Source organism: Dryobates pubescens, chromosome 20, assembly GCF_014839835.1.
Source record: "Dryobates pubescens isolate bDryPub1 chromosome 20, bDryPub1.pri, whole genome shotgun sequence".
In the NCBI taxonomy this organism is placed as follows: Eukaryota; Metazoa; Chordata; class Aves; order Piciformes; family Picidae; genus Dryobates; species Dryobates pubescens.
This window is the reverse complement of record NC_071631.1, coordinates 20606622-20744756: the sequence shown is the minus strand read 5'-3', so window position 1 is coordinate 20744756 and position 138135 is coordinate 20606622. Positions and strand designations below refer to the sequence as shown.

The 138135-nt window shown below is 57.7% G+C and overlaps 3 protein-coding genes across 6 annotated transcripts; 2 read left to right on the top strand and 1 right to left on the bottom strand.

Moving 5' to 3' along the window:
* The first annotated feature begins 44217 nt into the window (after nt 1-44217).
* Nucleotides 44218-44634, top strand: PIRT (phosphoinositide interacting regulator of transient receptor potential channels). Its single transcript, XM_009909821.2, has one exon. It carries the CDS (start codon nt 44236-44238, stop codon nt 44632-44634), a length of 399 nt encoding a protein of 132 aa, XP_009908123.1. The 5' UTR covers nt 44218-44235.
* Nucleotides 44635-80512: 35878 nt separating this feature from the next.
* RNF222 (ring finger protein 222) lies at nt 80513-81166 on the bottom strand. Its single transcript, XM_009909823.2, has one exon. The coding sequence runs from the start codon at nt 81164-81166 to the stop codon at nt 80513-80515; it is 654 nt and encodes a 217-aa protein (XP_009908125.2).
* A 15378-nt stretch (nt 81167-96544) lies between these two features.
* Nucleotides 96545-136785, top strand: NDEL1 (nudE neurodevelopment protein 1 like 1). Of its 4 annotated transcripts, none has more exons than XM_054170960.1 (10): nt 96545-96627; nt 110533-110630; nt 112538-112691; nt 114587-114735; nt 116874-117010; nt 119448-119621; nt 120393-120484; nt 124202-124347; nt 129029-129063; nt 131172-131508. In XM_054170960.1, the coding sequence occupies exons 2-10, from the start codon at nt 110545-110547 to the stop codon at nt 131345-131347; spliced, it is 1149 nt and encodes a 382-aa protein (XP_054026935.1). In that variant the 5' UTR covers nt 96545-96627; nt 110533-110544; the 3' UTR covers nt 131348-131508. The 4 variants fall into 4 exon arrangements, with proteins under 4 accessions (XP_054026935.1, XP_054026934.1, XP_054026937.1 ...); XM_054170959.1 differs by lacking the exon at nt 96545-96627 and adding an exon at nt 96941-97111 and having other exon boundaries at nt 131172-131510; XM_054170962.1 differs by lacking the exons at nt 96545-96627; nt 131172-131508 and adding exons at nt 96944-97111; nt 136677-136779.
* The last annotated feature ends 1350 nt before the right edge of the window (nt 136786-138135 follow it).

The window sequence follows — 138135 nt, the reverse complement described above, 5'->3', positions numbered from 1 at the left end:
GATCCCTGATTACTCTCCTGGCTTCCTGCAGCAGATACCTTTGCTGCCTTCTTAGATGATCCCTTTTTAACCATCGTCTTCCCTCGCAGTTCACACAGCTGAGCTTCCAATTTAGAAGTGGGTTCACCCTCCCACTTCCTCATGTCCTCCCCCTGGTCATGCAGAAAGAGCCAGAGTGCTCCATGTGGTGTGTGTCTGGGGCTCCCCTTCCCTGCCACTGAGGCAGGAGGGGACTGATTCCTTGGAGTACACCTGGTCGATGAGGCACTGGCTGCTGGGAATGAGTTGGTACAGAGCTTACCCTCAGAATTCTGCAGCCGGGCTGATACTGCCTCCACAGGCCCTGTGTCCTCGTCCAAACAGTACATCAGTGCTAGGCTGTTTGAGACACTGGGATCATCTAAATCACCATAGATAACTTCCAACACTGCTAACTCTCTTAAGTCTGCAGTGTTCCACTTCCCTGGAGAACTCATAAGGTCCTCCTTGCATGGCAGAGAGCCCCCACAGCACGGGGAGAGCTGGGACGACAGCGGCACGGCATGGTGAGCGTGCTCCCAGCGCTCGCTCCCTCCCGGGGGCATTCCCTTCCCAGACAGGAGAGAGGAAATGGCCTCAGGTTGCACCAGGGCAGGTTCCCCTTGCACAGGAGGAACAATTTCTTCCCCCAAACGGTTGTCACAGCCTTGCCCAGGCTGCCCAGGGCAGTGGTGGAGTCCCCATTCCTGGAGGGGTTTCAAAGCTGTGGAGATGTGGTGCTGGGGGACCTCAGGTTTAGTGGTGCCCTGGCCAAGGCACATTCCAAGCCATCATAGAATCATGGAATGGTCTGGGTTGGAAGGGACCTCCAAAGGTCATCCAGTCTAACTCCCTCTGCAGTCAGCAGGGACATCCTCAGCTGGATCAGCTTGCCCTGAGCCGTCTCTCAGACCGCTGCCAAGCCCAAGCCCAGAGCCAACCCTGCTGCACTGCAGACAGGAGGTTAGCAGGACACCACCAGGCTCCCTTTGGGGAGAGCCCTTCCCTCCCCACACTCTGCCTTGGACAAGGTGCAGCTTGTCATGCAGGTCAGTCTCAGCCCACAGCTTCCTCACCTCCAAGGGCTGGGAGCTTCTGCAGTTCCTGGGTTTGGCTGAGATTGAAGCAGGAAGAGCGACCTGGAGGCCACTGGAAAGCCCAGGGAGCCATGGGGCAGTGGGGAGGGTTTGGGGGGGCTCTCACTGTGGAACAGCTGTGGCTTTGGTGGAGCAGCATCTGGGCCTTAGATGGCCAGCTTGGGGACAGCTTGGGAACAGCTTGGAGACGTGTGTGCCAAGAGCAGCTTCTTGTGCACTTTGCCTCCAGATCCTCTCGTGCTCACTCCTCCATCTCCCCTGCAGCCAAGAACAGGGCCAGATGGGGAGTGAGGAGGGCTCAGCCATGTGCCCCAGGGCCCTTTGCCTTCAGAAGCTCTCTCTGGCCCCTTGGAGCAGGAGCTGCTGCCAAGCCAGGGGGCTGCTTGGCCTTGAGCTCAGAGCTCCGTGTGCTCCCAGCACGCTGCCACTGCAGGCAGGCTGCAACTCTTTGCAGCCTGCTCCTGAGGGGAGGGCAGAGCTGAGTGCCGTGGGCTGCCCGGCTCTGAGCGGCACTCGCTGCCGCTGCCTCCTGCAGAGCTGTCTGCAGCTGTGTCTCAGAGGCTCTTCCCTGCTGTGCTTCTTTGCAGAGCTGCCTGGAGGCCAAGGCCCTCCAGCTTCCCGCCCGGGCTCCAAGACTAAGGCTCTGGCACATGGCACAGGTAGGGCCTGGCTCTTCCCTCCCTTTGAGAGCTGCCAGCTCCAAGCCCAAGGCTCACCTAGCTGGCTGCCTCAGCAGGCATGAGGACACAGACCTGCCCGGGGTGGCCTCCCTTGCCATCAGCCCCTCAAGGCTTCTGTGACTCAGTTCTGCCCAGGCAGGTGCCAAGAGCTGACAGGACCTTCTCTGGCTCTTTAGGTACAGATGTGCCTGCAGCGAGGACTGGCTCAATGCCCCCCTGGCAACGAGCCCTGCAGCACGGCTGGAATCGTCCACTGCAGCCCGGCTGGCGTCGCAGCGGTGAGGCTCTGCTGACCTCACAGCCCAAGCACTGCTGTTCTCTATTCCACTCCTGAGAAACTCAGCTAAACCTCTTCTGCTTAGGTCCTCCAAGAGCTCTTTACCCATCTGACCAGGCAGAGATTTCCAGAAAGGCTTTGAAATTGTCAAGGAACTGCTGGAGATAATAATAATAAATAATAATAATAATAAATAAAACAACCATGTTGCAAGAGACCTTTAAGATCATCGTGTCCAACCCCTCAACCTCGAATGTCATCCTTCTCCATCTCTCTGAGCTGGATTGCCTCCTGGAGATGCCATCTCCCTGATGGGGAAGGCTTCCATCTCACCCAGCTCTCCTGCTTGCTTTCTTCAGAGAGGGAGTGAGAGGCTGATCAGGAGAAGGGTTTGGAAGGCAGCACAGCTTCACTGCCAGCCACACCACCTCCAGGACGTCCCCAGAGACCCTTGGCCCCAGCAACCACTCCACCTCCAGGATGTCCCCAGATTCCCTCTCCCAGTCACGCTGCACCATCAACACTAATACCCAAATGACCTCCACCACCCTTCCCCCATCACAGGTCGCTCTCATCCCTCACTCCCTCCACACTGCCGCCACCCCTCCACCCACCCAAATCTCCTCACTGCCCTCACCCCCTCCACCCCCACCTCTTCCCCCACACTATCAGCCCCAGCCACCCCCTTTCTCACCCTCCCCTTTCACTGTTATCAGTAAAGGAAAGATATTTCCTGTGACAAGCTCTGATGGGGTCCCTGGCACTGTTTGCTCAATGCCTGCACTCCATGATGAGCTGAGGTCTCTGAAGCACCTCTAGCCCAACACACAGCATGGGGAAGAAGTAGCCCCAAGATGCCATGCCCTGGGGCTCAGGGGTGACAGCAGCCACCCTGATCCTTGCCAGGAAGGCCACACAGCCAGGCACACACAGCCCACTGCACTGAAGACAACTTGCTGATGCAGGGGCTTCAGGAAGCAACCCGGAGAGCTGTGCTGCTGGGCCTTGCTTGAACTTAGAACAAAGAGGGTCTGGGTTTGGGAGGGAAAGCCTGGGGGCAGCCTTGGCTGCAGTTGTTATAGAATTTTATTAAACACAATACATCAACGAATAGAAAATGTATAAAGTAGCAAGGCAGGAGCAAACACAGCGCTGGGCGACAGGGGAGTCTCCGCTCCGCCAACTGCCACTCTTACGGCGAGTTCCAGTCCCCCTTTATAATCTTCTTCCTCTTGGTTGACGCCCTCCCGCTCGAAACTTCGTGACTGTACTCTGCCCATGTGTACTCAGTCTCTCTAGGTCTCCCCTGCCTCCTGTTGGTCGTAGTGATGAAGATCGGCAGTCTTCCTCAGTTGTTCTTTGGATAGCAGTTTTGGTCCCGCCCCGTGGGCGTACTTATGTACACAGAGTATGGTTCTATGGATAAAACTAATCAGGATGTACATCCCATTCTATCACACAGTGACCAGCAGATGCTGGAGATGAGGATCCCAGGAGGAGCAAGCAGGGCAAGAAGTAGGACTTCAGCACTGGTCTTTGGCAGGGCCTAACTCTGACCTCGCCAAAGAGCTGCTGGGAGGAAGGCCATGGGCCAGAGTCTAGCTGGTAGGGCAGCCCAGGAGAGCTGGGTGATGTTCAAACACCACTTCCTCCAAGCTCAAGGGCAATGCATTCCTCCAAGTCCACAATCAGGCTGAGGAGGCAGGAGACCTGCACAGATGAGCAAGGAGCTGCTGCAAAAACTGAGAGTTACTGAAGGGCTTCCTGGCTTCAGCCTTTGCAGCCCAGGCTGGGCCTCAGGAATCCCAGAGCCTGGGAGGGAGAGAAACGGTCTGGAGAATGGAAGACTCTCCCTTGGTCGGTGAGGGCCAGAGAGCACCTGGGAACTGAGCACTCACAAACCCATAGGCCCTGATGGGATGCAGCCTGAGTGCTGAGGTGGGGCACAAAGCCATGCCAACGTTCTGGTTCTGCCAGTTCAGGGATCTTGTTAGGTCATGCAGAGAGGACAAGAGAGAGGCAAAAGTCCTGCTAGAACTCCCCCTGGCCACTGTGCTAAGAGGGATCCACCTGAGAGTGCTGAGGGAGCTGGCACAGGCCCTTGCCAAGCCGCTCTCCACACTTTATCAGCAGTCCTGCTTAACAGGGGAAGTTCCACACCACTGGCAGTGCCAATGTCACCCTAATACAACAAGGCCCAGAAGGGCTTATCCTAGAATCCTAGAATGGTTTGGGTTGGAAGGGAGCCAGCTAAACCCCTTCTGTTTAGGTCCTCCAAGGGCAAAGGATGTAGCCAAGGAGGGAAAGATTTCCCACAGGGCTTTTGAAGCCCTCAGGAGAGCGCTGGATGAGCTGGAGAGAGAACAGGGTTGGTATCCTTCCCCCTGCATTAGCCCTGAGCCTTGGCAGCAGGAGGCTGCAGACACAGGGGTGGCCACGCTGTGGCCTGCACAGGGGGAAGAAGGGAAGGGGTCAAGGGCTCGATCCCAGCTCCCAGCTGCATGAACTCAGCGGGAATTCAATGCCTAGGCTGGAGAAAAGGCAGAAAGGGAGAGCAAGGCTCAGGTGCCTCTTGAGTAAGGGCAGCTTCCCCCTCAGCATGTGGGAGCTGGCCCAGGGAGAGGGAGGGGAGGCTCTCCCTGCTGCAGACCTAATGTTGCCTTTGCTCTTCCAGATATGGCCCAGGAGAGAAGCACAATTGGGGATGGTGGCCAGGACACCCAGAGCCCTCAGTGTCCCCAGCAGGAGCTGCAGAGCTATCTGGTGGCCACACTTCCATTGTGGTTACTGTGCCTGTGACCATTCTGCTGTGCTACCTGGCAAGGTGGTGGCACAAGAAGAGGCAAAAGTGAGTTGGGACTTTTGCCCCTGCCTGCTGCCTGTGCTGGCTTCTGGCAGCCACCAGCACCTCTGGTCCAGCTGCTGTGGAGCAGGGACTGAGTGCTTGGGCAACGAGCCCTTTCTCCTGGGGCCCAGTCTTGCACTAAGGCTGAGGTGAAAGGTGAACTGTTACCACTTTGGATATGTTCAGGCATAGGCAGGATGCTGAACCAGTCCTTTAGAGTTTTGATGGTTTGGGCTCCTGAGGCAGTGCTACTGGCAGTGGCCATGACTAGGCCTGAGACCACTTCTACCCCTACCACGCTGTAATTTTTCCCACGTCAGGGTCTTGTGAGCCCTGGGCTCCCCTAAGCTGGCAACCTGGGCTCCAGACCGGCAGCTCGAGCAGGAGAGCAGCCAGTGCTTGTGTGCAGGCTGCAATCCCTCCCTGGGGAGGCTCCTGAGCTGTTGGGAACAGCCCCAGTGAGGAGGTCAGGAGCTCTGAGCCCTGGGTTCCTGTGGTTCCCTCCCTCCGTGTTCCCTGAGCCCCTTCCAGCGCCCGCAGGTCCCTGAGGCAGAGGTGGATCCCCACAGGCAATGAAAGGTTTCCCATCTCTGCTTGTTCCTAGAGGAGGCTGGAGGAGGCCTCGGCTCCCCAGCTAAACACCCGGACCTCCGGATCCTCTTGGAGCCCCCGGAGCTTCGGCCCGAAAGGAGGTCTGAGGGGGCCAACATAATCGATTTGCCATGTACCCCGCAGCGCTTTACCCCTTCTGATAGGTTGGGCTGGAACCACGCCAGCTTTTAGTCTGGCCTGGCACTGGGGACAGGCTGAGACAATGGTTCTGCATGTGGCCGGAGGCAGTGGTCCCCCTCTGGGCCTGCATTCATAGTAAAGGTCTGGCTTACCTGAGTGACCTCTTTTAATGTGTAGCCACTCAGCCAGTCGCTGCCAGTCCTTCCCCTCAGGGTTAACTGCACTGACTTTTGCCAGGTGACCTGCTTGTTGATTCCAAGTAGCAGCAGGGCTTTGCTTCTTGGAGTGTCCCTTTACCCATCCTGCTTTAAAAGCCTGGATCAGCTTATTTCTAGTAGTCTTTGCCAGCCGGTTGCCCTCCAAACTTGGGTGTTGCCAGCTGTCCTCTGATCGGCTTCCCACCGGCAAATCCCTTCTGTGGCACCTTTGAAAGCAGCACAGGAATCGGTGTGTACGGTCTGTGCGGCGCTTCCTGCAGCTACCGTGAGAGCACGCCGTTCCCCTGCTCGGCCGCTGCCTTGGCCCTCTTCAGTGCCGGTTCTGTCGGTGCCAACCTCCAGAGCTGCGGCCTTGCAGTGCCACTGCCACCCTGCCCTGTGGGAGGATGCATCTCTGAACCACGCCTCTTCTGTATGGGAGTGGGTAGTTAGTTCAGGTGCTGCCTGCATCGGAGGGGGCTTGTGGGGCTGGCATAGTGCAACAGTGCTTGGATTGACGGGCTGCTGCACTTTGGATACCTTTGTGGGTCCTCCTCTCAGAGGCATAAGCTGAGCCATCCCTTCCAGACAGGCAATCCGTTTCCTCACGGTAGCCTCCTGAGCAATTCCCTCTGCTGGAGGAGTTCCATGGAGGATTGCTTTGAGCAGCGAGAAGGGGCCCTGCACTACGCTATCCTCCCAGTGCCAAGCTTCTCTGCCTCTTGGAGAGCTCGGGTCAGGGACAGGAGGCCCTTCTCCCATTCGGAGTACCTCCTTTCAGCATCTTTGAATGCTGTTGAAGAGAATAAAAGGGCTGTGTTGGGGCCTTTGGGTCCCCTTTGAGAAACCCCACAGTGGGAGGCATGTCCCCAAGAGCCCCATTCTGCCCTCAAGGGGTCCTGTGGGTGCAAAGGGACCAATTTCTGGTAGCCTTTAACTCGTCTTTCAAGACCTTTAGGCTTTCAGTGTGCCTTGGGGCCCAGACTCTGTGCTTTCTAAGCAGGTCCCAGAGGGGACGAGCAATTCCTGGGGGTTGAGGCATCCACCTCTTCTCTGGGCAGCCCATTCCAGAGCCTCAGCCCCCTCCTGGTGAAGAACTTCTCCCTGAGGTGCAACCCAAACCCACCCTGCTGTGCTGGTTTCAAACCACTGGCCCTTGAGAGCTGGCCACAGGCCCTTGCAAACAGCCCCTGGCCAGCTCTCCTCTGGCCCCTTTCAGCCAGGTCAGGTTTGGGGTGCTCCAGGCCTGTCAGCCTGACCTCAGTGCCGGGGAAGGCTCTGGAGCAGTGCATGCGGAGGGAGCTCACTCAGCATGGGCAGCACAGCCAGGGGCAGGCCCAGGCAGCCTGGCTTCATGCAGGGCAGGTCCTGCCCCACCACCCTGGCCTCCTGTCAGCAGGACAACTACCTGCTGGGGAGGGGAAGGCTGGGCACGTGTCTGCCTGGGCATCAGCAAGGCCTTTGGCACTGTGCCCTGCAATGTCCAAAGCCACAGGCAGTCACCCCTCATGGGTTTGGCCTTCCTGAAGGCTGCCCCCAGACATGCTCAGGGCAGCCAGGATGAAGCAGAGACTGTGTGGGCTGGAAGGGAGCTAAGGGTCCCCCAGTGCAAGCCTCTGCCGGCAGCACCAAGCAGGCCCTGGCGCTGCCGGGCTCCATCCATGGCCCCAGCAGGTGCTGGAAAGCTGCTCCCAAGGGATGCAGGGGCCTGGGCCCAACCCAGCTCCACTACTCCAGCAACTGCACAACCCAATGCAAGCTCCACCCATGACTCCATACCCTTTGCATCACGCTCAGGTTCTACACCTTTCAATACATTTAACCCTCTCATGTGATTCTAAATTGCTTCCTGCTTACACTGGCAGCCTGCTCTGCATACCTAAACTATCTCAACAGCCAACATCTGAAGAGTTACTTCAATGTCTCAGTCCTGTATTAAAAAAAAATGTTCTTCTGCTCCTCCAGATGCTGCTGGGGAGTGTTCAGGACAGGAGAAGCAGGGTGTTCTGTTCTGGACACCAGCTCCAGCTGCTCTCACCCACTGTGCCGCTCTTGATCCTTGCAAGCCTTCATCAGTCTGAGTTCCTCTCACTTTGTTACTTTCTGCCCAGGCATCTGGGCTAGAGCAACCACAGCCCAGTCTGGGGAACATCTTCCCTCAGCCTCCCTGATAAGCCTCTGCCTGAGGTCTCCCAAGATGAGGAGCAAGGATCACAGCTCTGCCTGGGGTCTAGCCTGGTGGGTTTTGACAGGGAGTAACAGAAATTGATATCATAAGGGACACACAGGTTCTGGTGGCTTCCCCTTGGGGAATGGAAAGGACAGTGCAGAGATACAAGAGTTGTGCTGCTTCAGTCTTCCCTTTCCACAGAGCTTGGCACAAGCAGCAGAAGCCCAGGGACAAGTGTCACTTGCAGAGTGTCCTGACAAGGTTTGTGCCCCAGGTGTAGCTTCAGCTGAATGGCACTGTGTGGTGGGTTAACGCCCTTTTCTGAAAAAAATAAAGCTGAGTGGAGGGCTTGCCGTACTTTACCCTCCCCTGCGGGGCGTTTTCCCCTAGGAAGTTGAGTCTGTTCCACTCCCCCCTCCCTGCCCAGCTAGGGTATAAAAGCAGGACATCATAGCTGTTGGCCTTCCTTTTGGCTCCTGCCTCTGCTGGATGAGAGCTGCTGCATCTGCCCTCCTGGTCCTCAGCCACGTGGCCGGACCTGATCCTTCTCCCTGCTGCCTCCACACCTCCTCAGAGAAAAGACTGGTTTTGTATTAGTTTTCTCTTGTCCCCCTCCCATCCATCCTTGTTCCTTGTCCCTTGTGAACCTTTCCTGTTATTGTTATACAGTTTAAGAAAATTCTTCACCTCTCTACTTCCAAGCCGACTCCAGATTATTGTTTTGTGGATCCGCTCCTTACCCTTTTTTTTTTTTTTTTTTTCCCCTCTGTTTGGGGAGAAGGGGAAGTGGGGGAGAGATTCTCAACCTTTCCCCTATCTGGGCTTTCAACTCCCAGCTAAGGATCAAACCATTACATTTTTTGGCGCCTCCAACGTGGGGCTTGGAAATTCATCTTGCATTGGGAGAGCAATACTTTGTCTGAAAAAGGGACTGGAAGTAGAGATGGCAATTTTAAAGAACCTGATAGTCCAAGCCTTTGCATGGGTGTTTGGCTGGATCTTTTGGACCCACATCTACAAATTAATAACTTACCATGTGGTGTGGTTAATGATAGAGATGCTGCTCAACTGGATAAAAACTTTACCAATGAAGCTGGGCATGTACCTCTTGAATTCGTTGAATTTCACTGTCAGTGGTGACTTTTCTAACATAGGAAATTTTCCTGAAGCAGGCTATGAAGCCAATGGTGTAGATAAAAGTGCCTGTGATGGAAAATTGCTTTACATTGCAATATACTCCATATGCTTAAATGTAATCCTTATAGGGGCATTTGCTGTGACCGTGTTGGGTGGGGGACTAGCTAACCCATTAAGAGCTGTTTGGAGGGTGATAACACACTCCATTGCACTCTTTAACGACTGGGGGCGTGTCTGCTGTGGGCATTGTAAGCACTCTGTAAACACAAAGAGGGAGGGGTCAGGTTGTAATGAGTGTGCCAGATCTCAGCCTGAGCACCAGGCACAAGGGTTTGCCCCACCACCAGCAGCTCCACACTTAACCCCTGATGCTCCTGCCAATGCAGTCTCTCTAGCGCCGGTCACCACACGCAGGAAAAGAAGTCAAAAATCATCGCCAAGCACAGATGGTGAGGAAGGAACCTCAGCAGGCCCCAGCACCTCAAAGAACCCAGCGGTGGATGAGGATGAGTCAGACCAGGAAATAACTGTTACATCGCTGCCCAGAAAGGAACTAAGGCAAACTCGTCTGGACTACGCAAGGAGAGAGGGTGAGCCAATACTAAGCTGGGCCCTGAGATGCTGGGACGAGGGGGTGGACACAGTGGACCTGGATAAGAGGGAGGACCAAGTGGCTCAGGTGGTAGCCAATGCCTTGTGGGGGTGGCTGAAGGAATGGAGGAGGAATGGGTGGCAGAGAAAAGGGAAGCCTCTTTGGGCCGCTGACCTGTGGCAAGACATCGCTGCCCGCCTGGACAGGCTGCCAACCAAGGTACGGCACATCGATGCACACATCCCCAAGAGCAGAGCCAATGAAGAACACCAGCACAACCACCAAGCAGACCTGGCTGCTAAAATCTCCCAAATAGACTTGGACTGGGAACACAAGGGCGAGCTGTTCTTAGCTCGCTGGGCCCATGACACTTCTGGCCACCAAGGGAGAGATGCCACATACCGGTGGGCTAGGGACAGATCCGTGGACATCTCTATGGAGGCCATCTCACAGGTCATCCATGAGTGTGACATCTGTGCTGCCATCAAGCAGGCCAAGCGTATGAAGCCTCTGTGGTATGGGGGGAGATGGTCAAAATATAAGTACGGAGAGGCCTGGCAGATTGATTACATTACCCTGCCTGGGTCTCACAGCGGCAAGCAGTACGTACTGACCATGGTGGAGGCAAGTACAGGGTGGCTGGAAACCTACCCAGTACCTCATGCCACCGCTTGCAACACCATCCTGGGCCTAAAGAGACATGTCCTGTGGAGACACGGCACCCCTGGAAGGATTGAGTCAGACAACGGAACCCACTTCAGGAACCATCTCATAAGGGACTGGGCAAAAGAACACGGGATTGAGTGGATCTACCACATCCCATACCATGCACCAGCTGCAGGGAAGGTCGAGCGCTACAATGGCTTGCTAAAGACCACCCTAAAAGCTATGGGGGGTGGAACCTTTAGGAACTGGGAAAAGCACCTAGCTCAAGCCACTTGGTTAGTGAACAGCAGAGGATCTGTGAACCGAGCTGGTCCAGCCCAGTCTGACCTGCTACAAACAGTGGATGGAGATGGAGTTCCTGTGATTGCTGAGAAGAACCTGCTGGGGAAGTCAGTGTGGGTTTTCCCTGCTGCTGGTGGGGGCAAACCAACCCGAGGGGTGGTCTCAGCTGAGGGTCCTGGTCACACATACTGGGTTATGTTAGAAACTGGGGACATTCAGTGCATCCCACAGCGGAATGTGACTCTGGCTGAGAGGGGAGGAACTCAGAGGGGGCAATACTCATCAATGTATCATAATCATTGTGTAAATAGTTATAAGTTGTTCTAAGTTTCCCCTCCTAGCTTAATACTGGCCTAGCATCCAGGATTCGACGTACACACAGCACACCAACCCAGAGAGCTCCTGCATCATCTCACCTCACCTGTTCCTGATGTCCTTACAGCGTTGGACTATTCCTGATGTCCCTACAGCAGCGGACTGTTCCTGATGTTTTAATTTCCCTTTCAAGGACAGACTGATTCCTGATTCTTCTCCACATGCCTGCCCAGTTCAAGCACACCTACACTGACCATCACCAGAGAGAGAGAGAGACTGCCCTGGGAGAGAGTAAGCCGGGATAACAAGGGACTTGCGCCAAGGATTCAAATCCCACGTGTCAAGATTGCATGAAGGGGCTGTGGCAGGAGAGAGGAAGTGGAACAGAAGGGGTGGATTGTGGTGGGTTAGCGCCCTTTTCTGAAAAAAATAAAGCTGAGTGGAGGGCTTGCCGTACTTTACCCTCCCCTGCAGGGCGTTTTCCCCTAGGAAGTTGAGTCTGTTCCACTCCCCCCTCCCTGCCCAGCTAGGGTATAAAAGCAGGACATCATAGCTGTTGGCCTTGCTTTTTGGCTCCTGCCTCTGCTGGATGAGAGCTGCTGCATCTGCCCTCCTGCTCCTCAGCCACGTGGCCAGACCTGATCCTTCTCCCTGCTGCCTCCACACCTCCTCAGAGAAAAGACTGGTTTTGTATTATTTTTCTCTTGTCCCCCTCCCATCCATCCTTGTTCCTTGTCCCTTGTGAACCTTTCCTGTTATTGTTATACAGTTTAAGAAAATTCTTCACCTCTCTACTTCCAAGCCGACTCCAGATTATTGTTTTGTGGATCTGCTCCTTACCCTTTTTTTTTTTTTTTTTCCCTCTGTTTGGGGAGAGGAGGGGAAGTGGGGGAGAGATTCTCAACCTTTCCCCTATCTGGGCTTTCAACTCCCAGCTAAGGATCAAACCATTACACACTGCCAGGAGAGAGTGAAAGGGACTTGTGAGCCCTGAGCCCCCTGAAGGTGTCCAGCTGGGCTCCAGGCTGGCAGCTGCCCACTGCAGAGCATCCTGCATCCAGTCCTTGGGCACAGCTGCCCAGCAAGATGTGATCCCCTCCCCAGGAGGGAAGCTTTGCTAGTTGTGCTGCAGCAGCTCTCCAAGAGATGTTACCCTGGGCCAGGGCCTGGGCCTGGCTCTGAGGTCACAAGATGTCCTCTTCTGTCAGAAAGCTTTGCTCCCTACAAACACAAACCCTCAGCCCTTGGGCTCAAGTGCAGAAGCAGCAGCAGCCACAGCGTGGAAGTTGCAGATTTAGCCACAGTAGACCAAGAATGCAAGGGGCCTCTGGGCCAGTCACAATGGGATGTCTTTCCCACTTGTTCCCCGTTAGGCTCACGTCAGCTTCTAATGCAGACAGCTCCTGGCAGCCTCCTGTCACTCCAGAAATCCAAACAGGCTCAGCCCCTCTGTGTCCTGATGGCATCAACGTGCACTGTGCCCCCGTGTCTACCAGCGCCTTCTATTTCCGTGGCTTTGATGTGCCAGGCCATCGAATCCACACAGTCCAATACACTCTGTCATCCCTCTCCTCCTGCTGGCCGAGGGCAGGGACCCTCTACTCCTGGTCTTCATCAGCGTATTCACTATCTGATCCGGGTGGTACCTGGCCAGAGGTCCCCTCCCCAGGATCAAGGGGTGTAACCTCAGTTCTTTCCCTCCTGAGAGATCCCTGATTACTCCCCTGGCTTCCTGCAGCAGATACCTTTGCTGCCTTCTTAGATGATCCCTTTTTAACCATCGTCTTCCCTCGCAGTTCACACAGCTGAGCTTCCAATTTAGAAGTGGGTTCACCCTCCCACTTCCTCATGTCCTCCCCCTGGTCATGCAGAAAGAGCCAGAGTGCTCCATGTGGTGTGTGTCTGGGGCTCCCCTTCCCTGCCACTGAGGCAGGAGGGGACTGATTCCTTGGAGTACACCTGGTCGATGAGGCACTGGCTGCTGGGAATGAGTTGGTACAGAGCTTACCCTCAGAATTCTGCAGCCGGGCTGATACTGCCTCCACAGGCCCTGTGTCCTCGTCCAAACAGTACATCAGTGCTAGGCTGTTTGAGACACTGGGATCATCTAAATCACCATAGATAACTTCCAACACTGCTAACTCTCTTAAGTCTGCAGTGTTCCACTTCCCTTGAGGACTCATAAGGTCCTCCTTGCATGGGTACCTGGCCCTCACACTTAGCAGGAGTCAGCTCCAGAGGCTGCATAGGCCTGTCTCTTTTGCAGTGCCTTTCTCAATAGCTCCCTTTCTGGCAATGGGTCCCAATTGTTGGGCCTCTTTCCCTTCCAGCAGTTGGCTGGCAGCCCCATTACCCCAGCACCGGAGCAGCCAAGCAGCAATCTGCTCTCCTGGCTGGTGACCAATGATTGCCTATGTCTCAGTTCTGCTGAGGTTAAGGACCGAGTCCGTGACAAATGGCGGAGCTATGCTTCCACCCCTGGGGCAATTGATTCCGGGTGTGCTGAACACCCCTCCAGGTGAAAGCATCAGCTCCACTACTCCAGCAAATGGATGCTGGCTCCATCTCCATTGATATCCAAGATCTGCTGGGGCTTGTGGGTGATGTGAACCCCACTGCCTTACTCCTTCAGCCCAGAGCTATCAAGGACTACAAACTCCAGGGCAAAGCAGTGCCAAAGCAGCTGAAATACACAAATCCATCCTCTGGGCTTAACACAAACCCCATCAGGCCAAAGCCTTCTGCGAAAGGAAGGAGAAAGAAAAGGAGCTGGCCTTGCTGCCAGCTTAACTAGAGTCAGAGAGCAGAAGTATGGGCATGAAATACCCAAAGATCACAATGTCCTGCCCACTCCCTGCACCCAGCCAGCCTCGGGAAGCTTGTGCTCCATGGGGCTTCAAGGCATCAGCCTTAACCCACGGCCCCGATGCAATGCCATGCCAGCAGCCCATGCTGCAGCAGGTTGTGCAGAGGGCACAAGCCCGAGGAAGGCAGCCAGTGGGAGGCTGCAGAGCCGCCCCGGGCAGATCGCCGCTGCCCATAGGGCAAAGCTGTTCCGCTCCGGCCGAGGCGCGGGCACGGGGCGGGCACGGAGCTGGCACGGGGCAGAACAGGCACAGAGCTGGCAAGGGGCAGAACAGGCATGGAGCTGGCATGGGACAGAACAGGCACGGAGCTGGCAAGGGGCAGAACAGGCACGGAGCTGGCATGGGACAGAACAGGCACGGAGCTGGCAAGGGGCAGAACAGGCACGGAGCTGGCAAGGGGCAGAACAGGCACGGAGCTGGCAAGGGGCAGAACAGGCACAGAGCTGGCACGGGGCAGAACAGGCACGGAGCTGGCAAGGGGCAGATTGGGCACAGGGCAGAGGGGGCCAGGTCACCAGCTTGAGCCACCCATCACCAGCCCTTCTTTAGCTGCTTCTGGCCCCCTCTGGGGATTCTGCCCTCTCTGCTCTGGGGCTGGGACTCCACCTGGAGCTCACAGCCACAACCAGAAGCTGCGCATGAGCCCAGAGCACCACTGGGGTGCAGGGGAGCCAGCCCCAGCCATCAGGGTTAGAGCAACCACAGCACACTCTGGGGAACATCTTCCCTCACCCTCCCTTGTAAGGCTCTGCCTGAGGTTTCCCAAGATGAGCAGCAAGGACCACAGCTCTGCCTGGGGTCTGGTGGCTTTTGAGAGGGAAATACAGAAGATGATATTTGAGGGCAGCCACTGATTCTGGTGGCTTTCCATGTCCATTCCCAGGGCTCCTGGGGCAGAGGTGAGCACACATGGGTGGCTCTCGCTCAGCTCAGCAATGCCAACACCAGAGGCAGGAGCACAGAATCTGCATCTCCCACAGACTCAAATGGCAAAAGCCCCTTGGGGAATGGAAAGGACTCTGCAGAGATACAACAGTTGTGCTGCTTCAGTCCTCACTTCCCACCCAGTCCTCGGCTATCCACCTAAACACCCAGACCATCGTATCCTCTTAGAGCCCCCAGAGTGCTGGATAAGCTGGAGAGAGAACAGGGTTGGTATCCTTCCCTCTGCCTTAACACTCAGCCTCAGCAGCAGGAGGCTGCAGACACAGGGCTGGCCATGCTGTGGCCTGCAAAGGAGCAAGAAGGGAAAGAGTCAAGGGGTCAATCCCAGGTCCAAGCTGCATGAGCTGAGCTGGAAAGCAATGCCCAGGCTGGAGAAAGGGTAGAAAGGGAGAGCAAGGCTCAAGTGCCTTTTGAGAAGGGGCAGCTTCCCCCTCAGCATGTGGGAGCTGGCCCAGGGGGAGGGAGGGGAGGGAGGGGAGGCTCTCCCTGCTGCAGACCTAACGCTGCCTTTGCTCCTCCAGATATGGCCGAGGAGAGAAGCACAACTGGGGATGCTGCCCAGGACACCCAGAGCCCTCAGTGTCCCCAGCAGGTGCTGCAGAGCTGTCTGGTGGCCACAGCTTCCATTGCGGTTACTGCTGTGGAACAGGGACTGAGTGCTTGGGCAAAAGGCTCCACCAGCAGCTGGGCACTCAAAGGCTCTCCTCTCTCCACAGGGAAAGCAAAGCCAGGGCAGAAGCACGAGAGTGGCTGAACAGGCACACACAGACGGACAGCTGGCCCCAACCCCAGGCTGGCAGAACAGAGCCTTTGCCCTGCCCGCAGCCCCTTGGCTCCACACTACCCTCCCGCAGCGCTGCAGCCCTGCAGCCCCAGGAGCAGCCTTGCAGCCCCGCAGCCCAGGGCAGCCTCCTCGCCCACCAGGCCCCTTTGCCCCTCGAGCCACACCACCTCCAGGACATTCCCATTGCCCAGGAGTGTTGGGAAACATCTGTGCTAGTTCGACCTTGAAGGGCTTTCTGTTGTTTGTGTAGCAATGGGGTAGGAGTTGTGGGTGCTTGGTATGCTGAAGTCAAGCTGCCCCTGAGAAGGAAGGCAAACAAGATAAGGAGTAGTGAAGATCTGGGAAAGAGAGCAATTAAGAAATTCCATAGAGTAGTGAAAACAATGATGTAACCTTTTAGGAAGTAACCAACAGTGTGTGTTAAATTAGAATAGAATTAACTATGTATAAGATAAGGCTATAAATAAGGACGTGTGGAACAATAAAGTTGGATTTTCGTGGATCATATTGATCGTTTGCGACCCCTTCTTGCGACAAGTGGCGCCTGAACACGGGACCCCACAGAGAGGGTTCGACCCCACAGAGAGGGTCATAGGCTCACAGAGAAGTCTGAAGGTTCCTCGAGGACTAAGTGTACGTTCAAGAGCGCGGAGGCAAGGAGCCGGCCCGGAATAGCAGTACCGGAGGCTGATCGCTCGGACAAAGAGAAGGAGCATCGCCTGGGAGCCGAAGACGTTGTAGACCTGGAACTGCTGATATAGAGACTGTGCGCACAGGTACTAACGCTAGTGACGCTAGTATGGACAGGCAGGCAGCGTATGATTTGTTTAAGTGCTTTTTAGAAAAGCGAAATATTAAAGGCATTGATTTAAAGGAAGAATTAGAGCCTTTGTTAGAATATGCTGAGAAGTTGGGGTATTTTAAAGATCCCAGCGATGTTTTTGATAGACTACGGTGGAAGGAATTAGGACAAGATTTATGGATGAAAAGTGTAGACGATGATAAGGCTGCTAAGAAGAACAGTAAGCCATGGAGAGCGGTTATGGTAACATTCGATCAGCATGCTGCAGAACAAAAAGCTGCTATTCAGGCATGGCAAAAATTATCAGCGGGCCTGAGGAAAGGAGCAGCGGACACTGACGGGTAACAGCTCGCGGCAGTGAAGTTTGCGGACGTCGGTGAATATGGAAGGAGAGGCAGCGCTCTCCTTATTGCAATGCTTTTTAGAAAAGCGTAAGGCGCAGATATCGCCCGAAGTAATTCCTGGGTTTTTGGCCCATGGATCCGCTTTTAGGGTATTTCCCAAGCGGAGATAGTTATTTTGATGAAACTTGTTTGGACTATGGAAACAGACTGTGGGACTGGGGCACTATCAAGCTGCAAAAGCCGTGGCGAGAATGCATAAACTGTATTAAAAAACGAGATGCAGCCCTAGTTCTATCTGAGTTGCAGCCGGACGATGTGTTTCAAAGTATCGGCCGATCGACCGGGGCCGCCCCCGATACATCTTCGGCGGCCACATCGCGTTTTGCCAGCTGCCACCACATCGCGTTTGCACCCAGCGGGGAGGGAGCCGAGAGGGGGCAGCTCGGTGCGTTCGATCTCGTTCATGAACACCTTTCTCTGATATCGCCAGCGAGGGCTCGGACTCGGAGGACCACAACACCGACAGCGAGGAATTCAAACAGGGCCGACTTTGCTTAACGGCCCCTCTGAGTAACAGCGGAGCGCTTGGGGGCTCGTGGTGACGGCGTTCTTACCACCGCACCCTGCCCGCCAGCCCTGCCGGCCCCCGCGGATACCGACGGCTCCGACCAAGGCAGTACCGGCTGACGCACCACTGATACCGGCAGCACTGACAGCAGCAGCAGCCCAGCGGCGGCCGCTTGCCCGGCCCCCACCTCTTTCCCTCGCAGAGGCTCGCACCAGCGACCCCCCTTCCCAGTGGCTTCAGCCGCGACTCTGCTCTGATTTAAAGCGACAGTGCTTAATTTTCTCATTCCTGGTTGTAATGTCTTTCAGAGATTTGCTATTTAGAGTTTTGCTAAGTTTTTGTAATAAGAATGGTGAATGGTACGCATTTGGTACTTGTGAGTGGTTAATACATAGTGATTGTGCTAAGGTGTGAAGATTTGTTATTTAGAGTTTTGCTGGGTTTTCCTGGTGAGCGTGATGAATGGTATGCATTTAGTACTTGTGGGTAATTAATGCATAGTGGTTGTATTGAGGTGTGCGTACTTAGTGATGAGTTCACCGTGTGAGATTTTCTTTTCGGTTCGAACCTTCTTAGTTGTGTGCCTTGGCATTTCAAAGGAGCTCCATGTAATATTGTAATAATGTTAAGGTTTGTAGTGAATAGGTATTCATTTTCTAAGGTATTCTTTAGCTAATGTAACGTCTTTAGATTTCTTTCTTAGACATAGCCTACTAAAAAAAAAAAAAAAAAAAAAAAAAAAAGGGTGTGAACAAAAGGGTAACAAATGCAAAGAACAAAAATTTTAAAATGGTAAACAAAAAGGTATCAAGTGTAAAGAAAAAGTTTAAACACACGAAAAATAACAGGTACAAAAACTCTGGATACAAAAAATAGAGTACTAAATAACAGAATAAAGTACTGAATACCAGAATAATAAACAAGAAGAGCAACAATAAAAATAAAAATATTAAAACCAAAATATGACAAGCTAAAAAATCATAAGGATTGCTGACAACATAGCTGTTAACAAAAGCATAAGAATTGCTAGTAATTAATAAAAAATAAGGATTATCAAGACTACTAGGTTAAAACAAAAACTCTGTAAAAAGAAGACGTCAAGAAAGTTAAAATGCACAATAGTAACAAAAGGAATTAATAGAAAAGCAGGTTATAAAATATAATAAAAAAGCAAAGATACAAAATAAAAATAGAAAATAGATTAAATGAACTAAAGATGCAAAAAAAAAAAAAAAAATTGAACAATATAAGATCAAACAAAATAAAGGATTAAATACTGGATTAGAAAAAAAAGGGGTTAAAAATAAAAGGTGATTAGAATAACAAATTAAAATACAGATTAAAAACTGCAGCAAAATACAAATAATAATTAGGAAAGTAAACAAGAAATAAATTTTAAAAACAGATGACAAGTAGGTCGCCTCAAGCTTTCTTTCCTGCTACCTGTGATCATCGCAATAAACAACGGCAGAGGAATCAAGACCATGAGGACACAGCATCTCCCATGAAGCTGAACATCGATCATCTGGGATCACAAACGCCATTCAGAAGAATGTACCATGGCACCATGTGAATTAGGACTGAATATTTTGGTTGTTTGATAACTTTGTCTTCTCTCTTGTTAACTAGGGATAAAGTTTCATCTTTACATTTCGCCAAACAAAAAAAAGGTGGGGGAAAGAGAGAATACCCCCACAGCAGAAAAAATTAGCTCATGGTAACCCTAGCAGTGACCTCAACAACTGTCACGATGATCCAAGACGTCAACAGAAAGCATCTAACTTCTGAGTGTCGTGACTGCTTAACTGTTGCATGAATGTTAAGAGATTAGAATTACTAGGATGAGCAAAAACACGCTATTTTGTGTAATTTTATATTGGGCAAGCAATGAAGCTCTTTTTGCTCTTGCTGTTTTCCTGCAGATTTCTGTCTGTGAAGCTAGAGCCTGGCCAGATCTACCTTTACAGATTAAGGAAATCTTGCTGCCATTAAACAATTGATGATTTTTGACCATCCTAGAGGAAATAAAAATGCAACATACCGCTAAAGCAGATTGTAAAAGACAGTGCTAAGGATTGCATTTGTGTCTTAATCTGTGTGCAATGTGTTCAGGCATAATCAAGTCTTCTCTGTCAATAAGTGAAATGTAAAGACTGGGACTATTAAGATCTAAGTTCTTCTTTACAATGCTTGTTATCTTTTACCATGTATTATGCTAGCTCTGTTAGAACATTGTAACTAGTTCAACTTAAGCTTTGTGCCTTGTATCAGTCTGTTAGACATGCTATGTTATGGAACTTTTGCTTTTGCTATATAGCTTAGCTTTAATTTGTTTGCTTTCGTGTATGCAAGTAATATCTTGTGTAAGATGAGAACAACTCTTATGACTAAATGCCAGTAACAAGTAGAGTGAGCAATCTGGCAGTGTAGGCCTAGAGCCTGATTAACAAAAGAAGCTTCTAGGTTTTTGGGTATCATTGTATTATTGTTAAGCCTGATTGTATTGTGTAAAGTGTTCGGGGTATGACCCTTAAGGCCTTATTTGTAAAAAATAGAAACGGGGGAATTGTTGGGAAACATCTGTGCTAGTTCGACCTTGAAGGGCTTTCTGTTGTTTGTGTAGCAATGGGGTAGGAGTTGTGGGTGCTTGGTATGCTGAAGTCAAGCTGCCCCTGAGAAGGAAGGCAAACAAGATAAGGAGTAGCGAAGATCTGGGAAAGAGAGCAATTAAGAAATTCCATAGAGTAGTGAAAACAATGATGTAACCTTTTAGGAAGTAACCAACAGTGTGTGTTAAATTAGAATAGAATTAACTATGTATAAGATAAGGCTATAAATAAGGACGTGTGGAACAATAAAGTTGGATTTTCGTGGATCATATTGATCGTTTGCGACCCCTTCTTGCGACACAGGAGAGCCCTGGGCCTGGCTCTCAGGTCACAACCTGGCTGTGAGGGGCCTGGGCCTGGCTGTGAGGTCACCACATGGCTGTGAGGGGCCTGGGCCTGGCTGTGAGGTCACCACATGGCTGTCAGGGGCCTGGGCCTGGCTGTGAGGTCACAAGGTGCCCTCTGTTGTCACAAAGCTTTGCTCCCTACAAACACAGCCCCTCAGCCCTTGGGCTCCACTGCAGCAGCAGCAGCAGCAGCAGCCACAGCGTGGAAGTTGCAGCGGCAGCCGCAGCAGAGTCGGTCGGAGAGCAGAGAGCCATGGCCCTCACTCATCGCCTCTTCCTCTTCATCCTCCTCTTCATGGCCCTGCAAGTCAGGGCTGTGGGTGGAGCTCCACTGCGAGCCCGAGGAGCAGGTAAGCAGCAGGGCTGGTGCAGCCTTGCCTGGCCAGAGGCTCTTCCCCCCGAGAAGCTTGGGGCTGAAGGTTTTCCCTCCAGCGCTTCAGCAAGGCCTTGCTCTGGGTGCCTGAGGGCCCCAGGCCCCTCTGCAGCTTCAGCAATCTCCACCTTCCCTGCTCCACCTCGGCACCTCAGCCCCTTCCAGTGCCCACAGGCCACCGAGGCCCAGGGGGATGCCGCCCTGCAATGAACCATTCCCCATCTCTGCTTGCTTCTAGATGAGGATGGAGGAGCCCCTGGTTATCCAGCTCCACACCTGCAGCTTGCTCTCAAGCCCTCGGAGCACCGCGCAGGTACCTTCCCACTCTCCCTTTCCCTGAAAGGACAAACACTGACAGTGTGCCAAGAGCAGCTCCTTGTGCCCTTTGCCTCCAGATCCTCTCGTGCTCACTCCTCCATCTCCTGGCCCATTCTTGACCTGCAGCCAAGAACAGGGCCAGATGGGGAGTGAGGAGGGCTCAGCCATGTGCCCCAGGGCCCTTTGCCTTCAGAAGCTCTCTCTGGCCCCTTGGAGCAGGAGCTGCTGCCAAGCCAGGGGGCTGCTTGGCCTTGAGCTCAGAGCTCCGTGTGCTCCCAGCACGCTGCCACTGCAGGCAGGCTGCAACTCTTTGCAGCCTGCTCCTGAGGGGAGGGCAGAGCTGAGTGCCGTGGGCTGCCCGGCTCTGAGCGGCACTCGCTGCCGCTGCCTCCTGCAGAGCTGTCTGCAGCTGTGTCTCAGAGGCTCTTCCCTGCTGTGCTTCTTTGCAGAGCTGCCTGGAGGCCAAGGCCCTCCAGCTTCCCGCCCGGGCTCCAAGACTAAGGCTCTGGCACATGGCACAGGTAGGGCCTGGCTCTTCCCTCCCTTTGAGAGCTGCCAGCTCCAAGCCCAAGGCTCACCTAGCTGGCTGCCTCAGCAGGCATGAGGACACAGACCTGCCCGGGGTGGCCTCCCTTGCCATCAGCCCCTCAAGGCTTCTGTGACTCAGTTCTGCCCAGGCAGGTGCCAAGAGCTGACAGGACCTTCTCTGGCTCTTTAGGTACAGATGTGCCTGCAGCGAGGACTGGCTCAATGCCCCCCTGGCAACGAGCCCTGCAGCACGGCTGGAATCGTCCACTGCAGCCCGGCTGGCGTCGCAGCGGTGAGGCTCTGCTGACCTCACAGCCCAAGCACTGCTGTTCTCTATTGCACTGCTGAGAAACTCAGCTAAACCTCTTCTGCTTAGGTCCTCCAAGAGCCATTTACCCATCTGTCCAGGCAGAGATTTCCAGAAAGGCTTTTGAAGCTGTCAGGAAACTGCTGGAGCAAATGGAGAGAGGACAGCAAGGTGGGTAGCCTTCCCTCTGCTCTTCCTGTCAGCCTGCTCCTTCTCTCTGAGCTGGATTGCCTCCTGCAGATGCCATCTCCCTGATGGGGAAGGCTTCCATCTCACCCAGCTCTCCTGCTTGCTTTCTTCAGAGAGGGAGCGAGAGGCTGAGCAGCAGGCAGCTTTGGAAGGCAGCACTGCTTCACCGCCAGCCTCTGCCGAAGCAACCAAGGTGCCTCCAGCCAGCAGCTCCTCAGGTAATTGCTGTGCCCTGCTCAGCTGGAAGCATCCAGCAGGATGGGGAATGAAAGGGACTTGTGAGCCCTGGGTTCCCCTAAGCTGGCAACCCGGGCTCCAGCCCGGCAGCTGCCTACTACAGGAGAGCAGCCAGTGCTTGTGTGCAGGCTGCAATCCCTCCCTGGGGAGGCTCCTGAGCTGTTGGGAACAGCCCCAGTGAGGAGGTCAGGAGCTCTGAGCCCTGGGTTCCTGTGGTTCCCTCAGTCCGAGTTCCCTGAGCCCCTTCCAGCGCCCGCAGGTCCCTGAGGCAGAGGTGGATCCCCACAGGCAATGAAAGGTTTCCCATCTCTGCTTGTTCCTAGAGGAGACTGGAGGAGGCCTCGGCTCCCCAGCTAAACACCCGGACCTCCGGATCCTCTTGGAGCCCCCGGAGTTTCGGCCCGAAGGGAGGACTCAGGCAGCTCCTCCCCCGCGGCGTGCACTGCAGCCTGGCAGGCGCCGCAAGGGTGAGTCTCTGCCGGCCTCACAGCCTGGCCCTGGGCTTCCCCACTGCAGTCGTCTGAAACTCAGCTAAACCCCTTCTGTTTAGGTCCTCCAAGGGCAAAGGATGTAGCTGAGGAGGGAAAGATTTCCCACAGGACTTTTGAAGCCCTCAGGAGAGCGCTGGATGAGCTGGAGAGAGAACAGGGTTGGTATCCTTCCCTCTGCCTTAGCCCTGAGCCTCGGCAGCAGGAGGCTGCAGACACAGGGCTGGCCATGCTGTGGCCTGCACAGGGGGAAGAAGGGAAGGGGTCCAGGAGTCGATCCCAGCTCCAAGCTGTATGAGCTGAGCTGGAAAGCAATGCTCAGGCTGGAGAAAGGGCAGAAAGGGAGAGCAAGGCTCAAGTGCCTTTTGAGAAGGGGCAGCTTCCCCCTCAGCATGTGGGAGCTGGCCCAGGGAGAGGGAGGGGAGGCAGGGGAGGCTCTCCCTGCTGCAGACCTAACGCTGCCTTTGCTCCTCCAGGTATGGCCGAGGAGAGAAGCACAACTGGGGTTGCTGCCCAGGACACCCAGAGCCTTCATTGTCCCCAGAGGGTGCTGGAGAGCTGTCTGGTGGCCACAGCTGCCATTGTGGTTACTGTGCCAGTGACCATTCTGCTGTGCTACCTGGCAATGCTGTGTCACAGGAAGAGACAAAAGTGAGTTGGGACTTCTGCCCCTGCCTGCTGCCTGTGCTGGCTGCTGGGAGCCAGCCAGCACCTCTGGTCCAGCTGCTGTGGAGCAGGGACTGAGTGCTTGGGCAAAGAGTTCCACCAGCAGCTGAGCACTCAAAGGCTCTCCTCTCTCCACAGGCAAAGAGCCAGGGCAGAAGCACGAGAGTGGCTGAACAGGCACACAGAGACGGACAGCTGGCCCCAACCCCAGGCTGGCAGAACAGAGCCTTCGCCCTCCCGCAGCCCTGCAGCCCTGCAGCCCCAGGAGCAGCCTCGCAGCCCCCCCAGCCCAGGGCAGCCTCCTCGCCCACCAGGCCCCTTTGCTCCACGGGCCACACCTCCTCCAGGACGTCCCCAGAGCCCCTCGGCCCTACCAACCACACCACCTCCAGGACGTCCCCAGAGCCCCTCGGCCCTACCAACCACACCACCTCCAGGACGTCCCCAGAGCCCCTCGGCCCTACCAACCACACCACCTCCAGGACGTCCCCAGATTCCCTCTCCCAGTGCTACTGAACCATCAACTCTGAAACCCAAACGACCTCCACCTCCACCACCCTTCCCCTATCACAGCTCCCTCTCATCCTTCACTCCCTCACCACAGCCCCCACCCACTCCGCCCACCCGAATCTCCTCCCTGCCCCCACCCCCTCCACCCCCACCCCTCCCCCCAAACTAACAGCTCCAGTCACCACCCCACTCCCCTCACTGCCCTCACCCCCTCATTCCTCCCCACTCCCCTCATGCTCCCCTCCTCCGCCTCTTCCCCCAGACTAACAGCCCCAGCACGACCCCACTCCCCTCACTGCCCTCACCCCCTCCACATTCCCCCCAAACTAACAGCCCCAGACACCCCCTTACTCACCCTCACCTTTGAGGAAAAGAGAGAGGCAAAAGTCCTGCTAGAACTCCCCCTGGCCACTGTGCTAAGAGGGATCCACCTGAGAGTGCTGAGGGAGCTGGCACAGGCCCTTGCCAAGCCGCTCTCCATCCTCTATCAGCAGTCCTGCTTAACAGGGGAAGTTCCACACCACTGGCAGTGCCAATGTCACCCTAATACAACAAGGCCCAGAAGGGCTTCTCCTAGAATCCTAGAATGGCTTGGCTTGGAAGGGAGCCTGAAGATCACCTAGCACCAACCCCCCTGCCACGGGCAGGAGCACCTCCCCCTAGCCCAGCTTGCTCCAAGCCTCCTCCAGCCTGGCCTTGAGCACTTCCAGGCTTGAGGCATCCACATCTTCCCTGGGCAGCCCATTCCAGAGCCTCAGCCCCCTCCTGGTGAAGAACTTCTCCCTGAGCTGCAACCCAAACCCACCCTGCTGTGCTGGTTTCAAACCACTGGCCCTTGAGAGCTGGTCACAGGCCCTTGCAAACAGCCCCTGGCCAGCTCTCCTCTGGCCCCTTTCAGCCAGGTCAGGTTTGGGGTGCTCCAGGCCTGTCAGCCTGACCTCAGGGCCAGGAAAGATTATGGAACAGGGCATCCTGAGTGCAGTCACACAGCACTTACAGGATGGCCAAGGGATCAGGCCCAACCAGCATGGGTTTAGGAAGGGCAGGTCCAGCCTGACCAACCTGATCTCTTTCTATGATCAGGTGACTGCCTGGTGGATGAGGGCAAGGCTGTGGGTGTAGTCTACCTGGACCTCAGCAAGGCCTTTGACACTGTCCCCCACAGCAAACTCCTGGCCAAGCTATCAGCCCATGGCTTGGACAGGAGCACACTGCATTGGGTTAGGAACTGCCTGGAGCACTGAGCCCAGAGAGTGGTGCTGAATTTTACCACATCCAGCTGGCGGCCTCAGAGCTGCTGACAGAGCCCCTGCCAGGCCCCTCACAGGGACACCTCACACTACAGCAGGTTGCTCACAGCCCCTTCCAGCCTGGCTGCAAAAACCTCCAGGGATGAGGCTTCTACCACCTCCCTGGGCAACCTGTGCCAGGCTCTCACTGTCCCTCTTAATGCATTGGACGTCTGCAGTTTCAAGAAAGAGATGGGTACCTCGTTAGATGGCCCCTTAGGTGTAGCTGAGAGGCTGGACCAATGTTGGGGTCCAAACTGATGTATCTGGAAAGAGATGCAGTCTGTTTGGAGTATTCTACTCACTGCAGAGGAAAGAAACATGATCAGACAGGCTGGCATGAGAATAGGGGAGAGGCAGAATCGGGGGGGGGGGCACCAGGAGATCAGAAGTGGCCTAATCAGGATCCTGAGTGGGACCATCAACAGCTTCAAGGGAGACAGAATCTAGGAGACCTGAGAACTATAATAACACAAGGAATCAAAGAAGCTGTGCCCAGCAATGTTGATAAAGCCTCTAGTGAGCATCAGAGGAAGCCACCTTTGGAGTGGATGGTGGGATTAAAGAGAAGCTTAGAGAGCCCTTTGTCCCCTCAAACCACACAACCTCCAGGATGCCCCCAGAGCCCCTTGGGCTCTCAGACCACACCACGTCAGGACATACCCAGGACTCCTTGGCCCCATGAGACACATCACATCCAGGACATGCCCAGAGCTCCTTGGCCCCTCATACTGCACCACCTCAAGGATGTCCCCAGACCCCTTAGCCCCACGAGCCACACCACCTCCTGGAGATCCTCAGAGCTCCTTGGCCCCACCAACCACTGCACCTCCAGGACGTCCCCAGATTGCCTCTCCCAGGCAAACTGCACCATTGACACTAAAACCCAAATGACTTCCACCTCCAGCACCTTCCACCCTCACAGGTCACTCCCATCCCTGGCTCCCTCACCACCGCCCAAACCCCCTCTACCCCTACCCCATCCACCAAACAGCCCCAGCCACCCCATTTATCAGCCTCCCCTTTCACTGTTATCAAGAAAGGAAAGACTTTTCCCTGTGACAAGCTCTGCTGGGGTCCTCGGCAGAGTTTGCTCACTGCTTGCACTCCATGAGGAGCTGAGGTCTCTGAAGCACCTCTAGCCCAACACACACAGCATGGGGAAGAAGTAGCCCCAAGATGCCATGGAGAGCAGAGAGCCATGGCCCTCACTCATCACCTCTTCCTCTTCATCCTCCTCTTCATGGCCCTGCAAGTCAGGGCTGTGGGTGGAGCTCCACTGCGAGCCCGAGGAGCAGGTAAGCAGCAGGGCTGGTGCAGCCTTGCCTGGCCAGAGGCTCTTCCCCCCGAGAAGCTTGGGGCTGAAGGTTTTCCCTCCGGCGCTTCAGCAAGGCCTTGCTCTGGGTGCCTGAGGGCCCCAGGCCCCTCTGCAGCTTCAGCAATCTCCACCTTCCCTGCTCCACCTCGGCACCTCAGCCCCTTCCAGTGCCCACAGGCCACCGAGGCCCAGGGGGATGCCGCCCTGCAATGAACCATTCCCCATCTCTGCTTGCTTCTAGATGAGGATGGAGGAGCCCCTGGTTATCCAGCTCCACACCTGCAGCTTGCTCTCAAGCCCTCGGAGCACCGCGCAGGTACCTTCCCACTCTCCCTTTCCCTGAAAGGACAAACACTGACAGTGTGCCAAGAGCAGCTCCTTGTGCCCTTTGCCTCCAGATCCTCTCGTGCTCACTCCTCCATCTCCTGGCCCATTCTTGACCTGCAGCCAAGAACGGGGCCAGATGGGGAGTGAGGAGGGCTCAGCCATGTGCCCCAGGGCCCTTTGCCTTCAGAAGCTCTCTCTGGCCCCTTGGAGCAGGAGCTGCTGCCAAGCCAGGGGGCTGCTTGGCCTTGAGCTCAGAGCTCCGTGTGCTCCCAGCACGCTGCCACTGCAGGCAGGCTGCAACTCTTTGCAGCCTGCTCCTGAGGGGAGGGCAGAGCTGAGTGCCGTGGGCTGCCCGGCTCTGAGCGGCACTCGCTGCCGCTGCCTCCTGCAGAGCTGTCTGCAGCTGTGTCTCAGAGGCTCTTCCCTGCTGTGCTTCTTTGCAGAGCTGCCTGGAGGCCAAGGCCCTCCAGCTTCCCGCCCGGGCTCCAAGACTAAGGCTCTGGCACATGGCACAGGTAGGGCCTGGCTCTTCCCTCCCTTTGAGAGCTGCCAGCTCCAAGCCCAAGGCTCACCTAGCTGGCTGCCTCAGCAGGCATGAGGACACAGACCTGCCCGGGGTGGCCTCCCTTGCCATCAGCCCCTCAAGGCTTCTGTGACTCAGTTCTGCCCAGGCAGGTGCCAAGAGCTGACAGGACCTTCTCTGGCTCTTTAGGTACAGATGTGCCTGCAGCGAGGACTGGCTCAATGCCCCCCTGGCAACGAGCCCTGCAGCACAGCTGGAATCGTCCACTGCAGCCCGGCTGGCGTCGCAGCGGTGAGGCTCTGCTGACCTCACAGCCCAAGCACTGCTGTTCTCTATTGCACTCCTGAGAAACTCAGCTAAACCTCTTCTGCTTAGGTCCTCCAAGAGCTCTTTACCCATCTGTCCAGGCAGAGATTTCCAGAAAGGCTTCTGAAGCTGTCAGGAAACTGCTGGAGCAAATGGAGAGAGGACAGCAAGGTGGGTACCCTTCCCTCTGCTCTTCTTGTCAGCCTGCTCCATCTCTCTGAGCTGGATTGCCTCCTGGAGATGCCATCTCCCTGATGGGGAAGGCTTCCATCTCACCCAGCTCTCCTGCTTGCTTTCTTCAGAGAGGGAGTGAGAGGCTGAGCAGCAGGCAGCTTTGGAAGGCAGCACTGCTTCACCGCCAGCCTCTGCCGAAGCAACCAAGGTGCCTCCAGCCAGCAGCCCCTCAGGTAATTGCTGTGCCCTGCTCAGCTGGCAGCATCCAGCAGGATGGGGAATGAAAGGGACTTGTGAGCCCTGGGCTGCCCTAAGCTGGCAACCCGGGCTCCAGCCCGGCAGCTGCCTACTACAGGAGAGCAGCCAGTGCTTGTGTGCAGGCTGCAATCCCTCCCTGGGGAGGCTCCTGAGCTGTTGGGAACAGCCCCAGTGAGGAGGTCAGGAGCTCTGAGCCCTGGGTTCCTGTGGTTCCCTCCCTCCGTGTTCCCTGAGCCCCTTCCAGCGCCCGCAGGTCCCTGAGGCAGAGGTGGATCCCCACAGGCAATGAAAGGTTTCCCATCTCTGCTTGTTCCTAGAGGAGGCTGGAGGAGGCCTCGGCTCCCCAGCTAAACACCCGGACCTCCGGATCCTCTTGGAGCCCCCGGAGTTTCGGCCCGAAGGGAGGACTCAGGCAGCTCCTCCCCCGCGGCGTGCACTGCAGCCTGGCAGGCGCCGCAAGGGTGAGTCTCTGCCGGCCTCACAGCCTGGCCCTGGGCTTCCCCACTGCAGTCGTCTGAAACTCAGCTAAACCCCTTCTGTTTAGGTCCTCCAAGGGCAAAGGATGTAGCTGAGGAGGGAAAGATTTCCCACAGGGCTTTTGAAGCCCTCAGGAGAGCGCTGGATGAGCTGGAGAGAGAACAGGGTTGGTATCCTTCCCTCTGCCTTAGCCCTGAGCCTCGGCAGCAGGAGGCTGCAGACACAGGGCTGGCCATGCTGTGGCCTGCACAGGGGGAAGAAGGGAAGGGGTCCAGGAGTCGATCCCAGCTCCAAGCTGCATGAGCTGAGCTGGAAAGCAATGCCCAGGCTGGAGAAAGGGCAGAAAGGGAGAGCAAGGCTCAAGTGCCTTTTGAGAAGGGGCAGCTTCCCCCTCAGCATGTGGGAGCTGGCCCAGGGAGAGGGAGGGGAGGGAGGGGAGGCTCTCCCTGCTGCAGACCTAATGTTGCCTTTGCTCCTCCAGATATGTCCCAGGAGAGAAGCACAACTGGGGATGCTGCCCAGGACACCCAGAGCCCTCAGTGTCCCCAGAGGGTGCTGGAGAGCTGTCTGCTGGCCACAGCTGCCATTGTGGCTACTGTGCCAGTGACCATTCTGCTGTGCTACCTGGCAATGCTGTGTCACAAGAAGAGGCAAAAGTGAGTTGGGACTTCTGCCCCTGCCTGCTGCCTGTGCTGGCTGCTGGGAGCCAGCCAGCACCTCTGGTCCAGCTGCTGTGGAGCAGGGACTGAGTGCTTGGGCTAACAGCTCCACCAGCAGCACTCAAAGCACTCGAAGGCTCTCCTCTCTCCACAGGGATAGCAAAGGCAGGGCAGAAGCACGAGAGTGGCTGAACAGGCACACAGAGACGGACAGCTGGCCCCAACCCCAGGCTGGCAGAACAGAGCCTTCGCCCTCCCGCAGCCCTGCAGCCCTGCAGCCCCAGGAGCAGCCTCGCAGCCCCCCCAGCCCAGGGCAGCCTCCTCGCCCACCAGGCCCCTTTGCTCCACGGGCCACACCTCCTCCAGGACGTCCCCAGAGCCCCTCGGCCCTACCAACCACACCACCTCCAGGACGTCCCCAGAGCCCCTCGGCCCTACCAACCACACCACCTCCAGGACGTCCCCAAATTCCCTCTCCCAGTGCTACTGAACCATCAACTCTGAAACCCAAACGACCTCCACCTCCACCACCCTTCCCCTATCACAGCTCCCTCTCATCCCTCACTCCCTCCCAACAGCCCCCACCCACTCCACCCACCCAAATCTCCTCCCTGCCCCCACCCCCTCCACCCCCACCCCTTCCCCCAGACTAACAGCCCCAGCACGACCCCACTCCCCTCACTGCCCTCACCCCCTCCACATTCCCCCCAAACTAACAGCCCCAGACACCCCCTTTCTCACCCTCCCCTTTGAGGAAAAGAGAGAGGCAAAAGTCCTGCTAGAACTCCCCCTGGCCACTGTGCTAAGAGGGATCCACCTGAGAGTGCTGAGGGAGCTGGCACCGGCCCTTGCCAAGCCGCTCTCCATCCTCTATCAGCAGTCCTGCTTAACAGGGGAAGTTCCACACCACTGGCAGTGCCAATGTCACCCTAATACAACAAGGCCCAGAAGGGCTTCTCCTAGAATCCTAGAATGGCTTGGCTTGGAAGGGAGCCTGAAGATCACCTAGCACCAACCCCCCTGCCACGGGCAGGAACACCTCCCCCTAGCCCAGCTTGCTCCAAGCCTCCTCCAGCCTGGCCTTGAGCACTTCCAGGCTTGAGGCATCCACATCTTCCCTGGGCAGCCCATTCCAGAGCCTCAGCCCCCTCCTGGTGAAGAACTTCTCCCTGAGATGCAACCCAAACCCACCCTGCTGTGCTGGTTTCAAACCACTGGCCCTTGAGAGCTGGTCACAGGCCCTTGCAAACAGCCCCTGGCCAGCTCTCCTCTGGCCCCTTTCAGCCAGGTCAGGTTTGGGGTGCTCCAGGCCTGTCAGCCTGACCTCAGTGCCGGGGAAGGCTCTGGAGCAGTGCATGCGGAGGGAGCTCACTCAGCATGGGCAGCACAGCCAGGGGCAGGCCCAGGCAGCCTGGCTTCATGCAAGGCAGGTCCTGCCCCACCACCCTGGCCTCCTGTCAGCAGGACAACTACCTGCTGGGGAGGGGAAGGCTGGGCACGTGTCTGCCTGGCCATCAGCAAGGCCTTTGGCACTCTGGCCTGCAACGTCCAAAGCCACAGGCAGTCACCCCTCATGGGTTTGGCCCCAGACATGCTCAGGGCAGCCAGGATGAAGCAGAGACTGTGTGGGCTGGAAGGGAGCTAAGGGTCCCCCAGTGCAAGCCTCTGCCGGCAGCACCAAGCAGGCCCTGGCGCTGCCGGCTCCATCCATGGCCAGCAGGTGGCAGCACAGCTCCGCGCAGGCTGCTGGAGCGCTGCGAGCTGCGGGAGGAGGCAGCAGTCAGAGAGCCTGGGGCGGTGCTGGGGGATGCGGTGAGAGCCCTGTCGGGATTAGACCCAGCTGGAGTGGGGAATGCACCCACGGCTCTGTCACAACGGGCAGAGCAGCTTGCATGTGGTATTCTTTCAGCTGATGGGCTCCATGTAGGGCACCTTGGAGCTGATTCCTGTACCTAGGACATCACCCAGTGCTGGAGGTGCTTGAGGGTGTCCAGAGTTGGGCCACGAGGATGAGCAGAGGGCTGGAGCTGCTCTGCTATGGAACAGACTGGGAGAGTTGGGGTTGTTCAGTCTGGAGAAGGGAAGGCTCCCAGGAGACCTTCTTGTGGCCTTCCAGTATCTGAAGGGGGCAGGAGGGTTGCAACTGGATGATGCTTGAGGTCCCTTCCAGCCCTGACAATTCTGTGATTCTGTGATTCTGACCTTATCCCTAGAGGCCCAGATCTCTGGCATGGGCCTCAGTGCTGCAAGGATGGACCTCAAGCCTGGAGTCATGGACCTCTGAGATGGGCCTCAAGCCTGGTTGGAGTTACTTGTGGCGTGGAACTCAGCCCTGGAGAAATGGACCTCAGCCCTAGACAGATGGACCACAGCCCTGGAGCTATGGACTTCAGCCTCGAAGGGGCAGGAGCTGTGCTTAGTACACAATTGCCCCCTTGGTCGGGTTACTTTGTCATGCACAGGGCTCCATGTTCAAAAGACACTCCTGCCTTTGACCACAGCCAGGGCCCTTTGACTGCTCTCTGCCACCACAGCTTAGTCCTTGGGGCACAAAGGAGCTGCCAGGGGCTCTGCAAGTAGCACAGAGCAGGTTGGGGGCATTGAAATGCATAGAGCCCTGTGATGGGGTATGGGACTGGAGCTCCGGGCTGGATGCTCCCCAGCAGGGCAGAAGAAGCTGAGGTCAGCCTGGAGGTGGTGCAGAGGCAGGGTGTGAAAAGCATTCTGCTGCAGCTGCTGGAACAAAGCCTTCCCACCTCTTTGTTATTACTTTTTTTTTATTATTTTACCCCATGTGCCCCAAATTCTTCACCCCTCAGCCCTGCACGAGGGAATGCAAATCCACTCAGCTCTCCCAGTTCTACAGAATCTTTTCACTGTTCTAATGCTCCTTGAAGATTAGGCTGATGGTCCCCAGATCAGCAGGCAATGGTACTCACCCCCATTACCCAGGGCTTGGCCATCATGCTCAGCTAACTCATCCACTGCCCTTCAAGAGGTGAGGACAGATCATGGATGAAGATGATGAGCTCATCCCTCCTCTGCCACTCTTCCTCTCTGCTCCTGCTCCACCCTGTGAGCCCACTGCCCCAGCTGTCCAGAACCTGTCCCATGGCCACGTACCACTGCTCAAAGACCTACACAGAGCTGAGCTGAAGGACCTCATGTTTACAAACAAGCCTCTGGTCCTCCTCCTTGAGCTGCCCACACCTGGGTGAGCTGGTTTCCCCCAGCCCTGAACCATAGTCCTTCTGGACCCTCCTCCTCCCCTTCCAGCCCCAGGTGCTGCCCTGGGATGCTCTGTGCCCCTGTGGGACATGCCCAACTCCATGAGAGCTCCCCCACCTCCTGTCCATCCCACCCCATCCCACTCCCTGCCCAGGTCTGTGGTGAAGTTTAGGTACTGTTACTGCACCAAACCAACAAAGAGCCCCTGGGGATGGAGACAACCTCAGCAAGGCTGGAACCCAGCTCTGGGTGCCACTAATGTGTGTGTCAGGCTGGATCCTTTCCCTGCAGACAGTGGATTCATGCTGATGTCAGAAGGCATTAAAGTTTGGCTGTGGGTCTGTGCATGGAGGCAGCGTGCCAGAACTACCTCCTTCTTCCACCCCCCTCCTTGTAATGGACTCAGGATGTTAATTAATAGCTAATTGCTAATATCTTGCATCCATCTGATGTCTCACCAAAGAGCCTCAAAGTGCTTTGCAGACACTGCTTTGGGAGTGCAGGAACTGCAGTCCAGAGGTGTTTCAGGAGCTGTGGACGATCCAAGGCTGGCTCATCAACAGCCCCCCCCAGTCCCGGATCCCTGCCCCACGCACTGGCACACCCTGCTGCTCCTGCCCTGCTGCTGGACAGCCTCCCAAACCGTGGCCCTTCCCACAGCCCTCCCAGGCAAGCTTCCCAGAAGTCAGCTCTGCAGGACCCGAGGCAGGGAAGCGAAGAGTTAAACGGTGCGGTGCTGGGTGGTGAGCTCATCCGAGCTGGGGCTGCTTATTAGACTCAACAGAGCCCGGCAGACAACATCCAGAGGGATGAGGGCTGGGGATGAGCCTGCCTTAGGAGGGCAGGAGCTTCTGCTGTAGCTTGTCCCACTGCTGGTGGGGTGGGCAGCCACCCCTCACGGCTCACCACGTAAGTAGGATGGAATTCCATGGGTTTGGCTTTGGGGCTGGTGGAAAGGGAGAGAGGATACAGCACGGAAGGACTGGGAGTCATCTTCTTGCTGAGCCCCAAGAAGGGACCTGCAGATGTCCTTTGCTCAGCTAGACCCTGGGTGTGTTTCTGGGACTGGGAAAGCTGCTCCCAAGGGATGCAGGGGCCTGGGCCCAACCCAGCTCCACTACTCCAGCAAATGGATGCTGGCTCCATCTCCATTGACATCCAAGATCTGCTGGGGCTTGTGGGTGATGTGAACCCCACTGCCTTACTCCTCCAGCACAGAGCCAGCCGCTCTGCAGGGACAGCTGCCCACGGAGCCCCTGCCAGGCCCCTCCTAGCTCCCAGGGGAGCAGAGGCTGGGCATGGCAGGGGAGGGGCTTCATCACTCAGGTCTTGAGCCAACACAGCTCTCCTTGTCCTGCCCCAGAGCAGAGCCCCCTCAGCCCAGCAGGACCCAGCCCTCTGAGGGCTGACACAAGGCAGCAGCAAGCTGGCTGCTCTGAGCAGCTCCTCTTGCGCCCGCAGGAGCTGGTGGCTGCATTGCTTCTCGGCCTGCTCAGGGGATGTTTAGTGCCATCGACCACCTCAGCTGCTGCAGAGAGCCCCCACAGCACGGGGAGAGCTGGGACGACAGCGGCACGGCATGGTGAGTGTGCTCCCAGCGCCCGCACCCTCCCGGGGGCATTCCCTTCCCAGACAGGAGAGAGGAAATGGCCTCAGGTTGCACCAGGGCAGGTTCCCCTTGCACAGGAGGAACAATTTCTTCCCCCAAACGGTTGTCACAGTCTTGCCCAGGCTGCCCAGGGCAGTGGTGGAGTCCCCATCCCTGGAGGGGTTTCAAAGCTGTGGAGATGTGGTGCTGGGGGACCTCAGCTTTAGTGGTGCCCTGGCAGTGCTGGGTTGATGCTTGGACTGGATGATCTTAAAAGCCTCTTCCAACCAAACAATTCTGTGATTCTATTCAGTGATGCCCACAGAAGGAGCTGGGTGCTGTCCCCTGCCAGCCCTTCCTGAGGGCAAGTCCCCCCCCAGGCAGGTGTCTGGCTGCAGGGCAGCCCTTTGGGGACAGCTGCACCGAGAAGCAGACCCCCAGTCCCCAGCTTACTCAATTCCTTGGGGACCTCTTGGGCACACTCTCCTCTCCTCTTCACCTTGAAGCTGACTGATGGGCACCCTCAACTAAATTTCACAGAATCATGGAATGGGTTGGGTTGGAAGGAATCCTTTGCAGCTCATCTAGTCCAGCATCCCTCCCTCCCCCCACCCCCCATCATCAGGGACGTCTCCAACGAGAGGAATTTGGCATCTAACAGGAGGTTCCTGCAGCTCCTGCTGCTCAGTGAAGCAGCCTTCCTGCCCACCCACCCCACAGGTGTCCTTTAGAGCAGCTAACTCCTAACCCTGGCAACTATGGGCCCATGACTGTCAGCTGGGGGGTCCTGCACTGACCCATTACAGAGTCAGACTGGGACACCCCAGAGCAGCAGGAGAAGCCATGCCCCAAAAAGCACTTCTCAGTTTTCCTCCATTCCCCAGCACTACCATCTCCTCCCAGAGAGGACTCTGCTGCCCACACATTACAGGGTGGCAGGCAGGACCTCTCTCCTGGCTGAAAGACAAACAAACCCTTCAGGTCCTACCCCAAGGCTTTGCAGAGCACCTGATGCTGCTGTTTGCCAAGGCACATCCCAAGCCATCACAGAATCATGGAATGGTCTGGGTTGGAAGGGACCTCTCAAGGTCCAACCCCCTCTGCAGTCAGCAGGGACATCCTCAGCTGGATCAGCTTGCCCTGAGCCCTCTCTCAGACCGCTGCCAAGCCCAAGCAGCTTGCCCAGAGCCAACCCTGCTGCACTGCAGACAGGGAGTTAGCAGGACACCACCAGGCTCCCTTTGGGGAGAGCCCTTCCCTCCCCACACTCTGCCTTGGACAAGGTGCAGCTTGTCATGCAGGTCAGTCTCAGCCCACAGCTTCCTCACCTCCAAGGGCTGGGAGCTTCTGCAGTTCCTGGGTTTGGCTGAGATTGAAGCAGGAAGAGCGACCTGGAGGCCACTGGAAAGCCCAGGGAGCCATGGGGCAGTGGGGAGGGTTTGGGGGGGCTCTCACTGTGGAACAGCTGTGGCTTTGGTGGAGCAGCATCTGGACCTTAGATGGCCAGCTTGGGGACAGCTTGGGGGCAGCCTGGGGACAGCTTGGGAACAGCCTGGGAATGTGTGTGCACATCTGTGCTCAGCTGACTTCTCCCCAGTGCTCTGTAGCACTGGAGATGTCATTCACCCAAACCTGGTGCTGGTGCTGGTGCTGGGCAGAGCAGAGCTCACTTGCTTTGTGGTGGGGGCAGCTGGCAGGGTCTGAGCCCTCAGCAGAAGCCTGGCCAGCCCTGCTGCTCCATCCAGGCTGGTCTCTGCTTCTCCCCAACAGAAATCAGGGCAAGCCACATCTCTGGAGTGCAGAAGCCACTTTGGTTTAGCCTCCAAACATTGTTTTCTGTGGCAGATGATTCCCAGAGGGATGTGGGGCTGGAGTGAACCTGGCTTAGGGGAGCAGAGGCTTCTGCTGCTGCCTGCCCCACCCCTGGTGAGGAACATTCTTCAGGGAAGTAGCTTGGCAGCAGAGATGGCAAAACATGTCCCTAATGCTGGGTTTCAGCAATACTGGGGGGTTGGGTTGCAAACCTGAACCCAGTGATCTGTGTGGTAAAAGCCAGGTCAGAGACCTCGAGAGCTGCAGCCCCTCTGCCCCACCCTGTGCATGGCAACACCAACACCTATGGCTCTGTGCCCAGGGAAGGTCCACACTCACCCACACCACCAGGGCTCCCCTGGGGGGAAACTTCCTTAGTCCAGGGACAAAGAGTAGCTCCATTTGGAGATACCCAGAGGAATCTTCATGAGCAAGCCAGATGGGGATGGATACCAACCATGGGGTCAGAGTGTCTGAGCTGGAGCAGCTCTGGTGTCCCCAGCTGTGCACAGTGGGAGGAAGAGTAGGCTGGAACTGCTTGTGGTGGGGACTTCAGAGGAGCATGTTGGAAGCTCCTGAAGAATCAGGGCTGCCAGCTCAAGGAAAAAGGAGTTGGCCAGGCTGAGGATTGGGCTGGGAGGGAGAATCCAGGACTTGCATGGCCAGGAGAACACAGAGCTGTGCATAGGAGCAGAGTCTGCAGGCTGGGCTGTAGCTCCAATTTTAGCACAGCTCTGGCCACATTTCCAGCTTGTTTGCAGCATCCTGTGCTGGGCTGCTGGGAGCTGGTAGGTGAGGGACAGCATCCACTGCCAGGATGGGCTGAGGGACCTGGGGCAGAGAGCTTGGGTGATCTGCTCAGTGCACAGCTCTCTCCTCAGCACCACCAGCTAATGTCCCCACGGTCCAGGAGGTACCCAAGAGTGGGCACTGGGGTCCCCAGCAGCACCAGCAAGCACCTCCATGGAATTTCCCAGTTCAGAAACCAAACATCACCACACAATGCAGTGGGAGAGCAAAGAGAGGAGAAACAGAATCACAGGAGGCTGATGGGGCCCTGGGCAACCTGATCTCAACTGGAGATGTCCCTGCTGACTACAGTGGGGTTAGACAAGAGGACCTTCCAGGGTCCCTTCCCACCCAAGGCAATCTGTGACTCCCTGATTCTGATTCTGTGAGGCTTTTCCTTGCAGAGGGGATGTGTGTGAACAAAGACCCCAGAATCTTGGCCAACAGCTGCCCAAGATTCCAGCAGCAGCAGCAGCAGGCATGAAACCTGAGATGTGCTCTGGAGGCATTTTCAGGCCAGGAGTTATTTGCTGAAGATCTGCTTCCAACAATAATGATACAAAACCCTGGGAGATATCTGATGGCACTATCCCACCAGGCTGCTCTGTGGGACCATCTCCTCTGATTGTGAGCACATCTGTGATGAATCAGGGCTGGAGCTGCAATCACATTAGCTGTCCCCAGAGCTGCAGATCTGTGCAGTGCTCACAGACCATCTCCTGGCCACTGGCAGGGAGTGAAATCCTTCACTAGAGAACACTGGGAGGGAAGTGTGGCCATAAAAGCCTCTTCTGCCAGGAAGCCTGAGAGAAATGATGTGTCTGGGAATTGTGGTGAGAGGGGAGGTTGTGCCAGAAACTAAAAGGGAGGGGAAATCCACTCCAGGGTAAATGCTGAGAGGAAGAGGATGGCTTCTGCAGGAGCCTGACATGAATGCTCTGCAAGGTGAAGAGGAAGGTGCAGTGGTTTGAAACTGGATGAAAAGAGGCAGTGGTTTGAAACTGGAGCAGGGCAGAGTTAGGTTGGACATCAGGAGGAAGTTGTGCACAGTGAGGGTGGAGAGACACTGGCACAGGCTGCCCAGGGAGGTGGCTGAGGGCCCATCCCTGGAGACAAACAGGACAAGACTTGATGTGGCCCTGGGCAGCCTGATCTAGTTGAAGGTGTCCCTGCTGGCTGCAGGGGGCTTGGACAAGATGCCTTTGGAGGGTCTCTTCCAACCTGGTGCAATCTGGGAATGTGTGGTTCTGTGCTTTGCAGAGTTTGGAGCACCCCTGGATGCAAAGGCAGGGCAGCAGCTCCTGGGCAAGCAGGGAGTGGAGTGCCTGAGAGAATGGACTAGAATTGGTTGGGTTGGGAGGGACCTTCAGACTCATCCAGTTCCAAGCCCCTGCCATGGGCAGGGACACCTCCCACCAGCCCAGGCTGCTCCAGGCTTCGTCCAGCCTGGCCTTGAACACCTCCAGGGAAGGGACATCACAGCCTCCCTGGGCAGCCTGTGCCAGTGTCTCCCTGCATTAGCCTGCTGAGAGATGAGAGCTGGGCAGCATTCCAGAGAAGAAAGCAAATTTCCAACCACAAAGCCAAATGAAAACCATAGAGCAGCTTGGCCATCAAACCTCTCCACAATGGATGCCACCAGGAGAAAGCCAGGAAGTGCCTCTGCTGCCTGGGATGAAATGTCAGCAAGAGCCTTGCAAATGGTTTGAGCTGGAAGCTCACAACCCAGCAAGGCTCTGAGCAAGGCAGCTGGTTGCCAAGCTGCACAGGGCAGCCAAGCAAGAAGCCACCCAGGATCTGGGCACATCACTGCAAAACAGCAGCTGGGGAGGTTCATGTGTGGCTGGGCTTACCCCTGGGCAGCCTTTGGCCCACACAGAGCCAGCCTCACTGTCTCCTCAGGACACTGAGCATTGCTGTCAGGGGCTGTGCTTTGTCTCAGGAGCCTCTGGATGGCTGGAGCCACAACTCACAGCAGCAGTGAGGTGAGCTGCATCACAGAGCCTGGCAGCAGCATGAAGTTGCAGCCAGTCAGCTGCATGGTGAGCTGCTGGGGAGAGTCCAGGGGAGCTTGCAAAGATGCTGAGGGGCTTGGAGCAGATCTCTGAGGAGCAAAGGCTGAGAGCCTGCAGAAGAACAGCCCCTGAGGGGAGCTGAGCAATGCTCAGCAAGAGCTAAAGGAGCTGTGGGGGGCAAGAGGCTGGGGACAGACTGCTCAGTGGTGCCCAGGGACAGCACAAGGGGCAGTGGGCACAGACTGGAACCCAGGAGGTTCCATGTGATCAGGAGGAGAAACTTTTGTTGTGAGGGTGCTGGAGGCCTGGAGCAGGCTGCCCAGAGAGGTTGTGGAGTCTCCTGGTGTGGAGAGCTTGCAAGCCCAGCTGGGCACTGTGCTCCTGGGCAGGCTGCTGTGGGTGCCCTGCTGGAGCAGGGGGTTGGGCTGGGTGATCTCCAGAGGTCCCTTCCAACCCTCCCCATGCTGGGATTCTGGGACTCTGTAAAAGCTGAAGACAGAAGGGATGTAAATAGTGTCCACTGCCCCTGCCTTTCATTGTCTTCCTTGCTGGTCCAAATCTGGCCAAATTGAAACGTGAGCCAGTACCTTGGTACCCCCAGATCTGCATTCCTGCAGCAGTGCCTGTGGTGAGAGGTCTAAAGTGAGCTCCCTCTTTTCAGAATTAGCCACAAAGCTTGGCAGGGGATGCAGGTGAAAGAATACAGGAGGTGCTGGCTGGCACTCAGTCATCAGCCTCCCTTGGTGGGCACTGGGCCCAGTATGGCCCAAACATGGGCAGGTTTCCTGTAGATGGTGCCTGTGGAGCTGTGCCAGCCTCTGTGCAGCTCCACTTACCTGCTCCATGTCCTCACACTGATCAGCAGCAACAGGAAAGGAGCTGAGGCTGCCAAGCTTTGTGCCTGCCTCACAGAATGCCAGGGGCTGGAAGGGACCTCCCAGATCACCCAGGCCAACTGCCCTGCCAGAGCAGCAGCACCCAGGGCAGCTCACACAGGAACACATCCAGCTGGGGCTCAAAAGTCTCCAGAGAAGGAGATTCCACAACCTCTCTGCTCCAGGCCTCCAGCACCCTCACAATGAAGCACACCTCTGGTTCAGGTGGAACCTCCTGGCTGCCAGTCTGTGCCCACTGCCCCTTGTGCTGGCCCTGGGCACCACTCAGCAGAGCCTGGCCCCAGCCTCTTGCCCCCCACAGCTCCTTTAGCTCTTGCTGAGCATTGCTCAGCTCCCCTCTGGGGCTGCTCTTCTGCAGGCTCTCAGCCCCAGGCCCCGGCTCCCAGAGCTGCTCCAGGCCCCTCAGCATCTTTGCAGCCTGCCCTGGACTCTCTCCAGTAGTTCCCTGTCTCTGTTGAACTGGGAAGCCCAGAGGTGGACCTAGGACTCCAGATATGTCCTCACTAGGGCAGAGTAGAGGTGGGGCAGAGCCTTCCTCAACATGCTCACAACAAAGAAGATTCTCCTCCTGTTCAGATGGAACCTCCTGGGTTCCAGTTTGTGTGCATTGCCCCTTGTCCTATCACAGCACACCACTGACAGGAGCCTGGCCACTTCTTCTTGGCCCCCACCCTTCAGATATCTGTAAACATTAATAAGATCCTCTCAGCCTTCTCTTCTCCAGGTTCAACAGCCCCAGGGCTCTCAGCCTTTCCCCCTCACAGAGCTGCTCCAGACCCCTCAGCATCTCAGCAGCCTCCACTGGGCTCTCTCCAGTATCTCCCTGGGGAGAATCTCTTGAACTGGGGAGCCTAGAAGTGGACACAGTACTCCAGAAGTGGCCTCACTAGGGCAGATGGGGAGGAGAACCTCTCTCAACCTGCTGGCCACACTCTTCTGAATGCATCCCAGGGTACCATTGACCTTCTTGGCCATTTACACCTTGTTGCTGCCCACTGTCTTCCCATGGCACACACAGAGTGTAACTCCAGCCTGGTATCACCCATGATGTTCACCTCATGGTGAGCTATGCCCAGGGTCATCACTGGGTCTGCCTGCAGCCAGGCCTGAGCTGAGCAAGCACAGCTCATGGTGCTGTGAAGGGGTGAAGCAGGGTTTTAAATCACTTGCTCTGGATTGAAGTCCACCTGGGCTCCAATCTTGCACTGTCCTTGGGAAGAGTGGAACAGGGACAGAGCCCTGGTGGTACAGAGCTTGGCAGTGGCATAGGTGCAGGGCCCTGGTGGTACAGAGCTTGGCAGTGGCATAGGTGCAGGGCCCTGGTGGTACAGAGCTTGGCAGTGGAACAGGGACAGAGCCCTGGTGGTACAGAGCTTGGCAGTGGCATAGGTGCAGGGCCCTGGTGGTACAGAGCTTGGCAGTGGCATAGGTGCAGGGCCCTGGTGGTACAGAGCTTGGCAGTGGCATAGGTGCAGAGCCCTGGTGGTACAGAGCTTGGCAGTGGCATAGGTGCAGGGCCCTGGTGGTACAGAGCTTGGCAGTGGAACAGGTGCAGGGCCCTGGTGGTACAGAGCTTGGCAGTGGCATAGGTGCAGAGCCCTGGTGGTACAGAGCTTGGCAGTGGAATAGGTGCAGGGCCCTGGTGGTACAGAGCTTGGCAGTGGAACAGGTGCAGAGCCCTGGTGGTACAGAGCTTGGCAGTGGCATAGGTGCAGGGCCCTGGTGGTACAGAGCATGGCAGTGGCATAGGTGCAGAGCCCTGGTGGTACAGAGCTTGGCAGTGGCATAGGTGCAGGGCCCTGGTGGTACAGAGCTTGGCAGTGGCATAGGTGCAGGGCCCTGGTGGTACAGAGCTTGGCAGTGGCATAGGTGCAGGGCCCTGGTGGTACAGAGCTTGGCAGTGGCATAGGTGCAGGGCCCTGGTGGTACAGAGCTTGGCAGTGGCATAGGTGCAGAGCCCTGGTGGTACAGAGCTTGGCAGTGGCATAGGTGCAGGGCCCTGGTGGTAACGAGCTTGGCAGTGGCATAGGTGCAGGGCCCTGGTGGTACAGAGCTTGGCAGTGGCATAGGTGCAGGGCCCTGGTGGTACAGAGCTTGGCAGTGGCATAGGTGCCGAGCCCTGGTGGTACAGAGCTTGGCAGTGGCATAGGTGCAGAGCCCTGGTGGTACAGAGCTTGGCAGTGGCATAGGTGCAGAGCCCTGGTGGTACAGAGCTTGGCAGTGGCATAGGTGCAGAGCCCTGGTGGTACAGAGCTTGGCAGTGGCATAGGTGCCGAGCCCTGGTGGTACAGAGCTTGGCAGTGGCATAGGTGCAGGGCCCTGGTGGTACAGAGCTTGGCAGTGGCATAGGTGCAGAGCCCTGGTGGTACAGAACTTGGCAGTGGCATAGGTGCAGAGCCCTGGTGGTACAGAGCTTGGCAGTGGCACAGGTGCAGGGCCCTGGTGGTACAGAGCTTGGCAGTGGAACAGGTGCAGGGCCCTGGTGGTACAGAGCTTGGCAGTGGCATAGGTGCAGAGCCCTGGTGGTACAGAACTTGGCAGTGGCATAGGTGCAGGGCCCTGGTGGTACAGAGCTTGGCAGTGGAATAGGTGCAGGGCCCTGGTGGTAATGAGCTTGGCAGTGGCATAGGTGCAGGGCCCTGGTGGTACAGAGCTTGGCAGTGGCATAGGTGCAGGGCCCTGGTGGTACAGAGCTTGGCAGTGGCATAGGTGCAGAGCCCTGGTGGTACAGAGCTTGGCAGTGGCATAGGTGCAGGGCCCTGGTGGTACAGAGCTTGGCAGTGGCATAGGTGCAGGGCCCTCGTGGTACAGAGCTTGGCAGTGGCATAGGTGCAGAGCCCTGGTGGTACAGAGCTTGGCAGTGGAACAGGTGCAGGGCCCTGGTGGTACAGAGCTTGGCAGTGGCATAGGTGCAGAGCCCTGGTGGTACAGAGCTTGGCAGTGGAACAGGTGCAGGGCCCTGGTGGTACAGAGCTTGGCAGTGGCATAGGTGCAGGGCCCTGGTGGTACAGAGCTTGGCAGTGGCACAGGTGCAGAGCCCTGGTGGTACAGAGCTTGGCAGTGGAATAGGTGCAGGGCCCTGGTGGTACAGAGCTTGGCAGTGGCATAGGTGCAGGGCCCTGGTGGTACAGAGCTTGGCAGTGGCACAGGTGCAGAGCCCTGGTGGTACAGAGCTTGGCAGTGGAACAGGTGCAGAGCCCTGGTGGTACAGAGCTTGGCAGTGGCATAGGTGCAGGGCCCTGGTGGTACAGAGCTTGGCAGTGGAACAGGTGCAGAGCCCTGGTGGTACAGAGCTTGGCAGTGGCATAGGTGCAGGGCCCTGGTGGTACAGAGCTTGGCAGTGGCATAGGTGCAGAGCCCTGGTGGTACAGAGCTTGGCAGTGGAACAGGTGCAGAGCCCTGGTGGTACAGAGCTTGGCAGTGGAACAGGTGCAGGGCCCTGGTGGTACAGAGCTTGGCAGTGGAACAGGTGCAGGGCCCTGGTGGTACAGAGCTTGGCAGTGGCATAGGTGCAGGGCCCTGGTGGTACAGAGCTTGGCAGTGGCATAGGTGCAGAGCCCTGGTGGTACAGAGCTTGGCAGTGGCATAGGTGCAGGGCCCTGGTGGTACAGAGCTTGGCAGTGGCATAGGTGCAGGGCAGTGGCATAGGTGCAGGGCAGTGCCCACACATCTGAGCCACACCAGGGTCTGGTGCCTAGGCCAGCATGGATGTGGCTTGAGCTTGACTGCTGCTTAGCATAGGGCACCCCCACAGGGACAGCTCTGGAGCTGGCAGCAATCTTCAATGGCTCTGCTCAGTGGGGCTGGCAGAGGGGCAATGCAGGGTGCTGGGCTGCTCCTGGCACTGTTGCTGTACTCTTACTGCAGAGCATCCCCATGCCCAGGGGTGGAGGCAGACCAAATGATGGGCAGAGGACAGGTCCTACACCTGGGCTGGGCAACCCCAAGCACAAATCTAGTGCAAGGGGTGGCTTGAGAGCAGCCTCCAGGAGAAGGAGCAGCCTTGCTTGCAGCACCTTGCTACTGCCCTGAGAGTAGCCAAGAGCCCTGGAGGGCTCAGGGGGGTGGGTTCCAATGAACCATCTACTCATCCCACCACTAAATTGCTGTGGGAGCTTGAAGCTGCTGAGCTGAATGGGAACTGTGGGAGTCCCATGGTCCACAGGTGAGCAGTGGCATCCTCAGCCCAGCCTGCTTCTAGGACCCTGCTATCTCATCCTGTGTTGCTTGGCTCTCATAGGTGTGATGTTCTGTCCCTGCAGTGGCCCACAAAACCTTCTCCAGCTCCATTTTCAGAGCAACAGGACAAGGGGGAATGGTTTGAAGCTGAGGGAGAGCAGGGTTAGAGAGGAGCTGAGGAAGAAGCTCTTCAGTATGAGGCTGGTGAGACTCTGGAACAGGTTACTCAGGGAGGTTGTGGACGCCTCCTCCCTGGGGGTGTTGAAGGACAGGTTGGATGAGGCCTTGAGCAGCCAAGTGTAGTTGAGAGGTGTCCCTGCCCCTGGTGGGGAGGTTGGAGCAGATGATCTCTGAGGTCCCTTCCCACCTGAGCCATTCTGTGATCCTCTGATTCATTTCACTTGGCACTGCTTAATGACCAGATGGGAAGCACCCAATCCATTGTCAGTCACTAGCCCTGCTCTGCTCTTTTATCCACCTCAGGTCTCCTCCTCAGATCCTGTCACCATGGAAATTCCCCCAAAGAGCCCTGATGGGAGTGAGAAGTCTCCTCAGACCAAGGAGCTGCTGACCAGTCGCACGGGCAGCACCCTCTGCACCAGCTCCCGGAGCGAGTCCGTCTGGACCGACGCTCCCAGGAGCAAGTGGGAGATCTACCACAAGCCTGTCATTGTGGTGTCTGTGGGAGCAGCTGTCTTCCTCTTTGGCATAGTCATCACCAGCCTGTCCTGCCTCCAAACCAAGAACAAGAAGGTTTACAAACTGTGTGGCCCAGCTTTCCTCTCCCTGGGACTGATGCTGCTGGTCTGTGGCCTTGTCTGGATCCCCATCATCCGCAAGAAGCAGAAGCAGAGGCAGAAGTCTCAGTTTCTGCAGAGCCTCAAGTCCTTCTTCTTCAACCGCTGAAGGCATGCCCAGGACCTTCCCAGGAAGGCTCCTGCCCCCTCCACCCATCTGTGTTGGTTAACCATAACAAACAAACATGTTCTTGTCCTCTCCTAAAGGATCTCACCCCGGTAAGTCTCTTCCCTGCAGGTGAAATGCTCTGGACCGGTCTCCAGTCTGCAAATGAACTTCACAGCCCAGAAATAAATGAGAGGACTTTGCAGCTGAGCTCACCAAGATGAGTCCAAGCTCTCTGCATCACCCTCCTGTCCCAGAAGCAACTCAGAGTCACACACTGGGAAAAGCAAAGCTCCAAAGGAACCTGGCTTCCCCCAGTGACTTCTGCCAGATCACCATATATTGGAGGAGGCCATCAGAGAGGGCAATGCACATCACCAAGCTCAGGGGGACCAGGGTGGTGCCCAGAGCCAGGATGCTCCTGACACTGACCTGAGCTGAGACACCAAAGCTCAGGAGGACCAGGGTGGTGCACAGAGACAGGATGCTCCTGTCACTGACCTGAGCTGAGACACCAAAGCTCAGGAGGACCAGGGTGGTGCACACAGCCAGGATGCTCCTGTCACTGACCTGAGCTGAGACACCAAAGCTCAGGAGGACCAGGGTGGTGCACACAGCCAGGATGCTCCTGTCACTGACCTGAGCTGAGACACCAAAGCTCAGGAGGACCAGGGTGATGCACAGAGACAGGATGCTCCTGTCACTGACCTGAGCTGAGACACCAAAGCTCAGGAGGACCAGGGTGGTGCACACAGCCAGGATGCTCCAGTCACTGACGTGAGCTGAGACATGGCTGCAAGCTGGACCTCGCTCCTCACTCAGCATGGAGAGCTCCCAAGCTTGCTTTGCTGCTCCAAAGGGTCAATCAAGGAGCAGCATCACAAGCAGCACTCTATGCTCCCTCTGGCAGAAGGTGTTTAAGAAAGGTCCTCCTCATCCTCCTCCTCACCTGCATGGATGAAGCTGTTCTGCCACATCTGTCTGTGTGCTCTGATGCTGGCTGCCACAGCTGCCCATAAACCCTGACCATGGCTTATTCATGCCACCAGAAGTGGACTACAGGCAAGAGAGACAGGTTTGCTACCTGCCTCTAATAATGTGAGCCATGAGGCCAAGCACCAAGGGCAGCAGGGACCCTTCCTGCATGGCTTTTGCTCTAGTGTTACATTTTCAGCAGGCCTGGTTTACTTGAAAAGACAAAGCTGCAATGCAGATTCTCAGTCTGAAGATCTGGCCTCAGTCTGGACAGCAAGGTCTGGGTGCATGGTGTCCAGCTCCCAGTTCTGGGTTAGGTGTTGGTGGGATCCATAAATTCATAGAGTGGTTTGGGTTGGAAGGGGCTTTAAAGATCAGCCAATTCCAAACCCCTGGGACACCTCCCACCAGCCCAGGCTGCTCAAGGCCTCATCCAGCCTGGCCTTGAACACCTCCAGGCAGGGGACAGCCACAGCCTCCCTGGGCAGCCTGTGCCAGTGTCTCCCCACCCTCGTTGCAGAGTTTCTTTCTCATCCCCAGTCTAAACCCACCTTGGTTCTTCACAAGTGCTGATCCAGTCTGGATGCCACAGCAGCCCCTCCTCAGTCTGGCTGAGCTGGGGGAGAGTTCCCAGCACAGCAAGCACTGACCCAAGGCCCTGACACACACTGCAGGGTGAGGATGTGGTCAGTGCTGATCAGAAGCAGAAGAGAAGCACAGAAGAGGAGACCCCACCAAGGCCCCCTTGGCAGTGTGCACCTCCAAGGGGAAGCCAAGGCAGCCCCCTTGCTCTTCTGTGGCAGACAGAGAGGCTGGCAGAGGTGCACAGAGAGAATGTGAGATGTGTTTGTTCTCTGGGGCCAGACAGGGCATGGCAGCCTCCACCACCTGCTTGTGTAAGCCCTCAGCTTTCTCCCACATCTACCAACAGCTCCCAAGGAAAGCACAAGGGTTGGGGCATGCAGACAGCAGCCTGCTGCTTAGTGCCCCCCTCCCAGCTAACAGCAGCTCAGAGCCCAGGCAGCAGCTGCTCCAGAGCACTGTTTAATGGCCACCATGGCCACCTCCTCCTCTTTCACCCCCTTTTTTCAAATGAATTTGTATTTTTAGTCTCTGCAGCATCCTGGAGCCATAATTTCATCAAGCTCTGGTTTGCAGACATGCTGGAAGCTCTGCAGAGCATCAGGAGACAGAGCAAAAGCAGAGGGTAGCAGATCCTGCTGCTCCAGGCTGGTGGGCAGCAGGTGGTCAGAGAAAAGGCAGATGTGTTCACTGGAGCCGAGGATCCTGAAGCTGTAGCTGTGGAAGCTGCAGTCAGGGCCAAGAGTTGATTCCCTGTGGGGAATATTTGGCTTCCTCTTGGCCATCTCTGGTGGCTATCCTTTATTTCTGAAGCTGGTGCCCACACCAGAATTCCTGCCTGCAAATGTGGCCCAAGGTGCCCACAGCCCAAAGCCTTCAAGTGGAGCATTTATCTGTGCTGCCACAGTCTGGCCAACACAATTAACCAGGCAGCTCAGGCTCACCTTGGCACTGCTGCCAGGCTCCCACCAGTGTGTGGCTGAGCCTGGCCAGTGCCATGCACCCAGAGATCCCCTCCACCAGTGCTTGGAGAGCTTGAGGAAGCATCTCCCAGCATGGCAGATGACACAGATGGGTTAGTAGTACTCAAGCAAAGCAAACCCCTTTGTCCCAAGCTCAGCTTGATCCTGGGGGTGCAGATATGTCCCCAGGCAGCCCATGCCATGTCTGTGCTGGGGTGTACAAGGTGTATGACCTGCCACAGGCCCCAGGCAGCCTCCCTGTGCTCCTCAGCCATTTCCCATTCTCTGCTGGTTTCTACAATGCTGACATGGCAGAGGAGCAGTCTCCACTGACTGAGCTGCAATGGGCTGAGGACTCTCACCCCAAACTCCTGCAATGGGCAGCTGCAGCCAGAAGAGCAGCCAGACATCAGGACTCATGAGGGGGAAATCATGGAGCAATGCAAAGGGCACCTCCAGGTCCCAGCTGGTCTCAGGTGGGGATCCTGCAGAATCTGGAGGAGGCACATGGCAGTGGACACTGCTGCAAATTGCTCTGCTGGGGCAAGAGAGTGCTCAACCTGGGAGAGACATCCAAAGGGACACAACAGGAGAACTGGAAGAACCAAATGGCCTGGAGCATGGCTCTCCATGTCTGCAAGGGCCCTGCTCTCCATGTCTCATCAGCAAGAATAAAGAGACAGTGAAATGTGAGAGCAGGAACCTGCTGGGGCTCCAGGCTGCTCACTCCCAGCAGGATTAGCTTTGATTAAAGACAACATTGCCCAAGGGACTTGGATGTTGCTGCTCTGGTCTCATCTCTGTGGCTTTGTGCCTGAGGGTTGAGAGGGGACATGGTGTGGTTTGGGACCCGTGATGGTGTGGCATCACCATGCAGGAGGGCTCACTGAGGATGTGAGGAGGAGGAGGAGGAGTGGGGCTGGGGCTGTTTGTTTAGGTGCTGGCCTTGTGCCCTGGGGGAGGCTCTCAGGTCTGTGGTCACCTCTGTGTTCAGTGCACACCTCTGCTGAAGCCTGAGGAGCAGGTGGGTGCCACAGGGAAGTGCCCAGCAAGAGGTCAGGAAAGAGGCAGGGATCAGCAAAGCTTGGTGGGGAGAGGAAAGGGGTTTGCCAGGTGGATCTCACCATTTGCTGCCCAGATCTGCAGGGGGACAGTGAGGCAAAGGCAGGGAGATGTCAGCTGAAGGGAAGAAAGATTAACAGCTGGAAGATCAATGTGCAGATGGAAGTCCAGGAGCAGAGTGGGAAGTCTCCACTTCATTGCCTGGGATATAGCTGATTGCTGCTGGAAGCTGGGTGGGCTTTGCATTTGTGCATGAACAGAACTGGTTTGGTTAGAGCAGGCATGAGCCCAGCACTGCCAGGGCACCACCAAACCCTCATGGCCCTCAGCACCACATCTGCACAGCTCTGAAACCCCTCCAGGCATGGGGACTCCACCACTGCCCTGGGCAGCCTGGGCCAGGCCCTGGCAACCCTTTGGGGGAAGAAATTGTTCCTCATGTCCAACCTAAACCTCCCCTGGTGCAACTTGAGGCCATTTACCTCTTGTCTTATAGCTCATTGCTTGGGAGAAGAGACCAACCCCAACCTTGCTACAATAATGCTGAGGGGAGTAACATCTCTCTCTTCTGAGGAAAGGCTGAGGGCTTTTTAGCCTGGAAATGAGAAGACTGAGGGGGATCTGAGCAATGCTTGTCAAGATGTAGAAGTGGATGTCAGGAGGCTGGGGCCAGACCCTTCTCAGTGGTGCCCAGAGACAGCACAAGAGGCAGTGGGCACAAACTGGAACCCAGGAGGTTCCATCTGAGCAGGAGGAGGAACTTCTTTAACTTGGGGGATGCTGGAGGCCTGGAGCAGGCTGCCCAGAGAGGTTGTGGAGTCTCCTTGTGTGGAAAGCTTCCAACCCCCCCCTGGGCATTGTGCTCCTGGGCAAGCTGCTGGGGGTGCCCTGCTGGAGCAGTGGGGTTGGACTGGGTGGTCTCCAGAGGTCCCTTCCAACTCCACCCTGCTGGGATGCTGTGATTCTGTGATGCAAATGACTCCAGTACTGGGAAGTGCAACACTGCTGAAGTGAGAGGGGCTGAGCTGGAGCAGCCCAGGGAAACTGAGGAGCAGGGTGCCCTGGAGGCTGTTCATGACCTGCCCAACAGAACCCCAGAGAGCTGCTGGGAAGTGCAGTCCTGGCTTGGTGCTGTGGGACCAGTGAACTTCCTCATGCCACTGATGGGGGGGTTGCAGAGGCAGGGGGTGGGGTATCCATGGGCTCAAATGGGCTTAGGGACAGCAAATCCAAAAGCAGCCACATGGGATGTGCCCTCTAACCTCTGTACCAGCCCAGTGGGGCATGCTGGAGAACGCCACGGGGAGCAGATGGCACAAAGGGCTGTGCTCACATGCTGTCTCCTCTCGCCACTGCTGGAGTCAGCACTGATTTGGAGAGACCTTTGGCCTAACCACAGGGCAGCTCCTGCCTTTGGGTCGTTGGCCTGCACCTACAGAGCACTCCCCAGCATTCCTGCCACTGAAGCCTGGTTGAGTCCTGCTGTGGCTCAGCCCCAAGGCAGTTGTGTTTCACAGGGCATCAGGTTCTCCAGCAAACACAATTATGTCTGTCTGCACTGGAGCAAGCTGAGCTGTGGGCAGCTTCCTCTGCTCTCTGCAAAGAAGAGGAAGTGCATTACCAGATCCATTATCTCCACAGAGCAGCTGAAAGCAGAAAGGTTTCTCCTGGATCTCAAAGTTCATCCCTGAGCAAACACACCCAGCAGGCTCTGCTGACTCTGCCAGGGTGACCACAACCCTTCTTTCATTCCTGGCCACCAGCAAAAGTTCAGCCTGCCCTAAGGTGCCACTCACCTGTCCCATAGCCCTTTCCTCTGGTTTATCTCACTTCACATTAACATTCCTCATCAGCATGAGGAAGAATTTCTTGATTGTAAGGGTCCCAGAGGCCTGGAGCAGGCTGCCCAGAGAGGTTGTGGAGTCTCCTTCCCTGGAGCCTTTCCAGCCCTGCCTGGATGTGTTCTGTGTGAGCTGTGCTGGATTCTGTGCTCCTGCTCTGGCAGGGGGGGTGGACTGGAAGGTCTCCAGAGGTCCCTTCCAACCCCTGACATCCTCTGATGCTGTGAACTAGATCCAGCTTTGGTGTCATTTGCAGATTTACCACTGGGAATTGCACTAACACCAAACCATCTCCTGTGGGGTGTGCATGGCATGGAGGGAAGCAGGTGAGCCCTTGTGTCTGTGTTCAGAGTCACAGAATCCCAGAACCCCAGCATGGGGAGGGCTGGAAGGGACCTCTGGAGATCATCCAGTCCAAGCCCCCTGCTCCAGCAGGGCACCCACAGCAGCTTGCCCAGGAGCACAGTGCCCAGCTGGGCTTGGAAGCTCTCCACACCAGGAGACTCCACAACCTCTCTGGGCAGCCTGCTCCAGGCCTCCAGCACCCTCACAACAAACAACTTTCTCCTCCTGCTCAGGTGGAACCTCCTGGGTGCCAGTCTGTGCCCACTGCCCCTTGTGCTGTCCCTGGGCACCACTGAGCACAGCCTGGCCCCAGCCTCTTGCCCCCCACAGCTCCTTTAGCTCTTGCTGAGCATTGCTCAGCTGCCCTCTGGGGCTGCTCTTCTGCAGGCTCTCAGCCCCAGGGCTCTCAGCCTTTGCTGCTCCCAGAGCTGCTCCAGGCTCCTCAGAAGCTTTGCAACCTCCACTGGACCCTCTCCAGTAGTTTCTTGTCCCTCTTGAACTGGGAAGGCCAGAATTGGACCCAGGACTCCAGATGTGTCCTCACTAGGGCAGAGTAGAGGTGGGGAAGAACCTCTCTCAACCTGCTGGTCACACTCTGCTGAATGCACCCCAGGAGACCCTTGGCCTTCCTGGTTCTGACAGCACATTGCTGGCTGCTCCTGAGAACTTTCACCACTCCTTCCTGGAAACATGGCCAAGGGCTCACATGGTCTTGCTGATATCCAAAGTTCCCCCTGGGTTCTCAGCTTCATGCCCAGGTCTGGATATCAGCTGGGCAACCAGTTCAGCACATGCTGAAATGCTGCTGGTGCTTCCTTGCAGTGTAAGGAGCAGACAGCAGCCCAGCAGGGTGAGCAGCAACGTCCCAGGCAGACCCAGCAGGAGCCCTTCTCAGTCCTTCCTGAGCACTGATGAGAGGAACCTCTTTCAGAGGACCCTCAGTACTTGCACAAAGCTTGAAACCCTACAAAACACCCTGAGCCCCACCTGGTTTTGCACTGGGGGTTAGACACATGGAAGGGTCACCCCTAAACCAGAGCCCCAAGCACCACATCCAAACCAGGCTTGGGGACTCCACCACCTCCCTGGGCAGCACATTCCAACCCCTGACCACTCTTGCTGGGAAAAAATGTTTCCTCCTCTCCAGTCTAAAGCTCCCCAGTGGCAGCTTGAGGCCATTCCCTCTTCTGTCACTAATTACCTGTGAGAAGAGACCAGCAGCAGCCTCTCCACAACCTCCTTTCAGGTAGCTGTAGACAGCCAGGAGGTCTCCCCTCAGCCTCCTCCTTTGCAATCTGAAACCTCAGAGCAATTTATATCAGGTCCTCAGGACATCCTCCTGTGGAGGAATGGTAAAACCTGCAGAGCCCTCCCTGAGAGACCCCAATTGATTGATGTGCAGTGGTTGCACCTCTTCAGACAGCTGGGAAAGGAGCCCAGACAACATGGCAGGACAGGAATAGCACTGGAGCAGGAAAGTCTCCTCTGTGAACCCTGGGTGGTGATGCTGGCCCCCTGGAAAGCATCCCACAGAAGACAATGCTTCAAAGCAGCCCAGTGCATAGGAGCACCTCCTGTAAAGAAAGGCTGAAAGAACTGGGGCTGCTCAGCCTGGGGAAGAGAAGGCTCTGGGGAGACCTTAGAGCAGCCCTCCAGTACCTGAAGAGGACCTACAGGCAGGCTGGGGAGGGACTGTGCAGAAGGGGCTGTGGGGATAGGATGAGAGGCAGTGGTTTGAAACTGCAGCAGGGCAGATTTAGGTTGGACATCAGGAGGAAGCTCTGCACAATGAGAGTGGTGAAGTACTGGAAGAGGTTGCCCAGGGAGGTGGCTGGTGACCCATTCCTGGAGATATGCAAAGTGAGGCTTGCCAGGGCTCTGAGCAACCTGATCTAGTTGGAGAGGTCCCTGCTGACTGCAGGGGTGCTGGGCACGATGCCCCTTGAGGGTCCCTCCCAATCCCCTGCATTCTGTGATTCCATGACAGTGCTTTAGCCTCTATCAAAGGAGCTTCCACACTTTGCAGGACCCTTCACATCCTTGACCAGGGGCTGCTCAGCCCCAGCAGACCATGGTGCAGAGGGGGCCCAGCACTGTGACCATCATCAGTCTCAGGCTGGCAGGCAGCTCTGGTGGGCAGCTGAAAGCTTTGCTGTGCAACCTGCAAATGCTCCTCAGAAGTGGTCAGCAGCTGGAGGTGCTGCTGTGCAGTCCTGCCTGTGAGATCTGAGCAGCAGGAGCTAGGGAATGGCTGTGGGGTCTGGCCTGCAGGGCAGCATCCACCAGTGCTGGCAGGAGCCTCTCAAACCATTGCAACAAGCTGAGACTCATCCTGCCCCGGGCAGGCCAATGGCTGCTCCCAGCAGCAGTGTCCTGGGGACTCTATCTCTGCTCACTCCTCCACTGGCCTGCTGCAATCACCAGGTGCTGCTTGCCTTGGGCAGCAGCTCCTTCCTCAGCAGGAGAGGAGCTGAGGAGCATGCTGGCAGTGATGGTTATCCTGGGCTGCTACTTCCAGCCACCCCAGCTGGAACCTCATGGATGCTCCAGGCTTGGGGCTGGAAAATGCCTGGGGGAAAGGGACCTGGGGGTGCTGGTCAACAAAGGCTGAAGATGAGCCAGGGTGTGCCCAGGGGGAGGGGAGGGGAGGGGAGGGGAGGGGAGGGGAGGGGAGGGGAGGGGAGGGGAGGGGAGGGGAGGGAAGGGAAGGGAAGGGAAGGGAAGGGAAGGGAAGGGAAGGGAAGGGAAGGGAAGGGAAGGGAAGGGAAGGGAAGGGAAGGGAAGGGAAGGGAAGGGAAGGGAAGGGAAGGGAAGGGAAGGGAAGGGAAGGGAAGGGAAGGGAAGGGAAGGGAAGGGAAGGGAAGGGAAGGGAAGGGAAGGGAAGGGAAGGGAAGGGAAGGGAAGGGAAGGGAAGGGAAGGGAAGGGAAGGGAAGGGAAGGGAAGGGAAGGGAAGGGAAGGGAAGGGAAGGGAAGGGAAGGGAAGGGAAGGGAGAAAGTCAAGGTTCTGGGTGACAGCATTCCCTCCCTCAGCAGGGCTGAGGGCAGAGCTGGAGTCTGTTGGCTCTCTGCCTCTCACAGCTTTGCTGTGCCCATCTCAGAGGTGCCCTGGCATGAGCCTGAGCTGGGTGATAGCTTCCATGTGTCTAACCCCCAGTGCAAAACCAGGTGGGGCTCAGGGTGTTTTGTAGGGTTTCAAGCTTTGTGCAAGTACTGAGGGTCCTCTGAAAGAGGTTCCTCTCATCAGTGCTCAGGAAGGACTGAGAAGGGCTCCTGCTGGGTCTGCCTGGGACGTTGCTGCTCACCCTGCTGGGCTGCTGTCTGCTCCTTACACTGCAAGGAAGCACCAGCAGCATTTCAGCATGTGCTGAACTGGTTGCCCAGCTGATATCCAGACCTGGGCATGAAGCTGAGAACCCAGGGGGAACTTTGGATATCAGCAAGACCATGTGAGCCCTTGGCCATGTTTCCAGGAAGGAGTGGTGAAAGTTCTCAGGAGCAGCCAGCAATGTGCTGTCAGAACCAGGAAGGCCAAGGGTCTCCTGGGGTGCATTCAGCAGAGTGTGACCAGCAGGTTGAGAGAGGTTCTTCCCCACCTCTACTCTGCCCTAGTGAGGACACATCTGGAGTCCTGGGTCCAATTCTGGCCTTCCCAGTTCAAGAGGGACAAGAAACTACTGGAGAGGGTCCAGTGGAGGTTGCAAAGCTTCTGAGGAGCCTGGAGCAGCTCTGGGAGCAGCAAAGGCTGAGAGCCCTGGGGCTGAGAGCCTGCAGAAGAGCAGCCCCAGAGGGCAGCTGAGCAATGCTCAGCAAGAGCTAAAGGAGCTGTGGGGGGCAAGAGGCTGGGGCCAGGCTGTGCTCAGTGGTGCCCAGGGACAGCACAAGGGGCAGTGGGCACAGACTGGCACCCAGGAGGTTCCATCTGAGCAGGAGGAGAAAGTTGTTTGTTGTGAGGGTGCTGGAGGCCTGGAGCAGGCTGCCCAGAGAGGTTGTGGAGTCTCCTGGTGTGGAGAGCTTCCAAGCCCAGCTGGGCACTGTGCTCCTGGGCAAGCTGCTGTGGGTGCCCTGCTGGAGCAGGGGGCTTGGACTGGATGATCTCCAGAGGTCCCTTCCAGCCCTCCCCATACTGGGGTTCTGGGATTCTGTGACTCTGAACACAGACACAAGGGCTCACCTGCTTCCCTCCATGCCATGCACACCCCACAGGAGATGGTTTGGTGTTAGTGCAATTCCCAGTGGTAAATCTGCAAATGACACCAAAGCTGGATCTAGTTCACAGCATCAGAGGATGTCAGGGGTTGGAAGGGACCTCTGGAGACCTTCCAGTCCACCCCCCCTGCCAGAGCAGGAGCACAGAATCCAGCACAGCTCACACAGAACACATCCAGGCAGGGCTGGAAAGGCTCCAGGGAAGGAGACTCCACAACCTCTCTGGGCAGCCTGCTCCAGGCCTCTGGGACCCTTACAATCAAGAAATTCTTCCTCATGCTGATGAGGAATGTTAATGTGAAGTGAGATAAACCAGAGGAAAGGGCTATGGGACAGGTGAGTGGCACCTTAGGGCAGGCTGAACTTTTGCTGGTGGCCAGGAATGAAGGAAGGGTTGTGGTCACCCTGGCAGAGTCAGCAGAGCCTGCTGGGTGTGTTTGCTCAGTGGTGCCCAGGGACAGCACAAGGGGCAGTGGGCACAGGCTGGAACCCAGGAGGTTCCATCTGAGCAGGAGGAGAAAGTTGTTTGTTGTGAGGGTGCTGGAGGCCTGGAGCAGGCTGCCCAGAGAGGTTGTGGAGTCTCCTGGTGTGGAGAGCTTCCAAGCCCAGCTGGGCACTGTGCTGCTGGGCAAGCTGCTGTGGGTGCCCTGCTGGAGCAGGGGGCTTGGACTGGATGATCTCCAGAGGTCCCTTCCAGCCCTCCCTATGCTGGGGTTCTGGGAGCTGCTGGTCAGGGATTTCCAAGACCACTGCATCAGTCTGGCCCTAAAGCATCCCCAGCACCCGTCCTCTCTGAATGCAGCTCCTCATACAAGTAACAGCTGAAATCCCAAGGAGAAGACGTGCAGGATCTGGCTCAGGATCCCTGGGGACAGCAGGCAGGGCCAAGGGATCATTGTCCATCTGGAAATGTGATCTTTAGCAGCACTACGTGGCAGCAAAGCCGACATGATGAGGGCACGGAGTTCTTGGAGCAAAGGTGAATTGCCAGGTTACAGAGAGAAGGGCTGGTGTTTTGGGTATGCCCAAGCTCTGCATTACTGGGTGCTGGGTTAGGAACTGGCTGGAGGGCCGAGCCCAGAGAGTGGTGGTGAACGGTGCCACATCCGGCTGGCGGCCAGGCACCAGTGGCATCCCCCAGGGAGCAGTGCTGGGCCCCATCCTCTTTAACATCTTCATTGATGATCTGGATGAGGGGGTTGAGTCAGTCATCAGTAAGTTTGCAGATGACACCAAGCTGGGAGCAGATGTTAGTCAGTTAGAGGGCAGAAAGACTCTGCAGAGGGACCTTGACCGACTGGACAGATGGGCAGAGTCTAATGGCATGGCATTTAATAAGTCCAAGTGCCAGGGGCTGCACTTTGGCCACAACAACCCCATGCAGAGCTACAGGCTGGGGTCAGAGTGGCTGAGAGCTGCCAAACAGAGAGGGACCTGGGGGTGCTGATTGACACCCACCTAAACATGAGCCAGCAGTGTGCCCAGGTGGCCAAGAAGGCCAATGGCATCCTGGCCTGCATCAGGAACAGTGTGGCCAGCAGGAGCAGGGAGGTCATTGTGCCCTGTGCTCAGCACTGCTCAGGCCACACCTTGAGTCCTGTGTCCAGTTCTGGGCCCCTCAGTTTAGGAAGGACATCGAGAGACTTGAAGGTGTCCAGAGAAGGGCAACAAGGCTGGGGAGAGGCCTTGAGCACAGCCCTGTGAGGAGAGGCTGAGGGAGCTGGGGTTGCTTAGCCTGGAGTAGAGAAGGATCAGGGGTGACCTCATTGCCCTCTACAACTACCTGAAAGGTGGTTGTAGACAGGAGGGGGTTGGTCTCTTCTCCCAGGCAACCAGCACCAGAACAAGAGGACACAGTCTCAAGCTGTGCCAGGGGAGGTTTAGACTCAAGGTGAGGAGAAAGTTCTTCACCGAGAGAGTCGTTCGTCACTGGGATGTGCTGCCCAGGGAGGTGGTGGAGTCACCGTCCCTGGAGGTGTTCAAGAGGGGATTGGATGTGGCACTTGGTGCCATGGTCTAGTTGTGAGGTCTGTTGGAACAGGTTGGACTTGATGATCCTTGGGGTCTCTTCCAACCTTAGTTACTGTGATACTGTGATACTGTGATACTTCCCTCACGCTGATGGAGGAAGGCTGGCATAGCTAGGAAGTGGTGGTAGTCTGTTGGAGGGGATTGGACGTGGCACTTGGTGCCATGGTTTAGTCATGAGGTCTGTGGTGACAGGTTGGACTTGATGATCTTTGAGGTCTCTTCCAACCTTGGTAATTCTGTGATTGTGTGATTCTGTGGTGGAGTCCCCAGGCCTGGAGGTGTTTCAAGGTGCTTTGGATGTGGTGCTTGGGGCTCTGGTTTAGGGGTGACCCTTGCAGAGTAGGGTTCTGGGTTGGACTTGGTGGTCCTGGAGGGCTTTGCCAAGCTGAATGTTTCTGTGATGCTGTGATTCACTGGGTCAGGGAAGCTCTTCACACAGCCAGACCTGAGAAGAGAGCACCTGGAGGGCAGCTTTGCTCCTGCAGCCCTGAGTCCAACAGCTGAGACTCAGCATGGAGCTGCTGGCCCTTGAAGGAGAGCAGTCCTCTTGCCCACCCCTGCCAAGGCTGAACTCATCTGCAGCCACAGATCATAGAATCATGGAATTGTTTGGGTTGGGAAAGAGCTCCAGGACCAACAAGTCCAACCATCAACCCAGCACCACCAAGGCCCCTGCATCTATGGCAGCTTCAGCAGTTCACCACCGTGCACAGCCAGCCCTGAGCTGTGGAGCTGTGGCTGGAGGCCACCATGCATGAGGCATCCCTGGGCTGCTTGGTCAAGCAGCACCATGCTGCCCTTCCCTTTTCTCCTCATCCTCAGGCAGGTAGCTGCTGAGAGCTCAGCCCAGGCTGCAAGTTGCTATCTGCATCTCACCACAGGACAAACATCCTGAGGGCTCCTTCTGGGGCTTGTCTCCACCTGCTTCAGCTCAGGAAATACTGACTGGCTCCTGCTAGCCACTTCCATTCCCCTGCTCAAATTCTTGCTGCTTCCAGCTTACACATAGCTCTGGGAAGCAACTGGCATTGTCCCCTGTGAAGAGCTGCTTCACTCTTGCCACATTCTTCTGCAAACCTGCTGTGGGCCAGCTGCAGGAGCAAGTGCTGGCTGCTGACCTCATCTTTACAGCTGCAGCAGGACTGGGCTAGGACAAGGCAGAGGTGGTCAGCAGAGTTTTCTGCTCTAGTTTATGTGTCTTTGGAACAAAATAACTGCAATAACTGTGCACCTGAAGGGTGGCCAAGGGCTCAGGCCCAGCCAGCAGGGAAGGGCAGGTCCTGCCTCTCCTGCCTGATCTCCTTCTATGCCCAGGTGACTGCCTGGTGGATGTGGGGCAGGCTGTGGATGTGGTCTGCCTGGACTGCAGCAAGGCCTTTGACACTATCCCCCACAGCAAACTGCTGGCTAAGCTGTCAGCCCCTGGCTTGGACAGCAGCTCTCTGAGCTGGGTTAGGAACTGGCTGGAGGCTGAGCCCAGAGAGTGGTGGTGAATGGTGCCACAGCCAGCTGGCAGCCAGGCACCAGTGGTGTGCCCCAGGGATCAGTGCTGGGCCCCATCCTCTTTAACATCTTCATTGATGATCTGGATGAGGGGATTGAGTCAGTCATCAGCAAGTTTGCAGATGACATCAAGCTGGGAGCAGATGTTGGTCAGTTAGAGGCCAGAAGGGCTCTGCAGAGGGACCTCGACCGACTGCACAGATGGGCAGAGGCCAACAGGATGGCATTCAACAAGTCCAAGTGCCAGGGGCTGCACTTTGGCCACAGCAACCCCATGTAGAGCTACAGGCTGGGGTCAGAGTGGCTGAGAGCTGCCAAACAGAGAGGGACCTGGGGGTGCTGATTGACAGCTGCCTAAACAGGAGCCAGCAGTGTGCCCAGGTGGCCAAGAGGGCCAATGGCATCCTGGCCTGCATCAGGAACAGTGTGGCCAGCAGGAGCAGAGAGGTCATTGTGCCCTGTGCTCAGCACTGGTTAGGCCACACCTTGAGTCCTGTGTCCAGTTCTGGGCCCCTCAGTTTAAGAAGGACATTGAGAGACTTGAAGGTGTCCAGAGAAGGGCAACAAGCCAGGCAACCAGCACCAGAACAAGAGGACACAGTCTCAAGCTGTGCCAGGGGAGGTTTGGACTCGAGGTGAGGAGAAAGTTCTTCACTGAGCGAGTCGTTCGTCATTGGGATGTGCTGCCCAGGGAGGTGGTGGAGTCACCGTCCCTGGAGGTGTTCAAGAGGGGACTGGACGTGGCACTTGGTGCCATGGTCTAGTTGTGAGGTCTGTTGGGACAGGTTGGACTTGATGATCCTTGGGGTCTCTTCCAACCTTAGTTACTGTGATACTGTGATACTGTGAACAAGGCTGGGGAGAGGCCTTGAGCACAGCCCTGTGAGGAGAGGCTGAGGGAGCTGGGGTTGCTTAGCCTGCAGAAGAGGAGGCTCAGGGGACACCTCATTGCTCTCTGCAACTACCTGAAGGGAGGTTGTAGCCAGGTGGGGGTTGGTCTCTTCTCCCAGGCAGCCAGCACCAGAACAAGAGGACACAGTCTCAAGCTGTGCCAGGGGAGGTTGAGGCTGGAGGTGAGGAGAAAGTTCTTCCCAGAGAGAGTAATTGGCCCTTGGGATATGCTGCCCAGGGGAGTGGTGGAGTCCCCATCCCTGGAGGTGTTCACAAAAGGCTTGGATGTGGCACTTGGAGCCATGGTTTAGTTGCCAGGAGGTGTTGGGTATTAGGTAACAGGTTGGACTTGATGATCTCTGAGGTCTTTTCCAGCCTGGCTGATTCTGTGGTTCTGTGATCATGGGCAAATGGTTGCTGCCATGCACTGCTTGGTGTCCCTGAAAGGCATCCAGCTGCAAACCCTGCCTCACACAGAGCACATCCAAGCTGGCTGCAGACACCCCCCTGAAGGACAATCAGTGTGAGGGGCTCACCTTGCAAGGTTTGGCTCATGAAAGCTGGGGGCTGCAGCAGAAGGAATCGTGGCATCACAGAATAGTGAGGGTTGGGAAGGACCTCTGGAGATCATTCAGTCCAAACCCCCCTGCCAGAGAAGGATCACAGGAACAGATCCAGGAGGGGTTTGAAAGTCTCCAGAGAAGGAGACTCCACAACCTCTCTGGGCAGCCTCCTCCAGGGCTCCAGCAGCCTCACACCAAAGTTTTTCCTCATGTTGAGGTGGAATCTCCTGAGTTCCAGCTTGTACCCATTGTTCCTTGTGCTGTCACAGGGCACCACTGACAAGAGCCTGGCAGCTTCACCTTGCCACCCACCCCTCAGCTGCTGATAGATGTTGATCACATCCCCTCTCAGCCTTCTCCCCTCCAGACTAAGCAGCCTCAGCCTTTCTTCATAGGAGAGATGGCCAGGTCCTTTCATCATCCCTGCAGCTCTCTGTTGGACTCTCTCCAGCAGATCTCTGTCCCTCTTGAATTGAGGAGCCCAAAACTGACCTCATGTTCCATGGTCTTCCCTCAAGCTTTGGCATTCTTTGCATGGCCAAGACATGGGTCAAGCCAGGAGCTCTAGGAAGTGGTGTCCTGTTTGGTGATTCAGCTCTGACTTGCTTTGTTCCCATTTCTGGCCTGGGTGGTGGCACAGGTTGTCTGATCTGCAGCTTTCCAGCAAGAACTGCTCCCTGGAGATGCTGCAAGGGTGATGTGCAAGGGTGATGTGCTTGTGATGCCTTGGAAAAGGACAGAGTGGATGCAGAGGAGGCCACAAAGATGATCAGAGGGCTGGAGCACCTCCCCTATGGGGACAGGCTGAGGGAGTTGGGAATGATCAACCTGGAGAAGAGAAGGCTCCAAGGAGACCTTGGAGCAGCCTTCCAAGGCTCCAGGAGAGCTGGGGAGGGACTTGTGAGAAGGTCTGGGAGTGACAGGATGAGGGACAATGCCTTTCAGCTGGAAGAGGAGAGATTGAGACTGGAGATGAAGAAATCCTTTCCAGTGAGGGTGGGGAGACTCTGGCACAGGCTGCCCAGGGAGGCTGTGGCTGTCCCCTCCCTGGAGGTGTTCAAGGCCAGGCTGGATGAGGCCCTGAGCAACCTGGGCTGGTGGGAGGTGTCCCTCCCCATGGCAGTGGGGCTGGACTGGCTGATGTGTAAGGTCCCTTCCAACCCAACCCATTCCATGGTTCCATGCAGTTCCCATGCCTCAGTTTACCTACAAACAGAGGGAACAGTGCAATGTGCCCAGGCCATCACTGGGATGCCAGAGCCAGTGCCCTGCAGACTTTGCTAGGACCTCTGCATGAGGGATGCTGCTCAGAAGTGACACAAGATGCCTTGGTTGTCACGTGGAAGGAGCAGAGCCTGTCTGCAGGCTGGCTCAGGACCAGACTTGCACCTCTGAGGCAGTGTGGGTGTGCCCACAGGGTGGCCCAGCAGCAGGTCCCTTCCCTGGAGAGCTCACACACACCCTGGGCTCTGCTCCAGGACGAGCAGGGCGATGGCAGGGCCACGGAAGGGTTAAAGTAGTATCAGTGTCGTGCGCCCAAGGTGTGCTGTGACATTTGTACTTCCTCCTGTGCCAGCAGAGGCTGCAAGGAGAGACTGCTGGATGCTGCTGGCACCTCCACCCCTGCCCCGAGGGGTCTCTGCTGGAGGAGCTCCTCCATGTTCCTCTCCAGGCTGGTTGGTCGCTGTCCTGTGGTCCTGCTCCTGGCTGTGCTGTGTGATGTGGTCGGGCTGATCATCCTCTTCCTGGGAATTTTTGCTCCACTGAGCTTCTGGGACTTCTTGGTTTACCTGGGAGCTCTGCTGCTTGCCTTCAGCCTCCTCTTCTGGGTCTTCTGGTACACGTTCAACATTGAGGTCTCCTTTGAGGAGCTAGGTTTGAACTGAGCCAGCAAAGCCACAATGGAAACTTGCACCTGAAGGAGCAGCATCACGTGTTGGGAAGCTCTAAAGCATCATCCAGCTGGTGAAGAGCATCCACAAAGACCAGAGGGAAGAGCCTGCTGGTCCCTGAAGCAGCAAGCAGCCAGATGGACTCTCAGGGGAAAGGTACCTACAGCTCAGCGTGCCCAGGGATGCTTTGCTAGTGGTGGGGGTGCAGAGGTCTTGGCAGGGCAGCCAGACCTTCCTGCTGGTGACAAGTCCTCTTCAGGAGACACAGACTGCAGAGTGCTCTGGAGTGGCTGAATGGTGGGCAGGAGCTTGGTGCTGATGAGATCAGCCTGCCTGAGTGAATGTGGGGAGGGCATTTCAGTGACAGTGGGAGGGGGTTATTAACTGAGTTCTTCCCATCAGATGGTGCTGGGAGTTGAGGGTCCTGCAGAGCCACTGCTCTGGCATTGAATCACAGAATGGTTTGGGTTGGGAAAGACCTTTAAGCTGACTGAGTGCAACCATTCTCTAGCTCCACCAAGTCTGGTGCTAAGCAGGCTCCTGGGAGTGCTTACAGGCACTGCTGCCTTCAGGAGAGAGGTGGTGAGCAGGCTTCTGGAGATCACAGAGCGTTAGGGCTTGGAAAGGACCTCGAAAGCTCATCCAGTCCAACCCCCTGCCAGGGCAGATCACACAGGAACACATCCAGGCAGGGTTTGAATATCTCCAGAGAGGGAGACTCCACAATTCCCCTGGGCAGCCTGCTCCAGATAGTCATAGAATCATTTTGGTTGGAAAAGACCTTTAGGATCATCCATCCAACTGTTCTGTGACTCTGGCATGGTGCTGAGCCATGTCCTGCAGCACCACGTCTCTGCAGCTTCTAAACCCCTCCAGGGATGGGCATTCAGCCCCCTCCCTGGGCAGCCTGTGCCAGGCTTTGAGATCCCTTTCAGGGAGGAAGTTGCTTTTAGTGTCCAAGCTAAACCACTCATGCCAGCTTTTGGTAGCAGAGGGCCAAGGAGCCTGGGTGGTCACCCAGAGATAGAATCACAGAACTGTCAGGGTGGAAGGGACCTCAAGGATCATAGAATGGTCCAGGATGGAAGGGACCTCCAAAGGTCATCAAGTCCAACCCCCTCTGCAGCAAGCCCAATGTCCTGCCCCATTTCCTTTCTCCTGTGCTCTCCCTAGCAGGGGCTCCTGGGCTGCCTTACCCACCCCAGCATTTTGAGGGGCAGCAGCCCCACTCCCTGGCACAGGCTGAACTTCTCATCACTTCCCTCTCTGAGGGGTGTCCATTCTGTGCTCCTCAGCCCTGCTGGTGAACAAGGCACATGAAGATTCCTCCCTTTGCTTTTCTCACAGCTTCCTCCTGGTGACAAGCCAACAGCAGGGCTCCAGATGCTGCTGACAAATTACTTGTTTTGATTCAGACTCCCTGGCTGGAAAGCTCTTTGCAGCACAGAGGAAATGCAGCTGCTCCACTCTGCACTTGTTTTAGATTTCCCCAACTCAGCCAGTTCCAACCCCCCTGCCATGGCCAGGGACACCTCACACCACAGCAGGTTGCTCACAGCCACATCCAGCCTGGCTGCAAACACCTCCAGGCAGGAGGCTTCCACCACCTCCCTGGGCAGCCTGTGCCAGGCTCTCACCAGCCTGGGCAGACAGAGACAGCCAACAGTAATAATCCAGGTCCAGGCTGTCCCTTGGCACCAAACTCTCTGTGTGAGTGAGGTGTGAGTGAGCAAAGCTGGCTGCTGCCTGGCACAGCCCAGCACACCACTGGGTGGTGTGGAAAAGTCTTGCTGGTGAAGAACATATTTCCAGCCAAGGAATTGCAGCCCAGAGGGCCAAAGGCAGCCTGGGCTGCATCCAAAGCAGCATGGCCAGAGATGGAGAGAGGGGAGTACTGCATCCAGGTGTGGAGCCCTCAACACAGGAAGGACCTGGACCTGCTGGAGAGGGCCCAGAGGAGAACACAAAGATGATCAGAGGGCTGGGGCACCTCTCCTGTGAAGCCAGGCTGAAAGAATGGGGTTGTTCAGCCTGGAGAAGAGAAGGCTCCAGGGAGACCTTGGAGCAGCATTTCAGTATCTGAGGGGGACCTACAGGAAGGCTGGGAAGGGACAGTTCAGAAGGGCCTGGTGTGAGAGGATGAAGGGCAATGCTTTGAAACTGCAGTCACAGTGGTTTACAGCCCCACACCTCCCTGGGTGCCCAGAGCAAGAGTTCAGCTTCACCACCAGTCTCTGGGTGCTTTTTCACCCCTGTGCCCTTGGGACTACCTCCTTCAAGAAGTTCCTTGATGTGCCTCCAGATAAGCTCTGTAGCAAGCGTGAGCTGAACGCTGCAGCTCAGCGTGAGGAAGGGCAGCAGCGACCCACACCCTCCTTTATTTGCTCAGGGCTTTTGAACTGCTAATGCTCAGCCTGCTCAACCCAGCCCAGCAAGCCTGGCTCAGGGCTTTGTCACCACTCAATGCCTGTCCCTTGCTGGGTGTGCCCCTCAGGGACAACACCCAGGGTGCTTGGTGGCATCACTCAAGGCACCCTGTGGAACCCAGAGGGAACCCAGGGGGAGTCCAGGGGGAACCCAGGGGGAACCCAATGGGAACCCAATGGGAACCCAGTGGGAAGTGGGTGCAAGGTCTCCATCACCACTTGTCTGTCCCTCCTGAAGGATGCTTGGTGGGGAGAAAGGTCCCTGCCAGCAGCTGGCCTGGGGTGAACTGGTGCACAGCAGCAGCATGTGGCCAGGGGAAAGCTTCGGGGTGACAATGAGTGGAGGGTGATGCCTCAGCCACCCCAGGAGGTATTGACAGCCCTGAGCCCAAATCTCCTGCCATGTGCTGATGAGGCTCTATCCATTCTCAAGGAGGGGCAGAGGCCTCCAGTGGCCCCCACCACACACTGACCCAGTCCAAGAGCCCAGGCTCTAGCATTCACCATCAGACACTGCTGCTTGCACATCCCCTCCTCTGGCTCAGTCACCCAGCTCAGGGGGCTCCAAGCAGAACCACGGAATCATAGCATGGTTTGGGCTGGAAGGGACCTCCAAAGCTCATCCAGCCCACCCCCCTGCACTCAGCAGGGACATCCCCAGCTACATCAGGTTGCCCAGAGCCCTGTTTAGCCTCACCTTGAATTATCTCCAGGGAAGGAGCCTCAACCACCTCCCTGGGCAACCTGTGCCAGTGTTCCACCACCCTCCTGGTGCAGAACTTGTTCCTAGCATCCAATCTCAATCTGCTCTGCTCTAGTTTGAAGCCATTGGCCCTCATCCTGTCACCATAGGTAGGGCAAGCCCTGCTCCTCAACAGGATATGTGTGTGTGTGTGTGTGTGTGTGTGTGTGTGTGTGTGTGTGCCACAGGATACTTCACCTTCTCCAGGCAGCCAGCACAGAGGCACATGGGCACAGGCAGGACATCAGTGTCCCCCATGCCTGGGCAGAAGCCATCACCAAGGACCAATTTCCAGAAGAAAAACCTCACACACCAGGCAGGGGGGCATGGGACTTCTCCTGCCCCATTGTCCCACCTCTCCCATGGTGGGTACCCCTGAGCCTGCACACCCCAGCATGTCCAGACACCAGCTGTAATGGTCTCCAATGTCCCCTTTCCCTCACAAGGACCTTTGTTCCTTCTTCTGCTGTCCCAGAGCAGCAGAGGTGCTGCTTTGGGTGGAGCAGAGTCCATGCCCACCAGAGCCAGCTTTACCCTTCTGTGGTGGGCAGGATGAGTGAAGCATCTGGGAGTCCCCATCCCCTGGAGGCTCAGCTCTGTGCAGCGCTGGGAGAGCTGGCCCAAGTCCAGCACATTATTGACCAGGAGCTTATCTTTCTCCATTGGGTTTTGTGGGTTTGTGCTTGGTCTGTTTGTTCCAGGCTGCTGGGGGTGGTTTACAGCCATGGGCACGACATAGCCCAGTGGCACAGTGCCCATGCATGCAGGGCAGCCTTCTTCCACTTCCTGACCAGCCTGTGCTCCTCATGCCACCCTGCTGACCTGAACAGCACCCCCCAGCTCCTCCTGCCCTGAGAGCTTAGCCCCCAAGGGCAGTGGAGATGTGTGGGGACTCCTCTCTCATGACTCCCACACATGCTCAGGAGCCTGGTGGGCTCCTACACATCAGTTCCCCCAACAGAACCACAGCCTTGGCATCCCCCATCCTGTACCAGGGGAAGCACTGGGAGAATATCAACCCAATGATGTCAAGTGATTGCTCGTGGGTCTAGGACTTCAAGAGAGAAAACATCCTCCTGACCTGGGCTGACCCTGAATATCCCTGGGCAGCCCACAGTGTCCAGCCCAGAAGCTGACCTGGCTGCACACTTGGGCATCTTGAACACAGCAACTTCCACCTCAGCATGAGGAGGAACTTCTTTACTTGGAGGATGGCAGAGCCCTGGAGCAGGCTGCCCGGAGAGGAGCTGGAGTCTCCTTCTGTGGAGACTTTCAGTGCCCACCTGGAGGTGTTCCTGGGTGATCTGCTCTAGCTGACCCTGCCCTGGCAGGGGGGTTGGACTGGATGATCTCTGGAGGTCCCTTCCAAGCCCTTCCATTCTGTGATCCTGTTTGTCCCACAGAATCTGCTGGTGCTTTTGTGTCAGCTCTGACAGGTGTTCAGTGGGCTCCTGAGTCCCAGTGGTTTGACTGTAGAGATTGTGTGGGAGAGAACTTGAATATCACAGATGTCATAGAATCACAGAATTGTCAGGGCTGGAAGGGTCCTCAAGGCTCAGCCAGCTCCAGCCCCACTGCCATGGGCAGGGACACCTCACACTGCAGCAGGTTGCTCACAGCCACCTCCAGCCTGGCTGCAAACACCTCCAGGCAGGAGGCTTCCACCACCTCCCTGGGCAACCTGTGCCAGGCTCTCACCAGTGTCTGTTTAGGTTGTAGTGGTGTAGCAGGAGTGTCCCTGCCCATGGCAGGCTGCTGGAACCAGGTGATCTTCAAGGTCCTTTCCAACCCAATCCATTCTATGCTTCTCTTTTCACTGTCTGCTCACAGGCAAGCAGAAAGGCTCAGAGTGTGAAGCTGTTGAGCAAGCAGATGAAGAGGACCAGCACCCAACCAAGACTCTGTGCTGCTACTCTTTCAAACCCATCACTGAAACCAGAGAGAAAGCTGCACTGTGCTGATCTGCTGGGCACTGCCACCACTCTGGGCACACATAGCCAGGGCACCCATGGATGGATGGCAGATAACCTCTTCACATTCTCTCTAAGCACATCGTTGCTGTTGCCTCAGAGGACTCAGCACCAGCAGCCTGGTAGCCATGGGGACAGTGCCAGCCATCCTGCCTGTGGGCTGCTGCAGGCTGGGTGGCAGGCTGGGTGGCAGGCTGGGTGACAGGCTGGGTGACAGGCTGGGTGACAGGCTGCCTGGCAGGCTGGGTGACAGGCTGGGTGACAGGCTGGGTGACAGGCTGGGCCTTATCTGCAGACCCCACTGAAGGGATGGCAGGAGCTGGTTCCACAGGGCTCATAGCTGCAGGACCTGCCTGAGCTGCAGCTGACTCCCCAGCTTGGGGACCTTGGCTGTGCACTGATACACTCAACTGGAGAGGGAGGCCACAACATGGGACAGGACAGAGGTTTCCCTAAGCAAAGCCCAGCTGCTGGCTAGATGAGATCTTAGGTACACTTCACCTAATCTCACCAAGGTGCCAGGGAATGTCTAAGTGATACCTAGTGGAGTACTCAGAAGATCCCAGCACTCAGAAGAGCTCTGTTCATATCCTGCTGGAGCTGTGGGCAGCTGCCAAGGCTAGGAGGAGATTTAGTGCTGGCAAACCAGTGGTGGCTCAGTGTGGGAATAAACTTCCTAGCTGACCTAAAGGACCAGTCTCAGGTGCAAGGAGGCCAAGAGACCTATATCTCCCCCCTCCTGTGCTCCTGATGCAGTGTTCAGCTGACCATAAGGACACTTGTATAGGATGGCAGCATAAATAACACCTATCAAACAGGTTCATAGAATCCCAGACTGGTTTGTGTGGGAAAGGACCTTTCAAGCTCATCCAGTCCAAGGCCCTGCAGCCAGCAGGGACATCCCCAACCAGAGCAGGCTGCTCACAGCCCCACACAACCTGACCTGCAATGGCTCCAGCCATGGGGCAGCTCACACCTCCTTGGGCAGCCTGGGCCAGGCTCTCCCCACCCTCAGTGTCAAACATTTCTCTTTTCAATCCAGTCTGAATCTCCCTCTGTGAGTTTCAAACCACACAGCCCCCTCCCCTTGTCCTGCCACAACAGGCCCTGCTCCAAAGATTGTCCACATCTTGGATCAGGGACACTTGGTTCTCCAGAGGGAGGACTGAGCTGGGGATGCCCACCCTCACCACTGCCTAGGCAGGAGAATGAACCATGTAACACTTCCTGGGTGCCATCAGGCCTCTGGTGTCCCTGCTGGCACTGATGTTATCACTGTGTGCCAAGAGCAAAGGCAGTTGGGTTTGTGGGCAAGCTGTTCAGCATGGGAACTGCAGGCTGGGCAGGGTACCAGCAGCTCTTCTCTCTCTAGTTACTTGGGCACAAGGTTGGTGGCAGGGCTGGCACCTAAGCCCCCAGCAGGAGCAGTCAGCTGGTGTCCCCTGTAGCCATCTAAACACTGCTTTCCCAGCCCAGGAAGAAAGGCTTCCTGCTCAGCTCCATGGGAGTGCTGTGCAGGACCTGCAGCCTCAAAGCACTGAAATAACTTCTGTGTGAAAACTGAGCCTATCTGGGCCCTAATCCTGTCCTGGGTAAAACATGGACCACCTCCTAGACCCAGGACACCAGACAGAGACTCATCATGCTAAGAGCTGCCATCAAGAACACCGAGGAGGGTGAGAGGCTGGCTTCTGGGGGTGCAAAGTGCAGGGGAGTACACAGCAGGGCGTTTGCAGACCCCTGGTTGGTTCTGCTCTGCAGGAACCATTTTGGTGCAAACATTCTGGAAATGTGTAAGTAAAGTTTCTACCTTCCTTTCTGAAGCTGTTTGCCCACTGAGGGGGGGGTGGGTAAGTGGGAAGCTAAGGCTGCAACTCCATTGAAAAGAAATCTTCAGCGCCATGGAAGGGACAACTCTTCAGCTCCATGGAAGGGACAACTCTTCAGCCCTATGGGAGGGACAACTCTTCAGCCCTATGGGAGGGACAACTCTTCAGCTCCATTGAAGGGACAACTCTTCAGCCCTATGGGAGGGACAACTCTTCAGCTCCATTGAAGGGACAACTCTTCAGCCCTATGGGAGGGACAACTCTTCAGCCCTATGGGAGGGACAACTCTTCAGCCCTATGGGAGGGACAACTCTTCAGCTCCATGGAAGGGACAACTCTTCAGCCCTATGGGAGGGACAACTCTTCAGCCCTATGGGAGGGACAACTCTTCAGCTCCATGGAAGGGACAACTCTTCAGCCCTATGGGAGGGACAACTCTTCAGCCCTATGGAAGGGACAACTCTTCAGCCCTATGGGAGGGACAACTCTTCAGCCCTATGGGAGGGACAACTCTTCCGCTCTGTGGAAGGGACAACTCTTCAGCCCTATGGGAGGGACAACTCTTCAGCTCCATGGAAGGGACAACTCTTCAGCCCTATGGGAGGGACAACTCTTCAGCTCCATTGAAGGGACAACTCTTCAGCCCTATGGGAGGGACAACTCTTCAGCTCCATTGAAGGGACAACTCTTCAGCCCTATGGGAGGGACAACTCTTCAGCTCCATTGAAGGGACAACTCTTCAGCCCTATGGGAGGGACAACTCTTCAGCTCCATGGAAGGGACAACTCTTCAGCCCTATGGGAGGGACAACTCTTCAGCTCCATTGAAGGGACAACTCTTCAGCCCTATGGGAGGGACAACTCTTCAGCCCTGTGGAAGGGACAACTCTTCAGCTCCACTGAAGGGACAACTCTTCAGATCTGTGGAAGGGACAACTCTTCAGCCCTATGGAAGGGACAACTCTTCAGCCCTATGGGAGGGACAACTCTTCAGCCCTATGGGAGGGACAACTCTTCAGCTCTATGGAAGGGACAACTCTTCAGCTCTATTGAAGGGACAACTCTTCAGCCCTATGGAAGGGACAACTCTTCAGCTCCATTGAAGGGACAACTCTTCAGCCCTATGGGAGGGACAACTCTTCAGCTCTATTGAAGGGACAACTCTTCAGCCCTATGGAAGGGACAACTCTTCAGCCCTATGGGAGGGACAACTCTTCAGCTCTATTGAAGGGACAACTCTTCAGCCCTATGGAAGGGACAACTCTTCAGCTCTATTGAAGGGACAACTCTTCAGCCCTATGGGAGGGACAACTCTTCAGCTCTATTGAAGGGACAACTCTTCAGCTCTATGGAAGGGACAACTCTTCAGCTCTATTGAAGGGACAACTCTTCAGCCCTATGGAAGGGACAACTCTTCAGCCCTATGGGAGGGACAACTCTTCAGCTCCATTGAAGGGACAACTCTTCAGCCCTATGGAAGGGACAACTCTTCAGCCCTATGGAAGGGACAACTCTTCAGCCCTATGGGAGGGACAACTCTTCAGCTCTATTGAAGGGACAACTCTTCAGCCCTATGGAAGGGACAACTCTTCAGCCCTATGGGAGGGACAACTCTTCAGCTCTATTGAAGGGACAACTCTTCAGCCCTATGGAAGGGACAACTCTTCAGCTCCATTGAAGGGACAACTCTTCAGCCCTATGGGAGGGACAACTCTTCAGCTCTATTGAAGGGACAACTCTTCAGCCCTATGGAAGGGACAACTCTTCAGCTCCATTGAAGGGACAACTCTTCAGCCCTATGGGAGGGACAACTCTTCAGCTCTATTGAAGGGACAACTCTTCAGCCCTGTGGAAGGGACAACTCTTCAGCTCTATTGAAGGGACAACTCTTCAGCTCCATGGAAGGGACAACTCTTCAGCTCTATTGAAGGGACAACTCTTCAGCCCTATGGAAGGGACAACTCTTCAGCTCTATTGAAGGGACAACTCTTCAGCTCCATGGAAGGGACAACTCTTCAGCCCTATGGAAAGGACAACTCTTCAGCCCTATGGAAGGGACAACTCTTCAGCATTATTGAAGGGACAACTCTTCAGCCCTATGGAAAGGACAACTCTTCAGCCCTATGGAAGGGACAACTCTTCAGCTCTATTGCAGGCTCTGAAACAAAGGATAAATATTAAATGTGACTGCATGTACACCCTGACCAAGCTGGCAGATGTTACTAATCTGGAAGGAAGTGCTGATCTGCTGGTGGGTGATAGAACAAGAGGAAGAAGCCTCAAGTTGCACCAGGGGCTGTTTAGGTTGGACATTATAAGAAACTTCTTCATTGGAAAGGTTCTCAAAGCCTGGCACAGGCTGCCCAGGAGAGTAGTTGAATGCCTGCCCCTGGAGATGATTAGAAGATGCAGAGATGTGCTGCTTGTGGACAAGGGTTAGCAGCACTTGGCAGAGTTGGAGAATGGTCAGGCTGGATGCTCTGGAAAGCCTTTTGCAACTGAAGCGATTCTTTGAGTCGCCGATTCGGTGCCTAGAGCCTTGTGCCTGCCGGATGCGCAGGTGTGGAAAGCCCACGGAGGGCTGGGGGGCAACAGAAGCAGCCCCAGCGGGGGCAGGGTTGCCCTGTTAGGAGCCAGCCCTGAGAGCAGGCGAGCGGGAGGTGGTGCAGGGTGCCTGGAGGAAAACTCGGGTTGGATGTTGTGAGGGCAAAACGGGTTCGCAAAGCGCAGCCCTCCCGAGAGAGCGGACCCGAGCGCGGCGCCTTGGGACCCCCCGCTGCCTCCCTGCCACGGAACTGGAGCCACAGCGCCCCCTACAGCCCGCACGGCGCCCCGCAGCCCGCACGGCGCCCCGCAGCCCGCACGGTGACCTACAGCCCGCGCGGCGCCCCGCAGCCCACACGGTGCCCTGCAGCCCGCACGGCGCCCCGCAGCCCGCACGGTGACCTACAGCCCGCGCGGCGCCCCGCAGCCCGCACGGTGACCTGCAGCCCGCACGGTGACCTGCAGCCCGCACGGCGCCCCGCAGCCCGCACGGTGACCTGCAGCCTGCACGGTGACCTACAGCCCGCACGGTGACCTGCAGCCCGCACGGTGACCTACAGCCCGCACGGTGACCTGCAGCCCGCACGGTGACCCGCAGCCCGCGCGGCACCCCGCAGCCCGCACGGTGACCTGCAGCCCGCACGGTGACCTACAGCCCGCACGGTGACCTGCAGCCCGCACGGTGACCCGCAGCCCGCACGGTGACCCGCAGCCCGCACGGCGCCCCGCAGCCCGCACGGCGCCCCGCAGCCCGCACGGTGACCTACAGCCCGCACGGTGACCTGCAGCCCGCACGGTGACCTGCAGCCCGCACGGTGACCCGCAGCCCGCACGGCGCCCCGCAGCCCGCACGGTGACCTACAGCCCGCACGGTGACCTGCAGCCCGCACGGTGACCTACAGCCCGCACGGTGACCTGCAGCCCGCACGGTGACCTACAGCCCGCACGGTGACCTGCAGCCCGCACGGTGACCTACAGCCCGCACGGTGACCTGCAGCCCGCACGGTGACCTACAGCCCGCACGGTGACCCGCAGCCCGCACGGCGCCCCGCAGCCCGCACGGTGACCTACAGCCCGCACGGTGACCTGCAGCCCGCACGGTGACCTACAGCCCGCACGGCGCCCCGCAGCCCGCACGGTGACCTACAGCCCGCACGGCGCCCTGCAGCCCGCATGGCGCCCCGCAGCCCGCACGGTGACCTACAGCCCGCACGGTGACCTACAGCCCGCACGGCGCCCCGCAGCCCGCACGGTGACCTGCAGTCCGCACGGTGACCTACAGCCCGCACGGCGCCCCGCAGCCCGCACGGTGACCTACAGCCCGCACGGTGACCTGCAGCCCGCACAGTGACCTGCAGCCCGCACGGTGACCTACAGCCCGCACGGTGACCTGCAGCCCACACGGCGCCCCGCAGCCCGCACGGTGACCTGCAGCCCGCACGGTGACCTACAGCCCGCACGGCGCCCCGCAGCCCGCACGGTGACCTGCAGCCCGCACGGTGACCTGCAGCCCACACGGCGCCCCGCAGCCCGCACGGCGCCCCGCAGCCCGCACGGTGACCTGCAGCCCGCACAGTGACCTGCAGCCCGCACGGTGACCTGCAGCCCGCACGGTGACCTGCAGCCCACACGGCGCCCCGCAGCCCGCACGGCGCCCCGCAGCCCGCACGGTGACCTACAGCCCGCACGGTGCCCCGCAGCCCGCACGGCGCCCCGCAGCCTGCACGGTGACCTACAGCCCGCACGGCGCCCTGCAGCCCGCACGGTGCCCCGCAGCCCGCACGGTGCCCCGCAGCCCGCACGGTGACCTGCAGCCCGCACGGCGCCCTGCAGCCCGCACGGTGCCCCGCAGCCCGCACGGTGCCCTGCAGCCCGCACGGCGACCCACAGCCCGCACGGTGCCCCGCAGCCCGCACGGCGCCCTGCAGCCCGCACGGTGATCCACAGCCCGCACGGCGCCCCGCAGCCTGCACGGTGACCTACAGCCCGCACGGTGCCCTGCAGCCCGCACGGCGCCCCGCAGCCCGCACAGCGCCCCGCAGCCCGCACGGCGCCCCGCAGCCTGCATGGTGACCTACAGCCCGCACGGCGCCCTGCAGCCCGCACGGCGCCCTACAGCCCGCACGGTGATCCACAGCCCGCACGGCGCCCCGCAGCCTGCACGGTGACCTACAGCCCGCACGGCGCCCTGCAGCCCGCACGGCGCCCTACAGCCCGCACGGAGATCCGCAGCCCGCACGGCGCCCCGCAGCCCGCACAGCGCCCTGCAGCCCGCATGGCGCCCTACAGCCCGCACGGTGATCCACAGCCCGCACGGCGCCCCGCAGCCCGCACGGTGACCTACAGCCCGCACGGCGCCCCGCAGCCCGCACGGTGATCCACAGCCCGCACGGCGCCCCGCAGCCCGCACGGCGCCCTACAGCCCGCACGGCGCCCTGCAGCCCGCACGGCGCCCCGCAGCCCGCACGGTGCCCCGCAGCCCGCACGGCGCCCCGCAGCCCGCACGGTGACCTACAGCCCGCACGGCGCCCCGCAGCCCGCACGGCGCCCTACAGCCCGCACGGTGCCCCGCAGCCCGCACGGCGCCCCGCAGCCCGCACGGCGCCCCGCAGCCCGCACGGTGACCTGCAGCCCGCACGGCACCCCGCAGCCCGCATGGCACCCTACAGCCCGCACGGTGCCCCGCAGCCCCGGCCCCGCCGCTCCCAGCCTAAAGCCCGCACCACAATCCCACCGCCCACAGCCCTCCCCACGCACCCACACCCACTCGCGCCGAACCTGTTCGCACCACACTGCTCTGCTGGGCCTGCCCACAGCAGCCTCACCAGCGCCTCACACCGCAACACACCAGCCCCTGCTGCCAGCCCTGCACCCCTCCTCATAGCCCACCCCTCACCAGCGCTGCCCACACCACCACCCCCCCCAGCCCCCTTCAGCAGACCTTGCCTGCACCAAGCCACCAGTGCCACCTCCTGCCCTTACAGCACCTACGGCTGCAGCACAGCACCCTGCTGCCAGTCTCCAGGAGCCGAGGTGCTCAGCCTGGTCACTAGCCCCTGGCCAGCCCTCTTGCCACACTGGATGTCAGAGGCAGCTCCACGCACCACCAGCACAATCCTGGCACACCTAAGTCTCTTTTTAGGTGAGCCTCAAGACCATGAAGCCACCAGCTCTAAGACCATGAAGCCAGGACTCCCCAGCTGGGGCTACAGGAGGCCCCTTCAGAGGCTGCTCTGTGATAACAGGGTGCCCAGGAGGTGGTGGAAGCCTCCTGCCTGGAGGTGTTTGCAGCCAGGCTGGATGTGGCTGTGAGCATGGCAGGGGGTTGGAACTGGCTGAGCCTGGAGGTCCCTTCCAACCCTGACAGTTCTGTGATTCTATAACATCTCTGGCAGTACAGAGAGACCTCATCCTGGGCAAATGGATTTGGCCAAGCCCATAGGGACCTTTCCTCATGGCAATAGCAGAGGTGCAGGCATTTTACCTAATCTCCAGCTGCCTTTGCACCCTCACCTTTATCCACAGAGAGAGTGTAGCTAGGGTGAGCCCAGACCTCTTTTCCTCTGTCAGGCAGAGACAGAACTTTGTGCCTGAGCTGCCTGTTGGGACAACACACCCAGCAGCTGCCATTCATGCCACGGAGCTGTTTGTGGTGGGATCTACAGGAGGAAAAGCAGGATCCTGCTTGGTTTCCTTGAGGAAGGGCATGGGCATCCACCCCCAGCCTCCCAGAGGAAGCAGAGACACATTCCTGCCTCAGGGGCTGCCGGGGAAGGGGAAGGACGGGCAGCCCTTTGGGGTTTGCAACCCCTTCCATCCCACAGCCCTGCTCTGCCCATCCTCCATCAGGGAACTGGGCTCGTTAATGCCTGTCCCTGCCCTGGCCAGGCTCCAAATGGATCAGCCCAGCAGAGCCAGCCAGGAGCTAATTGCTGCTCATTTGGAAGGTAAGTGGGAGCCCTGCAGTCATCAGTGAGAGGGGTTGAGAGGAAGTGTTGGTGTCACCAGCAGCCAAAGGCACTCACCCTGGAGCTTTGCTGAAGAGCTGCTCTTGGTGACACAAGAGTCTTGCTCAGCACCCCCATCCCTAGGCACCCCCATTCCTGGGCACCCCCAGGGCTGGCTGGGAGGAAGCCAGCTGCCAAAGCACAGTGGTGGCTGGGTGGGTCTGCTGTCCAGCTGGCCCTCATGGCTACTGCTTTCCCTGAGCAGGCAGCAAGCAACTGCTGCTACTGATGCTCAGCAGTGCTCCATGGCTGCTCTCCACCTAAGACAGGGAATGAAAACCTTGGGAATGAAAACTCTGGGACCAGATCATTCCACCTTGGCAGGGACCAGGGCTGGCAAGGATGTGGTCTCACTCCAGCAGATGCAGTCATCAGCTCCCCTCAAGGATGTGCACCCACAGGGGCCCTCAAGTTCCCTGATACAACAGCAGCCACCTGCAGTCCTGGGTTGTATCAGCATCTGGTAGCTCCAACCCCTGCGGCGCCTGACTGGGCATGATGGGTTTCTAGAAGGTTCCACACCTTGTAGCTGAGTAACCTTGGGCCTTGCTATCACACACAAATCTCTCCCATAGTGTAGTTCCTCACTGGACCTCCTGACCTTCCCACCCTTGGGCAGCCCATGATGCATTCCAAACCCTGCTTGTCTCCAGCTCTGCCGCAGGAAGGACCTTTAAGGGCTCCTCTACAAGTGTGCCAGGACCTGCCCATGAACAGTTAGCTGGATGCCCAGCATGGGCCTGCAGCACCCCTGGGCACAGCCCATCTCAGCATCACTGAGCCCTGCCTGCACCCAGAGCGGGGAGCAGCTGGCACAGGTCTGCCACCAGTGAGCCTGGGGAGGACATCAGCAGAGAAGCCACACTTGAGCCATGGGGAGTGGTTTGCCCAGCTGAATCTGGGGGTACAAACCAGGACATTGTTTAAAGCAAAACCTGCTGAAAGAAGCTCCTACAAACACACACATTTGCAGGTCTTTGGCAGCAGCTGATGGAAGGGAAGTGAGACCTTGGGTAATAGTCCAGGTTGGTTTGGGGTTTTTCATGGAAGGATGCTGAGGTTTTGACAAAAAGCATCTGTAAGAAGGCACAGGGAACTGCAAAACCTCCCCAGCCAGCTGAGCAGGATGTGTCCCAGGCTGTGCTGTGCCATGCTGTGATTTGCCATCATAGGAGGATAGATCAGAACCTCCCTAAGGAACTGGTTCCAGCCCAGCTTCTGTCCCCATGATGCCTCAGCTGAGTGCTTGGGGCTCTCATGCTGGTGAGCTAGCCCTGCCCCAGGCATTGATCCCTCAGGGAGGACATCAGCTACCCCTCCCTGCACTGCCAACCCTCTGGTCCCATTGTGAGGCTGGAAAACTCCACTCTCCTGCAAAAGCCAAGGAGAAGAGTCCATGCCCAGGGCCATGCCCAGGTGATGAAGTTAAAAAGTGTCTGCAGTCTGCTGGAGATGAAGACCAAAGGCTCTTTGCTGGAGAGACCCAGACACAGAGCCAGCCAGCTGGGCTGGTGTCACCTCTTGCCCATGTCCCATGCTGGCCACAAGGGACTGACTCCACTCCAGCCTCCAGCTGACCATGGCTCCCCAAGAGCCTTGGCTGGGTGCAGGGGAGGGAGCTTGGAGGAGCTTCCTTCTCAATTATTGATGGTGAGAGCTCAGCTGATGGAGCTGGGGCTTTCAGAGGCTGGTTCCTAATGGAGCCTGCTGACATGTCTGGCCAGTAAGCACTCCTGGGCCCTGCACAATTCCCACCTCTCTCATCTCTGTGCCATAAACATGCCACCTTCTCCTGCTAATGATGCATTATGTAGCCATTACTCAGGACTCACAGCCCTGCTGCCATCATGCAAAGATGTGGTGTGGGAAGGGCAGTGTGAACTCTCCAGCCAGGGAAGTCACAGGTCTGGGATCTGCAGGAGCCCTGCCCGTGCTGGGGTGATTGCCCCTGCACACAAGCACCCACCCAGCCCTGCCTGGGCTTCATTTCTTGCCACAAGCTTGTGCAGTCCCAACCCAGTGCTGGGGATCACAGCATCTTGCCTCATCACTGGGAGCCCTTTGTCCTCATCACTGACTCTTACCAAGTGCCTGGCCCCTGGGGATGTGTCCTCTCCCCCAGAGCTGCCTGGAAGATGTGTGCCTGGCCCTTTAGCTATGTCAATACCATTAGCTGACCCTTAATTTTGTGTCTATGCATGTTGGACTTCCTTCTCTGCAGGACACAGCCATTTGCTTCCCTCCCACATGCCCATCAGGAAATAATTGCCCTAATGGACTCTGCTGCTGGCCTGACCCATGCCCTCCACAGCTTACTGCCTTGGGTGGTCTGTGGCTGCAGATGAGCAGAGCCTGGCCACAGGGCTTCAGCCTGTGGGCAGTGGGGCATGGATCCCACATCACCAGGGCCTTCTGTGGGACAGGGGCTTGGGGTGGATGGACAGAGGATGGGGTGGGATGGAATCCAGAGGCACCTAGCCAAGCTGGAGGAGTGGGGCCTGGTGAACCTCATGAGATACAGCAAGACTAAGTGCAAGGTCCTGCAGATGGGTTTGGACCCAGTCCCTAGGATCAGTCCAGGCTGGGGGGTGAAAGGCAGAGCAGCCCTGAGAAGGACTTGGGGGTGCTGGGGGGGTGCAAAGCTGGAGGTGAGCTGGCACTGAGTGCTGCCAGCCCAGCCCCAGCCTGTCCTGGGCTGATCCCCAGCAGTGTGGGCAGCAGGGGCAGGGAGGGGATTCTGCCCCTCTGCTGGGCTCTGCTCAGACCTCCCCTGCACTGCTGGGGCAGCTCTGGAGCTGGAAATGGCCCCAGTGTCCTCTAATGGACTCCTGACTGGTGGGAAGACAAACCATGGCATCTGGAGGCTCTGGTTTGCTGGAGATCCAAACATGTCCCTGGGGACCATCAGCAGAAAAGGGCTCAGGAAGGTCTGGCTCTGGCCAGCAGCTTTAATAACAAGCAAAGAGGATGATGAGAGCTTTTCCATCTGCTCAGCAAAGGGCTGGGAGTGTCCTTCCCAGATGCAGGCAGACTCCAGCCTAAACCAACTGACACCCAGGTCTCAGAGCCCTGAGCACGGCCCCTGCTGCCTGGAGATGGGAAGGCTTTGGTGAGGTGGCTGATCAGCTGGCCCTGAACATCAAGACATGACTGTGGGCCAAAGGTTGTGCCAGGGGAGGTATAGCTTGGAGGTGAGGAACAATTTCCTTCCAGAAAGGGCTGTCAAGGCCTGGTCCAGGCTGCCCAGGGCAGTGGTGGAGTCCCCATCCCTGGAGGGGTTTCAAAGCCCTGGAGATGTGGTGCTGAGGGCCATGGGTTGGTGGTGAATTGGCAGTGCTGGGCTACGGGTTGGATTGAATGCTCTTAAGGACTTCCTCCAGTGTAAAGGACTCTGTGATGTTGTGATTCTGTTCCTGTCCCTGGCCAGGCAGTGCCATCCTGTGGCAAACATCCTCCTCACCTCCAAAGGGGTTGATGCCCCTGGACCCCCACCCCAGGCCTCCAGGTGCACAGCACTGACTGCCCTTGCTGATATCACCCCCAGCCCTGGTCCCCTCTCCTCTGGCCCAGCACATGAGCCCAGCACACCACCAGGCAGCCCATCTCACCCCAGAGCTGCCACTGAAGCTCTTACCTCTGCCCTTTGCCTTGCCCAAATGTCTCCAGCAGCAGCAGCTGCAAGTGGGGTCCTGCAGCCCCACCTGCCAAGGGGCTGCTTCCCTGGAACCAGCAGCAGCTCTCCAGACAGATTAATCACAAGGTTTATTATTCAGTGAAGAGGTGTGGAAGCATCAGTAGAAGCTAATCACTTCTTATGAACTTGGATTTCCATTCCAGGGTGGTGTCTCAGGCACTTCCCCCAGGCCATCTCCCAGTGCTTCACAGAGAGGTCAGTGCTGGTTGCACCCCAAGTGTGGGTGGGGAAACTGAGGCAGCAGCAAGGAGAGAACAGCAACAACATCACGAGGAGGAGCCAGGCAGCTGGCAGCCCCAGCCAGGTCACCATGCTCTGGTTGTGGGTCCAGAGGAAGGGGTGGAATGCCACCAGCTCCTCTGCCCCAGACAGCTCAGCCCTTTCCAGCACCAAGTGGTTCTTACTTCTTCCCCTGAGATGTTCTGGTGGATCCCAGAGCTGTGTCGGGGGCACTGCAGGCCGTGTTTGTCCCACCTGAGGCACAGGTGGGAAGATCCCTTTGGGATCATGACAAATCTCCATCCCGCTGTCAGCTCCCCAGGGTGAGGGTGAGTGACCTCCTGCCCCTGCTCCCGGACACCTTGGGGCAGCCATGAAAGTGCTCTGGCCCTCAGGGCACATTCCTGAACGCTGAGGCTGGGGCCAAGGACCGTGTCAGGAGGACAAAGGTGACAATGGGGGTGCAGGGCTGTGCTGGGGGGGGGGGGGGGACAGCTGGGGAATGATGTGAAGCACCAGCAGGCAGCTCTGGCATGGGGGTGACCAGCACCCCCCACTTCCCTGGGAACAGGAATGGAGGGTCCCAAATCTCAGCTGTACATCTTAGATGCCTACTCCACTCCCAAACCACGAGGAGCTGAGAGTTCCTTGGGTGGAACCAGGCCCAAAGAGGGCAAAGCATGCAGGGCTGAGCCGTGCCTGACCTGTTTGGCACCGGTGCAAATGAGGTGTTCACCTTCAGGAGTGGATATAGGCATGAGGAAACATCACCCTACCAAGGCACAGGGCTCTAGCAAGGAGAGCAGGGTGGGATCCCAGATCTTCCCCCTTATCCAGGTGAGACCTTTGGGTTAGCTCTCTGCCCCACATCCTGCTGCCTGTCCCCAGATCCTCAGGGCAGGAGGGATAGCTATGACCCCAGGAGGATGGCTACAATCCTGGGGAGCTCAGGAAAAGTGATGAAGGAGGACAAGGCTGGGACTGCCTGGGGCATGAGCTGGCATCCCTTCCCACACATGGCTGCTCAGGGTTGGCTGGGGAATGTTTGCTCACAGGGGCCAGGAGGGCTCTCCCCATCCTCACTGTCCCTGTTGCCTGGTAGCCAGAGGCTCTGATTTATCTTCACATCTTTGGGATGGAAAGCCACAAGGTACTGCTCTAAGGGTGGCTGCATCACTCCCAACCTGGGGAGCCTGGAGACATCCAGAAGCCCCACAGCCTTGGCAGCCCTGATCCTTGCCTGTCCCTGGGCTCTGGGCACCTGGCTGCCACGGTCACAGTCCCCCAGCAGCTGCAATGGAGGGGAGGCACCAGCCTGGCTCCCTCACCCCTGCATACGCTGTCACAGCGTGCTGGAGGAGCAACCACCCTCTCTGCCGAGACGCTGGAGGAAGCCACTAGCAGGGTCTGACCGAAAGAGGCAGCAAACGCCAGCCGTGGCACCGTGAGCTCCGACAGAGCTGCAGGAAGGGCTGAAAGTCCGTGGCCAGATGAGAGAGCTTCACTCGAAGCTGCTTCTGAGCTTTCTCCAGAGGCCTTTCCGGAGAGGATCCAGAATCGGCGACACCCCACCGGCGCGGGAGCTGATCCCACCCTGCTACGAGTCCCTCCTCACCAGCAGCAGCCAGGGGAGCACAGCTGCCAGCATGGACACGGTCAGGATGAGGAGGACAGCGAGGGCAATGGGGGACTGGCAGCACTTCACCCCCAGGGCCAAGCTGGAGGACACGGAGCTCTGCGTTTCTGCTCTGCTTCTCCTCCCCAGGGAGCCGCAGTCCACGTCCACCAGCGGCATGCCGTGGTCGCTGATGACAAAGATGTGAGCCTCCCTCACCAGCTCCCCTGGCACCTTCTGCGAGTCCACAGAGCTGCAGCACCGCTCCAGGCTCTGTGCTGGCATCACAAAATGGCTGGGCACCACCAAGGTGTTGCTGGCCTCGGTTTTGGTCAGGTGGGACAAGGAGGAAGGCGAGAGAGGCATCTCCAGTGTCTGGGGGCCGGTGCCTGCCTTTGGCGGCCACAGAGCCTTCCTCTTGCTGAGGAAGGTCACATAGCGGCAGACAGGGCAGATGATGCTGCTCTGGACCTGGCCATCAAGCTTGGTGGAGAGGAGGCACTTCACCAGGCAGTCATGGCAGAAGACATGGCCACAGCTCAGCCTGCGGTGCGTGGCCTCCAGGGGCTGAAACTTCTCGTAGCACACAGGGCACTCTGCCGGGGACCCATCCTTGCTGGAGGAGGTCTCAGACATCCCTGCTCCGACAGCCTCAGGTGGCCTCCAGCTGCAAGGAGAAGGTGTGATGGCTGAATAAGGTTGCAATGATTAGCATCATGGAATTGTTTGGGTTGGAAAAGGCTTCTAAGCTCATCCAGTCCAACATCAACCCAACCCCACCATGACCACTACGCCATCTCCCCAGGTGCCACGGCCACACCTTTCTGGAACACCCCCAGGGCTGGGGACTCCACCACCTCCCTGGGCAGCCTCTGCCAACCCCTGACCACTCCTGCAGCAAAGAGATTTTTCCTCATCTCCAACCTAACCCTCCCCTGGCACAATTTGAGGCCATTTCCTCTCCTGTCACCTGAGACTAGGGAGAGGAGACCAACCCCCACCTCCCTGCAGCCTCCTCTCAGGGAGCTGCAGAGAGCAATGAGGTCTCCCCTCAGCCTCCTCCGCTCCACACTGATCACCCCTAGGTCCCTAAGTTGCTCCTCCCCAGCCCTGTTCTCCAGACCCTTCCCCAGTTTCATTGGCCTTCTCTGGCCCTGCTCCAGCAACTCAATGTCCTCCTTGGAGTGAGGGGCCCAAAACTGAACATACATGTTCCACCTCCCCATCTCTCCTCCTCCTCCCTGCTCTTGCCTTTGCCCTCTCACCCCAAACAGGTGCAGTGGGTGGCTGCCAGACATGGTCCCAACAAGGCAAGGCATTTTTAGAAGCAACAAGCTTCTCAGTGTGGCACTTAGGGCAAAAGAGAGATGATGGGAGGACCTCAGCTCCAGAGCCACCAGGGACAATAATCCCTGGTTGCAAAATGGCATGGAAATGGCATGAGCCCCTGCATGGAGCTGTGTGCAGCTGCTTCCTGCCTGGTACAGATAAAGCACATTCAGCTTGTGTCATGAGTGCCTCTGTGCTCTGCTGCCAGCTCCAGGTGCATGGAGAGTGAGCACTTCCACCACACCAAGAAACCTACCAGGGAAGGAGAGATGCTTCCACCTCGGAGGACACAGAGGGGTTAGGAGGAGCAGGTGGAGGTCACATCAGTGGGGCAGATAGAAGCCACCGCAGGGATGGAGAGGGAGGTGCCATACCCGACCTGGGTACTGAGCACTCATGTTAGGCTCTTTCCAGGCTGCTGGAGGATGTGCCCAGACTGGGGGCCAGGCCACAGCCATCTCCATGATGTGCTCCTCACAGTGAGCCTGAGACCAGCGTCTCCAGTGAGTCAGAGAGAGCAGGGCAGAGCCTCACCAGTTCACCATCCCCCACCCTGACCTGGGGAGCATGGGGCTGCTGGCCCCCCCAGACCTGCATCTGGGCTGGGACTGAGGCTCTCCAGGGCACCTCCCAGGGCAAGGAGCATTCATGTGGGGAGAAGGGAGAAGGGAGAAGGGAGAAGGGAGAAGGGAGAAGGGAGAAGGGAGAAGGGAGAAGGGAGAAGGGAGAAGGGAGAAGGGAGAAGGGAGAAGGGAGAAGGGAGAAGGGAGAAGGGAGAAGGGAGAAGGGAGAAGGGAGAAGGGAGAAGGGAGAAGGGAGAAGGGATGTTCAGCTCCCTTCTCTCAGACTAGCTCAGGAGCTGGAGCTTCCTGAACCCAGCAGCCGTCTCCAGACCTTGTAGCCTTTCCAGAGCCAGCCCAGCCTGCAGCCCTTTTCTCGTGCATGCCTGTGCCCATGGAACTCCTCACAGCCACTTCACTGGAGGGTTTGCCACACCCTCCTTGGCTGCTTTCTCATATGGGAGCCACCGGGGTAGCCACAAGACCACAATGAGCCAAACCCTTCTCATGCGAGAGAAGAGAGATCCAGGCTCCCGCTCTGGTTTCGGTGGGGTAAGGGAACCTGCTCCGGCAGGGGGGTCGGACTGGATGATCTCCAGAGGACCCTCCCAACCCTTCCCCTTCTGGGATTCTGTCATTCTGAGACACGATGCTCCCCCGAAGCTCTGCAGAAGGAGACCCTTGCTTCTCCGTGCCCCCAAGCCCCCCTTTACCTGCTGCCGAGCCGCAGGGCGGGAGCCCCCCCATGCACTCCAGCGCTGTCCCCGGCGGCCGCAGGGCTGAGCGGAGCACCAGCGCTGCTGTAGCCTATATAAGAGCCAGGGGCCGGCCGCGGGGACCTTGCACAACTGCTGGAGCAGGCACGGGGACAGCTCCCGGGGAGTGAATGCGGAGGAACCCGTTTGGGTTTTAAAGGGCTGATCCTCACCTGGTTGGCCAAGGCGTGGGCCGGCAGCCAGCGTCAGGCGTTGGAGGGCAGGGACAGGAGGCACGGTCCTGCCTGGTTCCCCTCCTGGAATGGGAAGCTGCAGCTGGGCTCAGCCCTGGGCTCAGTTCCCAGCGAGACAGGACTAAAGGGGATGCTGAGACCCCAGATACCTCTGCAGGGTGAGCCAACAATGTGTCCACGAGGCCAGTGGCCTCCTGGGGTGCATGAAGAAGAGTGTGGCCAGCAGACAAGGGAGGTTCCTCCTGCTCTTAGTGAAGCCACATCTGGAGTTCTGGGCTCCCCAGCTCGGTAGAGACAGGAAACTACTGGGGAGACTCCAGTGAAGGCTACAAAGCTGCTGAGGGGCCTGAAGCAGCTCTGGGAGCAGCAAAGGCTGAGAGCCCTGGGGCTGAGAGCCTACAGAAGAGCAGCCCCAGAGGGCAGCTGAGCAATGCTCAGCAAGAGCTAAAGGAGCTGTGGGGGGCAAGAGGCTGGGGCCAGGCTCTGCTCAGTGGTGCCCAGGGACAGCACAGGGGCAGTGGGCACAGACTGGCACCCAGGAGGTTCCATCTGAGCAGGAGGAGAAAGTTGTTTGTTGTGAGGGTGCTGGAGGCCTGGAGCAGGCTGCCCAGAGAGGTTGTGGAGTCTCCTGGTGTGGAGAGCTTGCAAGCCCAGCTGGGCACTGTGCTCCTGGGCAAGCTGCTGTGGGTGCCCTGCTGGAGCAGGGAGCTTGGACTGGCTGAGCTCCAGAGGTCCCTTCCAAGCCCTGCTAATCTGTGTTTCAGTGATCCTGCACTGGAGCTGGGCTCCTGGCAAACACTTCTCCCCTCCATCCACCACCAATCCCCAACTCACAGCCTGGCCATATCTTCCCCACCCTCCTCCCCTAAGCACTCATCCTCCCAGCCCTGCACTGCCCAACCCACATCATCAGACATTCACCAGGGCCCCGGTAAGGCAGTTCATGGCCCCACAAATTCACTTGAGCAGGCATGTGGGCCTCCACTGCCTCACACCTGCCCTGCTGGGGCTTCCAGCATCTCTGGGCACCATGATCCAGGCAGCAGCAGGAGCCAGCAGGCTCATGGCAGGCAGGAGCCCCACGCTTGGCCGTCTAAGCAGCTGCAGGTGGCTCATGAGTCACTGTTTGGCCACATGCTGGCTTTAAACCCAGACAGAGACGGTTCCTTGTGGCCTTACCCACACCCCAGTGTGCTGCCCCTCCTTCCCCTGACCTCTAGACAAGAAGCTGAGAAGCATCTTGCCTGCAAACCACTGCAGGGTGGATGACTCCTGACTCCATCTCAACTCTTCCCAGCCACCTCTGCCACCATTCACCCCAGCCAGTGGCCACAGACCTGCCAGCCCACACTCAGTCTTGGGGATCTAGATGCTGCTTGCCACATCCAGAGGAGGTCCCAAGAGAAGATGTGGTGACCTCAGGTTGCCTGCCTGCCTGCACATCTTCCCTGGCTCTGTGCACCCATGGGACTTTGACCTGCACCATCCAGGGGCCTGAATGCCCTGAAGGACCTGGGGTCTCCATCACAGCAACCCTTCAAGAGAAGCCTGGACATCAATGGACGTCTTGTCTTGGGGCAGAGAGGTGTTCTGCAGAAGCATTCCCAGCCCTGTGCTCCTCCAGCTTCAAGAAGGTGCCTTGGGTTCTGCAGGGTCTGTGTGGCAGGCAGAAGAGGAGATGCACCCCTGGCACCCGAACCCCAGTGAGGTGGGCCCCTGTGTGGGCAGGAGGGGTGGCTTCACGTGGCTGGGTGCTGTGGCAGGGCGGCAGGCGTGGGCAGCAGTATCAGTCACCCGTGGGCACGGTGGTTACAACATGGGGCTGGTTTCTGGAAGGAGAAGGGTGGGTGCAGCCCCACCGGGACAACCCATGTGCTGGGGCAGCTGCCAAAATGTATCTGCCCTCTGCAGAGAGCACCTGGGGCAGGAGGGTTGCGCCCCAGGGGCACCTCATGAGCCATGAAGCCCTTTGTCCCTCGCTGGAAGGAGATCCAGAGTGTGTCAACACCTTCCACGCCTCTGCTTAAGACCGAGCCGCTCCACTCCTTACCCCAGTTTTCCAGAGAGGATCAGAAACTGAAGCTGAAACCTCTCCAGCCAGACTGTGCCAAGGCTGAGGCTGCAGAGTCACCCTGGGGTAGATGTCCCCATCCCCTGACCCCTCCTTGAAGCTGCTGGAGGTGTCAGGGCAGCTTGCACCCGTTGGGCTCTCCACCACTGAGCAAGTCAGCTGGGCCAGTGAGAGCAGATGTGGGGCAGGTGAGCATCTCCCCAGCTCCACTTTGCTCCCTGCTGGCTGCGAGGTGGGGTGGGAATTCCTGCTGCCCGTGCTCTGAAGGCTGCGCGGGGCCGGGAGCGGAGCTGAGAGCTCTGCACCGAGGGCTCCGCCTGCGCTCCCTGCCCTGACCACAGCACGGCCGCAGGGCCCCTCACAGCCCCAGCTCGCTCCGCGCTTTGGTTCTTTCCTGGGCACGGCTTTTTTTCTCCTGCTTTTGTCCCACTTTCACTTGTGGCAGAAACTGTCCTGAGGGACAGGATGTAGTCTGCTGCTGCCCGAGGGACAAGGAATCAGGTTCAGGGGCAAAGGGAGTCCCCAAACGCTGCCTGTCAGGTTTTCTCTTGGGCGGTAAGAAGTGCAGCTCCAGGCCAGTATTTGAGCCCTCTTGAACACAAGGCAGGGCCAAGGGCTCCAGGATCCTTTTATCCAAGCAAGAAGGTGGCACCAGGCTCAGCTCCTCTCCAGAGGCCACAGCTGAGACCTTCTCTGCTCTGAGGCTGGCTGCTTCCAGTGAACAAGGGACATTTCTGACCAGAGGAGGACACAGCCCTCGTGGCAGGGTCAGAGTGGCCAGGGACCTTTCCCCACAGCCAGGCACTGTTTGGGCAGAGCTTTGCAGCCTTTTACAAGTACAAGAGGCACCTCTTGTCTTCTACAGCATCACCTGAACTTTTCACTCACAGAGCCAGGTGGACAGGAGGGAAAATGCTATCATCATAGGCTCACAGACTGGTTTGGGTGGGAAGAGACCTTTAAAAGTCATCCAGTCCAACCCCCTGCAGCCAGCAGGGACATCTGCAACCAGAGCAGGCTGCTCACAGCCCCAACCAACCTGACCTGCAATGCTTCCAGCCATGGGGCAGCTCCCAGCTCTCTGGGCAGCCTGGGGCAGGGTCTTGCCATTTTTCCCTTCTCCCCAGTCTCAATCTCCCTCTTATGTTTTCAAGCCATTCCCCCTTGTCCTGTCACCACAGGCCCTGCTCAAAACTCTGTCCCCAGCTTTCTGCTCAGCCCTTGAAGCATTGCAAGGCCACCAGAAGGTTTCCCTGGAGCCTTCTCCTCTCCAGCCTGCCCAAGGCCAACTGTCTCAGCCTGGCCTCACAGCAGAGGGCTTCCAGCCCTGCCAGCATTGCTGTGGCCTCCTCTGGCCCTGCTCCAACAGCTCCCTGGCTGTGCTGAGGACTCCAAAGCTGCCCCAGCACTGCAGGGGAGGTGTGAGCAGAGCCCAGCAGAGGGGCAGAATCCCCTCCCTGCCCCTGCTGCCCACACTGCTGGGGATCAGCCCAGGAGACAGGCTGAGGCTGGGCTGGCAGTGTTCAGTGCCAGCTCACCTCCAGCTTTGCACCCCCCAGCACCCCAAAGTCCTTCTCCTCAGGGCTGCTCTGCCCTTCATCTCCCTTGTGCTTGGGATTGCCCTGACACAGGTGCAGGACCTTGCACTTGGACTTGTTGAACTTCCTGACGTTCACCCTGCACATCTGAGGCTTCAGAGGAGTTTCTGCTTGAAGCATTCTCCTCCCACTTCTTCCAGCCTCAGCTCAGCCACCATGAGTTGTCACTGATGGGAGCAAGGTGAAGGGAAGAAGTAAATCCATGTTTGATCCCAGCCCAGTGAGCTATTACTGGCTGGGGAAGAAGCTTAATGAAGCACAATTATTATCCTATGGCTGCATGATAGTGGTGGAATGTCCAAGGGTCCTGGTCCCTGTCTGAGTTACATCCAGCCCCATGTTATCAAAATAAAGACACATCACTGGAGAAGATCACAGATGTGGTGCTGAGGAGGGGTTTTAATGGTGGCCTGGCAGTACTGGCTTAATGGTTGGACTTGGTGATCTAAAGGTCACTTCCAACCAGAATCATAGAATCATAGAATCAATAAGGTTGGAAAAGACCTCAAGGATCATCAAGTCCAACCTGTCACCCAACACCTCCTGACTACTAAACCATGGCTCCAAGGGCCACATGCAATCCCCTCTTGAACACCTCCAGGGATGGGGACTCCACCACCTCCCTGGGCAGCACATCCCAGTGGCTAACAACTCTCTCTGGGAAGAACTTTCTCCTCACCTCCAGCCTGAACCTCCCCTGGCACAGCTTGAGACTGTGTCCTCTTGTTCTGGTGCTGCTTGCCTGGCAGAAGAGACCAACCCCCACCTGGCTACAACCTCCCTTCAGGGAGTTGTAGACAGCAATGAGGTCACCCCTGAGCCTCCTCTTCTCCAGGCTAAGCAACCCCAGCTCCCTCAGCCTCTCCTCACAGGGCTGTGCTCAAGGCCTCTCCCCAGCCTTGTTGCCCTTCTCTGGACACCTTCAAGAGTCTCAATGTCCTTCTTAAACTGAGGGGCCCAGAACTGGAGACAGGACTCAAGGTGTGGCCTAAGCGGTGCTGAGCACAGGGCACAATGACCTCCCTGCTGCTGCTGGCCACACTGTTCCTGATGCAGGCCAGGATGCCATTGGCCTTCTTGGCCCCCTGGGCACACTGCTGGCTCATGTGCAGCCTACCATCAACCAGCACCCCCAGGTCCCTCTCTGCCTGGCTGCTCTCAGCCACTCTGACCCCAGCCTGCAGCACTGCCTGGGGTTGCTGTGGCCAAAGTGCAGCCCCTGGTACTTGGACTTGTTGAATGCCATCCTGTTGGCCTCTGCCCATCTGCCCAGCCTGGCAAGGTTCCTCTGCAGAGCCCTTCTGCCCTCCAGCAGATCAACTCCTGCCCCCAGCTTGCTGTCATCTGCAAATTTACTGCTGATGGACTCAATGCCCTCATCCAGATCATCAATGAAGATGTTAAAGAGGATGGGGCCCAGCACTGATCCCTGGGGCACACCACTGGTGCCTGGCTGCCAGCTGGCTGTGGCACCATTCACCACCACTCTCTGGGCTCAGCCTCCAGCCACTTCCTAACCCAGCTCAGAGAGCTGCTGTCCAAGCCAGGGGCTGACAGCTTGGCCATGATTCTGTAAGACATGAGCCTAGGGCTGTCCAAACTCCTTAAAGGCTCTTGGGGTTCCTCCAGGCTCACCCATCTTTTCCCATGCTTGCTTTGCTTGAATTCAGAGGGGGGAAATCAGGGTCTTTTCCTTCTGGGCGTCTCCATCCTGCCCATCAGGCATCTGGCAGGCTGAGCCCTGCCGCGGGGATGCCAGTTCGGCCCCGGCAGCCCAGAGCAGGCACCGGCAGCACTTCCTTCAGCTCTCTCCTTGCCGTGCCCAGGAGGTGGTGCTCTCAGACCTGCTTTGTCTACCCGAAGAATGAAAAACAGTCCGGGGCGCTGAGAACTATCCCTGAGGTCTGGAGGGGTTCCAAGGTTTGGGGCTGTCCATCCCCGCCCCCGACTTGGGAAGCTGTCTCTTCCCCGCCAGGGCGTAAGGGATCTGCTCATCCTCCTGCCCATCAGAAACAGGAGTTCAGACATTCGATGGGGTCAATGCTTATCAAACACCGAGGAACAAGGAGCAGGGTAGTCCCCAAACGCTTCTCTGATCGCTCTTTTCCTGCCAGACGCTGGGGGCTGTGTAAGGGACCTGCTCCTCCTTTGTGAAAGGACCTGGGGAGAGGAACTTCCCAGAGCTAACTCAGCAAAGCAGTGATGCTGGGGTAGGGTCTGGGAAACAGGGCTGGGGAGGAGCAGCTGAGGGAGCTGGGGGTGGTTAGTGTGGAGCAAAGGAGGCTGAAGGGAGACCTCATTGCTCCCCACAGCTCCCTGAGAGGAGGCTGCAGTGAGGTGGGTTGGGGCTCTTCTCTCTGGTCTCAGGTGATAGGAGAGGAAATGGCCTGAAATTGTGCCAGGGAAGGGTTAGGTTGGAGATCGGGAAAAATCTCTTTGCTACAAGAGTTGTCAGGGATTGGCAGAGGCTGCCCGGGGAGGTGGTGGAGTCCCCATCCCTGGGGGTGTTCTAGAAATGTGTGGCCATGGCACCTGGGGCCATGGTTTGATGGCCATGGTGGTGCTGAGTCAATGGTTGGACTGGCTGAACTAAGAAGGCTTTCCCAAACCAAGGAAGTCTGTGTTTGTATGATTCTATATTACCTGAGCATCACAGCTCTGACCTGCTTGTCCCTCTCTGGTAACAAATCCTCCCAGGAATGACCCAGAGCTTGGCATGAGCCCTTGGAGCTCTGTTCTGGCACCAGATATTAGGGCTTTGCCCCACTCAGTCCATGCAGAGCCACACAGCCCCACGGTGTGGAGGATTTTCCCATGCCTGGGAGAACAATCTGTCTCCAGGGGCATCTGCTGCACTTATTTCACCCCAAAGATGCCCTCCACCGAGCAGGGTATCAGCTCACTGCGGGAGATGCCTCGAGGGAGGCTGCAGCAGAGGCATCTGAGATGATGAGGAATCACAGACTCATAGAATGGTAGGGGTTGGAAGGCATCTCTGAAGATCACTGAGTCCAACCCTCCTGCCAAAGCTGGGTCTCCTAGGGCAAGTCAAGGAAGACCAGGGCTGAGCAAACCCCCCCTGGGTTTTTTTCACGGCAAGGGCCAGCCGGGTCCCCCTCCTCTGACTCAAGGTTGCCTCCCCACATGCCTCCCTGTCTCCCCAGCAACCTCTCCCCTGCTCTGGTCCCATCTCACATCCCACCGCGGCCCCTCCGCGCTGCTGCTGGGCAGTGGGGGGAGCTGTCAGGATGCTAATCCGCGGCACCGAGTGAGCAGCAGAAAAACAATGCGGCTTTGAAGCCGGCAGGCAGATGCTCCGCGGAGAAGAAGGCATCCATTCAGCGGTGGCAGCCGGGACGGGCAGCTGCCCGATGCCTGTGCTCACCCGGGGCTCGCTCTGGGGGTCCTGCCAGCCCAGAGACTCAGCAGAGGCTTCCTGGGACCAGGGACAGGGTGAACAATGGAAAGAAGGCTGGAGCCAGGTGGGGGTTGGTCTCTTCTCCCCAGGAACAAGGGACAGGATGAGAGGAAAGGGCCTCAAATTGCACCAGGGGAGGTTTAGTTTGGAGAGCATTGTGTCCTGTTCTGGTGCCCCTAGAAGAAGACAAGGGACCTGGACAGGCTGGAGAGCTGGGCACAAGCCAACCTCAGGAGCTTCAACAAGACCAAGGGCAGGGTCCTGCAGCTGGGTGGAGGCAACCCCAGGCACAAATCCAGGCTGGGCAGGGACTGGCTGGAAAGCAGCCCTGAGGACAGAGCCTTGGGGGTGCTGGTGGAGGAGAAGCTCACCAGGAGCTCTCAGTGCGCACTTGCAGCCCAGAAAGCCAACCAGATCCTGGGCTGCAGCAAGAGAAGTGTGGCCAGCAGGGCAAGGGAGGGGATTCTCCCCCTCTGCTCAGCTCTGGGGAGACCCCACCTGGAGTACTGCCTCCAGTTCTGCAGCCCCTATTGCAAGAGGGATCTGGAGGTGCTGGAAGGTGTCCAGAGAAGGGCCAGGAGGATGAGCAGAGGGCTGGAGCTGCTCTGCTGTGAGGACAGACTGAAGGAGTTGGGGTTGTTCAGCCTGGAGGAGAGAAGGCTGCAGGGAGACCTTAGAGCAGCCTTCCAGTATGTGAAGGGGGCTGGGAAGGGACTTTCTGCAAAAGGCATGGAGTGACAAGACAAGGGATAATGGTTTGAGGCTGGAAGAAGGGAGACTGAGACTGGAGATGAGTGAGGGTGGGGAGACACTGGCACAGGTTGCCCAGGGAGGCTGTGGATATCCCCTGTCTGGAGGTGTTGAAGGCCAGGCTGAATGAGGCCCTGAGCAGCCTGGGCTGGTGGGAGGTGTCCCTGCCCATGGCAGTGGGGCTGGAGCTGGATGATGTGTAAGGTCCCTTCCAACCCAACCCATTCTAAGATTCTATGGTTAGTAAAAACTTCTTCCCTGAAAGGGTTCTCAAAGACTGGACCAGGCTGCCCAGGGCAGTGGTGGAGTCCCCTGGAGGGATTTAAAAGACATTTAGATGTGGTGCTGAGGGCCATGGTTTAGCAGCAGACTTGGTAGTGTTAGGTTAATGGTCAGTAGCCAACTTTATCCCCCCAGAAATCAGCCTCAGGCTACTGCAAGCATTGCAAGGACAGGAGCTGTGGTCCTACACTCGACTCAGCTTCCTCCAGTCATGCCTCATCCTGAGGAGAGTCCCCCAGGCTTTTTCCAGTGGTCAAAAAAATCTGCTGGGCCTGAGGCCACCTTTCCCAGGCCCAGGAGCAGCCAGGCTTGGCCAGTTCAAGCCCCAGCAAGCTCTTGGGGGTGCAGTGAGTTGATGGTTCTCAGGGGCAATGCCCACAGCTTAAGACCCACAAGCAGATCTGGATGTTGATGCCTAGCACGGATCAGTGCCCAGTTCCCTGAGTTGTCTTCTACCCCACCCCAGCTTCTTCTTCACCCAAAGCCTCTATCCCTCTTTGGCTGCCTGTCCTAGGAGCTGCTTCTGGCCCTGGAGCCCACAGCCAGGTTTTAACATCATGGTTGAGCCAGCTCAGATACTGATTCACCTCACTTCAAATCCTTTGCTGGGCAACTGAGAGGGTCCACACAGCATCCAGCTTTCCCCAGCCACTCCAGCTGGTCAAGGTGTGTGGGCAGGCAGGATTCATGCTGCTGGTGTTGGGAAGAGGTAGGAGAGATGCCAGTGATCCCATGTGTCCTGCTGGAAATGTTCCCCTCTGGCTGGGCTACTCCCAGCTCTGTCCCTCCAGCCTGGATGCTGCATTAGAGCTGCTGGTCCCAGACACCTCTACAAAGCAGGCAAGAGTGAGAAAATCCCTGCCCTGCTCCAACCCACTGCCAGCAGGTGTCTCTCCCCTTTGAATTCCTGCCAGTTTCTCTCTGAGGTGATAGCCATGAGACCCTGCATGTTGCCACGTCTGGGCCAGTCATTATCATAGAACCCCAGACTGGTTTGGGTGGGAAGGGACCTTTAAAGCTCACCCAGTCCAATGCCCTGCACTCAGCAGGGACATCTCCCACCAGAGCAGGTTGCTCACAGCCCCAAACAACCTGACCTGCAATGCTGCCAGCCATGGGGCAGCTCCCAGCTCTCTGGGCAGCCTGGGGCAGGCTCTCACCACACTCAGGGTCAAACATTTCTTCCTTCTCTCCAGTCTCAATCTCCCTCTTTGAGTTCCAAACCATCCCCCCTTGTCCTCTCACCACAGGCCCTGCTTGAAGGTCTGTCCCCAGCTTTCTGCTCAGCCCTTGAAGCACTGCAAGGCCACCAGAAGGTCTCCCTGGAGCCTTCTCTTCTCCAGGCTGCCCAAGGCCAACTCTCTCAGCCTGGCCTCACAGCAGAGGGCTTCCACCCTCAAGTTGCTACTGTGGCCTACATAACTACCCCCCCAGGGACCCACACCCACCCTGTATGCCTCCATTTGGGGCTGTCCCCCAACAACATCCCCTGTGCTATGGCATAGCCCTTACCAGCCTCTGACCCCCACCACCTCCCTCTCACCCCATACTGAAATGACCTCCAGCAGCCACACTCCTGGGCCGTGGGACAGTCCCAGCTCTCATCCCCAGCCCTGTGTGAGAGTCCCCCCCCTTCCTGGGCTCCCCTGGGCTGCCTCATCTGTCCCAGCCTTTCAGGGGAGAGGTTTTGCTGGTGGAACCTGCCGGTGGCTGCGCCGCCGCGGCCGCATTGTGCCCCAGCTAATGCTAAGTGACTGCTCCTTTGTGCGCCTGGAAGCTCCCAGCCCTCCTCCAAAGCCTGGGAACAGCTCTGCCTTACAATGGGGTGTCACCAGCAGCGACCTCAAAGCAAACATTGACTTAAACCTCGCTGTTAACCAGGCTGCCCCCCCCGGGGTGCAGCCCCCGCCGGCCCCACGCCTTTGTGGCTGCAGGCAAAGCCCTGCTGGGCTGGGACACAGGCGGCTGGTAAAGGCAGCTTTGATGGAGCTGGTGGCATCCAGCCCCGGTCCTAGAGATGCTGCAGAGATGTCAGCAGCTGTCTGCAACAGTGGTGTCATGGAATCATAGAACCACAGAATGGGTTGGGTTTGAAGGGACCTTAAAGATCATCCAGTTCCCACCCCCTGCCATGGGCAGGGACACCTCCCACCAGCCCAGGCTGCTCAAGGCCTCATCCAGCCTGGCCCTGAACACCTCCAGGGAGGGGGAATCCACAACGTGGACAACCTGTGCCAGTGTCCCACCACCCTCACTCTAATGAATTTCTTCCTCATCTCTACTCTTCCTCATCTCTACTCTACTCTGCCCTCTTCCATCTCAAAACCATTGTCCCTCGTCCTGTCACTCCCAGCCCTTGTCAGGAGTCCCTCTCCAACTCCCCTGTAGTCCTCTCCAGATACTGGAAATCTGCTCTAGGGTCTCAGCTCCAAAGCACAAAAATGAGCATCCAAGCAGCCCCAGAGTACAAGAATGAGCACCTCACCTGCTTCAGAATGCAATGATGAGCACCCAGCCTGCCCCAGAGCACAAGAACTTGACTTGCTTCAGAGTGTGATGGGCACCCAATGTACTCCAGAGCCTGATGGGCACCCAGTGTACACCAGAGCCTGATGAGCACCTGATGTACACCAGAGGCTGATGGGCACCCACTGTACACCAGACCATGATGGGCACCCAATGTACTCCAGAGGCTGATGGGCACCCAGTGTACACCAGACCATGATGGGCACCCAATGTACTCCAGAGGCTGATGGGCACCCAGTGTACACCAGACCATGATGGGCACCCAATGTACTCCAGAGGCTGATGGGCACCCAGTGTACACCAGACCATGATGGGCACCCGATGTACACCAGAGGCTGATGGGCACCCACTGTACACCAGACCATGATGGGCACCCGAAGTACACCAGAGGCTGATGGGCACCCACTGTACACCAGACCATGATGGGCACCCGAAGTACACCAGAGGCTGATGGGCACCCACTGTACACCAGACCATGATGGGCACCCAGTGTACACCAGACCATGATGGGCACCCGAAGTACACCAGAGGCTGATGGGCACCCACTGTACACCAGACCATGATGGGCACCCAGTGTACACCAGACCATGATGGGCACCCAATGTACTCCAGAGCCTGATGGGCACCCAGTGTACACCAGACCATGATGGGCACCCGACATACACCAGAGGCTGATGGGCACCCAGTGTACACCAGACCATGATGGGCACCCGATGTACACCAGAGCCTGATGGGCACCCAGTGTACACCAGAGCCTGATGAGCACCTGATGTACACCAGAGGCTGATGGGCACCCACTGTACACCAGACCATGATGGGCACCCAATGTACTCCAGAGGCTGATGGGCACCCAGTGTACACCAGAGCATGACGGTGGGTACCCAGCTCGAGCTGGGCTATGCATGCACTCAGCGTGGTTAGCTCTGGCTGCTCTCAGCTTGGGCTAGCACAGGGCTGGATGGTGGAAAAGGAGATACTCTCCCAGCTAGGCCTCCAGCCTCTGCACAGCCTCTTCAACCTCTTGCTTTGCCCTCCAGAGAAGGTTCCAGAGACCCAAGGAGGCGGTCAGCTGAAGTAAGAAGGTGGAAGGTGGAGTGGACTAGGACTGTGTCTGTCATCTTGGGGGATGCAGTGGAATGTGCACAATCTGGGAAGAGGCTGTTTCCTGGAGGGATGAACAGCTCCAAGGGCACCACCAGGATGACTTCTCCCAGGACATTGTGGCTTCTCAACCTCCTGCAGCCTCTAATTCAGGAGCTTGTGGCACTGACGCTGCCGAGCAGCATCTCTGACCTTGTGCAATAGCCAAGGAACACTGAGCGACACAGAGAGTCCTGTGGAGGCACTGGGGACATCCATGGTGCTGGCTGGACAATGGGAGGGAGCAGTGCATGCTCTCCATCCTTGGGCTGTCCCATCTGCTGTGGGTGGAAAAGCACAGAGCATGAGCACTGGACACCCCCCCACACATGTGGGTGGGAGAAGAGAGGTGGGGGACAAAGGTGGCCTTGGTGGCACTGTGCCCATGGAGGACACAAGTTGTCTTGACAAGGGCAGTTAGCATGGCTGTGGTTTTGGCCACCATCCCACCACAGTGCCAGCAGCACTGGCCCACAGGGCATGAGAGCATCCTGGTAGCCTCTAATGAGAGACTGGCTGGCTAATTACAGAGGGTAGGAAATGAAGCATACAAATGAAGCTGAACTATTAGGTCAGAGGAAGGAGCCAGGAGGTCGGCTGTGGGGCAGGTCCTGTCTGAGAGTCACCAAGGAGGTCCCCAAGAGGCCACAGCCATGTGCAAATGTCACAAGGACAGCAGTATGGGAGGGTGGGTGAGCCACCCTCCAGGGGGGAAATTTGGAATAAGAAAGATGGATAGGGATGCTCTTGGCTTGGGGCTAGTGGGGACTCTGGGAGGAGTCAAGAAGACTTTGACCATGGTATGTTTCCTGGTTCTTTGGGCTCTCTGGGGACACAGCTGGGGCAGAAGAACCATGTAGGGAACAAGGAAGGAGGTGCAAGGTTGGGGTGGCAAAGGTGGGTGCAGCAGAGGCTGCAGCCATGCTGCAGAGCCCACTGCTCACCCTTAGTGGTGGATGAATGGATGGATGGATGGACGGATGGATAGAAGGATGGATAGACAGAGGGATGGAGGGAGGGATGGATGGATGGATGAATGGATGGTTGCTCAGGGGCCCAGGTTTGCAGTGCCGGTGCCTGGCTCTACGCCCCCGCGGTATGGAGCCGCACAGGACAGTGCCGCACAGGACAGAAGGGAGAAGGGCGGAACGGGCGGTGCCGTGCCCCGGGGGGCAGCCGCTGGGATGGGGACACGGAATCTCAGGCCGTGCCGGGTGATGGAGTGGCGGTGGCGGTGATCAGGAGGGGCCGGGAAGCAGCAGCCGGTGCCGGTGCCGGTGCCGGTGCGGGATTAACTGGGCACCACCGCACGTGCGGTCCCGCGGGGCGGGGGAGCCCAGCCCCGCGCCCCGCCCCTCGCCCCGCCCCTCGCCCCCGCCTCTCCGTTGCATCACAGGCCCGTCCCGCAGTGCCCGGATGAGGCAGAGCCGACGGCGGCGGGCGATGCTGCGGCTGTGACAGGGGATGCACCCCGGTGAGTGACAGAAGCCGGGGCTCGGCTCGGCTCGGCTCGGCTCGGCTCGGCTCGGCCTGGCCTGATCGGACTCGGCCCGGCCCGGCCCGGCCCGGCCCGGCCCGGCGCACGGTCAGGACTGGCGAGGGGCAGAGGGGGGTCGTCCCTCTCCGTGCCGGGGGCTGCGGGCCCCGCACCCTTCTCCCATTGGCTGCGAACTGACAACGGGGCAGGTCCCACCCTCCCCCACGAGCTATTAGCTGAAGGCGCGGCCTCCGCGTTTCTCATTGGTGGGAGTGGCTGCCTGTCACTGTCCGGCCCGGCTCGGCCCTGCCCGCCCGGCCACCGCCCTGGGAGAGCCGGTTCCCCCCACCCCGTCACCTCCTGAGGGGCCGCTGGCAGCCGGGGCTGGGGGTTCGCGGTGTCGGGGCTCCCCTCCCCGCCGGGACCGGCCCTGCCCGCTCGGGAGCAGCGGCCTGCAGGGGGAAAGAGCCTCCCTTGAAAGGTATTTTCAGTTGAGCGTGAGGGAAGGAGCCATGTCTGGCGTGGAGCTGCCGTCCCGCGGGTGCTGGGGGGCCGGGGCCGTTGGTGCCCGCCGACAGCGGGCCCGGGGGATGGGAACGCGTTTCCTGCTCGCCCCATCGCGGCTGGCTTCCCCCCGGTGCCTGCGCCTCACGGCAGGGGCGGCCGGCGGCCTGCCAGCGCGTCTGTCCGTGGGCAGCCCGGGTCAGGGTGGCGGAGGGGAGGGCAGGCGGCCCCGGCAGCCCTGCTGGGGCAAGGGGCAGGGCGGAGGGGCTGCGTTTGGACGCGTTAGGGCCGCACTGCCCGACCCGTGGAGCCCGGCCAGCCCCTGAGCCGTTCCTCTGGTGGCAGGCGGCTGGTGACTCAGCCCCGGGTCTCGCCTTCCCTGGGCTGTGGCAGTGCCTCCCTGACGGGATGTGTCGGAGCAGACACTCGGTTGCGTTGGGTGGGCTCTGCTCTCTGCACATCCTCACCCTGCCCCAAGGAGGGCAGCCAGCAGGGCTTTGACGGCGGTGAATGGCTTTGGACTGCTGCCTCAGGGCGATTTCCAAATGCAGGGGGACTCCGTGTGCCTGTACAAAAACGTGGCAGAGTAAGGCGGGTGACTTGCTTGGCTGTCACAGCTGCTCCCTTTGCAGCGTCTCGGCCTCCTTTGGAGCTGGCTTTGTCCCAGAAGGTGTTTATTTTCTCATCACCTATCCCCAGTCACTAATAGGGAGCTGGATGTCCAGTTTTCCTCCATTCTCTTCGAATACATGGTAGGTGTAGCTAAGGGCACCTCTCTGTTGAATGTTTTCCAGTAATCCTGGGAGGTTTCTCCTCCCTCCCTCCCTCCCTCTCAGCTTAGCAAGTCCTGCTGTGTTTGGTATAAACGTGACTGAACTCGACCAGCCCCTGCCTGGTGCTCCCAGTTTGATGAGTTTGACCCGAATTGCAGCAGACATGCCATGAAGGATGAGCACAGCTGACACCAGAGGAAATACACTGCTGGGGTTAGGCTTCAGTTAAATGACTTCCCATTAGCACAGCTCGCTCTGCTGCCGAGGCAGGAGGAGAGCTGTCCTCCCCCACCCACAGCCCAGCTTCACTGCTCCTGACCAGTTTGGATTGGGAGTATTTGATGATTCAGGGCTTCTCTGTTCCCTCTGAAGCTCACGAGTACGAAGAGGTGTGGAGGGCACTTTCTGGGTGCCTGAGAGGTGGTTAAATCTCTGAAGCTGCATTAGGAGAGTTCCTTGGATGCTCAGCAGGTTTTTTTGTCTCTCCCAGAAGTGATTCCTGGACCCCACAGGGGGTAGATGGCCTTGTGAAGGTCAGTGTTTTGTCAAAGACAGTAAGAGGAAGGAGCTGTCCCAGGGCACACGAGCGGCTAGTTCCTGTATTTCTGTTTAAATGGGCTGTGTCAGCATGTGACTGCACAGGCTGATGGTGCCAGTTCACTGCAGTTGTAGGGGATGTGAGAGGTGAGGGGAGGATGAGTGTTTTTGGGATTCACAGTGCTAGATCTGCTCTGGCAGAGATCCTCTGCCTTGCTTCCAGAGCCAGACCTGCCTGGGCTGTGTATTTATCTTGTGTGCGTGGAGGCAGAGAGGAGAGCGAGCACATGACTGGTGACGTCTGTGACCTTGGTGCCAGAAGGAGTCCTGTCTCTGGAGACAGGGCTGGGAGCAGGCCACTGAAAAGTACAGCAGCAAAGTGCTATCTGTCTCCTCAATCTGTGCCATTTGTTTCTGAGAAGCAAAGTCAGCCTGCAGAAAGGCAGTGGTGTTTTCATGGACCTTTTGGATGTTTGTCACCCCACAAACACAGCCGGGGTCTGCTGGGCTGTGTTCAGGCAGTCCTCCTTTCACTGCTCTGCTGCACTTGTCTCACTTTGCCCTCGACATGCCCATCAGAGCTCATTTTTCTTGATGTGATCGTGCACCTCCAGGGCTCTTCTGCCCATACAGCTCAGTAGCAGATTGTGCTGCTTGCCTCTCCTGATCAGCACAGAGTTTGGGGATTTATTTTTAACTCTCATCTCGTTAAGTGCTTACTGAAGAGACCTGAGGCCTTCACTGTTGATGGCTGCCCCGTGCCCAGCTTTTGGGTCAGGTTTTTCCAAACCATTTCCCCCTCCTTGGCACTGGTTGGACTTCAGAGATGTAAAAGCCACAGAATTCTTGGGAGAAACCTGTGCTAAGTGCTTTCTCTTCTCAGTTTCTTGGTCACTTGTCATTCTGCAGTGTCTGGAAACATCCCAGCCCTCTGGCCACTGCCTTTCCAGGGGCTGTCTTCACTGGGATGATATTAATTGCTGAGATAATAGAGAGGCCCAAGGGACCTGTGTGCTGTCATTTGTTTCAAGCTCTTTACTCTGTCTGTTACAAGCTCTCTGATAAATTCATTGCTTCTGGGCAGGATGCTCTGTCATTTTTCAAGGTTTGAAGAGAAAAGCAGGCAGCTGTGGGGCTGATAAGCTGCACACTGGGTGGATGATCTCCAGGGGTGGTGTCAGGGTGTGCAGGCTCCTAGCAGCTTGTGCCAGCTCTCAGCCTATGCTGTAGAGTCAGTGCTCCTGGTGGTGCTCATCCCATCTCACTGACTTTCCTAAGAGGTGGTTTTCCAGCAAGCAGACACCAAGGCAGGGAGACGCAGGTCCATATAATTTCCTTCTCAGTTTGCTGTTTACTCCACACCCTAATGCTGTGCATGGATTCATCCCTCTGGAGTTCCCAGGTATGGAGCTGGGAGCAAATCGTTCCTGCGGTCAGACCCAGATTGTTCTGGGACGTGCACCTCGCCAGGGGCCTTTGTTTAACCTCTGCACACACTGAACCTGCATCAGGAGCACCAGCCTCTTCAGCTTGGCTTTTTTACACATCACTTTGTTACTTGGGAACAAGCACAGTTTGAATATGATGAACTTCCCATGTTTGGGAAGGGATAAATGGCTTTTAATGCTCAATTCTGATGCCTGTGGCAGCTGCCTCTTGAATTCTGAAAGGAGGTTTCTTGCATCATTACCTTAGTTTTCTGGTTTCAAGGCATACAGTGAGGATGGTGAGACACTGGCACAGGTTGCCCAGGGAGGTTGTGGATGTCCCCTCTGTAGAGGTGTTCAAGGCCAGGCTGGATGAGGCCTTGAGAAACCTAGGCTGGTGGGAGGTGGCAGAGGGGTTAGAACTGGGGGTTGGGTGATCTTTAAGGTCCCTTCCAACCCAAAACATTTTACTAGCTGGATTATATGTGCTGGGTGTGTGTGGGGGGTATATACTCACAAAGTGAGTCTTGGCCCTGTGGCCTAAAGCAGACCTTCTTTATTTGATTAATAAGGCTAACTCCACAAGAGGCTGTTGAGATAACAGGGCTTTAACTATGTACTGTTTGGTTATCTCAGAGGCTTTGTGTCTGAACCCTGCACAAAATCCCTTCAGGTAGGATTTGGTTATCTTCTGCCTCCCATGTTGAGCAGAATGGAAATGCAGGCTTTATTGGTGCAGCAGGGGAATGGGCAGTTGTGCTGACACCGTGCTCTGTGACTTCTCCTCCTCCCCTGCAAGCTGCCGCTGGGAGAGGCGAGGAGGCATTTGTTGTGGTTCACCCAAGAACAGGCAGTACAAAAATAGCCTTGCAGGAAGAGCCAGAGGTTCACTTTCCGAAGCAGTGATGAATTCTGGCAGCCTCCCAGACCACTCCTGGCTCAGGCTGAGGAAAACAGACACAAACCCACCGCAGAAATCCAATCCAGGGCTTTTGTTTGTTTTCCATGTTACAACAAGTGAATTTGCTTTGATTTTTGGCCTGGAGTGCTCAGCTTCCTTTGCTCTGTGTCCTGCTTGGGGTTTGGAGAAGATGATCAGGAGCTTCAGAGGTCTTGGGTGGTTACCTGTGGGTTCTTGTGGTTTGAGAAGGTGAGGAGCGGTGGAAATCTCTCTGCAGCTCCCTGAAAGGAGGTTGGAGCCAGGTGGGTGTTGGGCTCTTTGCCCTAGTACCAAGTGGTAGGATGAGAGGAAATGGCCTCAAGTTGTACCAGGGGAGGTTTAGGTTGGACATTAGAAGAAATTCCTTCCCTGAAAGTGTTCCCAAAGACTGGCCCAGGCTGCCCAGGGAAGAGGTGGGACAGGGCTGAATGTTTCAGAGGTGCAGAGATAGGCTGCTGGGGGACACAGTTTGGCTCCAGCCTTGGAGGAGAATAGTTGGACTGGGTCATCTGAAAGGGCTTTGCCAACCGCACAATTCTGTGATTCTGAGTCTAAGTGAGAGCTCTCTGTTGCTCCTCATGGATTGAGGAGGTGAGGAGTGGTGACAACAAGCTTTCCTCTGCTTTTCTGCCAGTGAATCAGCATTAAATGGGGTGAGGAAGGAGAGCTGATTTCTGACAGCTCTTCCTGCTCTCCACCGCAGCGCTGGATGGTGCCAGCACTCGATGGCAAGAGTCATTCCCTGGGAGAAGGGGAGGACTGCTGCCATTACATGGCTCTTGGCAGGTTTGGGCACTCTGATAGCCAGCAGTGGGTTGTTATCTCAAGAGCTGAAGGCCAGATGTTAGCTTGGCAGAATCAATGGCATGGGTTGGAAGGGAGCTCTGGAGATCATCCAGTCCAACCCCGCTGCGAACGCAGCTATGCTGCAATCCAGCCAGCCCTGGTTAGGTGGCTGCTGGTTTAATTCCAAAGGCCAGAGGACATTTGCATTGCCTGCAGCGGTGGGACAGCAAAGGGTAGATGAGGGAGTCTTAGCACTGTGGTATGGCACCTCTGAGCTTTGCCTCTGCCTCAGTCTTCGTGTTTGGTGTCTGGATGCATTGTGCCAGCAGGACTGAGGGTCTGCTCAGGTGCGGACGGAGACCTTGCCTGGAGCGTGGAATGCTATCCATGCCCTTCATGTGGCAAACACATGGGGGAATGGGAGGTGATTGAAATCAGGAAGAGCATCTCCAGCCCCCGGAGATGCTGCAGATCCATCCCGAGGTAGCTGCAGCAGCACTCCGAGTCGCCGTGGCCTCCTCCCTGTAGCTCAGCCCCAGCACCACGCACCTGCAGCGGCTGCGGGAGCGGGGAGGAGGGGATGGATGCCCGACGGTGGGAGAAGGTGGGCGGCGCTCCAAACACGGTGTTGTGTTTCAGGCTCAGTGTTTCGGTCTGATACTTGATCCCGGCACCAGCAGCAGCCTGCTGTCCCGTGGAGAGCCCGGGCAGCTTTTCCCAAGTGCTCTGCCACGCTTCCAGCTGCGTTTGTGCTGCTGTGACTTAGCTGGGAGGTGGCTCCTGACAGAGCTCAGCTTGGCCCTGAGCTTGAGATTCCTGCAGCTGCCTGTCAGCACAGGCTGGGGATGGAGGGCTGGGGAGCAGGGCTAGGGGGGGGGTGCAAAGCTGGAGATGAGCTGGCACTGAGTGCAGCCAGCCCAGCCCCAACCTCAGGCTGTCCTGGGCTGATCCCCAGCAGTGTGGGCAGCAGGGGCAGGGAGGGAATTCTGCCCCTCTGCTGGGCTCTGCTCACACCTCCCCTGCAGTGCTGGGGCAGCTCTGGAGCCCTCAGCACAGATCGGGACCTGTTGGAGCCGGTCAGAGGAGGCCACAGCAATACTGGCAGGGCTGGAAGCCCTCTGCTGTGAGGCCAGGCTGAGAGAGTTGGCCTTGGGCAGCCTGGAGAGGAGAAGGCTCCAGGGAGACCTTCTGGTGGCCTTGCAGTGCTTCAAGGGCTGAGCAGAAAGCTGGGGACAGAGTCTTGAGCAGGGCCTGTGGTGACAGGACAAGGGGGCATGGCTTGGAACTCAAAGAGGGAGATTGAGCCTGGGGAGAAGGAAGAAATGTTTGACCCTGAGTGTGGTGAGAGCCTGGCCCAGGCTGCCCAGAGAGGTGGGAGCTGCCCCATGGCTGGAAGCATTGCAGGTGAGGATGTTTGTGGCTGTGAGCAACCTGCTGTAGCTGGAGATGTCCCTGCTGAGTGCAGGGGGCTGGACTGGATGATCTTTAAAGGTCTCTTCCAATCCAAGCCTTTCTGGGATTCAGTGATTCTTGAGAATACCATCTGCAGGTTTGTTCAGTTCATTCTCCTACCTTTGATCCTGATTTTGGCTCTTGTAACACCCAGAGGATACTGAAAGGATGATGTTTGTAGCATCCTGGAATGGTTTGGGTTGAAAGGGACCTTAAAGCTCATCCAGTTCCAACCCCTCTGCCGTGGGCAGGGACACCTCCCACCAGCCCAGGCTGCTCAAGGCCTCATCCAGCCTGGCCTTGGACACTTTCAGGGAGGGGACATCCACAGCCTCCCTGGGCAACCTGTGCCAGTGTCTCCCCACCCTCACTCTAAAGAGTTTCTTCCTAATCTCCGGTGTCCATCTCCCCTCTTCCAGCTCAAAGCCTTTGCCTCTCATCCTGTCACTCCCAGCCCTTGTCAAGAGTCCCTCCCCAGCTCTCCTGGAGCCCCTTCAGGTACTGGAAGGCCTCTTTTGGACATGGGCAACCATATTTATTCTGTACAAATCCCTCTGGCTTTAGAGAAGTTCTTAACCCACACTTTCTAGAGTGATGGCAGTGTGGAAAACCTATTCCCTTTCCACTCTGTCCCTCAGCCCTTCAGAGGGGGGGTGAAGAGAGCCACCACATTTTGAACATAGTTTTGTCTGAGAGCTGCTCTGGCTGCTGGAGTGGTGCCCATGTGGCTGCATTTTTCCCAGGGCACAGCCTGCATGCTAAGCTGGGGTGTAATGAATTGGAGTGGGCAGCAGCAGCAGCAGCCTGCTCCCCTTCTCCCTGGAAGACGCTGCCGCATTGTCTCGTCTGTGTCCTGAAAGCCTCACTGTTGTGTTCCTCAAAGGCTGGATTCTGCCACCCCCACGGGTGCAAAGGAGCCCCTGAATAGGAAGGGACCTGCTGTGCTGCTTCTCAGCTCCTCACATAATGCCCAGAGCTGGGACAACTGGCAACAAGCTGAAGCAAAGCAGGGTTTTTGTTAATCTCTTGGTATTCCGTGGGCATCCACACCCCTCCCACACGTGAGAGGCTTGAAGTGCTCTGCTTATGGCCTGGTAATGCCCAGGACAATCCTCCTGCTTAGATAGCTCTCTGTTTCTGTGCTGGCAAGAGAGGGGACAGCACCCCAAGCAGTGCTATAGGCTGGGGACAGAGTGACTGGAGAGCAGCCAGGCAGAAAGGGACCTGGGGGTGCTGGTAGATAGGAGGCTGCACAGGAGCCAGCAGTGTGCCCAGGGGGCCAAGAAGGCCAATGGCATCCTGGCCTGCAGCAGGAACAAGGGAGGATATTCTTCCCCTGTACTCAGCACTGCTTAGGCCACACCTTGAGTCCTGTGTCCAGTTCTGGGCTCCTCAATTCAAGAGAGATGTTGAGATGCTGGAAGGTGTACAGGGAAGGGCAACAAAGCTGGGGAGGGGTCTGGAGCACAGCCCTGTGAGGAGAGGCTGAGGGAGCTGGGGTTGCTTAGCCTGCAGAAGAGGAGGCTCAGGGGAGACCTTCTTGCTCTCTACAACTACCTGCAGGGAGGTTGTAGCCAGGTGGGGGTTGGTCTCTTCTCCCAGGCACCCAGCACCAGAACAAGAGGACACAGTCTCAAGCTGTGCCAGGGGAGGTTTAGGCTGGAGGTTAGGAAGAAATTCTACACAGAGAGAGAGATTGGCCCTTGGGATGTGCTGCCCAGGGAGGTGGTGGAGTCACCATCCCTGGAGGTGTTCAGGAAAAGCCTGGATGAGGCTCTTAGTGCCCTGGTGTAGTTGATTGGATCAGGCTGGGTGATAGGCTGGACTGGATGATCTTGCAGGTCCCTTCCAGCCTGGTTGGTTCTATGATTGTATGACAGGCAAGGCCTGGCAGAAGTAGCCAGTGGCTTCCCCTGGTGCTTGGCCAGGGGGGTTCTTGTGCTGTTTATTCATTGCAAGTGTCTGTAAACATTGTATGTTTGTACACATTGGTTGCATTCCACTGCAGATTGTAGTTTTGGCTTGTAAATGCAGCTTTCACTTGCTTCCAAGTGAGCTGGGCTGGCAAATCTAATGTTGGGGGAATCACCAACCCATCACATCACTCCCTGCAGCTACCCGGAGGGAGGCTGGAGCGAGGAGGGGGCAGCCTCTTCTCCTTGATGACAAGGGTCTGGACTAGAGGACGTGCTTACAAGCTGCACCAGGAGAGGTTCAGGCTGGAGATGAGGAAATAGCTCTTCACTAAAAGAGTTCTCAAGCGTTGGAATGTTCTGCCCAGGGCAGTGCTGGAGTCACCACCCCTGGGGGTGTTCCAGTGGCATGTGGACCTGGTGCTTAGGGATGTGGTTTAGGGTTGACCTTTCAGTGCTGGGTTAAGGGTTGGACTGGATGAGCCTGGAGGTCTCTTCCAACCAGCTGTGTTCTGTAAGTGGAGGGGGTTGCTCATGGAATGTGTGCTGGGGCAGCTTTGGGGGCTGCCTGCATCTCTGGGCAGCATTTTGGCCCTGAAGCACCCTGTTTGCCTTGGGTTTGTGTGTTGTTACCTCTTCCTCTTGTCCCCCATGCATGTGAAGGAAGGCCACTGGTGTAACTGGGTACAAAACCCCAGGTATAGGTGTTGGAGCTTAGTGTTGTGATGGACTAGGTGGTACTGACGTTCAGCCTGGAGAGGAGAAGGCCCTGGAGGGACCTTAGAGCAGCATTCCAGTATGTGAAGGGGACCTGTGGGAAGGCTGGGGAGGGACTGTTTGGAAGGGTATGGAGCAATGAGGGATGAGAGGCAGTGGTTTGAAACTGGAGCAGGGCAGATTTAGGTTGGACATCAGGAGGCAGTTCTGCACGAGGAGGGTGGTGAGAGACTGAAGCAGGCTGCCCAGGGATGTGGGTGAGCCTCCATCCCTGGAGACATCCCAGACCAGACTTGGTGTGGCCCTGGGCAGCCTGATCTCGATGGAGGAGTCCCTGCTGACTGTAGGGGCTTGGACAAGGTGGGCTTTGAGGGTCCCATCCAACCTGATGCAGGGTGTGAATCTGTGACTCCTTGGGGTCCCTTCCAACCTGCCATTCTGTGGCATCTGCTCGAGGGCTTTATGTGGTGCAGAGTGCAGGTCCCAAATCCATGCTGATAGCATTAGGCATGGGCTGGGCACATGGTGTGGGGCATCACGAACCACCCCCTGCTTAACCAAGGCAAACCAGGGGTGATAGGCATGGAGAAGGTCACTTTGTGCCTGCCAGCTGGGCCTGGGCACAAAGAGCTGCTGCTGAGGGCGGCCGAGTCTTCCCCCCCCCCCCGGGGGTCGGCCGAGTCTTCCCCCCCCCCCCGGGGGTCGGCCGAGTCTTCCCCCCCCCCCCGGGGGTCGGCCGCCGCTTCCCCCCCCCCCCCGGGGGTCGGCCGAGTCTTCCCCCCCCCCCCGGGGGTCGGCCGAGTCTTCCCCCCCCCCGGGGGTCGGCCGAGTCTTCCCCCGGGGGTCTATAACGAAAGGGTCTTTTGACAAGGGAAGGGGAGGGGAGGAAGCAGAAACCTCCAGCATCAGCAGCTGTTGACTTTGTCAGCACTCGTGGGTCTGCCCCGGGCGTGGGTCCCGGGCAGCCCCCGGCGCCTCCGTGCCCCGGGCGTGGGTCCCGGGCGCCCCCCCTCCCCCCCGGCGCCTCCGTGCCCCGGGCGTGGGTGCCGGGCAGCCCCCGGCGCCTCCGTGCCCCGGGCGTGGGTGCCGGGCAGCCCCCGGCGCCTCCGTGCCCCGGGCGTGGGTGCCGGGCAGCCCCCGGCGCCTCCCTGCCCGTTTGCAGGCTTGTGGGGTGCTTGTTTCCGAGGGTGTGCCCCCATGAGCAGGCAGGAAGGAGTCCTGGCCGGGCTCCCTTATCTCGGCTACTTCCAGGAAATGATGCAAGGTGCTTCCTTGCTCCTCCAAACGCTGCTGTGCTGGGGCTGGCTTGCTGGCTGTTCACCTTCTGAGGGAGCTCCAGGGGAGCTGTGGGAGCTGCCCCCGAGCCATGTTCTGCTGCCTTTATTTGAGGGAGAAACCTGCTTCTTGCCGATCTAAGCCTCTCCGAGTGCATCAGCTGGGAGCTGAGTGCTCAGAGGGGAAGGGAAGGTCAGGTCAGGAGGAGCTAGGGAAGGGGTTTCAGGGAGCTCAGTGCAGCGCTGCTGTTACGGACGCCATGGAGCTGTGCACCTCTTCCTTTTCGGTCTGGAAAAGAGCAGCCTGAGGGGGATCTGATCAATGCTGATTGATACTTCAAGGGTGGGGGTCAGGAGGATGGGACCTAGTTCAGTGGTGCTCAGAGACAGGGCACAGGGCAGTGGGCACAAACTTGAACATCAGAAGCTCCACTTAAACGTGAGGAGGAGCTGCTTTGATTGAAGAGTGACAGAGCCCTGGAGCAGGCTGCCCGGAGATGTATTGGAGTCTCCCCCTCTGGAGACATTCCAACCCCACCTGGATGTGTTCCTCTGTGTCCTTCCCTAGGTGACCCTGCCTCGGCAGGGGGGTTGGACTGGGTGATCTCCAGAGGTGCCTTCCAGCCCCTACCATTCCTGGCCATGGGAATGGCGGTTCAGGAGCAGCCTGAGGCGTCCCTGAGCCACAGCAGAGGTCTGCTCTCCGCAGGCAGCCGGGTGGCTGTGGCCCCAGCGTGCTTTGGGAGCTGATTCATGGGCTGAGAACAGTTTTGTGCAGAACTTGTGATTTGTGCCTTGCTGTCAGACACAGCAGCTGCAGCAAGTGCAGCCAAACTGGTTTTTATCTGAAGAGTTCCACCAGGGCTGGAAATCAGAGAATGGTTTGAGTTGGAAGGGACCTTAAAGATCATCTAGTCCCACCCCCGCTGCCAGGGGAAGGGACTCCTCCCACCATATCAGAGCCTCATTCAGCCTGCTCTTAAACACTTCCCAGATTACCACAGGAAGGGTGGTGAGACACTGGAACAGGCTGCCCAGGGACATTGTGGGTGTCCCCTCCCTGGAGGTGCCCAGGTTGGACGGAGCCTTGAGCAGCCTGGTCTAGTGGGAGGTGTCCCTGGCCATGGCAGGGGAGTTGGCAGGAGATGATCTTTAAGGTCCTTTCCAACCCAAAGCATTCTATGAGGTGTCTGCAACTTCCCAGGGCAAGCCCCTGTGCTGAGGGCATCAGCATGGCTCCACCTGGTTTTATTTCCTCAGCACAGAGCAGTGCTGAATAGGAAACCACAGCAATTCTCTCGGGCAATGGTGGAGACTTGGTCCATGACAGACTTGCCTCTGCCATACAGCTGTGAAGTTAAACACAGTGCCAGAGCTGAGGTGTGCTTGAGGGGCTCAGCACCTCAGGCTGGTCTCCTGTCCTTGGCTTGTGGCAGCTGGAGAAGAAAGATGCCAGTTCTGCCTCACTTGGTTTTGTGAGCTAAGTGCCAGTCTCTGGAATGAGCCTGTGTGCCCTCTGATGAGAGCCTGGCTTTGCTTTGTCCTGCTTTTAGGTGTGTGAGATGTGGGTCACTGAGATGCAGGACACATCTGGGTGCTGATTGGAGGCCTGAAGCGTTGGCTCTCGCTGCCTGGCGCAGTGTGACAGTCAGGACACGTCGGTCAGCTGTCGCTGCTGGATGGGCTTGGAGTGAGCTTCAGACAGGGGGGAGGCTGGTTTCAGCTTGTTCTCTTCTGGGTGTTAGCAACTTAACATGAGCCTTGGCTTTTGTGGGGAGAGCTCAGGCATGGTGCATGGTGTGCTGCATCTCCTGGCTGTGGTCACATCTGTGTCTGTCTGAGTGTCTCTTTGTCCTGCTTGGCATGACAGGACCATCACCACCACTTGGAGAACCCCAGACTGGTTTGGCTGGGAAGGGACCTTTAAAGCTCACCCAGTCCAGTGCCCTGCACTCAGCAGGGACATCCCCAACTAGAGCAGGTTGCTCACAGCCCCATCCAACCTGACCTGGAATGGTTCCAGCCATGGGGCAGCTCCCAGCATTCTGGGCAACCTGGGCCAGGCTCTCACCACTCTGTCAAACATTTCTTCCTTCCCTCCACTCCCAGTCTCCCTCTGAGTTTCAGACCATCAGACACAACAGACCCTGATCAGAAGTCTCTCTTCAGCTTTCTTCTAGGCCCCCTGAAGCACTGCAAGGCCACCAGAAGGTCTCCCTGGAGCCTTTCTTCTCCAGGCTGAACAACCCCAACTCTCTCAGCCTCTCTTCATCCTCTTCACCAACTTCTGAGCCCTGGTGCATGTCAAGGCCTCTTGTGCCCCCTGGGCTGTGCACTGCTCTGTCATTGAGCAGCAGTACAGAGCCTGCTTGCTGGGTTGTCTCTTACCCTGGCTCACAGCAACGATACAAATGGCACCCTGTGGTCTAGGCAGCTGAAGAAGGGAGGTCCTCATCCACATAGCATGGGCACTCTGCCTTGCAGGGGGAAGCTGCTCCTCTGACACCTCCAGGCTGGAAGCACTCTTGTATGACATGCCCATGGAACTTGGAGAGGCTGATCTTTCTTGGGTGGGCTTGAGAGGACAGGGGGAGAAAACTTTGTGGGTCACTTCTGTTACCTGCAGGATTTGCTTGACAGCAGGAATTGGCTGTGACTCAGCATGGGGCCATGAAGGTGATCAGAGGGCTGGAGCACCTCCCCTATCAGGACAGGCTGAAGGAGCTGGGGCTGTTGAGCCTAGAGAAGAGAAGGCTCCAGGGAGGCTTAGAAAAGCCTTCCAGTACCTGAAGAAAAGGATACAGGAGAGCTGGGGAGGGACTTTTGACAAGGGCTTGGAGTGACAGGATGAGGGACAACAGCTTTGAGCTGAGAGAAGGGAGATGGACACTGGAGATTAGGAAGAAATTCTTTAGAAGGAGGATGGTGAGACCCTGGCACAGGTTGCCCAGGGAGGCTCTGGATGTCCCCTCCCTGGGGGTGTTTGAGACCAGGTTGGATGAGGCCTGGAGCAGCCTGGGCTGGTGGGAGGTGTTGCAGCCCATGGCAGGGGGCTTAGAACTGGATGATCTTGAAGGCCCCTTCCAACCCTGTGAATCTGTGAGTTTTAATCTCTGCAGCAGAGCAGTTGGTGGCTGACCTCAGAGTGTTTGCCCTCGCTGCCTCCACACCTTTGCAGCTCTGGTGGCAGCTGCAGTGTGCATTGCTGCGCTGGAGGCAGGAGGAGGAATCTCCTTCAGAGCATTTGAGCAAGCAAAGTGGAAGCCAATAGCTGCGAATCTAACTGTCCTGACCAACCCTGGTCCTAAGTGAGCTTGTGGCATTAAGCACAAAATGCAGGCCAAATGTGCAGTCTCATTCCAGGCTCCTGCAGAAGCAGCTGGGTGCAGTCCTGTGGCTTGCTGGGGCAGGTCTCAGTGAGTGCTGTCGGTTAGGGACGGCTAACGTCCCGCTCGGGGCCGCCGGGGCCGGGGGCCGCTGGCAGAGAGGCTGTGGCCATGCAGCCCAGTGCTTGGGAGCAGTGTCAGGAGCAGCCTCCCTGCCTGTTCATGCTGAGTGTGTTGTGCTTGTGTCCTGCAGGTCCTGTTGATCATGGACAGTGAAGAAATCCCAACTTTCTCGAGTCCAAAGGAGGAAACTGCGTACTGGAAAGAGCTTTCCTTGAAGTACAAACAAAGGTACTGGGGCAGCTTTGCAGGCTGGGTTTGGTCCTTAATGACCAGGCTTTTGCTTAATCTCTCTCTCCAGCGCTGCACCAAGATGGGGAGTAGATATTTCAGTAACAGCCTCTGCATTTCCAGGTTTAAATTGAGCCTCAGCACTTGCAGCCTCGTGGGAGCTGAGTGTTTCTCGCCCGGCGTTACCGTGCCGTGACCCCCAGGCTATGTTTGCAGCTTGTTTCAACAGAGCCCTTCTGCTGTCATGTGCATCTTTGCATAATTAAAGTGCTGCCTGAAGTGGTATCTTGGTGTTTTATCATGAGAAGGTGCCTTTGGGCTTGCCTTGTATCGCTGCTGTTCCCTCAAGCTTCTTGTATTTGAATTCTTGGTGTGAAGAGTGGCTGAGCTGCTCAGGGGAGACCTCACGGCTGTCTACAGCTACCTGAAGGGAGGTTGTAGCCAGGTGGGGGTTGGGCTCTTCTCCCAGGCAGCCTGTGACAGAAGGAGAGGACAGAGTCTCAAGCTGCTCCAGGGGAGGTTTAGGCTGGATGTGAGGAAGAAGTTGTTTACAGGAAGAGTGATTTGCCTTTGGGATGTGCTGCCCAGGGAGGTGGTGGAGTCCCCATCCCTGGAGGTGTTTAAGAGGAGACTGGATGAGGCACTCAGTGCCATGGTTTAGTTGATTAGATGGTGTTGGGTGATAGGTTGGACTTGATCTCTGAGGCCTTTTCCAACCTGGTTAATTCTGTATTCTGTCTGTCCCTTGTAGTCCAGCCTGAACTGAAGGGTGGCATCTTTTGTGGGGGGGCAGAGGGCTGTTTGGTCACCAAACACATCAGGGGAGGTTGTTTCCCTGAGCAGAGCTGTGCTGCTTCTTGGGGTGGGGTTTGCCTGGGGCTTTTTGGAGCTCTAGGGGTAGTGGAGGCTCCCAGTTTATCTTCTTTGGCAAGCCTTTTTTGCAGTCAGTGTTGCTTATGTGCAGTGCAGGTGGAGTCACTGAAGCCTCTCTCAAGCCCAGCAAGCAAGCTGCATTCCTGCTTGGTTTGAGGAGTTCTTTGGTTTGGGGTGGGAGGTGTTGGGCATGTGGAGAGACCTCTCCTTGGGGAGAACCTGAGGCCATTCCTGGGCGTAGGAAATCCTGTCTGGAGCATCACTGCCTGTGTGGGTTCCTAAAGCCTTGGTAGTTTCCTCTGCTGCTTGCTCAGAGCTGTGGTAAAGATGCAAATTTAATAAGAGAAGTATGTGGAGTGGCTCCTCCTGGTAGTTAATAACTTGCAGAGGTACAGGTAGGTATGTGCTGGCTGCCTGCCATGGTGCTCAGCAGCAACCCTTGGCTTCAAACCTGCCTGCTTTTCAACCACCTTCAGCTTGCAGGTGGTGCAGAGCTCCAGAAACTTGCTCTCTCTCACAGCTCTTAACCAATATCAGGTTAAAGGCTTGTTCAGTCCATTGACTCTCTTGGGTCCTCTCACAATGAAACCTAATGGAGTACAAAGTGGTTGCCAGGCTTCCATGGAACAGCTTTGGTACAGGGCTGTGTTCACACACGTTTCATGTGGCTGCTTGTTTGATGTAAGAGAATTAATTTCCTTTGATAGCTGAGCTTAACATAATTTCTCTGCCTGTCCATTTCTCTTCCTCTCCTCAGAGGGCTGTGGGTGATACTTAAGTGCTTTCAAACTCTTGGTTTTTCCCAGCTTATTGTTCTCAAAGTGCTTGGAGGGCTGTGGGTGACCCTCAGGTGCCTGAAAACTCTTGGTTTACCCCAGCTTACTGTTTGCAAAGTGCTTGGAGGGCTGTGGGTGACCCTCAGGTGCCTGAAAACTCTTGTTTTTTCCCAGCTTATTGTTCTCAAAGTGCTGTGGATTTTGTTTGAACTCGGGAGATGCTGGATTTTCCACTGATGAAACCTCCTCTCCTTGCAGCTTCCAGGAAGCTCGTGAAGAGCTGGCTGAGTTTCAGGAGGGGAGCAGAGAGCTGGAAGCTGAGTTGGAGGCACAGCTAGTGCAGGCTGAGCAGAGGAATCGAGATTTGCAAGCAGATAACCAAAGACTGAAGTGTGAAGTGGAAACATTAAAGGTAAGGTCCTTTCTGTGACAGCATTGCTGCTGCTGCTGCTTACCGCTGAGTCTTGGATCCCCTTCTGGACCCTCTGGGTCTGGTTGTGGTTGCTGAAGAGCCAAATGAGGCAATGAGCTGCCTCTGGTAACATCCAGACCTGAGGATGCTGTGTACACCCAATAAGGCCAGCAGCTTCCCCAAGGGAATCGTGGTGGAAGTTTCCTTGCTCACATCATGGAACTCTTTGTGGTGGAGCCTGTGCTGTGTTTGGATTCCCCAGCCTCTGCCAAGTGGGAGCTTTGTTAATTCCATGGACTGCACCAGCATAGCAACAGGGCAGGCAACACAAGGATGTTTATCAGACCACTCTGTGGTCATCTTTGTTTGCAAGCTGGGGTTTGCTTTGCCCAGAAGGTCTCCTTGGATTTATGAGAGCTGAGAGCCAGCTGAAGATGGGTGACCTGTGCAGGTCTGTCAGGGAGAGTCTCCTCATGCTTCAGCAGCTGGATGTGTGCAGCCAGGATTGCAGAAGGATTTGTGTGTGCAGGAGGTGGCTTTTAATCGATGCCTTCTTTGAAGTGATTAACAAGTTCTTGCCTCTTGGAAAAGCCTTGGGTTTGGCAGTCTTGAGTTGCCTTAGTGAAAGCAAAGGTTGGGAATAAAGCTGTTGGGGTTCCTTGTTCCCATATCCAGTCCCAGCTGTATCTGCCAGGTCAGTGGGTTCCCTGTAATCCCACATGTGCAGCCTCAGAGGTGGTTGGGAATGAATTCTTGCTTGAATTAGAGGCTTTGGAGCTGGGGATGTTGAGCCTGCAGGGGATCTGATAAATACTCAACAAGAGCTAAAGGATGGAGACAGGAGGCTAGGGACAGACGCTTGTCAGTGGTGCCCAGGGACAGGACAAAGGGCAGTGGGCACAAACTGGATCCTAAAAGGTTCCACCTGAACAGGAAGAGAACCTTCTTTGTTGTGAGGGTGCTGGAGGCCTGGAGCAGGCTGCCCAGAGAGGTTGTGGAGTCTCCTTGTGTGGAGAGCTTCCAACCCCCCCTGGGCATTGTGCTCCTGGGCAAGCTGCTGGGGGTGCCCTGCTTGAGCAGTGGTGTTGCATTGGATGATCTCCAGAGGTCTTCTCCAGCCACCACCATGATGGGATTTGAGGACTGGGGTAATGATTTGACTCCCTGATCTTAAAGGTCTTTTGCAACCCAAACAATTCTCTCATGCTGATTGTGGACCTGGAGGTGCAGCTCATGTTTCCATGGCTTTCAGATGTCAGACAAGTTCTGCCAGCAGCATGGCTGTTGTGAGGAGAGAGGTGCTGCCAGGGAGGCTGCTGTTGGATTCCTCCCTGGCTTCCTAAACTTTGGAGGCTTCAGAGCAGCTGTCAGCACAGGCTGTTGGGAGCAGATGCAGGGCTGCATCTCTGAGCTGCCAGTTGAGTTGAGGCAACATGGCTGTGCCCAGTGCAGCAGCTGTGGCCAGCTCTGATGGCCAGAGCCTGTTCCTCCTCACTCCAGTGGCTGTGCCCAGTGCAGCAGCTGTGGCCAGCTCTGATGGCCAGAACCTGTTCCTCCTACTCCAGTGGCTGTGCCCAGTGCAGCAGCTGTGGCCAGCTCTGATGGCCAGAGCCTGTTCCTCCTCACTCCAGTGGCTGTGCCCAGTGCAGCAGCTGTGGCCAGCTCTGATGGCCAGAGCCTGTTCCTCCTCACTCCAGTGGCTGTGCCCAGTGCAGCAGCTGTGGCCAGCTCTGATGGCCAGAGCCTGTTCCTCCTCACTCCAGTGGCTGCCCTGCAGTGGCTCCCACAGCAGCAGCAGCCTGCAGGGAGTGTGGTGCCCGCTTTGTGCTGCTGTCCTGCTGCTGACCTGCAGGGTGTGTGTGACTGATCCTTATCTTGCTGCTGCTTTCTTTCAGGAGAAACTGGAGCACCAGCATGTGCAAAGCTACAAGCAAGTGTCGTTGTTGGAGGATGACCTGAGCCAGACACGGGCCATTAAAGACCAGTTGCATAAGTATGTGAGGGAGCTGGAGCAGGCCAACGATGACTTGGAACGTGCAAAGAGGTGAAGCCTGCAAACCTCTCCTGTCCTTACAGTTCTCACCAGCTCTTTTCTTTGCTACTCTCTTGGTACAGAGAGTTCACCCTGGGGAGCTCACCTCCACCAGCTGCTAGCTGATGCTGTCTTGCAGCTTCTAGAACCATAGAAGTATTGAGGTTGGAAGAGACCTTTGAGGTCATCCAGTCCAACCACTCACCTACTCACAGTGCCACCACTGCCACTAAACCACCTCCCTCAGCCCCACAACCAGGCTGCTTTTAACCCTCTTCAGGGATGGTGACTCCACCACCTTCCTGGGCAGCCTGCTCCAGTGCCTGAGAACCCTTCCTGGGAAGAGTTTTTTCCTAATACCCAACCTGGACCTCCCCTGGCACCACTTGAGGCCATTTCCTCTTGTCCTGTCACTTGCTGTAGGTGAGAAGAGGCTGACCTCCACCTTACTCCGAGCTTCTTGGAGGGAGTAGTTGAGGACAGTGAAGTCTCTCCTCACTCTCCTATTCAACAACCCCAGTTCCCTCAGGTGTTCCTCACCAGACTTGTGTTGAAGGCCCTTCACCAGCTTGGCTGCAGCAGGAGAGGCAGAAAGCAGCTTGCTCCTTGTGTTCCTGTGAACACAGGCTTGCAAAGCAAGCCAGGCTGGAGCACTGCTTTGGATACTACCAGCTGGGTGACTTCTCTATTGTCTTTGTGAACCTTGTAGCTCAAAAGCCCCTTTGAAGCAAGAAGCTGGTGCTTTACATAGTCCCTTTCAAATCAAACAGGCCAAAGGAGTCTCCTCTTCCCTTGTGCAAGAGCTTAGTGAGTGTGGGGAGCGAGCTTGTCCTGTGGTAGTGCCTGAGAGCAGCAGGCTGAGGCAGAAACGCCCAGCTCTGGGCTAGGTCATGCTTCCCCCTTTGCTCAATGGGACTCCTGCCACTCATTCCCTGGGACCAGGAATGAGCCTTTGGCTATCTGGCAAAAAGATCTGAGAGCTGAGGCCTTGTTTCCACAAGGCTTTTAACCTCATGACTAACTTCTGACACCCATGAGCTGTCCTGCTGAAGTCATAGCACGAACTGGGTCTTGGGTAACGTCCCAGTGCCCTGCTTTCCACTCTCACTGGGGTGGTAGGGTCATAGAATTGTTGTGGTTGAAAAAGACCTCTAAGATCATTGAGTCCAACTGCAGGATGTTGCCTGGCCAGACCTCTGGGAGTACAGCCCCATCTGAGCTGATGCTCTGATTAAATCAGAGAATCATTAAGAAAAGACCTCCACAACCAGCCTGTGTCAAGAGTCCCTCCCCTGCTCTCCTCTAGCCCCCTTTAGCTACTGGAAGGCTGCTCTAAGGTCTCCACAGAGCCTTCTGTTCTCCAGGCTGAAGAGCCCCAACTCCCTCAGCCTGTCCCCACGGGGGAGGTTCTCCAGCCCTCCAATCATCTTTGTGGCCTCTTCTGGACCCTTCCCAACAGTTCCATGCCCACCTTGTGCTGGGGACCCCAGAACTCAACACAGGGCTGCAGGTGGGGTCTCAGCAGAGCAAAGCAAAGGGGGAGAGTCCCCTCACTCAAGAGGTAATGGATTGAAGTTTGAGGAAGGGGGATTTAGGCTGGAGATTAGGAAGAAATTCTTTAGAGTGAGGCTGGTGAGACTGGAACAGATTGTCCAGGGAGGTCTTGGATATCCCCTCCCTGGAGGTGTTCAAGGACAGGTTGGACAGGGTCTGGAGCAGGCTGATCTAGTGGGAGGTGTCCCTGCCCATGGCAGAAGGGTTGGAGTAGATGATCTTTAAGGTCCCTTCCAACCCAACCCATTCTCTGAATCACTGAGTAACTGCTAATCTAACACTGCCAAATAGGTGGCTTTGGAGCATGGCTTGGGAAAAAAATGGAGCTGGGTTCAGTGGATTGGCTCTTTCCCAGCTCTTTGGTACATGACTGAGAGCCAGATGCTATAATTTTCTGTTCATCCTATCCCTTGCTTCTTTGGGCTTTGTAAGTCCTTTTCAAGAAGCATTTCCTTAGCTTTCAATTGCCTGACTTTAATGTAGGCCCTGCTGACATTTTTCCTCCCCCCTCCCTTCTGTGTTTAAATGGGTTGTTGTGTTGGGGTTTTTTTGGTGAGCTGAGCTGAAGAACCTAATATTCTGGATTTTGTTTCTAGGGCAACAATAGTTTCATTGGAAGACTTTGAACAAAGGCTGAACCAAGCTATTGAGAGAAATGCCTTTTTAGAAAGTGAGCTGGATGACAAGGAGTCCTTGCTAGTTTCTGTACAGAGATTAAAGGATGAAGCAAGAGGTAATGGCTGGCTTGATGGGTTGTGTGCTTGTGTATGTTGTTGGCCTCCTACCAGAGAGCAGAGCTCATGTTTAGAGAGAGCCTCAGGTGGTGAGACCTGAACTGAATGTGTAACACAAACTCTGGCTCGTCTCTGTATGCCCAGGGTAGCTCAGAGGGAAAATTCCCTCATGCAGGGCAAAACTGACTATCAGATTGATTTGGGATTGGTAACTCACAGGTGAGTACAAAAATGCTGTGTTCTGCATGTTGAGGCTCAAGTGTGCTTCAGAAGTTCCTTCTCACCATGGGTTTGTGCCTTGCAGAGGAAGGAAAAGCAGAGGAAATGTCAGGGCCGTGCATGCTGAGTGGTTAAACAGCTGCCTGTGGAAGGCCTCTCTGCTGCTCTGAACCTCTTGGAAATTGCCTGCTTTAAGATACCCCAGTAAAGACTGGGGGATAGAGAGAGACCTTCAGGAAGATGTTCTGTGGTGTCACAGATTAGTAGGGATTGGAAGGGACTGCTGGAACTCAGTCCAGTCCCCCTGCTCAAGCAGGTTCACCCATGCAGCTTGCCCAGGAGCAGTGCCCAGCTGGGTTGGGAAGCTCTCCAGAGAAAACTCCACCACCTCTCTGGGCAGCCTGCTGCAGGCCTCCAGCACCCTCACAACAAAGAACTTTCTCCTCCTCTTCAGATGGAACTTCCTGGGATCCAATCTGTTCCCCTTGTCTTGGCCTCATCCTCTTGCCTCATGCCCTTCTAGGTATTGATCAGCATTGAGAAGATCCCCAAATGTGATGTGATCAAGAATTAGGACTTCCCCAGCGTGCTTCATGCTGAGGCTGCTGGGGAGGCATTTTTGTAATGGTTGATGGAGGCTGATGTCTGTCACTGTGGGGACAATCTGCCCATGTAGTGCAGACATCAGTGGTGACTCCAAAGCAAAGACTTCTAAACTAATTCCTTACCTGGGACCTAGATCTGAGTGTAAGTCACACCCCAACAGGCTGTGGCTTTCTTCTTCTCCTTTGAACCCCTTTGAACCAATGAACTGAAAGCCTCTGCTGGAAGCACAGAGCAATAAATATGGAAAGAGAAATTTTACATTCCAAAGAATCCTTGAATGGGTTGGGTTGGAAGGGACCTTAGAGATCATCCAGTTCCAACCCCCTGCCATGGGCAGGGACACCTCCCACCAGCCCAGCTTGCTCAAGGCCTCATCCAGCCTGGCCTTGAACACCTCCAGGGAGGGGGCAGCCACAATCTCCCTAGGCAGCCTGCTCCAGTGTCTCAGTTACTCTCACAGTGAAGAATTCTTTGTCTCCACCTTAGGAAGCTTTGCCTTCTCCAATAGACATTCCCAGACTTCCTGATGCCCAGTCTCTCTCCCTGAGATTTGGCCTGCCCAGCCTCTCCAGTTTGCTCTTTTTGTTTGTTGAGGATCATCAAGAAACTGGATGCCACCCTTTGGCTGCTTTGGAGTTCTGTGGATTATTAACTGGAAGAATAATGTGGAGGCCTGGAAAACTTGGGGAAAGGTCATTCCTCCCTTACCCAGCCTGTGTGTGGGTAGGAGCTGGGCACAGTGTGGCAGGAGTTTGTGACACACTCTCCAAGGGGGAGGAAATTCTTTACTGCGAGGGTCATGGAGCACTGGAACAGGCTGCCCAGAGAGGTTGTGGAGTCTCCTTCTCTGGAGACTTTCAGGCCCTGTCTGGATGGGGCCTACAAGAAATCTGGGGGGGGGACTTTATGGGTGTCAGGGAGTGATAGGACAGCGGGGGATGGAGCAAAACTAGAAATAGGTAGATTGAGATTGGCTGTGAGGAAGAAGTTGCTCCCCAGGAGGGTGGTGAGAGCCTGGCACAGGTTGCCCAGGGAGGTGGTGGAAGCCTCCTGCCTGGAGGTGTTTGCAGCCAGGCTGGATGTGGCTGTGAGCAACCTGCTGCAGTGTGAGGTGTCCCTGCCCATGGCAGGGGGTTGGGACTGGCTGAGCCTTGGGGTCCCTTCCAGCCCTGACAATTCTGTGACTCTGAGCTGTGCTCCTGTGTGACCTGTGCTGGATTCTGTGGCCCTGCCCTGGCAGGGGGATTGGACTCAGTGATCTCCAGAGGTCCCTTCCAACCCCTAGCATCCTGTGATCTCTGATCCTGTGACTTGCACTTCTGGGACCATGCAGACTGCTGGGACTCCTCCTGCTTTGGTCTGAGAGGTCTCTGTTTGCTGCCTCTCTGCTCCCAGCTGTACCTGGAGGTGACAGCACTGGGCTGAGGACTGCTCTGAGGTGGGGGTGGTCCTCACTGCTGGAGATAGCCAGCAGCATGCAGTTGATGTAGGGTTGTTGTAAACTGTCTCCTCCTCCTCCTCCCTCCCAAATGACTAGAAAGGGTGTTTGTTGGAGGAGCTGCTGTTTGTTAGAGGAGCTGGTCACCATGATTTTCCTCTCTGACCCCTCAGACTTGCGGCAAGAGTTAGCAGTACGGGAGCGGCAGCAGGAGGTCACCCGGAAGTCAGCACCCAGCTCTCCAACTCTAGACTGTGAGAAGATGGACTCAGCTGTCCAAGCATCTCTGTCTTTGCCAGCTACCCCCGTTGGAAAAGGATCAGAGAACAGTTTTCCTTCCCCAAAAGGTAGAATCCCTTCACAGAATCTGTCTCCAGCTGTTTGGGCAGCACGTTCAGCTCCTACCAAACCCTTCCAGTGCTTGGTGGTGAGCTTGAGGTAAATGTAGGCACCTGCAGATCCCACAGGCAGGGTGTAAGGGGTGCTTGAATCCTGGGGCAGCACTGGGGCACTGAAGAGGAACAATGAGTAAGTAGCCTGGAAGAGAAGGACAGCAAGGCTTAGATGCAGCTTTGGAGGGACAGGGCAGTAGAGCACTGAGGCCATCTGGGGTTGCAGGAAGTGCAGTCACTGCTGTTTCTGCTGAAGTCTGGAGCTGCACAGGTGAGTAACTGCTGGGCAGCAATGCCAGGGTCTGGGCTGCCTCTTAACAGTCACACTTTCCAGGGGTCCTGTTTTCTCTTGTCAGCAGCAGGGTGGTACTCCCCTCCCCCATCTGGAAGGCTCTGGACAATCACAAGCATTACTGCATGACTTTCCAAACTGGAGTAGACTCCAGAGGAGGCTCTGGCTGGATTAGATGAGTTGTGGGCAGCAGCCTTGCTGATGGAGAGTGCCTGAGCTCTGCCTGGCGGGAGGGGAAGAGGACAGTGGGCAGGAGCTGGGCTTTTCCCCTTTCCCATGGCTGGTGTGTGTGGTGCTGGGGGGTGGTTGCATGAGCAGTCAGTGGCAGGACTTGAGAGTCCTCTTTGCATGCAGAAGGTGATTGACTGCAGTTTAATAATGAAAAAGACCAGAGCCACGGAGGAGTGGAATGTAACAGTGTGGTGTGTTTGCAGCTATACCAAACGGGTTTGGTACCAGCCCCCTTACTCCTTCAGCCAGAATATCTGCACTCAACATTGTGGGAGACCTGCTACGCAAAGTGGGGGTGAGTGCTCCATGCCCCGGCCTGGCCTCGGTGCCGCCTCGGCCTGCCCCGGCCTCGGTGCCCCCCGGCCTGCCTCGGCCTGCCCCGGCCTCGGTGCCCCCCGGCCTGCCTCGGCCTGCCCCGGCCTCGGTGCCCCCTGGCCTGCCTCGGCCTGCCCCGGCCTCGGTGCCCCCCGGCCTGCCCCGGCCTCGGTGCCCCCCGGCCTCGGTGCCCCCCGGCCTCGGTGCCCCCCGGCCTGCCCCGGCCTCGGTGCCCCCCGGCCTGCCCCGGCCTCAGTGTGCCCCGGCCTGCCCTGGCCTCAGTGCCCCCTGGCCTGGCCGCCCCCCGGCCTGCCCCCGCCTGGCTGCCCCGGCCTGTGTGCTGCTGTTGTGGAGCTCACCTGCAACAGAATCCTACTATCAAAGAAAGGTTTGGGTCCAAAGGTCATCTTGTCCAACCCCCCTGCACTCAGCAGGGACATCCTCCACTAGATCATAGAATTGTTAGGGTTGGAAGGGACTCCTGGGAGCCTTCTCTTCTCCAGACTGAACAGCCTCTACTCTCTCAGGCTGTCTCCAGAGCAGAGCAGCTCCAGCCCTCTGCTCATCCTCGTGGCCCTTCTCTGGACACCTTCCAGCACCTCCAGGTCCTTCCTGGAGCAGAGCCTCCAGAACTGGACCCAGAGCCCCAGCTGTGGTCTCAGCAGAGTGGAGCAGAGGGGCAGAATCCCCTCCCTGGCCCTGCTGGCCACACTTCTCTTGCTGCAGCCCAGGCTCTGCTTGGCTCTCTGGGCTGCAAGTGCTCCCTGCTGGCTCCTGTGGAGCTTCTCCTCCCCCAGCACCCCCAAGGCCTTTTCTTCAGGGCTGCTCTCAAGCCAGTCCATGCCCAGCCTATATCAGTGCTTGGAATTGCCCCAACACAGATGCAGGACCTTGCCCTTGGTCTTGTTGAACCTCATGAGGTTGTCATGGGCCCAGCTCTGCAGCTTGTCCAGGTCCCTCTGGCTGGATCCCTTCCCTCCAGCTGTTTGATGCAGCACACAGCTTGGTGTTGTCAGCAAACTTGCCACTGTCCATGTCACCAACACAGATGTCAAACGAGACTGGTCCCAGTACCAGACTGGGATGAGGCATCCTCTGAGTATCCAAGCCCAGAGGAATCCTCAGCAGCCTGTAATTGTTCCTGCCCAAGTGCCTGAGCTGGAATGCTGTCCCTGTGGGCAGGCGTGTGGCTGGGAGCAGGCTGGGAAGCCAGCCTGCTTGTTTGGCACTTCCTGTCCCTGCAGAGTAATCACCAGGGATTGTGGCTAAGCTCCCTAAATCCCCTGCAGACTCTTACTCACAATGATCCCATTTTCAGCATGTCACTCCCTAACCCCCAGCCCTCCTGCTGCCCTTTCAAACCAGCCACACTGGCTGCAGATGCCAGCACCGAGGTCACTCTGGATGTCAGAGCTTGCTCCAACAGCTGCCCCTGCGCAGCTCTTTCCCTCCACTGACCACAAGAGGTGGAGGAAGGGCAGCACCCCAGGCCAGACACCCAGGCTGCCACTCACAGCACTGAGCTCTGAGGCACCTCAACAAGCATCTTGGAAGTTCTGTCTGCACTCAGCTGAGAGCCTGGCATCCCAAACACCACCCTGACAGATGTTTAAAGCACTTCTTCCCTGCTTACAGTGCTAATCCCTTTAGGGGCTCAGGCATTTCACTTCCCCATCAACTGCAGATGGCAGAGTTTGGCTTTCTCCTGATTTGTTTTCTCACTTTCTTCTCAAAGGTTTTGAGATGTTTTCCCCTCTTCCAGCACCTGCTGCAGACCTGCCCAGGGCTCTGAGGAGACACTGTCAGTGTGATCTCAGCTCCTTTTCCACCCAGGGGCTGAGGTCCAGGTCTGCATCTTGGCCTTATCAGGGAGGAAGGTGCAGGTGCCCCTGGAGGTGAGAACAAGCACCTGCCAGTGGCTACCACCAGACCCCAAAGGGCTTGAGAAACTTTTTACCCCATATATGAATTTCATCACCTGAAGCTGGCTTCAGAACCTTGGGAACCCAATTTACACATCAAGATCATCAAAACCAACTACATGAGCACACACTGAGCCTTGCAAGTGGATGACTTGGGAGCTACTGCATGCTGCACACCAGCTGGGTGCTGGAATACTGCAACAGGTTGCCCAGGGAGGTAGCTGAGGCCTCAACCCTGGAGACAGTCGAGGTCAGGGTCCAGAACACTCTGAGCAGCTTGATCCAGTGGAGGATGTCCCTGCTGACTGCAGGGGGGTTGGGTTAAATGATCTTTGGGAGGTCCCTTTCAACCCAAAGCATTCTTGGATGGTTTGGTGGCCATGGTGGTGTTGGGTTGAAGGTTGAACTCGATGATCTTAGGTGTGTTGGGGTGTTTTAGACTGAAAACATTCTGTGACTGACAGCAAGTTTGGAAGGAGAGATTCCAAAGGGTGTTGTCAAATCCCTAAACAGGAAGGTTCCAAAGCTTAAATGGGAAGGTTCCAAAGTTTTAATGGGGAGGTTCAAATTAACCTTGCACTAAAATCTTAAACCAAAATCTAAGCATAGCCAACAGTTTGAGGGAGGTGATTCTCCCTCTCTGTTCTGGGGAGACCCCCACCTGTGTCCAGTTCTGGAGCCTCTGTGCCAGGAAGGATCTGGAGGTGCTGGAAGGTGTCCAGAGAAGGGCCACAAGGAGGAGCAGAGGGCTGGAGCTGCTCTGCGGTGAGGACAGACTGAGGGAGTTGGGGTTGTGCAGGCTGGAGAGGAAAAGGCTTCCAGGAGACCTGCTTGTGGCCTTCCAGGATCTGCAGGGGGCTCCAAGAAAGCTGGGGAGGGACTTTTGAGGCTGTCAGGGAGTGATAGGACTGGGGGGGATGGAGCAAAACTAGAAGTGGGGAGATTCAGATTGAATGTGAGGAAGAAGTTGCTCCCCATGAGGGTGGTGAGAGCCTGGCACAGGCTGCCCAGGGAGGTGGTGGAAGCCTCCTGCCTGGAGGTGTTTGCAGCCAGGCTGGAGGTGGCTGTGAGCAACCTGCTGCAGTGTGAGGTGTCCCTGCCCATGGCAGGGGGGTTGGGACTGGCTGAGCCTTGAGCTCCTTTCCAACCCTGCCAATTCTATGGTTCTATTATCCCAAGCCTTGGAATCCCTTTCTCTGCAGGAAGGTTTGCATCACGTTGGAAGGGACCCCTAAAGGTCCCTGCAGTCAACCAGGGATATCTCCAACTAGGATCAGGTTGCTCAGGGCCCCATCAGGTTTCACCTCGAATGTTTCCAGGGATGGAGCCCCAACCACATCTGTGGGCAACCTGTGCCAGTGTTTCACCACTCCCATTGTGCAGAGCTTCCTCCTGATGTCCAACCTAGCTCTGCCCTGCTCCAGTTTCAAACCACTGCCCCTGCTCCTCTCGCCGCCGGCCCTCCCGCACAGTCTTCCTGTAGGTTCCCAAGGCTGCTCTAAGGCCTCCCTGGAGCCTTCTCTTCTCCAGGCTGAACACCCCCAACTCTCTCAGCCTGTCCCTTCCCTGCAGGTGAGGTCTCCCCAGGGCAGAGGGGCAGGATCCCCTCTCTCCATCTCTGGCAATGGGCACTGGCAGCCCAGAAGGCCAATGGCAGCTGTGCTGCCATTGGCCTTCTGGGCTGCCAGTGCCCATTGCTGGTTCCTGTCCAGCTTCTCCCCCCTCCCTCAGGTCTTTGGGAGGGATATCATTTGGTTCCTCTTCCCCTTTCACAGGCTTTAGAATCCAAATTAGCTGCTTGCAGGAACTTTGCCAAGGACCAGGCCTCTCGGAAGTCCTACATCGCGGGGAGCGGCGGCGTGGGGAGCAGCAACGGCACCAAGTACCCACACCCTGGCCACACTTCCTTCTTTGACAAAGGGTAAGCAAAGGGCCTGCTGCTGCCCTGAAAGGGGAGTGTGTTTCAGGAGGCTGCTTGGAGCACAAGCTCTTCATGGCTTGCTTTTGGCCTCCAGAGTGCTTCCAGCCCTGGAGGAGCCCGCTCGGAGAGTCTCCTGCTCTGGAGAGGTTTCATGCTCAGCTGGCCCTGCAGGATCCTGGGCATCCTCAGAGCTGGTTTACCCTCAGTTGTGTCTGTGGAGCCAGGATTGTAGAAGGAGGCAATGAGCTGCTTCTGGTAACATCCAGACCTGAGGATGCTGTGTACACCCAATAAGGCCAGCAGCTTCCCCAGGGGAATCGTGGTGGAAGTTTCCTTGCTCACATCATGGAACTCTTTGTGGTGGAGCCTGTGCTGTGTTTGGATTCCCCAGCCTCTGCCAAGTGGGAGCTTTGTTAATTCCATGGACTGCACCAGCATAGCAACAGGGCAGGCAACACAAGGATGTTTATCAGACCACTCTGTGGTCATCTTTCTTTGCAAGCTGGGGTTTGCTTTGTCCAGAAGGTCTCCTTGGATTTATGAGAGCTGAGAGCCAGCTGAAGATGGGTGACCTGTGCAGGTCTGTCAGGGAGAGTCTCCTCATGCTTCAGCAGCTGGATGTGTGCAGCCAGGATTGCAGAAGGATTTGTGTGTGCAGGAGGTGGCTTTTAACTGATGCCTTCTTTGAAGTGATTAACAAGTGTTTGCCTCTTGGAAAAGCCTTGGGTTTGGCAGTCTTGAGTTGCTTAGTGAAAGCAAAGGTTGGGAATAAAGCTGTTGGGGTTCCTTGTTCCCATATCCAGTCCCAGCTGTATCTGCCAGGTCAGTGGGTTCCCTGTAATCCCACATGTGCAGCCTCAGAGCTGGCAGAGGTGGTTGGGAATGAGTTCTTGCAGTTTGAATTAAGAGGCTTTGGAGCTGGGGATGTTGAGCCTGCAGTAGAGCAGCCTGAGAGGGGATCTGATCAACACTCAGCAAGACCTAAAGGATGGGAGGCAGCAGGCTGGGGCCAGACTCTTGTCAGTGGTACCCAGGGACAGGACAAGGGGCAGTGGGCACAAACTGGATCCCAAAGGGTTCCACCTGAACAGGAGGAGAATACTGTGCTGTGAGGGTGCTGGAGGCCTGGGGCAGGCTGCCCAGAGAGGTTGTGGAGTCTCCTCTGGAGAGCTTCCAACCCCCCCTGGGCATTGTGCTGCTGGGCAAGCTGCTGTGGGTGCCCTGCTGGAGCAGTGGGGTTGGACTGGCTGATCCCCAGAGCTCCCTTCCAACCATGCTGGGGTTCTGGGGTAGGGAGGAGGGAAAACCTGAAGAAAACTCTGACTCTTTGTCAGCTTGAAAGCTGCTTGAGGAGGTTCTCAGGCTGGGAATGTTCCCCTGGGGGCAGCTTGCTTGCTGAGCTGTGGATGAAGCTGCATGGCCAAGGCAGGGCTGGCTGCTGTGGCTTCCCACAACCAACTTGGTGGCAATGTTAACCAGGGGGCCTTCAGGGACTGCACTGCAAGGAGAGGTCTCCCTGGGTGCCAAGAAGTGGTTAAAGATTGACCACTGCTTCAGCAGTGAGGTTGGGCTGGATGATCCCCAGAGGTCCCTTCCAGCCCTCACAGTGCTGGGTGGGATTCTCGGGTTCACAGCTTTCATCCCCCACAACAAACAGTTTGTGGAGCCACAGTCTGTAGGGGACAGGGGAGGTGGCAGTGCTGCTCCCTGTGAAGCAAAGGCAGAGCTGGTGTGCTTGTCCCTCAGCAGTGCCTGTTCTGCTCCTCTGTGACCTGCTGCATCTCAGGCTGTACAGTGCCCAGGCAGCAGGGCTGGTGAGGAGGACATGGCCTGGGAGGGGGCTGGAGCCACTGCTCCTGGTGCGCTCCTGCGGGGGGCAGTGCATCCCCCCCGGGCTGGAGATCCCCTGGGGGGAGCAGCTGAGTGCAGGCAGCAAACACCCTGCTGGAGGGCAGTGCCCTGCTTGCTTCACTTCCCCCTCAGTTAAGGGAAAGCAAAGTCCTTGGTGATGCAATAGTGGCTGAGGAGAGGGCAGCTGCCTGCCTGCTGCCTGTGCTCTGCGTCAGCCAGGAGCTGCTGCCAGGAACAACTGCCCCACAGGAGTGACTCAGCCCTGCTCACAGCTTCCTCTGGCGTGCTGGGAGGTGGCTCAGCAGGAGGGGCTGCCCACAGGCCCTCGTGGGTGTGAGAGGAGCCCTGAGGAGCAGGGTGGAAGCACAGCACCGGGCAGTGTCAGCGCTGGTTGGGCTGCCTGAGCACAGGCTCCCTGCACGGGGCTCATCCCCCTGCAGAGCTCCAGCCAGGGCAGTGTAATGCTGCTACTCGGCACAGCCTCAATCCAGGCCCTGCTTCAGAGCACGACAGGAGCTGTTCCCAGCCTGCAGAGCACCACAGATGGAGCAGGCAGAGGAGGATGGCTGTAGGAAGCTCAGCCTGAGCTGACTTGTGTTGCTATGTGGGTAGCAGAGGGAGCTGCCGTTCAGGATATTCACAGCCACTGCTGTCTGCTGCTTTGGGAGAGGAGGAGTTCAGAGGCTCTTAAAGTCATTGCCCTGTGGGAACTGATCAGACTTTGGGGTTGGCTGTGCCCTGCCAGGCTGCCTGGGGTCTGGGCCATCCCCTCAGCAGTGCTCACTCTTGCTACATCTCAGGCTCAAGCTGGGATTAAAGCTGCTGTTAGGAGGTAGCTTGGCTAGATCGAGTGGTGATGAATAAGCTGATTGCTGGGGGAGGGGTGGGGGTCACTTTTAATTACCCAGCTTGTCACCACACTTCTTATCTGGGCTGGCTGCCTGGAGGGAGCTGCAGGAGGCTTAGACACCCAGACTGCTGCAAGAGAACTCCTGCAGCAGGGCTGGGGCAGCTCAGTGGGCTAGGGGAGGAGGTGGCAGTGACTGATGTGTTTGTTGCAAGTTGTTCAGAGATCCCTGCTGTCCTCCCCTGCTCCTTCATATGCTGCCCACAGCAGGGTGCTCCACACCTCTCCTCAGAGCAGCCTTCCAGTACCTGAAGAGGGCTCCAGGAAAGCTGGAGAGGGACTTTTGACAAGGGCTGGGAGTGCTAGGATGAGGGACAATGGCTTGGAGGGGAGGGAGGGGAGGCTGAGACTGGAGATGAGGAAGAAATTCTTTAGAGTGAGGGTCAGGAGACACTGGCACAGGCTGCCCAGGGAGGCTGTGGCTGTCCCCTCCCTGCAGGTGTCCAAGGCCAGGCTGGATGAGGCCCTGAGCAGCCTGGGCTGGTGGGAGGTGTCCCTGCCCATGGCAGGGGGTTGGAGCTGGATGAGCTTTACAATCCTTTCCAACCCAACCCAGTCTGTGATTCTGATTCTTGGGTCAGCTCCTGCTCTGCCTTGCACCCCCACTGAGGTCTGTGCACAGCAGGGCTGCTCTCAGTGCTGCTCTGTAACCCCCTGCAGTGCCCTCTGTACCTGGGAGCTGACCCAAGCTGCCCCCTCACTGACAGCACCCCCGTGGTGCCTGCAGGCTGTGGCCCCTCTGAGCTCCCAGCCCTGCTGGCAGCTTGCTGGCAGGCCTTGGGTGCATGGTGGCTGGGCAGGAGGGGCTGAGTTGAGGCCTGCCCTTTCTTCTCCCCTCTCCCCTTTCTCCCCAGCCCCCTACTCCCCTCCCTGCCCCTAGTTGTTGTTGGAGCCATGTGTGACTGCAGAGCAGATGTGCTGCTGGAGGAACAGCTGGCTGCTGGGCTTGGGACAGAGATGGCTCAGCCACATCTTTACAGTTCCATTTCCTTCCCTGCCTCTGCCATGCTGTGTTGGAGTCTGCAGCTCCCCTCACACACCAGCTCTGTGCTGGCTGAGTGGAGCTGGGCAGCTGAAGGCTGCTGTGGGGAGCATGGCTTTAGGGGAGGCCTGGGGAACAGCTGGGCCTGCACCAAAGCACTGCTGGAGAGCTGGAAACATCAGGACCTAGTCCTGTGCAGCTCAGCAGTGTCTGGTGTGAGATCAGCTTCCTGCAGGCCTCCTCCTTCAGGAACATGCTGTTGCTGCCCAGATGCCAGGGCCTGGCAGAGCAGCCCCCGAGGATCTCCTCAGGTACTTGGGGTTGGCTGTGGCAATTGTCTTTAATTGCTTATTGGCTTCCATCCAGGGCTCTGACCTTGGTGGGCTGCACAGGTGCCTGGCTCTGGAAGAGCAGAGCTGAGCCAGCCTGGGCTGTCTGGGGCACTGACTCCCTACACTCCTGAGTGTCTAAGTGCTTGTGGTTGAGGCCTGCTTTTAGGTTAGGTCTGTGGGTCTGTTGGCCTTGGATGCACCAACAGGCTCAGCTGGAGTGTGAGCAGCAGCCCTGCCTGCACTCCTGCAGCAGCCCTGGAAAGCCTGGAGGTGTTTGTGCCCCTGTGTGGACGCTGTGGTCCCCCCAGCAGGCTGTCACACCAGCTCTGCTCTTCCCTGGGCCACCTTAGAACAAAGGCTTCCCTGGAGAAGAAGGAGCTGTGGGAAGCTGAGCTGCAGGTGAGCAGCCCCCTGGGCTGCAGGGGGCTTTGCAGTGCCCTCAGAGCCGGGGGCAGTGGTGCTGGGCCCTCACCCAGGCAGGGCTCAGAGGGGAGGGAGAGCCTGCTGAGGGGTGGCAGCAGCTGTGCTGTGCCCCAGGCCTGGCAGGCAGGGCTCTGCCCCAGGATGGCAGTTGTGTGTGCATAAACTGTTGTGCTTTCTCTCCCCCAGGCGGGACAAGGTGCTGTTCCCCACCCTGGTCATGGGTAATGAACTCCTTTGCTCTGATGGGAGCTGCATGACTCTAACAGGGGCTGGGCAGAGCTGGGCTTGTGCTAACTGCATGAGGGAGTTCTCACAGCCTGAGCTATCTCCTCCCTGTCTCCTCACTTCAGATAAGCCTCTCTGGTGCTGTGACCTGTTGCAAGCATGAGACTGAGTGCTGCTGGCCTTCTCCCTCTGATCAGTGTTTGCTCAGCTGCCTGCATGGTGGTGATTGACTGGGGCCCATCAGGCACAGGACCACAGAGGGGTTTGGGTGGAAGGGACCTTTCAGGCTCACCCAGTCTGAGCCCTGCAGCCAGCAGGGACAGCTGCAGCTGGAGCAGGCTGCTGACAGCCCCAGACAGCCTGAGCTGCAATGCTTCCAGCCAGGGGGCAGCCCCAGCCTCCCTGGGCAGCCTGGGGCAGGCTCTCACCACCCTCAGCAGAAAAAATACTTGCCTTCCATCTGGCCTAAACGCCCCTCTGCAGCCTGGCCCCATCAGCCCTTGTCCTCTCACAGCTGCCCTGCTCAGAGCTCAGTGTCGCTGCTGCCCCTTTGGCTCCTGTTGAAGTCACTTTGCCCTGCGGCTGTTTTCCCTTCAGCTCTTTTCGGCTCTCTCCTGCTGAGCTTGGTTGCCGTGGTTCTGGCCCATGGGAAGCAAACACAGGCACAGATGTGCTGGGAGCTGGCCAGGAAGCAGGGGAGAGGACAGTTTGGTCTGAAGCCATGGGGGGAGACAGCAGAGCTCTGTGTCCCCGTCCCTGGAGGCAGCTGGGGGGAGGCTGTGCAGGTGCTGGGGTCTCAGGCTCTGGGGAGGGCACAGGGAGCGCCTAAAGGTCAGGCTAATGCCATGTGTGCCTCCCCAGGGAGCAGGGAGGTTTGTCCCTGCTGCCAGCAGCTGCAGGTCCCTCCCAGCCTCACCTGCTCCAGCCTTGTCCCCATCCTTCTCCCTGCCTCGCAGTGCTGTGGCTGCTCCTGGGGAGAGGGAGTGCCTTTCCCTCCTCTTGCCTTCTGGGCCACTCTCCAGCCAGGCTTTGTGCACACCCACTTGCTCCTCAGGCTGGGCTCCTCAGCTGCAGATCTGTAGACTCACAGAATGGTTTGGGTTGGAAAGGACCTTAAAGCTCATCCAGCTCCAACCCCTGCCCTGGGCAGGGACACCTCCCACCAGCCCAGGCTGCTCAGGGCCTCATCCAGCCTGGCCTTCAACACCTCCAGGCAGGGGACAGCCACAGCCTCCCTGGGCAGCCTGTGCCAGAGTCTCACCAGCCTCACTCTAAAGAATTTCTTCCTCATCTCCAGTCTCAGTCTCCCCTCTCCCAGCTCAAAGCCATTGTTCCTCATCCAGGAGGGTGGTGAGAGCCTGGCACAGGCTGCCCAGGGAGGTGGTGGCAGCCTCCTGCCTGGAGGTGTTTGCAGCCAGGCTGGATGTGGCTGTGAGCAACCTGCTGCAGTGTGAGGTGTCCCTGCCCATGGCAGGGGGTTGGAGCTGGCTGAGCCTTGAGCTCCCTTCCAGCCCTGCAGTTCTGTGACTCTGTGGTCCTGTCCCTCCCAGCCCTTGTCACAAGTCCCTTCCCAGCTCTCCTGGAGCCCCCTGCAGGTTTTCCTGAGGCCTCCCTTTCTGCTGAGGCTTTGTTGGACAGCTGAGGAAGTTCAGTGAGTAAAAATCTCTTTAGCAAGCAGGGCAGAGAGGGGCTGGAAATGGGCACAAGATGCAGGCTGCTGTAGGGGCAGGCAGTGGGGGGCATCCCTCAGGCCCAGCTGCTGGGGGCACTTCCAGCAGGGAGTGGAGGCTGTTGGCTCCATTTGCAGCACCAGAGCCTAGTTTCTCAGCAAGCCCAGAGAGAGGGCAGCACAGGGGCCTCACAGGGCATGTGGGGTGAGGGCTGAGGGCCAGGAGCTGAGGCAGAAGCAGGACTGGAGTGATCTGGCTGGAATCAATCCCTGTCCTTGTGCTGGCTCCCCAGGGGCAGGCACAGGCCATAGGGAGCCAGCAGAAGGACTTCCCTTCCCAGCTCACCTCAGGGAGCCTGGGCAGGAGGCTGCTAGCCCCTTCCAGTTGTCCTTTCCCACAGCTGCTGTGTTTAATGTATTTCTGTTTCACCTCAGCTCTGTTCCTAGCTGCAGCAGTGCTGATTTGCTTCCCCTTTTTGGTGCATTTTCATGTTCCTGATGGAAGTCCCTGGCTGGGTAAGACCTCAGTGAGCTCAGCCATGACACCAGCTTCCAGTTCTGCCCCAGCTGCTGCTGCTTGTGCAAGCCCTGCCCTGTGCCCCACTCACTGAGCCGGCTTTCAGCAAAGCAAAGCTGTGTCTTTGTCCCTGCACCGAGGGCAGGTTAGTGCTGGCAGGATGTGCTGAGCAGCCCAGGGTGGCAGCACCAGCAGCTGAGCCTGGGGGAGGCTGCTGCCAGCAAGCTCTCACCACTGCCTTCCTGCTTGGCTTCTTCAGTTGGCATAGAATGGGAAACCTCCAACAGCTTCCCAAGGGGTTGCCACCTTTCCCTCCTTCAGCAGAGAGCCTTCTCCTGCCTGCCCTGAGCCCCTGTGAGCCCCTGTGAGCCCCTGCAGCCCCTGTGAGCCCTGCAGCCCCTGTGAGCCCTGCAGCCCCTGTGAGCCCTGCAGCCCCTGTGAGCCCTGCAGCCCTGTGAGCCCCTGCAGCCCTGTGAGCCCCTGTGAGCCCCTGTGAGCCCCTGTGAGCCCCTGCAGCCCCTGCAGCCCCTGCAGCCCCTGTGAGCCCCTGTGAGCCCCTGTGAGCCCCTGTGAGCCCCTGTGAGCCCTGTGAGCCCCTGTGAGCCCCTGTGAGCCCCTGTGAGCCCCTGTGAGCCCCTGCAGCCCCTGTGAGCCCTGTGAGCCCCTGTGAGCCCTGCAGCCCCTGTGAGCCCCTGTGAGCCCCTGTGAGCCCTGCAGCCCCTGTGAGCCCTGCAGCCCCTGTGAGCCCTGTGAGCCCCTGTGAGCCCTGCAGCCCCTGTGAGCCCCTGTGAGCCCTGTGAGCCCCTGTGAGCCCTGTGAGCCCCTGTGAGCCCTGCAGCCCCTGTGAGCCCTGCAGCCCCTGTGAGCCCCTGCAGCCCCTGTGAGCCCTGTGAGCCCCTGTGAGCCCTGCAGCCCCTGTGAGCCCTGTGAGCCCTGTGAGCCCCTGTGAGCCCTGCAGCCCCTGTGAGCCCCTGTGAGCCCTGTGAGCCCCTGCAGCCCCTGTGAGCCCTGTGAGCCCCTGTGAGCCCTGCAGCCCCTGTGAGCCCCTGTGAGCCCCTGTGAGCCCTGTGAGCCCCTGCAGCCCCTGTGAGCCCTGCAGCCCCTGTGAGCCCTGTGAGCCCTGCAGCCCCTGTGAGCCCTGTGAGCCCTGCAGCCCCTGTGAGCCCTGCAGCCCCTGTGAGCCCTGCAGCCCCTGTGAGCCCTGTGAGCCCTGCAGCCCCTGTGAGCCCCTGTGAGCCCTGTGAGCCCTGCAGCCCCTGTGAGCCCTGCAGCCCCTGTGAGCCCCTGCAGCCCCTGTGAGCCCCTGTGAGCCCCTGCAGCCCCTGTGAGCCCCTGCAGCCCCTGTGAGCCCCTGCAGCCCCTGTGAGCCCCTGTGAGCCCCTGCAGCCCCTGTGAGCCCCTGTGAGCCCCTGCAGCCCCTGTGAGCCCTGCAGCCCCTGTGAGCCCTGCAGCCCCTGTGAGCCCTGTGAGCCCCTGTGAGCCCCTGCAGCCCCTGTGAGCCCCTGCAGCCCCTTATGAGCCCTGTGAGCCCCTGCAGCCCCTGTGAGCCCTGCAGCCCCTGTGAGCCCCTGTAGCCCCTGTGAGCCCTGCAGCCCCTGTGAGCCCTGCAGCCCCTGTGAGCCCTGCAGCCCCTGTGAGCCCCTGTGAGCCCCTGCAGCCCCTGTGAGCCCTGCAGCCCCTGTGAGCCCCTGTGAGCCCTGCAGCCCCTGTGAGCCCCTGCAGCCCCTGTGAGCCCCTGTGAGCCCTGCAGCCCCTGTGAGCCCTGCAGCCCCTGTGAGCCCTGCAGCCCCTGTGAGCCCTGCAGCCCTGTGAGCCCCTGCAGCCCTGTGAGCCCTGCAGCCCTGTGAGCCCCTGCAGCCCTGTGAGCCCCTGCAGCCCCTGTGAGCCCTGCAGCCCCTGTGAGCCCCTGTGAGCCCTGCAGCCCTGTGAGCACTGCCTGGCTGATGCTGGTGAGCACTTGGGGCACTCCTGCTGCTGCCCTGGCTCTGCCCTGGGCCATGGCTTCCTTCCTTGCTTTGGCCAGCCCTGGATTGTGACACAAATGCTTCAGGCTGAGTCCTGCCATGTCCCTGTGGCCTCTGGGCTGAGCCTCTGGTTGCTCCATGGCTTCTGGCCCTGGGCAATGGCAAAGGGCACCCCAGCTGCCTGAGCTGCCTCTGAGCAGCAGCTGAGGAGGGCTGGCAGACACTGCCTGCAGAGGTGGCTCTGTTGGGTGGTGACAGCTGCAGGGAGATGTTCTCCCCACAGGCAGAGTTTGGGTGCTGGAAGCAGTCTGGGAGAGGCTCCTGGCCCTGACACAGCAGTGCTGGAGGAGCTGGTGCTGCTTGCCATGGCCTGTGGGGCTCAGAGCCAGGGCCCTTGTGTGCAAGGCAGTGAGGCAGGGCCAGAGAGGGGCAACAAAACTGGGGAAGGGTCTGAAGCCGCTGGGGAGGAGCAGCTGAGGGAGCTGGGGGGGTTGAGCCTGGAGCAGAGGAGGCTGAGGGAGACCTCACTGCTCTCTGCAGCTCCCTGAGAGCAGGCTGCAGCCAGGTGGGGGCTGGGCTCTGCTCCCTGGGATCAGGTGACAGCACCAGAGCAGGCAACCTCGGGTTGCACCAGGGGAGGCTCAGGCTGGACATGAGGAACGATTCCTTCCCCCAGATGGCTGCCAGGGCCTGGCCCAGGGCAGTGGTGGAGTCCCCATCCCTGGAGGGCTTTCAGAGCTGTTGGCTGTGGTGCTGGGGGCCATGGGGTGGTGGTGCCCTGGCAGGGCTGGGGTCAGGGGTGGCCTGGGTGATCTCTGCCATCCTAAGCAGCTCTGTGGTGGTGTGTCAGGGGCACAGATGGTGGCAGGCAGCTGGCCTGGTGCCAGGATGGGGTGAGCCCTGCAGGGATGTGGCTGCCTCTGCCCAGCTTTGGGCACTGCTTTGGGCACAGGCAGTCAGTGGGGCACAGGGGCCAGCTGCCTGGGGAGCATTTGCCACGGGCCTGGAAGGGCTCAGTTGTCCTCTGCAGCCTGCCTGTGCCACCATGCCCTGCTGGGGGAGCCTGGTGCAGGCTGAGTGCTGGGTTCAGGCTGCAGGCCTGCTGAGGGTGCTGGTGCTGGCAGGGGAAGGCACAGGGAGCAGCTCTGAACTGAGGGCAGGAGCAGGGAGCAGGCTCTGGAGCACAGCCCTCCACCAGCAGCACCCAGGCTGCTGCTGGCAGCTGCCACTCAGCCTTTCCACAGGGCTGAAGCAGCAGCTGGCAGGCTGGCTGCTGGGGATGCTGCCTTGCTTTTGGCAGTGCCCCTCAGCAGAGAGGTGCAGAGCCACGCTGGCAGCAGGCTGCTTCCTGCCCCCACACCCAAGGGGCTGCCCCTGAGCCTCTCCAGCAGGCACTTCCCTTGGGAGGGGAATCAAAGCAGCACTTGAGTGGGAGCTGAGGCCTCCAGCCTCCTGGGGAGGAGGTGGCAAAGGTTTCTCCCTGCTCTGGTGTGCTCCAGGCTGGTAAGAGGGGGGAGGGGAAGGGCACAGCCCAGCTCTGGGCGAGCCAGGGGAGCTGCAGGGATTTGAGCCCTTTAGCAGCTCCCCTGGGAGGGGGTTTGTGACTGCTCCTGGCTGTGCTGCAGGCAGTCTGCATCCCTGGAGCGGGACCTGTGAGGCTGGTGAAGGTGAGCAGCCCAGGGAAAGGGGGCATGGGAACAGCCCTGCTGTGCCCTAGGGGCATGCTGGTGCCACAGGCAGTGATGGCAGCAGGGGGGAAGTGGTCCTCTGGGTGCCTGCACTGGTTGCAGCCTGGCAGCCAGAGCCCCAGCTGCACCACAGCACCCCTGGGCCCCTGCCCTCTGATCCTCTGTCCAAGTCTTTCCCCTCTCCTCCTCTCTGGCAATGGGCACTGGCAGCCCAGAAGGCCAATGGCAGCAGAGCTGCCATTGGCCTTCTGGGCTGCCAGTGCCCATTGCTGGCTCCTGCCCTTGGCCTTATGGAACCTGCAGTGGGCTCAGGAGCTGGGCAGGAGCCACTTGTGCTCCTCTGCTGCTCTGGGCTCAGGCAGTGGGGCTAGGGGGGGAGCAATGCCCTCTGCAGCCAGCTGCAGGAGCCCTGGCCCCGGGGGTGCAGTGAGGAAGGAGGAGAGGACACAGGGCACCCGAGCCAGGGAGAGGAGCTGCAGCCCCCCAGGAGCCAGGGAGAGGAGCTGCAGCCCCCAGGAGCCAGGGAGAGGAGCTGCAGCCCCCCCAGGAGCCAGGGAGAGGAGCTGCAGCCTCCCAGGAGCCAGGGAGAGGAGCTGCAGCCTCCCAGGAGCCAGGGAGAGGAGCTGCAGCCCCCAGGAGCCAGGGAGAGGAGCTGCAGCCCCCCCAGAAGCCAGGGAGAGGAGCTGCAGCCCCCCAGGAGCCAGGGAGAGGAGCTGCAGCCCCCCAGGAGCCAGGGAGAGGAGCTGCAGCCCCCCCAGGAGCCAGGGAGAGGAGCTGCATCCCCCCAGGAGCCAGGGAGAGGAGCTGCAGCCCCCAGGAGCCAGGGAGAGGAGCTGCAGCCCCCCAGGAGCCAGGGAGAGGAGCTGCAGCCCCCCAGGAGCCAGGGAGAGGAGCTGCAGCCCCCAGGAGCCAGGGAGAGGAGCTGCAGCCCCCAGGAGCCAGGGAGAGGAGCTGCAGCCCCCCCAGGAGCCAGGGAGAGGAGCTGCAGCCCCCAGGAGCCAGGGAGAGGAGCTGCAGCCCCCAGGAGCCAGGGAGAGGAGCTGCATCCTCCCAGGAGCCAGGGAGAGGAGCTGCAGCCCCCAGGAGCCAGGGAGAGGAGCTGCATCCCCCCCAGGAGCCAGGGAGAGGAGCTGCAGCCCCCAGGAGCCAGGGAGAGGAGCTGCAGCCCCCAGGAGCCAGGGAGAGGAGCTGCATCCCCCCAGGAGCCAGGGAGAGGAGCTGCATCCTCCCAGGAGCCAGGGAGAGGAGCTGCAGCCCCCAGGAGCCAGGGAGAGGAGCTGCAGCCCCCCAGGAGCCAGGGAGAGGAGCTGCAGCCCCCAGGAGCCAGGGAGAGGAGCTGCAGCCCCCAGGAGCCAGGGAGAGGAGCTGCAGCCCCCAGGAGCCAGGGAGAGGAGCTGCAGCCCCCAGGAGCCAGGGAGAGGAGCTGCATCCCCCCAGGAGCCAGGGAGAGGAGCTGCATCCTCCCAGGAGCCAGGGAGAGGAGCTGCAGCCCCCAGGAGCCAGGGAGAGGAGCTGCAGCCCCCAGGAGCCAGGGAGAGGAGCTGCAGCCCCCCCAGGAGCCGGGGAGAGGAGCTGCAGCCCCCCCAGGAGCCAGGGAGAGGAGCTGCAGCCCCCCAGGAGCCAGGGAGAGGAGCTGCAGCCCCCCCAGGAGCCAGGGAGAGGAGCTGCAGCCCCCAGGAGCCGTGCCGGTGCCGGTGCCGGTGCCGGGCAGCGCTGAGCCCTGCGGCCGCCGCTGCTGCTCCCTAACCTCCTCTCTCTTCTTGCTTTGCAGGGCAGTGAACGGCTTTGAGCAGGGCCCCCCCGGGCTGGGCACGTCGCGGCCCTCCTCGGCGCCGGGCATGCTGCCCCTCAGCGTGTGAGCCCGGGCAGCTCCCTTGGACTCGGAGGCTCTGTCTCGGCCCCGCAGCAGCTCCGCTCCCAGCTCCCCCCCGCTCCCGCCCCCCCTGCCGGGACCCTGCCCGTGGCGGTGTCGGGGCCGGTGGTCTCCGGGCCGGTGGTCTCCGGGCCGGTGGTCTCCGGGCCGGTGGTCCCCGGGCCGGGCCGGCAGCAGCCTCGCCCTGCGGACGCCAGCTCTGCGCTTTCGCTCTGCTCCGGCTCGGCTCTGCAGCACCCGGGGGGCCGCCGCTCCTCCGGGCCCCCTCGCTCCCTGCCTGCTCGGCTCCCGGCCCTTGAGGCTGGGCAGCTGCTGCCCTCCCGGGAGAGGGACCCCGGGCGAGGCTGTGCCGCGGCCCTGCGGCCCTGGCTGCAGGTAGGTGGCCGGGGTCCTGCGGCTGCAACGGGGAGGTGCAGGGCTGGCAGAGAGGAGGAGAGCTCCGCGCAGCCCAGCCTGAGCGGCCCTGGCTCCCGCTGGCTGAACCCCCTGGGGCCAAGGCTGAGGGAGGGCTGGAGGAGCTGGGTGGCAGCTCGGGGGGGTGGCCACGATGGGCACGGGACGACCCCCCCAGCCCCTGCCTCAGCGTGAGGGAGCAGGGCTGGGGGGTGCTGCCACGTCCCCCCTGGCGCTGCAGGGCTCTGCTGAGCTGCAGCACAGCCTCAGCCCGGCCCTGCCCCCCGCAGCTTCTGCCCCCTGCACAGCAGGGGCTCTGGCTGGGGGCTGGGGAGCCCCTGCCCACGACCCCCCTGCCCCCCGTGCCCACCCTCCTCAGCGCTGTGGGGCCTGGGGCAGGATCTCACAGCCTCCCCTCCGGGCTCCTCTGCCAGTCCTGTGCAGCTCTTGTCCCTTGTGGCTCTGTGTGAGTTCTCTCTGTGCCTCAGAGCCGGGGTGGGGGAGGGGGGTGGGGGTTAGAGCGAAGCAGCAGCTCCAGGGGGGGTCTGCTCTGGGCCTTGGCACAGGGTCATGCCCAGGCTGCTCCCTCCTTGCTTCCCTTACCAGCGCTGAGAAGAAAGCCACCAAACAAAGCCGGCCCCAGGGGCCCCAGGAGCAGGGGAGGGGGTGGAGGGGAGGCCTGGCCCCGGGGGCTGTGCTGGTCCCGCTGTGCATCCCCTGCTGCAGTGACTGTTTACAGGTGTTGGGTTGTACATAGGTTTGTACCCAGGGGAGCTGTGCCTCAGAGCTCGGCACAGACCCTGGGCCTTCGTAGCTTTATTTATTCTGAAGCTGCAGGGCCTGGTCCAGCAGGGCAGGGCCAGGCTGCTGCAGTGGCACAGAGCTGGTGTGAAAGAACAACCCCAACTGAGAGTCACCTTCCAGAAATAAAGCTCTTTTAATGTGGAGGCCCTGAGCTGGCAGC

Excerpts from the sequence above, each read along its gene's own strand:
- PIRT (XM_009909821.2), top strand. The coding sequence starts at position 44,236 with ATGGAAATTCCCCCAAAGAGCCCTGATGGGAGTGAGAAGTCTCCTCAG.
- RNF222 (XM_009909823.2), bottom strand. The coding sequence starts at position 81,166 with ATGTCTGAGACCTCCTCCAGCAAGGATGGGTCCCCGGCAGAGTGCCCT.
- NDEL1 (XM_054170959.1), top strand. The coding sequence starts at position 110,545 with ATGGACAGTGAAGAAATCCCAACTTTCTCGAGTCCAAAGGAGGAAACT. Across the intron at positions 112,692-114,586 it reads GTGAAGTGGAAACATTAAAG|GAGAAACTGGAGCACCAGCA; the intron begins GTAAGGTCCTTT and ends GCTTTCTTTCAG. Across the intron at positions 117,011-119,447 it reads ATTAAAGGATGAAGCAAGAG|ACTTGCGGCAAGAGTTAGCA; the intron begins GTAATGGCTGGC and ends CTGACCCCTCAG.